The sequence below is a fragment of the Eleutherodactylus coqui genome, chromosome 4, assembly GCF_035609145.1.
Source record: "Eleutherodactylus coqui strain aEleCoq1 chromosome 4, aEleCoq1.hap1, whole genome shotgun sequence".
NCBI lineage: Eukaryota > Metazoa > Chordata > Amphibia > Anura > Eleutherodactylidae > Eleutherodactylus > Eleutherodactylus coqui.
The window spans coordinates 176,677,564-176,821,742 of NC_089840.1; positions in this window are offsets into that span (position 1 = coordinate 176,677,564).

A 144,179-nucleotide genomic window follows, 5' to 3' on the forward strand; every position below is an offset into this window, starting at 1 on the left:
TTTTTTCTATCAAGGAAAATACCTCTTGATATAGAGTAGTTTTCCCCATATTGGAACAATGTCCCCTTAGCTAAGCCCTTAGGCCGCCGGCAGACAAGAATTCTCGCAGCTGATCTTGATACAATATCAGAAATGTCTCTCTCTAGCTGTTCTAGTCCCTAAAATAATAGAACCAGAAAATAATACATTCAGCATCAAAGAAAAATCTAATAAATAAACAAAAAGGAGCTGAGCAGCATCTCCCGTCTGGATGGTAGGCTGGAGATCAATGACCCGTCAGACAGACCATCTGATCTTATATAGCCCAAGAACGTACTGCCTCAGAGGAAGGGGCTCGTCACAGACCAGCAATCACAAAACTTGCAAGCTATCATTGCTTCTCTGTCAGCCGGCACCGATCAACTTCATCCAATCATTCCCATCTTTGCCGGTGATTCAAGTGCAGAGAAAGACCAAATACTCTGCAACCACCTCATGCCCTAGGAGAAGGAAGCGATCCCAATAACGGGTGCCGTGCAGCCGTACTGGTGGGGGCATGATTTACACTGACAGTTGTCACGTGCCCACGCTGCCATTCATGCATCATCTTGTAGCGAGCGTGACACGCCATCATTTCAGGGGCGTATCCTAGCAGAGAAACTGGTACCTCCCATTTGTTCATTCACTATATACTATTAGTACATCTTTTCAATACAGAACCAATATCCACATATTTATATTCTATTTACCCAATTCATAGTACTTAAATTTACCCCCAATTAACACTATTGATCATTCATATTAAGGTTGAATTTTTCTTTAATTGTATAAAACGGGAGTAACCTCTTTTCATCCAAATATCAGAGACATATATAATCCCCTGACTGCTCCACCCCTATAATTGAAGTTCTGAATAAAATATGAGAGAATCTCCAAGGGCAATTCCAGGAGCTGGGCTCCCAGGGAGTGCTTAAAATATTGTATATGCTGAAGGTCGTAAGGTCATGAGCATTTGGGGGGGGGGGGCAGAATTTAGATATTTAAAGATGGAGACAAACTCAGGTTCAGGATGACGATCATTGAGGCCTTAGCAAGAGAATATAATGATCTATTTTTGTTGACATGTTTCTCTATGAGGCATGACTATGGTGTCTGAAAGTCATTTAGCAATGGGATAGATTGATTCAAAATAGTTGCTTGGTAGTAAACTAGTATATTAGGAACACCCACCAACCCCCTCTGTTTTGGGGGGTTGGTACAGGTTTGGGGCTGCTACTCTCAGCCTCTTATTATTCCAGATGAAACGCATTACTTGCCTCTGGAAGCTCGCTATAGTAGCTTGCAGAAATTGGGTATATTTGTTACGGTATACTACCCTTGATACGTCAGCCCGGGTGGCCTAGATCTCACCCACAACCCCTGTCCCTGTCTACTTGCCTCCACTCCAGGCTAACCCCAGGCGGGCAACTGGGCGGATATCCGTACTCTCACTAGGGACCAAATAAGGGACGCTGGCCTACCTGGATGGAAGGGGTAGAATACTGACAGAAAAGGTAGATGTAAATAACCAACACAAATAATACTAAGCAGAACTGGGGCAGATGGAAAAACCTGGCGGATAATAGCAAAGTTTAGCAGACAAGATGACAGAAGCAGGAGACCAACCGAGGCAGAAGAGCTAGCACACTGAGGGAAACCAATAACTGGCAGTGATTGCCAGTCTCTGCCCGACCTTTAAACAAAAGCCTCCGCCCAGGGGCAGAGAGAGGGAGACAGCGAACTCCCAACAGAACATAATAAAAGGGAACTTGTGCACAGCAGCTGCACTCACAGGTGCACGTGCGCACGGTGCCACGCGCCACCAGCACCACGCCGCCCACGCCGGCTAGGTACCCGCGCCCCAGCAGACGGACAACAAGCCGGGGGGATGTGTCCCCCAACCGCGGGACCCTGCACACTGCGGCCCCGGGAGGACCAGCAACCGCCGCATGGTAACAATATTAGTGTACGGAAGAAGTATAAGATATTTTGGAGTACTAGCATCTTATATAGAACCACTTTACCGAACCAGGAGGGTTCCATTCTCCCCAGATTCTCTAGCTCTTTTTTGATGGTCGAAAGTAAGGGGTCCAGGTTGTCAGAAATAATATTTGTTAGTGGATAGCATAACTTAATACCCAGGTATGAAATTTCGGGTTGCCACTGGAAAGAAAATTCTCTTTGACTATCGGCTTTTAACGATGCATCAACATTAATTCCCAATATTTTTTACTTTAATATGAAGCTTTACTGGACAACAAGATACATTCTTTTATGTCTCTCAAAGAATTTAGGGGGTCAGTCATAAAAGTACATCATCAGCAAAGAGTCCAATTTAGCGCTGTCTAATCAATTCCGCCAAAGGTTAGCGAGTTCCATTTGTTATAGAAAAAGGATAAAGATAAGGCTCCATCTATCAGAACTCTGGTGGACGGTTCGAGGCCCAGAAGGCCTGCAGGAACCTATCTCCTATTCCAAATCTCTGAAGAGTGGCCAATGCAAACCCCCCAGTGGAGTCTATTGAATGCCTTCTCTGCATTCAGGGCAAGGAAGAGAGAAGGCGTCCGACTGTACCTCACAGCAGACAACAAATTCAAAGTCCTTCTCATGCCATCTGCTCTCTGCCTGCCCTTTGTGAATCCCACCTAGTCTTTATGAATTATATCTGACAAGATTTCAAGGAGTCTTGTGGCTAGGATTTTTGGGTATATTTTTGAGTCCAAATTCAAAAGGGAAATTGGTTTGTGGTTAGCTGGGGTTGTGGAGGATTTACCCTGGTTGGGGATAGTGACTATAGTGGTTTGTAACATTTCTTGTGGTAGGACACCTTCTGATATTGCATCATTGAAAGTAGTAGTAAGGTACGGTGATAAGATTGGGAAAAATCTTTTAGAATATTCATTTGAGAACACATCCGGGCATGGGGATTTGAAATTATTTAAGCCCTTAAAAGCTTTAGTTACTTCAGAAAGAGAAATGGGTTTGTCAAGCTCTTGTTTTTTTATTTCCTATGATGGGAAGGACCATTTTATTTAAAAAATAGTTTATAATAGTTGAGTTAGGTTGAGGAGTAGACAAATCATTCTTTAGATTATTTAGTTCAGCATAAAAACTTTTGAATGCTTCTGCTATTTGTTGAGGATGCGTTATTTGAGTTGTGTGGTCATTCAATTTAGTAATATAAGGAATCTTTGCTTTAATAAATCATTTTTTTGTAAGGTTGGCCATTCATTTTGAGGGTTTATCAATAGAGGAATAGAAGTTGGCAAGGCAGGAGATGAGATTTTTCTTGTAGTTGTCTAACAGGGTTGATCTTAGGGTGCGTCTTAGTGCCATTAAGTCTGACTGATTTTCCTTCAGAGGGAAGTTTTGCACATCTTTTTCTAGTTTTTGTATGTTATTTAGCAGGTCATCTATTGTTGCCTGTTTATTCTTTTTATCTTGTGGACTAGGTTTTATCAATACACATTTGATGACCGCTTTATGAGCATTCCATAGGGCAAAATTACTTATGTCTGGGTTAGCGTTGATGTCAAAGAAGGGCTTTTGTAATCATGTATTGATTTTTAGGAGATTTAAGAAGGTTTATATTATTATGCCAAATCTTGATAGGTTTGAGGGGAGCTCCTATTTCGAATTTTAAATAAATAGGTGAGTGGTCAGACCATGTGGCTGTGCCAATTTTTGATTAAGTGATTATTGGGAGGGTTCATCTATCAACCAAGAAAAGGTTTATGCAAGAGAAAGTTTTATGGCATGGGGAATAATAGGTGTATTCTTTTGATGAAGACCTAAGACATATGTGTCATATAAGTATAATATATGTGGCATATAAGTGTCATATACGTTCATAGAATCATAGAATGGTAGAGTTGGAAGGGACCACTAGGGTCATCTGGTCCAACCCCCTGCTCAGTGCAGGTTTCACTAAATCATCCCAGATATTTGTCCAGCCTTTGTTTGAACACTTCCATTGAAGGAGAACTCACTACCTCCTGTGGTAACCTGTCCCACTCATTTATCACCCTCACTGTCAGAAAGTTTTTGCTAATATCTAATTTGTGTCTCCTCCCTTTCAGTTTCATCCCATTGCTTCTAGTCTTTCATTGTGCAAATGAGAATAGGGCTAATCCCTCTGCACTGTGACAGCCATTCAGATATATGTAGACAGCTATTAAGTCTCCTCTCAGCCTTCTTTTTTGCAAGCTAAACATTCCCAGATCCTGTAACCGTTCATCATAGGACATGATTTGCAGATTGCTCACCATCCTGCTAACTCTTGTCGGAACTTGCTCCAGTTTGTCTATGTCTTTTTTAAAGTGGGGTGCCCAGAACTGGACACAGTATTCCAGATGAGGTCTATCTAAGGAAGAGTAGAGGGGGATAATGACCTCACATGATCTAGACTCTATGCTTCTCTTAATACATCCCAGAATCCTGTTTGCCTTTTTGGCTGCTCCATCACAAGTTCTCTTTGTGGAGCCAGGGATGGAGTGTGGGTAAAGTCCTGAGACTAGCCATAGAGTCACTATTTTTGTCTGGAATAATATTGAAATCCCCACATGCAATGAGTTTTCCTTTTGGATATTCCTTACTTTCTTGATAATTTTGTTCAGAAACAAATTTGGTCACTGTTTGGGGTATATGTGTTCACTAAAGTAATTTGGTTCCCGTTTAAAGTATCCACCAGAATGAGGTATCTACCTTTTAAGTCAATAACTTGTTCTGATAACACAAAGTTTAGGTTCTCATTAAATATGATTAGGACTCCTTGCTTGTTTTGTTTTTTTGCGCATGACATATATATTTGGGGGTATTTTTTATTAGTAAATTTTGGGCAGGCTATTTCAGAGAATTGAGTCTCCTGCATACATATCAAATCTATGTTAGCTACCCTTGCATCTTTCCAGACCGTCACCATTGTCCATATCTAACACACACACACACAAACTGTATTGTGTTTCTTCAACTATAAGAAGCGTGTGACCAGGATCCACAGGTCTTTTTTGGCCTGGTGGCCTAGCTGACTGGTGTTTTTCCATAATCGGGATTTCTCAAGTTGCTAGAGTCTTTTCTCCTTTTTCTGTAGTTGCAATAATGTGGAGAGCATTTTCCTTGTGGATAAGTAATTTCATGGGGAAGCCCCATCTACAGGGGATTTTAGTAGATCTTGTTTTAGTAGTTTAAATGCTTTCTTCTTGTTGTTTATTGCCCCCTTTACATCTTTATTGGGTCACATTGTTTTCCTCCTATACCTAATCCTTTTATTCCTGTAGGGCATGTACCACTGAGCATTTAAGATGATTTTAAACATTTTCCATTTATTGTCTGTGCTTTCTTCCAGTCAATTAAGGGCATATCTGAGCTGATGGAACTTTGCCTTCCTGCATGTTAGTATTTTTGGAGCTCCCCAATGAAACACAATTTCTTAGGTGCCCCCCAACCTGTACTCCTGTTAGTCTGTCAGGTCTGTTGGCTAAAATTAAGTCCAAAATAGCCATCTCTCTAGCCATGTCCTGTACAAGTTGGGTAAGGTTATTATCTTTAGTTATTGATAGAAACTTGTTTTCTTTATAAGATTTGCAGGTTTCAGTTTATCGGCTATATATCTGCATAGTTAAAGTTACGTATAATAATTATCTCATTATCATTTATTTTTTCATTTATTTGCTAATAGATTTTCAGTGGTTTCTGTTATATTTGGTGGCTTATAGCAAGGACCTATAAGGATTTTACTATTGTTTTCGCTCCATGTATCTCTACCCATAGAGACTGCACATGTTCATCTCCCTAACATATACAGTGAATGTAAAAAGTCCACACATCCCTACCATATTTTTGTCAAGTTAAAAAATCCGACAAAGAGGAATTGTTTTAGATTTACTTCCACCTTTAATGTGACACATTATCTGTACAATGCCATTGAAAAGCAAACATAACTCTTTTAGGGTGAAAATAATAATACAAAAACTAGAATAATGTGGTTGCATGAATATGTATACTCTAAAACTAATAGTTTGAATAATGTCATAAAGTTAAAGCGTACATCAACAGTCTTTTTAGGTAGGTGTCTATCAGCATGGCACATCTTGACTTGGCAACCGTTGTCCAGCCTTTCTTACAAAGTTATTCTTTCACATTGTGAGGGCACCTCAGTGTTGCACCCTCTTCAGATTAACCCACAGATTTTCAATAGAGTTTAGGTCAGGGCTTTAGCTGTGCCATTCTTTTGGCCATTGGGTCTTTATCATGCTGAAAGGTGAAATTTCTCTTCATCTTCAGCTTCTTAGCAGAGGCCTGAAAGTTTTGTGCCAAAATGGACTGATATTTGGAATTGTTCATAATTCCCTTCACCTTGACTAAAACCCCAGTTCCAGCAGCAGAAAATTTGAGTCAAAAGAATGTTGCTTCCACCATGCTTCACTGTTGTTATTCAGAATAGTTGAAAAGCTGACGGCATATAAGCTGTGTATGTATCCCAAACGGGATGTCTTTATTGCATAATCCAGGTATCAACCAGCAGATAGCTACTACGTTTCGACTCTACATGAGTCTTTGTCAAGCTAGTGCTCCACACAGATGACATACAATTTATACATAAAACATCTAAAAGAAAGACCAATCACATCGCTAATCCAAAAAATATCTCAATAACTTACAGATAGTATATTAGCTTTATAGTCCTCCAGAGGTTCTGTTCCCCAGCCCTAGGTTACTGCCATCCTTAGCATGCTATTGCGCAAGCTCACAACACACTGCACATGTCCGTTGAGTGCCACGACACCTCTGCTAGTTTTAGATTCAAAGAGTGCTACTGCGCATGTGCGGAACCTCGCACTAGTCTCGTGAGTCCACAGCTTCGAATTGCACTATCGTGCTCATCAGCTGATCTTAACACCGCCCATCTTACTCTGATATCAAGCAATACATTGCTATGGGGCATAGTCCTTGTCACTAATCATATATATTCTCATGCCATTCTATTTATTAAGTTATATTAAGTGTTTAGTATTTATTAAGTTATCTTAGGTGTTTAATAATTATTGCACCGCCCAGATGTGTTGCTATTAGAGATGAGCGAGCACCAAAATGCTGGGTGCTCATTACTCAAGTCAAACTTTTCGTAATGCTCGAGAGCTCGTTTCGAGTAGCGAATCCCATTGAAGTCAATGGGAAACTAATATTTTTCAATGCTCAGTATACGGGAGGGTGAGTGATTCACTTGAAAACATCAGAAAGTGATGGTAACACCACAGAAATGGATAGGGAGCAGCAGGGGCAGCATGCATGGATGCATCTGAGGCTCCCAGGTCACATTATTAAGCCAAATTGTGGGCAAGAGCCTGATGATCACCCCCCTAACAATTTAGTTGGGCCAGACCATAATCAGCAAGACACACACACTGGTACATCTTAGCTAAGCACCACACTAGAACGAAGGCCAATCACTGCCTGCGGGTGACACCACTGCCTCTTCTCCTGTGTTACATGCTGGCATTGCTGTCCAATCCCCCTAGGACGCAGGCACGAGACTGCGTCCAAAGCATACTGAAAATTTTTCCCAGCGCACCGTCCAGCTGTTCCCCTCCCAGACGGAGTAAGGCGCACCCCTTCGCCTACTCAGTAGTCCACAGCATACTGAAATTTTTCCCATTGCAGCGTCCAGCTGTCCCCATCCCAGACAGGGTAAAGCGCACCCCTTTGCCTACTCAGTAGGATACAGCATACTGAAACTTTTACCAGCGCAGCATTCAGCTGTCCTCATGCCACACGGTCGCTTGATAACCGCACCACCCTCATGTCTATTTATAAGTGCGTATTGGATAAGGAGGAACAGGAGACACACACTGCAGAAGGTTAGCAGGGCCTGGCAGCGACCTTCTTTGAAATTGTGGGCGATAGCCCACCATGCTGATGAGAATTGCTGATAAATTAATCTATGATCATACTTCCAATCCCATGCCACCTCTGTCACAAAATTTCATGAGCCACAAACGTGGGCATAAAGGGGACTCAGATGCCAGTACTTCTACACATCTCCACAATTCAACAACCCATTCTAAAACAAAAGATTTTTTTACCCAGAGTGCAGGTGAACCCCTGAAAGATTTGTTTACCAAGAGTATAGGCGAGCCCTTAAAAGATTTGTTTATTAAGAGTGTAGTTGAATCCCTGAAAGATTTGTTTACCAAGAGTGCAGGTGAAACCCTGAAAGATTTGTTTACCAAGAGTATAGGTGAACCCCTAAAAGGATTTGTTTACCAAGAGTATAGGTGCACCCTTGAAAGATTTGTTTACCAAGAGTGCAGGTAAAAACCTGAAAGATTTTTTGAGTGATAGCTCGTACTTGCTTAATGGGATTCAGGTGGCGGTCCACCGACAGGCAAGCTACTGCCTGTCTCAGCCCCTGCCTCTCCCCGAGGGGCTTGTTAACCAGTGCCCCAGAGAAAAAACAGCATGAACTGTAAAGAAATTAGCGGCCAAAGATGGACACCATGCTGGGATACAATTCTGTACACCGTGTGACCCTTTTAAAATTGTGCTTCATAGCTGACAAATCGCAGACAAATTAATGTATAATTGTAAGTGCCATCCCATGCCACCTCCGTCGCAGCATTTCATTAGCCACAAACGCCAGCTTAGGGGGGACTCAGAGGCCAGTACTTCTACATTTTTAATTAAGAAAACAACCCATTTTAAAAAGAAGAATTTTTTAACAAGATTGCAGGTGAGAACCTGAAAGATTTTTTGAGCGAGAGTGCAGGGAATTTGTTTACCAATAGTATAAGTGAACCCCTGAAAGATTTGTTTACCAAGAGTATAGGCGAACCCCTGAAAAATTTGTGTACCAAGAGTATAGGTGAACCCATGAAAGATTTGTGTACCAAGAGTATAGGTGTTCCCCTGAAAGATTTGTTTACTCAGAGTGCAGGTGAACCTCTGAAATACTTTTTTTTAACATAGAGCTCATACTTGCGTAATGAGATCCAGGTGGCGGTCCATTGACAGGCAAGCTACCGCCTATCCCAGCGCCTGCCTCCTCTGACTCTGTGGGTGTATGAAGCTGGAACCAGCACGTTTGCTAGACTCTAGTGGTGAACCTCTTCAAAATTGGGGGCGAGAACCTGGAGGCGGCCCTCAGAAAAAATTGTTTTGACAGAGCCTGGAGGCAGCCCTCTGTAAAAAAATAGTTTTTACAAAGCCTTTTGGCCCTCGGAAGAATTTACTGTTCAGAGTGCTGACATGCTGGTTTAGGAGGAGGAGGAGGAGGAGGAAGATCAGAGAAGGATAGACCAAGCTACTTCTACACTTTTTTTGGGGTGATAGAGGTTCTCCAGTTCCAGCTTAAATATACTTTATGTTAAGCTGCTTTCCACCAGTGGAGAAGAGAAGTCTGGGGAAATCCAGGCTTTGTTCATCTTAATGAGTGTAAGCCTATCAGCGCTGTCAGTTGACAGGTGGGTACGCTTATCCGTGATAATGCCCACAGCTGCACTAAACACCCTCTCTGATAACACGCTAGCGGCAGGGCAAGCCAGCACCTCCAAGGTGTACAGTGCAAGTTCGTGCCACATGTCCAGCTTTGACACCCAATAGTTGTATGGAGCAGAGGCATCATGGAGGACATTGGTACGGTCGGCTATGTACTCCCTCACCATCTTTTTACACTGTTCCCTCCGACTCAGCCTAGACTGGGGAGTGGTGACACAGTCTGGCTGGAGTGCCATAAAACTGGCAAAGGCCTTGGAGAGTGTTCCCCTGCCTGCGCTGGACATGCTGCCTGTTCCCCTCATCTCCCCTGCTAGTTGGCCCACTGAATTACGTCCTCTACCGCTAGTGTTGTCAGATGGGAAGTTTAGTATCAGCTTTTTCACCAGGGCCTTGTGGTATTGCATCACACTCGTACTCCTTTCCTCTTCAGGAATGAGAGCGAATATAGTGGGTCAAGAAGAGTGAACACCCAGTAATCCATATTGGCCAGAATGCGTCTAACATGAGGGTCACGGGAAAGGCAGCTTAACATGTAGTCAGCCATGTGTGCCAGAGTCCCAGTACGCAACACATCGCTGTCCTCACTAGGAGAATGACTCTCAGTCTCCTCCTCCTCCTCTTCAGCCCATACAGGCTGAACAGATGGGAAGGAAGTAGCATGGGTACCCTCTGCAGTGTGGGCAGCAGTCTCTTCCCCCTCCTCCTCCTCCAATATGCTCTGAGAAACAGACCTGAGGGTGGTCTGGCTATCAAGAGACGTATTGTCATCCCCCATCTCCTGTTTTATTCGCAAATTGTCGGCCTTAATGCTTAGAAGCGACCTTCTCAGCAGGCAAAGCAGCGGGATGGTTATGCTGATAATGGCCGCATCGCTGCTCACCATTTGTGTTAACTCCTCAAAGTTTCCTAAGACCTGACAGATGTCAGACATCCATGCCAACTCCTCTGTGAAGAACTCCGGAGGCTGACTACCACTCCGATGCCATGCTGCAGCTGGTATTCAATAATGGCTCTACGCTGCTTGTAAACCCTGGCCAACATGTGTAAAGTTGAATTCCAGCGCGTGGGAACATCGCACAACAGTTTGTGCACTGGCAGCTGGAAGCCATATTGCAGTGTCCTGAGGGTGGCAGCATTTGTTGTGAACTTTCTAAAATGTGCGCACACGCGACACCTCTTGCTGAGCAGCTCAGAAAAATTGGGGACATTTTTAAGAAAGCGCGGAACCACCAGATTGAACATGTGGGCCAGGCATGGCACGTGTGTTAGTCTGCCAAGCTGCAGAGCCACCACCAGGTTATGCCCATTGATACACACGACAATGCCTGGTTGAAGGTTCAGTGGCAAAAGACACAGATCTGTCTGCTCTGTCAAAACCTGTAACAGCTCTTGGGCGGTGTGCCTCTTGTCACCTAAGCTCAGGAGTTTCAGCACGGCCTGTTGACGCTTCCCCACGGCAGTGCTGCAGCGCCTTGAGCTACCGACTGAAGGCGACGTGTTTACAGATGGTAATTGAGGGGTGGAGGAGGAGAGGGGGGGTTGGAGGAGGTGGCATAATTAGCCGGAGAAACCATGACTAAGGTATGACTCGCAATCCTCGGTGTGGGTAGCACATGAGCGGACCTAGGGTCAGACTCGGTACCAGTCTCCACCAGATTAACCCAATGTGCCATCAGGGAGATGTAGAGTCCCTTCCTGCCAGCACTTGTCCACGTTTCAGTGGTTAAGTGGACCTTCCCAGTAACCGCGTTTGTGAGGGCAAGGTTGATATTCCGTGAGACATGCTGGTGTTGGGCGGGGACGGCACAGCGGGAAAAATAGTGGCAACTGGGGACTGAGTAGCAAGGGATGGCCATCGCCGTGAGGTGGCGAAAAGCCTCAGTTTCTACCAGCCTATATGGTAGCATCTCCATGCTCAGCAGTTTGAAGATATGCATATTTAGCGATTGTGCATGCACGTGGGTGGCTGCTTTTTGCGCTTGCGCTCTAATGTTTGTATAATGAACAGCTGAATGCTGCACTGGGACACATTGGTGGAGGCAGTAGAGGACTGTGCAGGTGAAGGGGTGGGTGCAGGGCGGGAGACACTCGTGCCTGCGTCCTGGGAGGGGAATTGCATCTCAGTGCCAGCATGTGACACAGGGGAAGAGGCAGTGGTGTGACCAACAGGCAGTGAATGGCCTTTGTTCCACCTCGTCTGGTGCCCAGCTATCATATGCCTGTGCATGCTGGTGGTGGTCAGGCTGGTATTGCTGGCTCCCCTGCTGATCTTGCTGCGGAACAGGTTGCACACCACTGTTCATTGATCGTCCGCGCTGTCATTAAAAAAACCTTCAGACTTTCGAACACCTAACCCTCTGCACGGGAGCTTGCCGCAAGGAGGTGCTGTGGGGAACAGTTGGGGGATTACTTGTTCTGGCCCTGCTTCTCCCTCTGGCCAGCCCACTGTCTCTTCCAACTTGTTCTGGTACTGCACTTGCCTCTCCCTCTGAAGCCCTGTCTTCAGTAGGCTTACCAACCCAGGTCGGGTCAGTCACCCCATTATCCACTAGCTCTTCTTATGAATCATCAGTCTGCTCCTCCCACAGACTTACTGCCCTAACAACAACCTCACTGACAGACAACTGTGCCTCATCATCAACAAATACCTCTTGAGACCCTACTTGGAAGTCCCCACTCTCCTCACCCTGAGACTGTGAAAGGTCCAAATTTTGGGCATCGGTCACAACAAACTCCTCAGGTGGCTCATGAACTCAGGGAAGGTACCACGTCAGAGGTCTGTCCGGTGTATGGAGCAGAGGCTGAGAGAGAGAGCCCTGAGCTAGAGACACGACACCACGCTGCTGGGAAGATTTGCTGGAACTTTGCTCTACTGGAATTTAAAAAGACTGTGGTGTTTGCTAATACTGGACTGCTCATTTAAAAGGACTTTCCTTATATCTTTTTTGTTATGTGGAGACTTCCAGTACTTTATGTTACGTTCTACAAACCTGAATAAAAGACAAGACACTCAGTATTTGGTCGTGGCCTGGTGTGTTTCCCCCTGCGCTGCTACAATTGGTGGAGGATGCGCTAGCATTAAAAGATCCACGGTTGCATGTCCTGGGTGAAAGCCGCAGTAGGAATGCAAATGGCCACGACAGCTATGGAGGAATTGGTGAAGCAGCTGGTGCAAATGAATATGCAGCAACAGCAGGCGATCGCTCAGCAGCAACAAGTGCAACAGGAGACAAAACAACTTCTGGTAAAGCAATTGGCCATGCTGACTAAGGTCATTCAGACTAAGGAGACTGCAGCTCTCTCTAGGCAACATTCCGGGAGCGATGTTTTGAAGACAGTAAGAGGGGCATTGCAAAAAATGACCCTGCAAGATGATGTGAAAGGCTTCCTTGCCATTTTTGAATTGGTGGCGATAAGGGAGAAGTCACCTACAGAGCAGTGGACGAAGGTGTTGGCCCCGTATTTAACTGAGGAACCACAGAAAGCTTACTGCGATTTAACCCAGCATGACGCCCAGGAATACAGAAAACTAAAAGCTGAAATCCTGGCTTGCTTCAGAGTAAGTATGGCGGTCCGAGCACAGTGAGTCCACAGCTGGAAGTACTCACTACATCTGGCTCAGAAATGGCTGCAGCCAGAGACATCCTCACCCACACAGATGGTGGAAAAAGTCATGATGGACCCATTTGTGCTGTCCCTGCCTAGGCCCATGCAGAGGTGGGTTGCCCAGGGAGACCTGCGGAATGCCGATGAGTTGGTGAGCTTTGTGGAGAGATACCTCACAGCAGAGGAGACGTTTACAACTACAAGATCCATTCATCGTGACACCAATCCTGGGGTGGATGCCTGGAGGAAAGAGTCCTCGGCTGACATCGAAGAGAGGCCAAAGAACCCACAGATAGCACAGGTTGCTTTGGACAATGAGACGGTTAATCAGGAGTTGCCGTTCGCCGGTTTGACCGGGGAAGAGGAGTTATCCTCAGAACCTCAGATCCCTGATCTTGAGGTGTCGCCGGGTAATTTTGGGACTGCACAATGTAATGACCCCATGTTGAAACATGCCTTTGAAAATGTAACTGTGTTGAATGGTGTTCTTCAAGATGCATGGGTCGAGGGGAGGTTCCCTCATTTTGCTATTAATAATGAGTTGTTATACAGAGTAACAAAAATTAGAGAGGAGGTGGTGGAGCAACTTCTGGTACCTGGTTGCTATAAACAAATAGTCTTACACGCAGTTCATTCACATGTGTTGGGAGGCCATTTAGGGGCAGAGAAGACACAGGAGCGCATTCTGCAGAGGTTCTTTTGGCCAGGCTGTTATAAGGAAATAGCAGATTTTTGCCAGGCCTGTTCCACCTGCCAGGTGACTGCCGCGGCTCCCCATTATAAGAGTACCTTGGTTCCATTACCCATAAATGAGATGCCATTTGATTGGATTGCCATGGACCTTGTAGGATCTCTGGTAAAGTCGGCCAGGGGTCATCAGTACATTCTGGTAGTGCTAGATTATGCAACCAGGTATCCAGAAGCCGTTCCACTGAGAAATACCTTGTCCAAATGCATTGGGAAAGAATTGGTACACATATTTTCCAGGGTGGGTCTGCCTAAGGAAATATTGACAGACCAGGGAATGCCGTTTATGTCCAAGGTGATGAAGAAACTCTGCAAACTGCTGAAAATTAAGCAGTTGCGTTCTTCTGTCTACCACACCCAGACTGATCGGCTGGTAGAAAGGTTTAATAAAACCCTAAAAAATATGTTGAAAAAAGTGGTAGAGACAGATGGCTGGGACTGGGACTGTTGCTTCCTTCCCTACCTCTTATTTTCCATATTAGAGGCTCCACAAGCGTCCACGGGCGAATTTTCGCAATCCCATAACGCATTAATAGATGTGCTCTACGAGTTAGCAGATGAAGTAGTTCAACTTAAAACAAAAATTGCTGATATGGAAGACAGAAGCAGAAGAAATAATATTAAAATTCACAGAGTACCTGAATCTATTATAACATCTGAAATTCCCGAATATATAAAACGCCTAATGGCCGCTCTGCTTCCTGATGCTTCCACACAGGACTTAACAATCGACAGAGCCCACAGGCTACCTAAGCCTAGATATATTGCTGAATCCATTCCAAGGGATATTATTGCAAGAATTCACTTTTTCCAAACAAAAGAAGCCCTTATGTCGGCTGCGCGTAAATCCACTCAGTTGCCAGCTCCTTACGAGGACATCCGACTATTCACAGACTTATCTAAAACTACTATGTTGGAACGGAAAAAAATTTTAATGGTTACTTTAGCCTTGCGTCAAGCAAAAATTCCATACAGATGGTGCTTCCCGACTAAAAACCTGATAGAAAGGATGATATTACCCACGTAATCCTCAAACCTGAAGAAGCTATCCAGTTATGCAAATCATGGGGTATAAACCAACCTCTACCTCAACGACAACAATCCTTTCTGAGGAAATCGCACAAACAAGACCAAGAACTGATCTACAAATGAATGTCCTTCAAAGAGAGGAATTCCTCCTCCACTTTGCTAGGTGGTTCCGACTGGCTTTTTCCCAGCGACCCCCCGCCCCACCTATTAGGCCTCAGTCACACGGGCGCATCGGCACCCGTACACCGGCGGGAAGGAGACTGCAGGAAGGAGACGGACGTACCTGCAGACGGCCGTCTCTCTGCAGAGCCGGAGGAAAGAACACATGACCGGCAATGAAGCCGGTCACATGTTCTTTCCTCCAGCACTGCAGAGAGATGGCTGTCTGCAGATACGTCCGTCTGCTGGTGTCAGTCACACGGGCGCATCGGCACCGGTGTAAGGGTGCCCATGCGCCCGTGTGACTGAGGCCTAATTGTACGGGCTTTATAGCCTGAGACAACTCTTCACTAATCTCTTTCATTTATAAGTTTTAAGTATATGCGTATGTTATACATTTACATATTGGTTACGAGTTTTATTACTCTAACAATAACTCTAGTTGCATTAAGAAGACAATAATCAACTTCCCATGCAATAGAAGTATTCTCCTTTTCTCTTTCTTTTTCCTTTTCTCTACTGCTAGATTCTAAGTTTTAATTTTCAGGTCTACCTAAGACGTGGCCCTTCCACGTCTCTCTCCCTGACTCTCATAAGACAACATAAAGATGTTAATCAAAATATTTTCTATAAACGCCAATGGGCTAAACTCTCCCTTTAAGAGATCCTCATTGTGGAAGGAAGCTCTTTCTTCTAATGCGAACATTGTGTGTGTACAGGGGACCCACCTCGTAGCCTCCGCAGGCCCAATAATTGCACACAAAAAAATTCCAAAAATTTTCTCAGCATGTTCCCCAAAAAAACGTGCCGGGATTCTGATAGCGTTTGGAGACTGCATACAAACTGTAATTACAACACAAATCTCAGACCCTGGAGGTAGATACTGTTAAGGACCGTTACACATGACCGGTCACATTAACCTTTCAAGCCTTGGGTTCCAAATTAGTTCATACCTGGATGCATCAGGGAGGCCAAAAACTACACAAAGATAGTTAATTGGTTCCCACAGATACGTAGAGTTGAGCCACGGCAGATATACAGCTCACTCTGCTTAAGGCGTGCGTACACTGAATCTTTATTCACTTTGGTATAGTTCTAATACAGGAAAGGAATACGTCATTAGTCATGGGGTTAATCTTATTGGGTTAGAAAAACATCAAGAATCGTGTATTGTTCAACAATCAGCGTAGTGAGAATATCTATGTGAAATGTCCTTCAAATGAGTATTCTTCCCTTGTGAGTTTGGATGATCGCAGCATCTTATCAGCACAATTTGCTCTTTTCCCAAAGCTCAGGACGTGGGGGAGTCTCTTCTGATAGCGACTGTACCAGGCAAATGTTCTCGGATGAATAGAAAAAAAATCATTAGACATTGCACCGAATGTCATGCTCTAAAGTTATTTCTGCTTTAATTATTGTTTCACTACACACAAGCTTATTTACATCTTATAATGCTCCATTTTGTATCTAGCGGCCATTTTGAGACAGATTCTTCCATATTATGAGCCTGTACCTTCTCAAACCCCTCTAGAAACTGTCTCAAAATAAACAATACCTTATAACTTCTACTGGGTGGGGTAAGGTTTGCTTTCCCTATATCTAGTTTATGATCTATGCCCTACCTATCATTGTTGGTCAGCTGTCCAAGGGCTAATCCCTTCCCCGACAACTAATCCTAACTAACTAAACGCGAAGACCTAATAGACACAGAAGGGATCTACAACACACATGCTATTCTATTCTAATGGCTGGGAAACTAGAGTGGTCACCCCTGCTTCTGCTGAGACAGATCCATAAGGGGACAAATCGCTCTGTTGTATCATAGGCATATAGCCTGGGGTCTCTACATTTACGTATACGGGGGCGACAGGTACCATCTGATCTGTAAGCTTAGCACAGGAGCGTTTTATGCAAGGTACAATACAGACAGAAAGTAGCAGGAGTATGATAAGAGTAACCAAAATCCCTATTCCTATCTGCATTAAGAATTGTTTCCATTGTCCGGTCCATACAAACCACTCATCCCAGGGGTTAGTTATCCCAGAATTACGCTTCAGCTCTTCTGACAATGTGGCCAATTTCTTTATTGCGATAGTCACTTTACCTATGGGGCCTGTGTTATCTGGAATATTCGTACAGCAAGTTTCACCAATCATTTTACAAACACCACCTTTCTCGGCTAGTATCATATCCAGAGCCATTCGGTTCTGGAAAGTCATGATGGCTGTGGGGCCTAATTGATCAGCAAGCCCTTGAAGTGCATCTCTTGTATAGTTCACGAACCTTTGTTGGTTGTAATATATATCAACATTCTTATTGATGGTTACTATTCCAAACAGGGACTCAAATCCGGCCTTAACTTGATCCCTGGCTTTAAACTCATCTGGCACCCCCCCTTGGCACTCTGATTGCATCTATATATATACACATGTGGATCAAACCTGCCACCTGGTTTCAGACTGTGATGCTCGTCTGTAGGACCTGAGAGAGAAGCAGAGACCACAGAATGCGTTATTGACAATTCCTTGGAGAGACCTATGACAAAATTAACAAGAGAATCATTTCCCAAACTTGGTTACTGTGGCATGTATCCTCCGGAGAAAAAGAAAAACTAATGGAAGACACTCAATTCAAGATTTGCCCGTTTCCTTCATTGCCCATGGATCTACTTTCCCACTACTCCGTGGATGGTAGGGTGTGTGAAAAGCCTGGAATATACCCAAAGCAGACATGATGTATTGCATTATTTCAGCTATGACATTTGTACCTTTGTTTGACTCAATCACTTCCGGTACCCCATATCTGCGGATTACCTCATTCATGAGCTTCTGTACGGTTACCTGCTTATTTACTTTGGTAACAGGGTAGGTCTCCAACCTGAAAAGAAATCAACAACAAGCACATATTCATACTTCCCAACAAGTGGGAGCTGAATGTAGCCAATTTGCAATCCCTGAAATGGGTAGAGTGGTCTAGGCAAGTGTTATGTGGCAAATTTACTTCTGCCCTGTTGCTTAAGGCAAAGATCATGCAAAATTGGACAAATGATGCAGCAGCTACAGAAAACCCAGGAGCCACCCGTCCTCGTTCAAGCGCCGAAATCATTGCTGCTTTGAGAGGTGCGTCTTTCTGTGCGTCAGCTGGGCCATCACGGGGCACAGGGACCGTGATAGGCAAGTTCTGTTGACTGTCCGCCATACGCCGCCTTGTTCTGTTGCTCCCATATTTAGTCCATTTGTCTTTTTTCTTCATTCCTGGCTTGTAACTGTAAAGTCCTTAGCATATCAATGTCCAAAGTTTTTATCAAAGTCCAAAGTTTTTATCAAAGTTCAAAGTTTTTATCAAAGTCCAAGACTTTTGTCAAATTCTTCTTTTCTTATTTTCTTCCACGGCTTCAGGGCCGCTGCCTTTGCTGTGTGGTCTGTGATGGCGTTGCCTCTTGCTTCTCTGGTGTAGGAATTGGTGTGAGCTTTCCACTTTGTCAGGTAGAAGTAGGGCCTCCATAAGACTCTGCACCGCTGCACCATTCTTAATTGGCTGTCCTGCTGAGGTAAAAAACTGTCTGGCCTTCCATATTGGGCCATAATCATGAGCTATGCCAAATGCATACCGGGAGTCAGTGTAAATGTTTGCCGTCTTACCTTCTACCACTCTACACGCCTCAGTGAGGGCCTTCAGTTCCGCTTCTTGTTCTGAAACATGCGGAGGCATTCTGCTTTTAGGACATCTTGTTGTGTATATCCGATGTGGAGTCGTCCATCCTCACCCTGGGACCATCTATAAAAAACAACTCAAAATATGCATTGTTAACAGGGGCTTCAGTAACCTCTTAAAACTTACATTTTCTTGTTGCATCACTGCTAGACAATCATGCTGATATTCTATTTCAAATAGATCAGAACCTTGTTGCAAACAATTTAAAAATAGCTGATCTGCAATACCTAGATCACCTATGCCTTCTCCTCCCCCCTGTGAACCAGGATACTCAATTAAAAGAAGAGTAGCCAGGTTCAAAAGAGCACATTGTAGCCGGATCTGACAGGCCAGAGATAAGTGCTTGGGTTGCACTTGCGTGAGTATGCTCCGAATGACATGAGGGGTGAGGACCACTAAGGAATGGGGGGGGGGGCGGGGGGGTGTAGTCCAATACCAACTCAGAAGGTTTGTCAACCATTGCCTGTACTGCTGCCACCACACAAACACATGAGGGAGCTCCTCGAGCCACTGGATCCAGCCTCATGGAGTAGTATCCAAGTGGCCGTGGTTGTCCTCCGTGCTTTTGTGTCAACACTGCCGTTACATGGCTAGAAAGTTCAGTACAGAAAAGAGTAAAAGGGTAAAGAGTAGTTGGGAATACCCAAGACTAGAGAGCTGCTTCAGAGGTGAGAGAGAAAAGAATAATTGAAAGACAGTCATAGAGTGGTTGCATGAGAGAGGAAACCGAGTAGAACCATGGGTGGCAATATGAAACAAGGCCCAGAAAGGTGCAGAGTTTGGCAACAGATGTAGGTACAGGTATGGCCTGGACAGCAGCCTTTTGTTCCTCTGTCAGATGTCCAGTTCCTTGGCCTAAACAATGACGCAGGAGAACAACCTTTATTTTGCAGAACTGGAGTTTGTCCTTAGAGGCTTTACAGACATTTTCTGCAAGATAATATAATAATAATAATAAACTTTAGTTGTATAGCGCCAACATATTCCACAGTGAACAGTGAAATTGTGGCCTGTTGGCAGGCTTCCAAATTATCAGCACACAGCACCTACATCACACAGCGCCTACATCACACAGCGCTGACAGCACACAGCGCCTACATGTGGTAGGCGCCTGGCTGACCCTTCAGCGTCTTTTCTGGACTGGAAAAAGAGGGGTGTATGTTGGAGCAGTTAGTTTACAAGACTCTTCTGAACTGGTACCTGAGCTCTCAACCCATACCGATCCATCCGGTGAGAATTTGATGGATGCAGATAAGGCCTGTAAGATATCAGTGCCAATAACAGAGACATGAATTACATCAGGGCAGAATAATCTACAAACATCTATTCACATTGGAAATTTACAGTCTGCATATGCAAAGGAGGGGGGAAAACTTGTATCCCCAGTCAATATCTGCATCACACATCTTACATTCATCATAGTCTGAACACGGGTCATTAACTCTCATCCATCCATGCGGTCAAGTCTGGCTCTCTCATTCAAATGCCTATGATTCACCACACGCACAATGTTTGCGCCGTTACAGAGTTCAGGAAATTGTGGATACATTGCACTAGGATGCACACCGTTCACACCAGGAGATAACGCGTATGATGCAACTGTCCTCATCTTGCAAACAAATGCATTCAATCACTACCACCTCTCCCTGGAATCAGTCAAACTTTAACTGTCTGTAATACTAGAGATGTACAACAGATTCCACAACACTAATATTTCCCATAAAAGGAACACACATTTAGCAATTATGCACACGTCCAACCAATCACAGAACTGACATTTACACAAAGAATAGCAAAAACAGTAAGATTCACTGGATTCATTACGGGTTCTATTCTATTCAAGCAAACTTAATTATTGTCCAGTGTTCTCCGCTCTAATCTTTGGCCTTGAGAATTAGATGAAGAGAAAAACAAAGGGAAGGGGGGAGATTGGAGACAAGGGGGAGGACCTGCTCCACCTAGCTGCGGATTCTCATAGATCAAGCATTAACCCTCTATCTATTCCTATATCTATATTATCATGTATTGACCCTCTCCTTCGTTCTGTAAGCTTTTCTACTGCCGTCTGCGATCCTAGCGACCTTTCTTCTCAGCAGTATCTGACTTATGAGGAATGGACAACACATACAGCAATGACACAATGTTAGGGCATTAAGACATACAGGACAGACAGCACGGTGGTTAATTGCCACATAATTGTCTGCAGACTCTGCATGAACTTGCTTCATGTCATAGGGGTGTCAGGGTAATTCTAAGTACAGCACCAATCAGGCCCACCCCACTTGCCCCGCTGCCGGCCGTAAAGAAAGAAACACCACACAGAGGTCTGGTATCATTCCTCACACGGGACATGACTGCACTTCGCCGTGCTTTATTACAGATTACATGAGATCTTATACCCTTTGTCCCATCACCAGCAAGGGGTGATGGGCTCATAACCATATATGGGAAGTCCGGATTTCCGGCCTAAGACAGTGAAAATTATGTACATAGTGGAACATCTTGATATCTTGCTTCTGGGAAAACGGCCAAGTACACGCAGCCTTCGTCCGATTCTTCATTGCTGTACATTTTAAGATACATTTTGTTCAAGACACATTTTGTCTTCGCCTGGCAAGGCCTCTTGGCATATCTGATGTTAAGGCGACAGATTAAGTTTTTTCTTATTTGGAATTGAATAGAACTTGCATATAGGTATAAAAGTATAAAGAACATATGGCAATATATATATATACCCTCACAAACCCCCCTAAAAAACTTAATATGGAGATCAAGTACCAGGCCTCGCACTCTTCCTCGGTCGCCTCTCCCTTGCGTCAGGGTTTCTCCACTTGCCCGTAAGTCCCTACTCCTAAGAGGGAGGGATCCCTACCTCACCTCAGAAGGAGGCCATGGATTCCCTGGGCTTATTTCCGGGCATCCATACCCTCTATCTGTACGAGTTAACACCCCGCAGGGTGTGCCCTCGCCGGCACCTAAGGTCTTCTGCACTTTCCCTAGGCAAATGGGAAGTCCACTGACAGTCCATCTTATGAGACCGGGTCGGCGCAGTACTAGTACATTTCTCCATTCTTCTGGTGACGTACGTGGTTGGCACTATCGGAACTGGCTCTTCATCTTTTTCAAACAAGGGAAACGTTGGTGTCGCATTATCCAGTCCCTTACTCATACTCTTTTTGATCAAAGGGATAATACACATACATGAAATTACATACCCCACCTCTTTCTGCTAAAACCATATCCAGGGCCACTCTATTTTGGAACGCCATGGATGCAGTGGGCCCTAACTGGTCAGCTAACCCTTGCAAAGCATGTCTGGTGTAGTTTACAAACCTCTGCTGATTGTAATAGATATAATTCATCCAATCTACATTATTATTAACAATGACAATAGCAAATAAGGACTCAAAACCTGCTTTAACCTGATCTCTAGAATTAAATTCATCTGGCACCCCCCTTGGCACTCCTATTGCATCTATGTATACATGTGGATCAAAGTTACCACCTTGAGCATCAACTTCTCTCTTAGCACGATGCAGTGTTGGATTCTCACCCTCAGTGTAGTCTTCATATTGCACATTTGATTATATTAATTTGTTCTGAAACAGGGGGCTAGTGTACAGTAGTCAAAGGTGTGTGTTAGAGGAATTGTACCAAATTATAGCATGTAAAGGATATGCAGGATCATTAGTTTTTTCAGTGCGAAGTGTGGATCCAAGTGGGCTTTCCTTCGAGCTTGACTGCAGTTGGGGTGGTGAGCAACATCTGGTAGGGACATTCAAACAGGGTTTCTCGCTTAAACTTTTTCACACAGACCCTGTCACCTGGTTTCAGATTGTGACACTCATCTGTAGGACCTGGGAGAAAGCAGAGACTGCAGAATGCATTACTAACAATTCCTTAGAGAGGCCTATGACAAAATTAACAAGAAAATCATTTCCCAAACTCAGCTACTGTGGCATGTATCCTCCTAGAAAAAGAAAAACTAATAGAAGACACTCAATTCAAAATTTGACCATTTTCTTCATTGCCTTTTGTATCTACTTTCCCCCTACTCCGCGGATGGTAGGGTGTGTGAAAAGCCTAAAATATACCCAAAACAGACATGATGTGTTGCATTATTTCACCTGTGAAGTGTGTACCTTTGTTTGACTCAATCACTTCCGGTACCCCGTATCTGCAGATTACCTCATTCATGAGCTTCTGTGTGGTTACCTGCTTATTTACTTTGGTAACAGGGTAGGCCTCCAACCTGAAAAACATCAGCAACAACAAGCACATATTCATGCTTCCCAACAAGTGGGAGCTGAGTGTAGCCAATTTGCAATCCCTGAAATGGGTAGAGTGGTCTAGGCAAGTGTGATGTGGCAAATTTACTTCTGCCCTGTTGCTTTACGGCAAAGATCATGCAAAATTGGACAAATGATGCAGCAGCTACAGAAAACCCAGGAGCCACCCGTCCTTGTTCAAGTGTCGTCATCATTGTTGCTTTGAGAGGTGTGTCTTTCCGTGCGTCAGCTGGGCCATTATGGGGCACAGGGACTATGGTAAGCAAGTGCTGTTGACTGTTCACCATACGCTGTCCCTTTTTAGTCCATTTTTCCTTTTCTTAACTGTAAAATCTTTAGCATATCAAAGTCCAAATTTTTATCAAAGTCCAGGTTCATATCAAAGTCCAAGTTCATATCAAAGTCCAAGGTTTAGTTAAAGTCCAAAGTTATTGTCAAATTCTTCTTTTCTTCTTTTCTTCCACGGCTTGAGGGCCGCTGCTTTTGTTGTGTGGCCTGTGATGGCGTTGCCTCTCGCTTCTCCGGTGTAGGAATTGGTGTGAGCTTTCCACTTTGTCAGGTAGAAATAGGGTCTCCATGAGACTGCACCGCTGCAACATTCTTAATTGGCTGTCCTGCTGAGGTAAAAACTGTCTGGCCTTCCATGTTGGGCCTTAATCATGAGCTATGCCAAATGCATACCGGGAGTCAGTGTAAATGTTTGCCGTCTTACCTTCTGTCACTCTACTTGCCTCAGTGAGGGCCTTTAATTCCGCTTCTTGTACTGCGACATGCGGAGGCATTCTGCTTTTAGGACATCTTGTTGTGTAACCACTGCATATCCAGTGTGGAGTCGTCAATCACCCTGGTACCATCTATAAAAAACAACTGAAAATATGCATTATTAACAAGGGCTTTCAGTAACTTTTTAAAACTTAAATTTTCTTGTTGCATCAATGCTAGACAATCAGGCTGATATTATATTTCAAATAGATCAGAATCTTGTTGCAAAAAAATTAAAAAATGTCTTGCAAAAAATTTAAAAATGGCTGAATTTAAAAATGGCTGACTTGCAATACCTAGATCACCTATGCCTTCTCCTCCCCCCCTTTGAAACAGGGTACTCAATTGGAACAATAGTACCCGGTTTAAGGTAGTACAACATTGTAAAAAGATTTGATGGATGCAGATAAGGCCTGTAAGAAGTTAGCACCTATAACAGAAACATGAGTTACACCGGGGCAGAATAATCTACAAAACATCTACTAATATTGGAAATGTGAGATCCCTTTAAGTGAATTCATTATTAGTCTGTTCCTGCATGCAATGTCTTATCAAATCTGAGACAGGAGAAAAAACAAAACAAAAACTTTTACTAGCTGCTCCAGATCCTCACCCCCTCCCTTGTGGACAAGAAGGATGAAACATTACGTACTATTACATCATCTAGCTCCACCCCTTCGATATTGGCTCCTTGCGACTTTCTTCTCAGCTTAATTTCAGCTGTACAGTCTACACGTCCACATCTCAACCAAGCAAAGTCCCATGCATGGGGTAGGAACTTTTATCCCCAGTCATTACCTGCATCACACATTCCACACAGCCCGAACATGGGTCACTAACTCTCATCCATCCATGCTCTCACGTCTGCTCCATCACCCCCCACCGAAGGTGTCCCAGTACATACAGATGCACAGACAAAAAAGTTTGACAAACATACATACATCAGTTGGAAAACATTGAGGTGAGTGCTATAATGTTTATAAAGTACATGATTCTATTGAGATGAGATTGTGAATGAGCGCTATCTTTGACAAATTATGTGAAAAATTTTTTCTGAGTGACTGAGACATTCTATATTTCTTATCTACTGAAGCTATTATATGCTGTATTAAACGCTGAAGTATTTTAGAATGCGTGGGTATTTTTCTGCCCCCCTGCCTTTCTTTCTTCCTCTGTATTTGACCCTGAGCTGAGAGTCAAGTCTGAAAGCCCCCACCTTTTTAAAACAAACTGTTATCTCTCTACGAATATGAAACACAGACTGAATTGTTTTAGCTTAAACTATTGCCTGCATTTGAACTCATAATTAACACATATGCTGGGACCTTGCAACATTCATTTTCAACCCCTGTATAAGTAAGAATATACCTTAGAAATTGCTATATTTCCTGTCTACTAAGACAGTATAATTAATTAAATTCATTTCAATTCATTTTAAGCAAGCAGAGACATTCTCCAGGGTCAGCACTTCATTCTCTCTCGCTGTTATCTTCCGACCTTGAAAAGCTTACACAGACTCGCAGCTACATGTCAACAAACCCTTCTCCCCTAAAAGCAAGCTCGGTTAACTATTTGCACATACAGTATATACATATATACACACATATATATCCATATCTATTATCTATCTTGTATTATACACATTTTCTTCTTTCTCTCTACCAACAAATCACATGCATTGTAACTTTCTTCTCGACTTGCTTGTTCCTCATACTTCTCTCCCTAACTGCCAATATAACCTTTAATAGACACTCTCCTGACGCCCTCTTGATCACTTACTGTACTTTTCAACATTTCACTTACGGATACTTTCTTAAACAAATAATGTGTACATACCTAACTTTCTCTGACTGTCTCTCTCTCTCCTCCTCCTCCAGTATTTTCTAGCAAACCTTGATCTTCCAAGGCACCTCTCTGTCCTAAAGACCTCCCTCCCAGACACCATTTTTGTAATCTACCGTGCGGGTCGATGTCACACATTTTCATAAGTTTTCTTACATTTTACAGATTCATCCACACGGCGGTAGCCCTTGAGGGGCTCTATCTTCTTTAATAAGGTCTTACGCATATTAGAACATCAACAACAATAATAATAACACGCTCCACAGAATGCATCCCTCTTAATTTTCAAATTGTCAGCCCCTTATATACCGGCAAAACAACCGAGGGTCCCTTCTCCTTATGGAACCAGCCCCATAAAATGCATCTCTCTGAAATCAAATCGTTAGCTCCATATATAAGGCAAAACAACCGAGAGTCCCTTCTCCTATGAAGCCTATCTCACAAAATGCATCCCTCTTAATTTTCAAATTGTTAGCCCCTTATATACTGGAAAAACAACCGAGGGTCCCTTCTCTTGTGAGACTAAATGAAAAGAAAGAGAAAAAAAAACTTCTGCGGATACAACAATCTCCACTATTATTAAAACACTACGGACTTCAAAGTACAAATAGACTACAGACTAGTTTCTGGGTGACCTATTGGTGCGCATATCACGGTCAGTGGTCCATGACGGCAAACCCGGAGCCCACACGAGTTACCGTGTAGAACTCTTAACCCAACCCGTCCGGTCACAAACCACAGATAGTCAGTCCTGCTGCAAGACTTCGCAGTGTAAAACACAACATAAATATATGCCGGTCTTACCTGGAGTTCTTGTGAGTTGATCAGGCTCGGTTTGCAGCAGGACGGCTTCCCCGTGGCGTGGATCCGGGTGAATTGCGCTGTAAGCTCCTGGTTTTATCGCCCCACGTTCGAGCGCCATTTGTCAGGGTAATTCTAAGTACAGCACCAATCAGGCCCACCCCACTTGCCCCGCTGCCGGCCGTAAAGAAAGAAACACCACACAGAGGTCTGGTATCATTCCTCACACGGGACATGACTGCGCTTCGCCGTGCTTTATTACAGATTACATGAGATCTTATACCCTTTGTCCCATCACCAGCAAGGGGTGATGGGCTCATAACCATATATGGGAAGTCCGGATTTCCGGCCTAAGACAGTGAAAATTATGTACATAGTGGAACATCTTGATATCTTGCTTCTGGGAAAACGGCCAAGTACACGCGTCCTTCGTCCGATTCTTCATTGCTGTACATTTTAAGATACATTTTGTTCAAGACACATTTTGTCTTCGCCTGGCAAGGCCTCTTGGCATATCTGATGTTAAGGCGACAGATTAAGTTTTTTCTTATTTGGAATTGAATAGAACTTGCATATAGGTATAAAAGTATAAAGAACATATGGCAATATATATATATATATACCCTCACAGGGGGACACAGACTAGAGGATTCCCTTTCTCCTCCATTTTTCCCCCTTGCAAAGTGGAAAAGATTTTTCCAGCAACAACTACATTCATGGGAAATTTTAAGCACAGACCTACTTGGGATGGGGGTGCTAAACACAGACTGCAGAACAGATAATCGGGAGGAGGCTATTTGCAGGCGGGATGAGGGGACTTGAACGTTTCTATGCAAAATTCACTCGTCATTGCAGTGCGCAGAATTGGTATGCCAGGTAAAAACATACATAGATGGGAGATGAGAAGCCAGCTCATTTCTGCTGCGGAGCTAAGATGACATCTGAGGGGTAACTGAGGGTACTGTTGCAACAGATGCTAAAATGGCCGTAGGGCCATGGCTGGCACTGAAATGGCCACCGAAGGTGTGGCCTGACTGGGCGATGGTGACGGGAGGGTCCAGGAATACTACATACCAGAGACGTATCAAGATATATCGACTGGTATTGGCCCCAATAACAACAGGGCCATCTAGGGGCAGGACAAAAGGGAGAAAAACATCATCCATGACACGGCCGGGGCGGTGCCCTCAAATGGTGAAGAAGGGCTGCCTTCCTTTGTCTTCAACTCAAAGCATATGAATAATCGCCATCTTGAAACTGCAACTTTCTTACTTCAACTTTACATCACTTACTGAAACATCTTTCTCTGCAAACTTGAGCAATCGTCTATTAACTAAAATTCCTTCATTATCAGCTAACACACTTTCCAAGCCTTCTCCGACAGCCCCCACCTTTGCAAAACAACTGTCAGCTCTCTGTGAATATGAACTATTCCCTGCATTTAGACTCATAGATAACACATATGCTGACACCTTCTGATAACGCCACATGTTCTGCATTTTTCAACTCCTCTCTACATACTACCAACTGGACAGGATCTAAAAGACCATCATCTACAGTCTTCTTCTTAACAATTTAAACATCGTATATTACGACGGCCTAATTATAAGTATATATAACTGCCTGAGACCCTGGTATGCCTGTAACCTTATGCTCAATCATGTAATGTAAGAACTCTAACGTCTGACGCCCTTTCACATAACTTCTTAACTTTTTGCCTGCTCTACATGACTCCAAGTGGACAGGATCCAAGAGACCCTGATCAGTAGTCTTCTTCTTAAAGAACTTCAACATGTTATTACGTATGATACAACAAGACGTAGTGTTCAAAGACTTCCACGCCAAATGCCCTGTCCTTGATGACGTAGTGTTCACAGACTTCTACGTTCGATACAGTTAAACAGCCAAAATGCCCGATACAGTTAAACAGCCAAAACGCCCTGCACCGTTAAACAGCCAGTCCTAATGGACCCACAAAATGCCATGTATAGTTAAACAGCCAAAACGGCCTGTACATTTAAACAGCCAGTCCTACTGGACCCACAATGAAAACACATATATATGCATATAGTCAAATTACAGATTCTGTCCCTCAGTGTCACTTAAGAGTACCCAAGACCTGAGGTAAACTTCTTTACCGATGACAACTATGATGTCAAACATCAAACATCCGACTGACCTAGGAGTCTGTCAATCAACTGAGCCAAAACAGACCAACGGCAGACATCATATGATAAATATGACACTTACCGGGCTGTGTGTGAGGTTGATCAGTCCTCTGGTTTGGCACAGTGGATATATGTCCTCCTAGTCCGATGTCGTCGTCCGATGAGTGACACAATAGTCAATCAGTAAATCCTGCCGACTACGCCAGTTGTTAAGGACCGTTACACATGACCGGTCACATTAACCTTTCAAGCCTTGGGTTCCAAATTAGTTCGTACCTGGATGCATCAGGGAGGCCAAAAACTACTCAAAGATAGTTAATTGGTTCCCACAGATACGTAGAGTTGAGCCACGGCAGATATACAGCTCACTCTGCTTAAGGCGTGCGTACACTGAATCTTTATTCACTTTGGTATAGTTCTAATACAGGAAAGGAATACGTCATTAGTCATGGGGTTAATCTTATTGGGTTAGAAAAACATCAAGAATCGTGTATTGTTCAACAATCAGCGTAGTGAGAATATCTATGTCAAATGTCCTTTAAATGATTATTCCTCCCTTGTGAGTTTGGATGATCGCAGCGTCTTATCAGCACGATTTGCTCTTTTCCCAAAGCTCAGGACGTGGGGGAGTCTCTTCTGATAGCGACTGTACCAGGCAAATGTTCTCGGATGAATAGAAAAAAAATCATTAGACATTGCACCGAATGTCATGCTCTAAAGTTATTTCTGCTTTAATTATTGTTTCACTACACACAAGCTTATTTACATCTTATAATGCTCCATTTTGTATCTAGCGGCCATTTTGAGACAGATTCTTCCATATTATGAGCCTGTACCTTCTCAATACCTCATTTTGACAGGCTTGCTTAATTCTAAACCATTTACTCTTGTAAATCTATATGCGCCTAATCACGCTCCCTTACGTTTTTTAAACAAGATCATAAGGAAAATAAGGAGATGCAAGGTGGGTATCCTTATCATTTGCGGAGATTTTAATGTTGTACCTGACAAACTGCTTGATTCGTCAAGAGGTTTCCTGAGATCCACCCCCTCTTTGTCACCGTGGATACATAAAGAAGCACTATTCGACACGTTTAGATGCTTCAGCTAAAGAATACTCCTTCTACTTGGCGAGATACGAGTCTTTCTCTAGAATAGACATTATCTTAGTTAACAAAAGCGTTCTCTCCTCTCTCACTGATGCTCAAGTGGGTACAATTACCTGGTCCGATCATGCTCCTACAACAATCTCCATGACTCACACAGGAGAGGGTCAAATCCTGAAGAAATAATGTATTTCTAATGAAACCACAATACGATCTTAGCAGATCTTAAAGAATATTTTAAAAATAATGCCACCCCCGACATGTCCCCACTTACTATATGGAACGCTCACAAAGCATATATGAGAGGGGTTCTAATTAAAATCAGTGCACAACACAAAAGGGAAAAAACAAAACAACTAAATACACTTATAACACAAATATCTAACATAGAACACAAATTGAGCGAATCCCCTTCCGAAATTCTACATAATCATCTCTTTAATTTAAGACAAAACTTAGAAATTTACTGCTTGACAACTATGACAGAGATTTGAAGTCTTCAGGGACCAATCAGGGGCAGCTCTCAGCTGTCATCCCTGCGCTGAGCCAATCAGAGGCAGCACTCACTTACCCATTCATGAATGGGTGTGAGTGAGAGCTGCCTCTGATTGGTGAGGCTGTGACCAATCAGAGGCAGCTCATTCAGCAGGTGGGGATTTTAAATCCCCGGCTGCTGAATACTACTCACAGCAGTTCAGGAGAACTACCGGCCAGACGCGGCTGAACTCCGGCTGCAGCAGAAAGGTGAGTATAAATTTATTTTTTTTTACACATTTTAGGATGATTTTCAGGTAAGGGCTTATATTTTTAAGCCCTTCCCGAAAATTCATCCCGCGCTCGCCGGCAGCCCATTGCTTTCAATGGAGCCGGCTGTATTGCCGGCTCCATTGAATTCAATGGTCAGTGCTCATTTAATCGAGACGAGTACTGTGTGGTGCTCGTCTAAAGTAACGAGCATCTCGAGCACTTCATACTCGAACGAGCATCAAGCTCGGACGAGTATGCTCGCTCATCTCTAAAGATTGGGCTTCTTTTGCAAATCTTCTTAATAGTCTATCTAAAAATCTAGAGGCGTTACTGAAGAGGGATTGCATGCCAGAAATCATAGGTCTCCCTGATGGATTTTCAAGACTTTTATAGATTTTGGAAAATATGTATATAAATGGAGCTATCAGACATTTGATCAAGAGGCAATTGGCCAATGACTGATCAATAATGCCATTATCTCTGGCATCATTCACTATCATCTCCAAGTGCATTTGCAATTCGGAGATGGGATCTTTGTCAAGTTGTTGGTATACCTCTGTATTAGCTAGTTGTCTCTGTATTTCCTGTCTATATTGGTTAGTGTTCATTATCACAATTTCACCTTTGCTTAATTCTAAACCATTTACTCTTGTAAATCTATATGCGCCTAATCACGCTCCCTTACGTTTTTTAAACAAGATCATAAGGAAAATAAGGAGATGCAAGGTGGGTATCCTTATCATTTGCGGAGATTTTAATGTTGTACCTGACAAACTGCTTGATTCGTCAAGAGGTTTCCTGAGATCCACCCCCTCTTTGTCACCGTGGATACATAAAGAAGCACTATTCGACACGTTTAGATGCTTCAGCTAAAGAATACTCCTTCTACTTGGCGAGATACGAGTCTTTCTCTAGAATAGACATTATCTTAGTTAACAAAAGCGTTCTCTCCTCTCTCACTGATGCTCAAGTGGGTACAATTACCTGGTCCGATCATGCTCCTACAACAATCTCCATGACTCACACAGGAGAGGGTCAAATCCTGAAGAAATAATGTATTTCTAATGAAACCACAATACGATCTTAGCAGATCTTAAAGAATATTTTAAAAATAATGCCACCCCCGACATGTCCCCACTTACTATATGGAACGCTCACAAAGCATATATGAGAGGGGTTCTAATTAAAATCAGTGCACAACACAAAAGGGAAAAAACAAAACAACTAAATACACTTATAACACAAATATCTAACATAGAACACAAATTGAGCGAATCCCCTTCCGAAATTCTACATAATCATCTCTTTAATTTAAGACAAAACTTAGAAATTTACTGCTTGACAACTATATTGACCATTGAATTCAATGGTCAGTGCTCGTTTAATCGAGACGAGTACTGTGTGGTGCTCGTCTAAAGTAACGAGCATCTCGAGCACTTCATACTCGAACGAGCATCAAGCTCGGACGAGTATGCTCGCTCATCTCTAAAGATTGGGCTTCTTTTGCAAATCTTCTTAATAGTCTATCTAAAAATCTAGAGGCGTTACTGAAGAGGGATTGCATGCCAGAAATCATAGGTCTCCCTGATGGATTTTCAAGACTTTTATAGATTTTGGAAAATATGTATATAAATGGAGCTATCAGACATTTGATCAAGAGGCAATTGGCCAATGACTGATCAATAATGCCATTATCTCTGGCATCATTCACTATCATCTCCAAGTGCATTTGCAATTCGGAGATGGGATCTTTGTCAAGTTGTTGGTATACCTCTGTATTAGCTAGTTGTCTCTGTATTTCCTGTCTATATTGGTTAGTGTTCATTATCACAATTTCACCGCCTTTATCCGCTGGTTTAATCGTAATAGATGCTTGTTGTTTCAAGGCACATATCGCCTGTCTCTCATTCATAGATACGTTATTCCTACTCTTATGGCAAGATTGGCAGGCATGTAATTTTGCAATATCACCTTTGACAAGCTTCATATAGGTATCTACAGAAGAATCCACAATTTGCGGTTGGAAATAACTCTTGCTGCGCAGTCCAACACCACCCAAGGAAAACATATCATGGGAATCAGACTGTGCAGCAACCTCAGCACTGTTGTCATTCCTAGACAAAAAAAAAAGTCTTCAATTTCAGTTTGCATTAAAAAAAATTCACAATCAATGTCAAGTTCAAAGATAAACCCCTCGATAATACCTTACACTGTATATCGCTCAGTGTCCTAGATAAAAGGTTCACGATCAGTTCCATTCCGGATTCAGGTGCATCTGTCTCACTGTTGACCTTGTCACAATCCATCCTCTTCTCCCTCCGATTGTGTTTTCTTCTATCTCAGTGCTGAATATTGCCTGTGATTGGTCACAGCGCTCAGCCAATCACAGGCAGTGCTTTCTGGAGGTGGGGATTTTTCATTGCTTTCAATGGGGCCACAGCAGCAGGGGAATAAAGGAGTCCCTGGCCATAACTGTCACAGCTGTGGCAAAAGTCTGCAATGTACTCCCTATGTTTTCAATTGAGCAGGCACTGCTGCCGCCGACCCCGTTGAAAACAATGAGTGATATCACAGATTTTTCTTAGCACTGCAAGGCTTGATTGAAAAATCACAAATGAGTATGAGATCATTGAAAATCATTGGTTTCATAATTACGCGTTTTCATTGGCTCTCGCATCGCAAGAAAACATATTACTGGTGGGTAGGTGCCCTAAAGTACATGGCTTTCTGTGAGATTGGGGGAGATGTCATGGAAGCCGGGGGCTTTCTAAAAGGCCTGTGTGGTGGTTTAATAGGCTGCCTGTCAAAAAGATATATGACGTAATGCTGTAGCATTATGTCATACTGCAGGAGCGATCAAAGCATCTCATGTTGTAGTCCCCCAGGGGGACTTTAAAAAAAAAGTGAAAGTGAGATCAATAAAGTTATATTGTAAAATGTAAAATAAAAAAGTAATAAAGGTTTAAATCACCCCCCTTTTGCCATATCTATAATTTAAAAATCTAAATCATAACATGAAAATACATATTTGGTATCGCCGCGTCCATAAAAGTCCGATCTATCAAAGTAGCCCATTATTTAGACCTGCATGTTGAACGTCGTCTGAAAAAAAATTAAGAACACCAGAAATGCACTTCTTCAGTCACCCTGTCTCCCAGAAAAAAATATAATAAAAGCGAGCAAAAAGCTGTATGTATTCCGAATTGGTACTATCGGAATCTACAGGACATTCCACAAAAAATGAGCACTTGCACAACTCAGTCAATGGAAAAATAAAAAAGTGAATGTGCACACAAGATAAAATAAAATAATTGAAAAAAATGAAAAGTCTTTGGGAAAAAAAAGTAGTACAGTAAAAAAAAAAAAAGCTACACAAGTTTGGTATTGTACTGACAGTGGCAATCGTACTGACCCATAGAATAAAGTTATCATGTAGTTTTTGTCGCAGTTTGTGCGCCGTAGAAACAAAACGCACTGAAAGATGACGGAATGTCGTTTTTTTTTTTTTCATTTTACCCTACTTAGAATTTTTTTAAAAGTTTTTAGTACATTATATGGTACTTTAAATAGCACTATTGAAAACTACAGCTTGTCCTGCAAAAAACAAGCCTTCATACAGTGACGCCGATGGATAAATAAAGGAGTTACGATTTTTTTAAAGGAGGGAGGAAAAAACGAAAATGGAAAAAAGAGGGTTGTGTCATTAAGGGGTTAAAGAGCTATAACTTTCTTTTTCATATATGGAGCTGTGTAAGAGCTTATTTTTTGGCATGACAAGCTGTAAATTTTATTGGTATGATTTTGGGTACCCATATAACTTTTGTGATTACTTTCATTGCATTTTTTGGAAGGTAAAATGAACAAAAAAGCATTTTGGCTTCTTTTCTGATTTTTGTTATAGCATTTGCTATGCAGGATAAAAGTGTTGGGCAATTTATTATACAGGTTGGGATGGAATCAGCAGGACTTGAACCTGTGACTGCATGATCAGATAATGCACTACATTACTACTGTAGTGCAGCGTACTGTCTCTTTTCTTGCCTATGACAAGCCATGGCAGACCCAGAGGCTAATATTGGGCATCGAGTAGCCATGCCCTCTATGATTAAATGGTGAAGGGCTGATGATGTCCTAGAGGAAGCTCACTCCATCTGTTAATCACTTGCATGCCATGATCAACATTGATCATAGTTTTCGCCAATCTCCACCTGCAGATGGCATAGGCTTAGCAGATGAGCCTGCAGAATTTACATGCCATATACGGACAGAAGAAATTGCACCTAGAGGAGTACAGACTGAAGACATATTGAAGATGATATTGCACTGCAGTGCAAGTAAGGAACCACTTGATTAATAAGCAATTCAAACTCCAGCCAGGGAGAAGCAGAGGGACTTATGCAGGGCACAAAGGGGCACTTTTTATTTGAGGCGCACTAATGCGCCACTATTACTTTATGGAGAGCACAATAAAGGCACCTGGGGAGTTTTACCCTGTGGCAGCACAAAATGGACATTATTACTTTGTGGGCAGCATAAACAAGGCACAATAACCATATGACACTAAGACGGCATTACTACTCTGTGGGGGTCAATAGAGAATGATTACGGAGCAAAAAGCACACTATAACTGTTGGGCACTAAGAGGGCAGTATTATGATTTTGTGGTGAGCAAGATAGGAAGGTTATTATTATGTGGGAACACTATTATTTTTTAGGGCACCAAAGGGGCATCATTACTGTGTAGAGGACACAGAGAGAGGAAGAGGTAGCAGCAGGATAGTGAGTATGTGTACACGGATGAGAAATGTATACTAGAGGTATGCTACTGTATTTAAGCCCACCGTGTTATAGAGTTGCCTTATGCTGTTCCTGCTTTATATTACTAGTAGATATAGGGGGTGTATACATTAAATTCACAGTTTAAACTCTACTATTGTATTCTAAATAGTACTACTCCTGCTGTAGGCTTTTACACCGCCTTGTAAGGTGACTCCCTATTTTTTGTAATTTTGTCACATGAGTATCAGTTAGGTTGTGCGTCTGGGACCTGTCGTTCTACAGGTTTCAATGAGCACATCTTCACAGATAAGGGTTAATTGAGCTGGCTGGTTGTGGTATTTACCAACCAATTCCCCTGGTCTGCTGCACATAAATACAAGCTTCTCTTGCCAGAAAATTCTGGTCATTTTATCATGTATATGCACTCTGTGGTAATCCCACTCAGAGCTTCATTTGATGCACATCTTGTCTGTAGTGTGTCTCTCACCCTCCCTGAGAACTTTCTGGACACCTGTAGTCCCTGTCTGCATCATATGCAGACCCTCTCTCACCTTCCTTTTGACAGGTGCAGCCTCCAGATGTCTGATGTCTTATGTGTGTGTCAGATGGGTGATGCCTGACACTGTTCCCTGTATGTCAGTATGGTGTCTGACTTTTTTACCTTGGTGTGAGGACACTTGCGCTAGCAATGGTTTATCTGTATGCATGTGAGCTCTGAGTGGGGTTTCTGCGTTGGGTTTCTCTGTCATACTCGGGTTTTGCTTTTATGCATGATGTGTGGTGTGTGTCTGTGCAGGTAGCTGGACATGTGTGTGAACAGTGTTGTGTTCATTGGGTCTGTGCAGGTGCCTGACAAGGTGTATGAAAAGTTCTGTTCTATCTTGCGTTCATGTCCCTGGGGTGTTGGTGTGAACAGCAACATGTTCAGTGTCTTTGTAAGTTTCCAGACATCAGGTGTGAACATTTCTGTGCTATGAGTTGGTGTGAACTGCATCCTGTCCTGCTGTGGATCATTTGCCATCCAGGGATATGTAGGTTCCTAGGATCCAGGGCAAGGTTGTCTTTATTGGGATGACTGCCCTACTTGCAGGCAGATTTTCACACGGTGGTTGTCCTGTTAGAGTAGGGATATGTTATGTCTGCCCATGAGTTCAGTACATAGTCCTACCCTTGGTGTTTAGTGTGCATTGTGTGTGTGCTTTTGGCATTTGTGTGAACACCACCTAGCCTATCCTGAGGCTTGGTGCCTAGGTGTTGTGCGACCATAACATGCTATGGAAAAGTGCTTTTCTCTGCATACGAGCGGAAATCAATTGCGATTTTCCGCTCGCAGAGGAAAAGTCGCAACATGCTCTATTTTTGAGTGGATTCTACATCGACAGCTTCCATTAAAGTCAATGGAAACCGCTTGACCCGTGGACGTTCCGTAATTGACATTGCGGAAAGGTCACGCATTTCGCGTCATCACCTGGTGATGGGGTTTTAAAAAAAATCTGTAGTGCACATATGTGACAGCGAGCCATGTGGACTATCTGCAGTACAGAACAGAAGAATCGATGATAGGTACGAGCTAACGCCGGCCGGGCACAGGGTCGGATTCCGTTCCCGACTCCTGTATGCGGAATCCAACCCAGTCATGTGCAGCCGGCTTAATTGTGACACTGTTTGAGGATGCATTCAGACAAGCATGTGCTGATGCATACATAGGTGCGCACAAAACTGGCACACCCACATACATATACAAACACGAGTGAATGCAGCTCCATGCAGCATTGCTTTAAATGGGCCACGACTGCTGCCTGTGGCCACATTGAAAACAATAGTTTGCCAGCAATCACTGCAGTGATTTTCAGGGAAGGTCTTTAAATATAAGCCCTTCCTTGAAAATCATTCCTATCTGGTGTAAAAAATAAAATAATATATACTCACCTGTCCGCCGCTGCCAGGGCTCCGGCACATCTAGTCGCTTGGGTCCCGTCACTGTAATGAAGTTCTTTCAGCAGGCGGGATTTAAACTTCCCACCTGCTGAAAGGGCTGCGTCTGATTGGCTGAGCGCTCAGCCAATCATAGGCAGGGGTTAGCCATTCATTGAATTACAGCTAAGCGCTGCCTGTGATTGGTCACAGTGCTTAGCCAATCACAAGCAGCGCTGTGGCCATTCATTGAATTCCTTAAATGGCCGAGCGCTGCCTGTGATTGGCTGAGCGCTGTGACGAATCACAGGCAGTGCTCAGCTGTCAGTCAATGAATGCCTGAGCACTGCCTGTGATTGGCTGAGTGCTCAGCCAATCAGACGCAGGCCTTTCTGCATTTAAATACCTACCTGTTGAAGGAACTTCATCATTGTGGCAGGACCCAAGCGGCTTGATGCGCCTGAGCCCTGAAATTGGCGGAGAGGTAAGTATGTTTATTTTTTTAATTTTTTTACTACAACTTATATTTAAAGCCCTTTCTTGAAAATCACTGCGGGGGTGCCGGCATACTATTGTTTTCAATGGGCGGCGGCCCCATTGAAATCAATCAGAGAGCTTTGCTCTCCTTTGCCACAGCTGTCAAAGTTGTGACAGCTGTGGCAGGGGATTCTTTACTCCCTGTGCTGTCACAGTGGGGACAGGGGGACTACCCATGGGGAATATTGACACACATGTCCTATCTTTTACAGGTGCGCACGTTTGAACAGCTGTAAAAAATAGACATGTGAATACACCATAGGGAACCGATGGTTCTAATAGACGCGTGGTTATGTGTGCACGTATGTTCATCTGAATGCATCCTTAGGGCGGACGCTCACTGGCGTTTTTTTTCCCACTGTGCTGCGAGAGTAAGTCAAAGCTCTCGCAGCGCAGTGCAAGAAAAAAGCCGGGATCACGCCCGGATGTCGCAAGTCTTTTCAATGGGGCCAGCGGCAGCAGCGCTATCCCCATTGAAAAGATATGAAGAATGCCGCGGATTTCTGCCACAGCTGTCACAGCTGTGGCAGAAGTGCAGCATGCTATCCCATTGCTTTCAATGGGATCAGCGCTGGTGCGGGTCCCATTTAAAGCAGTGGTTTGTAGCAAACCCTGCAGTATGATTTTCGGGGAAGGGCTTGAAATATAAGCCCTTCCCTGAAAAGCATCAATAAGTGGTAAAAAAAAAAAAAAATACTCACCACTCCGCCGCTCAGACGTGTCCTTTGGCTGGCTCCCCGACACTGCTGTCCAGCACTATCAGCACTGTGCTGATTGGCTGAGCGCTCAGCCAATAGCAGCTAGTGCTTAGCTATTGGCTGAGCACTCAGCCAATTACAGATAGTGCTTAGCTATTCATTCATGAATAGCTAAGATAGTGCTATTCATTTGGAAGAGGGCAGGCAACTTTTTCTAATCCTGTATAAACCTTTTAAATCACTAGCATTTTTTAACAGTTTCAGGCAATAGATTTATTTGTGATCAGCAAAAACATTTGAAACTGCAGAATAAAACTAGACGGCAAAGTATTTTAACATATCAGTCTGAAGAAAACCCATAGAATGCTAATGACATTTCTGAAAGTTCAAGCTATTTTGCTGGATCCTGTTCACAGTAAACACTATATAGAAGTTATCATTTTAGATAGCTAATAACATGCTTTTTACAGCTGGAGTGTTTTAATAACCTGGAATTATTTCAAATGTACTCAAGAAAACCAAAGCTGTGAAAGTAAACTGTTCACATACAGTGAATTATGCATGCACAAAAGGAATAACAGAGCTTTTTATATAGGTTTATGGCAGAAATATAAAAATGGACCACCATGTAAAAACTGCTGTTTATATTTGCAGTTCTCTACGGTAAAAATGTAAGTGCAAAACAAAAATGTCTGCAACATAAATAAAACACTCATGTATAACTTTATAGTTGTATGAAACTAGTTCTGGTATTTCAATTAATAACATATTGCATGAATAAAACGTACCTCCAGTGAAAAATAAAAACTTCATAGTTCTCTTAGATCATCATGAACTGTACTTTTATAGTCCCTTACCCTTCAAAGCTCAGCTGCTTGTGCGGTAGCCCTCTTCTTTCTTTTTTTTTGCTTGAAGGAAGTTGTTGTCTGCCATGTAAGGGATCTTTCACATGGGACGAAATAGGCTGCACAGCGCACCATAAGCCACTGTAAATTTCTACCTACCTGCCTTCAATTCTGCATCAAAACCCGCATTCGTCAAATCTTTGGAAGATGGGATAAACCTACCTACATACCAAACACCCTAATCAACTTCTCCAACAGCTGACAGGAGAATTGTGCACCGTGAAACCATGTAAAACGTTTAACATTTACTGATAAGCATGGCCTGCTAGTATGCTACAACGGAACATTAAAACCCCGGAAATAACAGAACTTCTACCCCAAGAAAAGATATGCAGCTTCGTAAGAGCTGTAACATTTTTATTTTCACTCCCTGCAATGTGAAGAACTGTTTGTTATAAATATTACATCTCTATTTTTTGTTCTCTTCATTTCTTGTATACTAGGTACAAGATGGGTACTCCTAAAGTGGCAACTGTATACAACTCTGAATGTATGAAATGCTATATACCTATGCTTTATCCTGATATGATTTATTATACTGGTTAAGGTAGTTTCTTTAAATGTTAAAGTGCTAAATAGCCCACAAAAATGGGCATATATGAGAAAAAATGTTAAAACGCTATCTCCAGATATTTTTTGTACACAGGAAACACATATGGTTTCAAAGGTTGCTTTTCATATGAAACGCCCAAGCTACCCTATCATATTTCGAACTCATTACACCTCTAAGGGAGTATTAGTCACAATAAAAAAACTCTGTTATATTTTAGTTTATCACACAAGACAGATATGTCATAATAATCTGCTCTATAAACAACACTATCTAAATGCTAGCCTAAGTCTATGCTCCAAATAAGAAACAGAGGAGCTTTACTCATCTCATTATTAAATACTGATATTAAAATGTATGCAAAATATTAGTCTCTAGACTGGCACATATATTGCCATCACTAATTAAAGTAGATCAAATGGGATTTGTGAAAGGCTGAAAAGTACTAGAAGGGTTTTGAAATATTACACATTTTATCGAATCTAGGAAAATGCCTGCAGTTCTGCTATCTGTAGATGCAGAAAATGCGTTCGACTGTATAAACTTAATAACATAGTACGTGAGGTCGAAAAAAAAATAAGTCCATCCAGTTCAGTCTATTAACCCCCCAATGTTGATGTTGCAGCCGTGCTGAGGCCTGCACCTTGCTTGCAGGCCAAACCAGGTCTTGGGTGTGCCCTTGCTTCTCTGGGAGCTGTGGGGTGTGGTAGCTGCAGGAGGAAGGGCAGTCAGCACCTGGTGCTGAGTAGCCTGGCTCCTATTTAAAGAGGGGCAGGACTATCTCCTGTGCTGGTCAATCACTTCAGTTGCATTTTGGACAGCGACGGAGCAACACAGTTTGGCGGAAGCTCTCTATGCAAGCTAAGTTCTTTTCTGTTTTGTTTGGTTCTGTTTTGCTTCTATTTTGTGCTAGGGCTCCCTGATAGGGACTTGTTAGTGGCCCAGGCACGCGTGCGGGCTCGCACTTGTCACAGCGATCGGTCTGCTGAGTAGGCAGGGCCCCCTCCCGGGTTAGGGGACTATAGAGAGAGTATTCCCCAGAGTGTTATGTTTCTTTTGCACAGTTGTGCCTTTGATTTATGTTATTGAGGTTGCACGTCCGGAGAACGCAACAGTTGATCATAGAATGGTAGAGTTGAAAGAATTATCCGGTCCAACCACTAGCTCTGTTCAGCCTCTACTTAAAGACTACCATTGAAGGAAAACTCACCACCTCCTGTGGCAACCTCTTACACTTATTTATCACCCTTATAATCTAGCCTATGGGAGCTGCCGGCAAGGGGGAAGGACGAGACTTAAGCATACTAGTTCCAATCCTGCTCCCTCCCATTGCAGAAAGCCGAGAAGGGACAGAGAGGGGGAGAGAAGGGAGAGGGAGTTTAGCAGTCACCGGCAGCTGTCATAGGCTCCAATAGGAGTCTATGGCAGCTGCCGTATTCCGGACGGAAAAGATAGTTCCATAATTTTTTTTTCTGGATGGCGTAAAGATTTCATCTGGAATGCGCACCGTGTGCACTATCTTTGCCAGCCAGACGTTTTTATGCATTGGGGAAACGCACATCTGAACTGATGCATTGGAAACCAATGCATCAGATGTATAGTGTTTATCGTCCGGCTGTGTAAACGCGGCCTATATACACTCATGTGAAAGAGCCTTCAGGCTGCTAACAGACAAGCATATTTCAACTCTGTATTTGGTCTTGTTTTGAGAACCGTAACACAATGCTAATGTAAATCTATGTATCTATTCACAAAGATATATTTTTTACAGTTGTTTTTTAACATGCAGCATTACTTATTCTTTAAGCATTTCCCTACATATTGCTAGTATTTCAATTGGTCAAATACGGATCTGTGTTTGTTCAGTAAAAAAAAAAAAAAAAAAAAACAATAACTACAGAGGCAAATACTAATCAAATACTATGACATAAGGTTGTAATGTCATCTGTAACACATTCATATTATGAATCCATATCACAGCCGTGTACAATACACTCGTCTGAAACCAGTATCATACTTCTTTTCAGCCCTAGAACTATATTACACACATTTGCAGGAATTTGGGTGTTGTTTTTCTACTTATTCCAAAACCCAGCTTAGCAGAATCCATAAATCAACTTTGAGTGTAATATATTTTCTATAGACTTCTTCAGTTAGTCTTTTCTTGATATTACCTTGTAAATTATTAAGACAGTTTCATGCAATGCATCACCTTTATTCATTATTAAGAAGGCAAGCCAGGAAACTACCACATTTTCACATAGGTGTCATTAATAACAGAAAAGGCTATTCAATCAAAGCTGGACAGAAAGCTTGTTTGTGACAAAGAGATTGGTATTGGCATCTGGCTAATCATTTCTGCAAAGAGATTATTTGTTTAATTACATTTTATTGTCTAATTATTACTTCAAATGTACATATAATTGATTTTGTATTATACAGTGCCACTCATATTTTTCAATTTTGTTAGATTATAAGTTTGACATTTATGTGAAGGACAAATTGTTAGGCTAAACCTAAAATTGTGTACAAAAATTTGTGAGAAGTGATCCCTATCTTTCTTTCCCCAGAGTTGTTCACACATAAATTGTTCAATGGAATGCCCTATTTATAATTAGTTGAGACATGTATTGGTTACAAGTATGCTGTTAATTATAAGGTCTTATTCACAGGTGCTATTTTACTGACCGTGTTTGCAATGGACTGCCAATAGATAGTACACTGATTCTTCACAGTCAATGAGCTTAAAATATGGATAAAGGGTCAATGTAAAAAGAAAGTGAATACACACCCTAGTCTGGTGCAATTTCTTGGACATCAGTCACACATTCAAGTCAGTGGATGCTCAAAATATAGAGCACACATGGATGACATCCATGTCTGCTCTGTTTTTCACTGATCATTGCTGAGCAATGCTAGAAAAAAAGAGATGACACATGGACGTAAAAAAATGGACACATGCAATGCATACTGATGCAAGACAAACATACCCATCGATTGAAATGAGTTTGTTCTTCATGGATCAAAATTGGGTATGTGGGTCTGAATACACCCTAAGACTCCATGCTCAGGCCTCACTGGACTCTTTGTCTATGCCATATTTGGTTTTACTCTGAATGTAAACATTGAATGAGAAGCCCTCTGTGTTGGGTTATATGTGATGATATGATGATGTGAAGTTTTAAATGCAAATATTTCATATACAAAGATAATCTTCTATGAATGTGACTCAGTTGTCGGGTTCTAGGTTCAAATCTGATCGAGGGTAACATATATATGGACTTTAAAAATCCAGAGCCAGAGGTTGACCTTGGTTAGATTTGAATTTACAACTCCAGCACTGCAAATCAGAAGCACTAACAACTGAGCTGCGACACTTGTTTGCTTTAGTAGAAGAATAGAAGAAGAACACCAAGAAAACATAAAAATCCCATCCAGATGTTGCCCTTGGTAAGTGTTGAAAGTAGAACTCTAGTGTTGCAAGACAGCAGTGCTAACAACTAAAGCATGAAGCTTGGTCTCCCTTTTCTGGAGGAAAAGAGGAATCCATGCAGATGTTTTTCTTCGATAGATATGAACTCTAGACCCCAGCCCTGAAATGCAGCAGTGCTAATGACGGAGCCTCCACACTTGTTCTTTCTTCTTCTCCTTTCTTCTTCCTCCTCCTCTTGTAGAGAGGGAGGAGATGAAGAAGAAATTGAGGGAAAATTAGGAGAAGAGGCATAAGAAGGAGAACAAACAGTAGAAGGAGGAGAAATAGAAGGAGGAGGGGAAAGGAAAGGAGAATAAAAAGATTTTCTTCTCCCTCTCATTCCCATTCTTTTTCTCCTTCTCCTCCACCAAACTAAAATATGCAGAAGGAGGAAGAGGCTTGGTGGCTCTATGACTAGCACTGTTGCCTTGTAATACTGGGGTTCTAGGTTCCTGCCTAATTGTGGTCAACATCTGCATAGAATTTGTATGTTCTGTTAGTGTTTATTATTCTTGTTCTTCCCTATCTTCTGTTCTGGAAACGGGAGAAGAAAGATATGTGGTGGAGCAGTTGTTAGCACTGCTGCTCTGCAGTGCTGGAGTTGTAAGTTTAAATCTCTCCAAGGGCAATATCTGTATTGTTTTTTATGTTGTCTGTGTTTAGCCTTGTTGTTGTTCTTCTCATCCAGAGCAGAAGCGATAACTGTGCCACCGAGTTTCTTCCTTCTTCCTCCTCCTGCTTCTTTTCTGGGTGAAGAGAAGGAAGAAAAGAAGTAGAAGATGCTCTTTTTTTTGAGCATACAATTTTTATTGATAAGGATTAACAAAGTAATTGTAGTAGTAGTAATGATTCTGAACAAATAACATAAGCACATTGATTAGGTTATCACAGAGTCTCTTACAGAGAGGTTGAAATGTGTAATTTAAGCATAAAAAAAGGATCAAGTCATCGAACAGGTACATTAGAAGAGTAATTAAAGCAAATAAGATTTTGGCATGTAACAAAAATTGCTGTAAATCCAGACTTCCCAATTCTTTAGGAATTTCCCTTTTTTGTTTGATACGCAGAGATGCATGTATTTAAACCAGCTGTTGCTATTCACAGCTTTGATTATATCTGCAATAGAAGGAATAGAATTACCATTCCAGAATTGTGTGATAGAAATTCTGGTAGCTATCAGCACATGTTACAGATGGATACGCATAATATGGGGCAGCTGATCAAACCTAAGTTTAATAGAGCCATAGCTGGATTCGGGGGTATCTGTATGCCGCAAAGATTGGACATTAACTGGAAAGTCTGAGTCCACAAACCTGAAATGTACGGATAGTACCACCACAAGTGCATTAGAGTTCCCACACAGTTATCAGAGTAGCAGAGGGATATTTTGTTGAGTTTCTGGGGAGTGAGATACCATCCGTTTAATATTTTACGTAAGTTTTCCAAATGATTTGAATTCAATGAATGGCCAAGTGCTGCTTGTGATTGGCTGAGCACTGTGACCAATCACAAGCAGCACTCAGCTGTCATTCAATGAATGGCTGAATGCTGCCTGTGATTGGCTGAGCGCTCAGCCAATCAGATACAGCCCTTTCAGCAGGCAGGGATTTTAAATCCCCACCTGCTGAAAGAGATTTAGAGCAGTGCTGGGAGAAGATGGGGCTGGGCGCGCCTGAGCCCCGACAGCTGCGGAGAGGTGAGTATAATTTTTTTGCATTTTTTAACAGATCCTAGGGATGATTTTTCAGGAAAGGGCTTATAGTTAAAGCCTTTCCCCGAAAATCCCTGCAGGGCTTGCCGACAGCCCATTGCTTTCAATAGGGCTGCAGAACCGCCAGTCTCATTGAAATCAATGGGAGAACATTGCGATCCTCTGCCACAGCTACTGTCACCACTGTGGCAGGGGATTCTTTACCCCCCACAGGGAGTCCCCTTCTCACTGAACACTGTGCCAATGCTGTCACAGTGTTCAGTGACAAAGGGACTTCCTGCTGGGGAATATTGACACTCACCACAGACCTATGGTGCACGCATGTCCTATGTTTTGCAGGTACGTGCATTTGAACACCTGTAAATTACAGACATGTGAACACACCATAGGGAACCAATGATTCTAATAGACGTGTGGTTTTGTTCACACCTATGTATGCACACGCTGATCTAAAAGCACCCTAACCCATAGTTTTGAATGATCGTTGAGCCATAGAGACCTAAATTGTTCTAAAATAGAAGCTCTATAATATTGTATGATTGAAGAACTCAGTCCCCTTTTTCTTTGATCTTTGAATAGAATATCAGCTTTAGATCTAGATTTTTTATTCCTCCAGATAAAAGATTGGAAAAGGGATTGATTTTTTAATCCAAAAAGGAGATTGATAATTGTATTGGGACATTGCAGAAAAAATAAAGAATTTTGCGTAGGATCATCATTTTGTCTGTAGCAATTCTACCTAGGCAGGAGATACTGTGAATTCTTAAAGGGGTTGTCTCACGCCAAAACGTTTTTTTCTGTTATTCAATAGGCCCCCCGTTCGGCGCGAGACAAACCCAAGGGATAGGTTAAAAAAAAAAAAAGTTTATTACTTACCCGAATCCCCGCGCTGCGGCGACTTCTTTCTTCCTTTACCAAGATGGCCGCCGGGATCTTCACCCACGATGCACCGCGGGTCTTCTCCCATGGTGCACCGTGGGCTCTGTGCGGTCCATTGCCGATTCCAGCCTCCTAATTGGCTGGAATCGGCATACGTGACGGGGCGGAGCTACGAGGACCAGCTCTCCGGCACGAGCGGCCTCATTCACCAGGGAGAAGACCGGACTGCGCAAGCACGTCTAAAAACGCCAGAAGACAGCGAATTAAGACGGATCCATGGCGACGGGGACGCTAGCAACGGAACAGGTAAGTGAATAACTTCTGTATGGCTCATAATTAATGCACGATGTATATTACAAAGTGCATTAATATGGCCATACAGAAGTGCTGAACCCCACTTGATTTCACGAGACAACCCCTTTAATATTCCTAATTCAGCTTTGATCAAGGGGATTAAAGGTTCAAAATCTAATTCTAATAATTTTGATGTGGAGGAGGTTAGAGAAATGCTCAGGTACAGTATAGAATTTTTGACCCATGTAAATTTATATAGATTGGTAAAGTGGGTAACTATGGACTTTTTAATTCCTAGGTTAAGTATTTGTGACTTTGAAATAATGATTTTGTAGTATGAAATTTTGGCGAACTTGTCAATTATTTTGGAGACAAGAGATAGAGAAGTGGCTGGGTTTGAGAGTGCAAGAATTGCATCATCCGCAAAAAGTCCTATTCTGTGCTCCTTTTCCCCCACTTTGATTCTGCTAATATTTTGCAAGAATCTAATATGGGTTGCAAATGGTTCCATAACTAGGGTGAAGATTAATGGAGACATAGGGCAACCCTATCTAGTGCCATTGTTTATTCTAAATGGTTTAGATAGGAAGCCTGAAGAATATACTGAAGTGTTGGGAGATGAGTAGTGAGATATAATGGCTGATAAGAAATTACCTTGAAATCCAAATTTTTTGAGGACGGAATGTAAATAACCCCAATGGATTCTATCAAATGCTTTTTCAGCATATAATAATAGTAGCAAAGAGGGGATTCATTGTTTTTTGACATATTCAGTCAAGTTTATGAAGTGTCTAGTGGCGTCTGAAGTCTGTCTATTTTTAATAAAACCCTCCTGATCATTCAATATTAACAATGGGAGAATATCTGTCAGTCTGGAGGCTAAAATTTTGTCATAAATTTTCACATCTGTGTTTAATAATGAAATTGGCCTGTAGTTAGATGCATAAGGTTTTTTCTTGCTTGGGGAGAGTTATGATAAGGCATTAATAATTTCAGATGGGAAAGAATAGTGTACTATAGCATGGTTGAAAGGTCACAAAAGATAAGGTGCTAAGACAGTGGAAATGATTTATAATATTTATTTGTGAGACCACCAGGCCCTGGAGATTTGTTGGATTTTCACAATGTAATGGTGTCTAGTATTTCTGTGGTGGGGATTTTTTTATTTAGAAATTCTAGTTGTGAGGGGAAAAGGAGGGGAGGGAGATATTTCCTAAAAAATGTATCTATAAGTATCTGATTTGGATGTGTGATAGATGGGTCTTTTGTTAAGTTGTATAAAGAGCTGTAGTATTTAGTAAATTCCTCTGATATTTCTTGAGGATTCATAACCTTGTTATTTTGGGAGTTTACTAGATAAGGGATCCTAGATTTGAGTTCTTTGGTGTTAATTTTACTAGCAAGGAATTTAGAAGCTTTATTACCTTGGGTGTATTGAGTCAGTTTAGCTTTACGGAGGTTGAGTTCATATTTGTTTTGTAAAAGTGAGTGGAGTTCAAATCTGAGTTGTTTTAGTTTCCTCAAAGTCTCATCTAATTGTTGTTTTTTGTTTCGAGTACTCTAATTGAATTTAAAAGCTTGTCTATCTCTAAAAATCTTTGACACTTTTCAGTAGCTGCTTGTTTTAGGAAGTCACCTCTTATTACTGCCTTGTGGGCATTCGATATTGATGTGATTCAAACTTCCTCTGAGTCATTTAGTTTAAAATATTCTGTGAGAGTGTCTTGAACGTAGTGTGAAAATGTAATGTTATTGAGGAGAACATTATTAAGCCTCCAAGGTGAAGAAGTAGTGAAATTGTACTTGTCATTGATCTTTATGGATAACGGGGCATGGTCTGATCAGGATATCAAATAAATATGGGAAAAGCTGACCCTTTGTAGAAGCCATATATCTACAAGGAAAACACCAATACGAGAGTACACCTTGTGTGAAATAGAGTAAAAAGAGAAATATATCATTAGTATGCTGTATTCTTCACACACCATATAGCCCCTCCTTAAAAATCAAGTTTTGGATATCTTGAGGCTTATCAGATGGCCCAGAGGGTTTTCTATCCAGGGCCAAGTTGGGGACAATATTAAAGTCACTGCAAATAACAGCAGCCCCTTGTCGGACATTATTGAAATGCTCTAATGTTTTACAAAGAAAAGTAGATTGTTTGACATTTGGGAAATATAGGGACAGTATAGTGTATGGAGAACCATTGATTACACACAACAATGTAATGTATCTGCCATCATCATCCGAAATAACCTTAATACATTCAAATGCCAGCGTGTTTTTAACAGCAGTGAGAGCCCCTCTTTTTTTTGTTAACGGCATGTGTGAAAAATACATGTGGCAAAGCACTATTTTTGATTCTGATTTCATCTATGCACGGCTAGCCCTGACCCCAGTCTCCTCAGCACTGCATCCAGCATCTACTCACTTTATATGTTAGAATTAACGACAGAGGAAGAAGTCTCCAGTCTGCTTTCCGCTGCCTGCCCCACCACCTGCGCTATCGATCGTATCCCCTCTCACCTCCTCCGCTCCCTTTCCTTAGCTCTCATTACCCACCTCACCACAATCTGCAACCTCTCCCTGACCTCTGGCACCTTCGGCTCCCCATTTAAACACTCTATCATATTCCCTCTGCTTAAAAAAAACAACCCTTGACCCGACCAAACCGCCAACTACCTACCGCTCTCAAATCTCCCTTTCATCTCCAAATTACTAGAACGTCTGGTCTACTCCCGCATAACATGTTTTCTCTCTGACAACTCACTCCTCAACCTCCTCCAGTCTGCTCTCTTCCCTCGACCAAAACTGCCCTCACAAAAATATCAAATGACCTGATGACGGCAAAGTCGAGAGGTGACTACTCCCTACTAATTTTCCGTGGCCTCTCTGCTGCATTTGACACTATCGACAATTACCTCCTTCTCACTATGCTCCACTCTATTGGTCTAAAGGGCACTGCTCTTTTCTGGTTCTCCTCCTACCTCTCTGACCGCTCTTTCAGTGTTTCCTTCACTGGCTCTACCTCCTCTCCACTTCCTCTTGCTGTTGTGGTATCCCAGGGCGTGGTCCTTGGTCTCCTTCTTTTCTCTATCTATACAGCCCTAATTGGAAAAACCATCCACAAATTCAGCCTCCAAAACCATCTCTACGTTGACGACACCCAACTATATACCACTTCCCGTGAGATCTCTGAACCATTTCTCCAAAATATTACCGACTGTCTGTCTGCTAGGCTAATTTTTCTATCCAGCCATTACTCAGACGCCTCTGCACTATGCCAGTCTCTGCATTGGCTGCCCATACACAAAGCTCTGCATGGCGGAGCGCCACCATACATCACCTTGCTCCTGTCCATACACCACCCAGCCTGCTCACTCCAATCCTCTAAAACACTCAGACTAAACACCCCTCTAATACGAACCTCACATGCTCACCTACAGGATTTCACCAGAGCAGCACCCATCCTCTGGAACACTCTACCCCAAGGCATCCGGACAATGCCCGATGCACGAAATTTCAGACGTGCCTTAAAAACACACCTTTTCAGTTAGGCATACCAAATTCCCTGACTTGGTCCCCTACCCCTCCCTGTGGCTCCCCACACCTTCCACCCTGCCTATCACATATGACCTCTACCACTGTACCTGCTTACCACCCCACCCTGTTTGCTTTCTAATAACTGAATTCCACATGGAATCCCCTACTACCTGTGTTCCCCATGCCGTGGTTCCTCCCTTGTACTTCCTGTACTACCTCTACCCCATTTGTTTCAAACTGATTGTATTTCACATGTAATTGTTGTATTGTTTGCAGTTATCCTATGCTTGAATACTGCGGAATAAGTTGGCACTATACAAATAAAGATTATTATTATCTATGGCATTTAGATGAGTCTCTTGTGCACAGAAGATATCGCAACCCTGGTTTTTGAGTTCCTAACAAAAAAAGGGAGCATTTGTATGGACTATTTAATCCTTTAACATTTAAAGAATGAATTTTAAATACCATGATGATCAATTTTTTATTTTTTTTTAATTGAAACCTGATCTCCAGTGCACAGAATTAGACCCCTCCAACGTCCCTTCATATGCCTTCTTTAATATAAGCATGACTGGAAATGATATGCTAAGAGTAATTAGCGACAACTTGATCCAGTAACTTAACTTAAACATAATAAAACAAAGATCGATAATCATGTTTCTTGGTATTAGTCCAGCTTCTAAGTGAACCCAAAAGGGTATTTCGAGTAAGTTTTTACAACTCACCTGAGGTGGGGGTGAGCCACAAAGGTGGACAGCAAGCATAAAGTGGAACCCTCCCTTCTATCTTGCAAAACAGAGAAACAGAAAGGTGTGTCAAAAAATTATGAAAAATTATGGAAAAATAAATGATATGTAAATGAAAATATTAGGCCACCGTGGACTAACTTGTAATGCTGCAACCTGAAAGCTAATTACTGTGAGCAGCTCTTTCAGATCTCTTTCAGGGCTCTTTGGTTTTGGGTAGGTGATAATGTAGTTTTGCTCCTGGGTACTTTGTTCCATGAATGGTTGATTGAAGAAGGTCTCTTTGTTGGCAAGTGAGGTGAATCCTCTTGTGGAAGCCTGAGAGATCATTTGGTAAAAATGTTATCCATCCCTTTGGGCGAAACAATGCTGTGAGTGATTCCATTTTTAAAAATTAGCAACTTTACTGGGAAGCCCCATTTGTAGGGGACCTTTTTCCTCCTTCAGTATCTTGGTTTATCTGGTATTATTGTGTCTTGTCACCACTGGGAGTAGTGGTGGAGACAAGATACTTGGTGCTTGACAGGGGGGTGACACCCCCTGTTCCTGATAGGCTGCTCTTTCTCAGGCTTTCTCAGGCTCACAGCAGGTCCTCCTCTATGAGTATACCGCATGTGCTGCTGCCCCTGCTGTGACTATAGTCAGTGGCAGCCTGCCTCCAGCAGCACTGCACTCACTGTGGTCTCCCCTTACTGGGGCCACTGTCACTCGCCCCCTGGCACTGTCCCCGGCGGCTGTAGTGTCACTGCTGCACTGGCCATGAAGGAAGACGATCGTTTTTGCTCCCTTGCAGCGGCCCTGCTGTGACTTTCCGTGCCGCCTGTGTACTCCCACTTCCCTTCCCATTACTTTGGGCGGCAAGGAGGAAGCAGAGAGACGTTTGTCCGCACATGTAAGAGTTAAACAAAGCCAGTGGGTCCGTTTCTGATCAGTGGAGCAGTTTGCCAGCAGCACTATAAGTCTCCCCACATAAAAAAGCAGCCTGTTCCCCGGGTAAACAGTATATTGATTTTTGTCTTGCAAGGAGGGTTAGGGATGTTTTGGTGTTAGGCTTAGATTATTTGCTTTGTTGCATGGAAGCCTTTTCAGATAATAATGTAAGCCTAACAGGTAAACTAAACCCTAACCATCCAGCCAAGGGAAAAATCACTACACACTGTGCTGCTAGGGCCTTCGAGAAGTCACCAATCGGAAGCTAGGAGCATGACAGGGACGTTCCTGCATCCAAGCCCTGTCAAACCCCTAGCTTCCTGGTGGTGACAAGATATAATAATACCGGTGTATCTTCCGAACTCCCTCCTTCTTGCTAGGGTTGCTGGAGACATGTCAGAAAACAAAGAAATCCATTGAAAGCGATCTGAAAGGTTTGCAGCTTTAACAGATGACTTAAGGAGTCCTTCTTTATAGTGGTAACAATGAAGTCTTGCCAATATATCCCTTGGTGTTCCTGGAGGTAAATTTTTTGGCTTTGGGATTTTGTGAACTTTGTCTATTAAGAGATCACGTTCAGCTGATCTGGGGAGAATGGCCACAAACAGATTGGTAAGAAATTCTACCAGCTTAGTGTTGTGGATGTCTTCTGGGATATTTTGGAGTCTGACATTATTTCTTCTTGACCTATCCTCCAAATCAGCTAGTTTGAGTTGGAGGGAGGGTGGGAGGGGGAGAAATGTGGGCTGCACAGAGCCTTTTTACTTCTATAGTGCTTGGCCCCCTCCTGTGTATCAGCACCCCTTCACTGCCTCCTCACCTTAATCCAGGTATGTGACCCTGCTGCACTGGCCTTGGATTGTTGTTGGCTTATAGTGGCTCTGGGTTGTTGCTCCAGTGGATGCTTCTAAAATGGAGGTCCTGGCTTCTCCTCTCTCAGCAGACCCAAGAGACTGTAATGTAGATAAGCAGCAGGAGCGGTGGAGAAACTTCCTCTCCATTGCCCAGCTGCTTGGAAGGGTCTCCCACAGGTAGTCCACAGAAGGGGAGCTCTGGAAAACAGGCAAATATCTGTTTTTTTAGACTTTTTTCCTGCTAAGTCAGAGGAGCTACTTCTCCCCGTGACTGCTCTCCCTGATGGCTTAGCCACACACCCCAGAAGATATTCTTATTCTTATTCATCTCCTTCTTCTTTTTCTTTCTTATACTTCTGCTTTTCCTTCTGGTCCTTTTACTTCTTCTTCTTCTTTTGCTTCTCTGATGGAGGAGGAGAAAGAGAGGGAAGAAGAAGGAAGAACAAGTATGGTGGTTCAGTCATTAGCACTGTTGCCTTGCTGGAGTTCTAGGTTCAAATCTTTTCAATGGCAACATTTGGATGGGGTTTTTATGTTCTCAAAAAGAGGTTAACAAAAGATATTGGCACAGATTATAGCAGATTGTGAGGCTATAAGGGTGCAAGTGAAGATGTCCAAGTCAGGGTGACTACCGACTAGCGTTTTTTTCCGCTGCAAATTTGCTGTGTTTTTTTTTTTCTAGATGTCAATGGGACTTTCTAAAGTTAAAATCACAAGGCAGCAAAAATGCAAGTGGGTATTCGCAGAGGGAAAAAAATGCTAAAACAGACCCTCAAGGGTCTGTTCTACTGAAGTTCAAGGGACTTTTCTGTCTGGAAGTCTAGAGGTAAAGAGTGAGTGGTTTGCTGCTAAGTGCAACCAATTCAACAGGATGTACCTGTACTCTGTACCTGTTTGCAGAAGTGGAGTGGTGTCATTACTGGGAACAACAATGTCGAATGCAGGCGGATGTCACTATTAAGTAGAGAGACTGATGTTGGAGATGCCATTGTACAGACCATTGTTCACCTTATTATTCTATGGCCGGTGGCCAAATAAAAATGTCTTGCATGATCTATCTTGTGCAATCATACCAACAGACAACAGATTTTTTAAGTCCATACTGCAGAATCTCAATAGTTATTGGATTGGTTTCACCAGCCTCTGGACTATTCTGCTTGCATTGCAGGTCAGAGTTTAGATGACTGAATGGCAAGACTTTGCACAACACCCACTCAGGATCCTTCTCTATCTTCTTCTTTGGCCACCCGACCATAGGACAATCAAGTGAACAATGTTTTGCATGATGTATTTGGTGCAATCATTCTTGATAAAAATAACACATAACAGATACGTGATGCCAATAATGTAAGGTCATGTGTTGTGTATAATATATCTTTGTTGCAGCAAAGTGTAGCACAATCTGCAGTGTAAATTGTCTTCTAAAGGAAATGAAGCCAAAACAGCTGAAGGAAGTATGACTGTTAAGGATAGGGTTATGTCAGATGACTTTGCGTGCTTACTAGAGATGAGCGAGCACGCTCGGATACAGCAGTTACTCGAGCGAGCATCGTTCTTCTCGAGTAACTGCTTACTGGTCCAAGCGTGCTCAGGGGGGTGGCGGGAGGTAGCGGGGGGGGAGATCTCTCACTCTCCCCCCCCCCCCGCTACCCCACCCCCACCGCTCAACCCCCCACTCACCCCCTAAGCACGCTCGGACCAGTAAGCAGTTACTCGAGAGGAGCGATGCTCGCTCGAGTAACTGCTGTATCCGAGCGTGCTCGCTTATCTCTAGTGCTCACCATCGTCAGCAGAGATAACTCCTGAACTGTTTACTTTTGTTGAAGTAGTAGTTCCAAAGGAGAGACAAGCATAAAACGTTGTGTGTTAAAGCTTAAACAGGCGTGTGCATGCGCTATTGCACTCAAATTCGAAAAAAAAGATGGAAGATAAGTCCTGCCCTATCTTTCTTGCATGTGGAAAAACTATGTGCAAAACAGATAGGGCAAGTCCTATCTTTTCTTGCATGTAGTATTATTGAGTGAGATTCCTGCTAGTGAAAACAAAACCATTGAAATCAATGGTTTTGTTTTGTAACGTTTTGCAGCAGCGATTTTCACCACCGCAAAATGGGACAAAATCGAGATTGTCTGAAGAAGCCCTTAATGCAGAAATGACATGTAATATGTTTACTGTGGATGCTGGCAAACCAAAGAGTAGTGTTGGTACTCTAGTTTCTTGTGAAACTAATATAATTGGCCAGTGGCAACCAAATGTCTACTGCATTGAAGTGTAAGAAATGGGAGATAGTGTATTAAATGAATGAAGAATGAAGATTTTCACTGTCCTGGTTGTGATATATTAAACCCCTTAGTGACCAAGCCTGTTTGCGCCTTAATGACGAGGCCAAATTTTGCAAATCTGACATGTGTCACTTTAACATGGAAAAACACCAGAAAGGTTTTGCATATCCAAGTGATTCTGACGTTTTTTTGCCACATGTTGTACTTCATTTAGGCGGAAAAAATAGACCGATAGAATTTGTGTATATTTATTAAAAGCGCCAAAATTGGGAAAATTATGAAAAAAATCGTCATTTTTTCACATTTCCAACTGCAATATCTTAAATATGTGCAAACATAATATAGAAATTTTGCCAAGATTTATATTTCCACCAGTTTACTTTATTTTGGGAGCACATTGGAAAAACTTTCGTTTTTTTTTTAACCATTTAGGAGACGTACAAATTTAAAGGGGTTGTCCCGAGCCAAAACCTCAAAATTGTCAATTAGCCCATTCCCCCTGTCACCCCCCCCCCCCCCCGGCATAAAGCAGCCCTTTAAAGCTGTTATAAACCGCTTCCTACTTACTGCTTTGAAGAAATAATAACTTATAAAGTTCTTCTTCCAAGATGGCGCCTGTAATGTCCCAGGGTGCGTCCCACGGTGCACCGCGCTTCCAGGAGGCTTTCATGCACGCTCCCGAGACGCCAGTAACGTGAGCAGGTGACTGACATCATTGGTGGAGGCGTGCACTTGTAATGAATGAAACACCGATCCAGCCACCCCATTGGCTGGTCGGCAGAACGCATCACAGCGGGAGGTGGAGTCTGCTGGAGAATACAGCAAACAGCTGTTTCTCCCATCCGCACGCACTTATGCACACATATCCAGCCATGCATTCATTCATGCAGCCTCATACATCCGTCCATCCATCAATCCATCCATCCAGTCCCGTCCCGGCAGGCTGCTGGTCCCGTATGGCTGGCAGCTGCTGGTCCCGTATGGCTGGCGGCTGCTGGTCCTGTATGGCTGGCGGCTGCTGGTCCCGGCTGGCTGCTGCTGGTCCTGGGTGAAAGCCTTGACTGCGCCTTCACCAGTATTTAAAGGGAGGCCGGGAGCTGAATGGCCGCCCCTGCGTGCTCCCGTGCAGTGATAGCTCGTCTGCGCATGCGCAGATGAGCTGTATCTCGCGGGCACGCTGGAGCGGCTCGTTCACAGCGGGGAGAGTACAGACTGCGCAAGCGCGTCTAAAACAGACTGCTGAGAAAGAAATTAGACGGCTCCATGGCGACGGGGACGCAGAGACAGTGCGAGGACGGAGACAAGTGAGTGAATAACTTCTGTATGGCTCATATTTAATGCACGATGTATATTACAAAGTGCATTAATATGGCCATACAGAAGTGCTTAACCCCACTTGCTTTCTCGGGACAACCCCTTTAACATTACTTTTTAGCATTTTGAGAAACACTTTGTTTTCCTACACCAAGCCAAGATTGGAAAGCCTCATGAGTGTCAGAATAATAGATACCCCCACAAATGACCCCATTTTAAAAACTACACCCCTTAGTGTATTCACTGAGGGGTGTTATGAGTATTTTGACCCCACAGTTTTTTTTCAAGAATTAATTCAATTTAGAGGAGAAAAAGTAAAATTTCATATTTTTGCAATTCTATCATTTTAAAGACATATTTTTTTCCTATAGTTTACATGAAAATGAGGATTTACACCCCAAAATGGATACCCCTGTTTCTCCCGTGTTCAGAAATATACCCATTGTGGCCCTAATATTATATCTGAGTTCTCAACGGGGCCCAAAACGAAAGGAGTAGTCAGTGTCTTTCAGAACAGAAATTTTGCTTGATGTCCTTTTAGACCCCATAGCACACATGTAGAGTTCTTGAGCGCCCAAAAACCATTGAAAACCCCCACAAATGACCCCTTTTGAAAACTAGACCCCTTAAGGAATTTATCTAGGGGTGTACTGCATATTTTGACCCCACAGTTTTTGAATGAATTTAAGCCAAGCAAAAGGAAAAAATTAGGATTTTCGTTTTTTTAGCAATTCCGTCATTTTAAAAACAGCTTTTTTTTGTACAGCACACATATGAATGAAGACTTGCACCCAAAAATGGATACCCCTGTTTGTCCCGTGTTCAGAGAGATACCCATTGTGGCCCTAATCTTATGTCTGGATGCACAACAGGGCCAAAAATGAAAGGAGTAGTCAGTGGCTTTCAGAACATAGATTTTGCTTGAAGTCCTTTTAGGCCCCATTGCCCACTTGTAGAGTTCTTGAGTGCCCAAAACTATAGAGAACCCCCACAAATGACCCCTTTTTCAAAACTAGACTCCTTAACGAATTTATCTAGGGGTGTACTGTGTATTTTGACCCCACAGTTTTTGAATAAATTCAAGCAAAGCAAAAGGAAAAAATTAGGATTTTCGTTTTTTTTGGCAATTCTGTCATTTTAAAAACAGCTTTTTTTGTACAGCACACATATGAAGGAAGACTTGCACGCCAAAATGGATACCCCTATTTGTGCTGTTTTCAGAAATATACCCATTGTGGCCCTAATCTTATGTCCGCATCCACAACGGAGCCCAAAATGAAAGGAGTAATCGGTGGCTTTCAGAACATAGATTTTGCTCGAAGTCTTTTTAGGCCCCATTGCCCACTTGTAGAGTTCTTGAGCGCCCAAAACCATAGAGAACCCCTACAAATTACCCCATTTTGAAAACTAGACCCCTTAACAAATTTATCTAGGGGTGTACTGTGTATTTTAACCCTACAATTTTTGAATAGATCTAAGCAAAGCAGTAAGAAAAAATTACAATTTTCATTTTTTGGGCTATTGCGTCAATTTAAAAACAGGGTTTTTTTGTACAGCACACATATAAATGAAGACTTTCACCCCAAACGGATACCCCTGTTTGTCCCGTGTTCAGAAACATACCCATTGTGGCCCTAATAGACTTACAGGACACATGGCAAGGCCTACAATGAAAGGAATACCCGTTGGATTTCAGGGTACAACTGAATAAATTCCAGGCCCCATTGCCCACTTATTGAGCCATTGAGTGGCCAAAACTATAAAGAACCTCCACAAATGACCCCATTTTGAAAACTAGACCCCTTAACAAATTTATCTAGGGGTGTACTGCGTATTTTGACCCCACAGTATTTGAATGAATCTAAGCAAAGCAGAAGGAAAAAGTTACGATTTTCAATTTATTTGGCAATTTTTAAAATTTAAAAACAGTTTTTTTGTACAGTGTACATAGGAATGACATTCACCCCCAAATGGATCCCTCCGTTTGTCCCGTGTTCAGAAACATACCCATTGTGGCCCTAATTTACTTACAGGGCCCATGGCAAGGCCTATAAAGGAGGGAACACCCATTGTTCATTTGTACGGAATAAAAATTGACTCCCTAAAAATTCCCCCCCTCCCCCACACACTCCGCGCCCTTTTTGGCGTTCGCAAATCTTAGATAAAAGTAATAATGTGAACTGTGTGGTATTTGCGAAGACAGGGGTTATTACGGAGGCTGGTTGGGATGGGTACATGGGGCAATAAAACCGGTATCCCCCTCTTCTCATGCTTTTTGGGGGGTATTTCGTGACCTCAGTAGCGGGTATGGGGTGTAAAAAGTGGCGCTCTGTGAGTCTCCGTAAGCTTGATGAGGTGCTGCGGTCTCACATAGAAGGCGCTCAACAAGCTGCTCCTGGAACTGCAGGAAGGCAAACGTTCCCGGGGCTTCTTGTAAATTACGTATTACAGGTAGCGCTCTGAACAACGCCGGACTCACACAGCCGTAGGCGGAATCTGCTTGCGGAGGCCTGCAGCGGATCCCAGCTGTGAGCCGGCTGTGACCCTGCGTATGGCCGCGTAATGTACTGCGCATAACTGCGTACTTACACAGGCGGTCATGCGCAGTACCTTTTTTTTGTTTGCATTTCCCGCACCGTCGCTTAGCGATGACACGGGTACCCGCAGCCCGTACACAATGTAGTTGCATGTAGGCAGCGGGTATATCCGCGACCACGGAGCACAATTTGTCTCTATGTTACGGATAGCCACGGTAAAATAGAACATGCTGTGTTCTCTTTTCTGCGAGTGGATTACACAATTCCGACCCACTAATGTGAGCGGAATTGTGTAATCCAATGCGATTGATCTGCGTATTACCGCGGATCAGACGCATGCGGAATCTGTAATTCCTATCCGGTCATGTGAGACCGGCCAAAGGTAGATCGCTACCTTTTTATCATGTGACCGGGGACCGCTCAATGAGGCCACCGGTCACTGCTCCAGGCTCTCGGCGACCGTTGGTCGCTGGGAGCAAGGAGATTTTAAGTTTCCTGGGCTCCCCGACTCCTGCGCATGTGTCCGGTGTTTTGCCGGCGGGCGCATGTGCAGAATCCGGGTAAGTTTACGGATGAGGATCGCGTCGGGGTGCAAATACGGAGGCCTCCGGTAAAAAGTTTCATCTCCTCTCACCGATCGCATCGGTGAGGGGAGATGAAACTTCAATTTTATTTTTTACCTTTTACGTGATCGCCATTATCCATTGTATAACGGCGAACATGTGACCAGGAACCGCTCATTGCGGCCCCCCGTGAAATCTCCAGGCTCTTGGCTCAGTTTTGTAGCCAGGAGCAGGGAGATTTTCAATTATCCTGGCAATCCACAGCTTTTGCACATGCGTCCGCCATTTTGGCGATGGGCGTGTGCGCAGAAGCAGGGGTAAGGTCCGCGGATAAATCTGGGGGCCTTACGTACGTACTTTCATCCTCCCTCACGGATATGATCCGTGAGGGGAGATGAAACGTACGCTTTTTAAACTTTTTTTTAAACTTTTTAAAACTTTTTTAACTTTTTTTTTTTTACTTTTTTACACTTTTTTTTTTAAACTTTACATGATCACTGTCATCCATTGGATGACAGTGATCATGTCCCCAGTGACATCCCTCTGCTCTTGGCTACACATGGCAGCCAGGAGCAAAGGGATTTTGAATTTCCCGGGGCTCGAGCCCCTCTGTGCACGCGCCCGATGTCAATCATCGGGCGCGCATGCGCAGACGGGGACTTCGGGTCCCAGGACATCGGGACATCGCTGAGGACCGGGGGTGAGTATTTTCACCTCCCCTCATGGATCTGATCCATGAGGGGAGGTGAAACTAGCACTTTTTCTTTACTTTTTAAACTTTTTCGCGAACGCCGCTATCCAATGGATAGCGGTGATCGCGGACCCGGGGACCGCTCACTGCAGTCCCCGGTAACACCTCCTGGTTCCCGGCTACCTTCAGGAGCCGGGAGCCAGGAGGTTTTGAATTTGACGGGGGCTCCCGGGCTTCTGCCCGCCAGAAGATTACGTCAGGCGCGCATGCGCAGAAGGCTGCCGGCGGGTCCGGGAGGACCAGATCTCCGGGGGACACCGCCGACAAGCCAGGTAAGAATTTTCAGCTACTCTGATGGATCCGATCCATCAGGGCAGCTGAAAATCTATCTTTTTTCACTGCTTTATTTACTTTTTTGCGATCGGCGCCTATCGCAATGCCGGGGGGGGGGGGGGTCCCCGCAGCCCGGGATGACAGCAACCTGCGGGCACCGACAGCATGGAGCTGTCACGTCCATAGCCCACGGGGCTTTATTCTCTGCAGGAGACATGTTTTTACGTCCTCAGAGAATAAAGCCCACTTGGGCAGGACGTAAAAACACTATGGGCTGGTCGTTAATGGGTTAAGGCTTAAACACATGGGCATGTTTCAATGATTTTCTTTTCAATATCGGGATTCTCACTTGTTAATACTACGCCTTAGAAAAGATAGGGCAGGACACACTAGCATAGTGTTTGAATAGTTAAAAAAAATGGTTCATGTGCTAATATACTCCATAGTGGGGAGCGTATTAGTGCATGTGCCCATGTGTTTAAGCCCTTAATGTGAGGGAACAGGAAAGTAATGAGTTAGCCAATGAAATAAAAGCAACCCTATAGGTAGAGAGGGCAGATTAAAAAAAGGAAACTAATGTCCTATTTAGATGGGACGACAGTTGGCTAAATGACTACACAAGTGCTGACATCACCACTAGGTTGTTAGCACTTATGCAGAGCATTTAGAAAGGCATATCCTTGCTGGTTCTTGCTCAGTGCTTCACATTTTACTCTCTGCATTTTTGCACTCAGGAAAAATCTTGCGCCAAAAAAGGGGCTAAATACACTTCTGGAAGAAGCCTAGTAGGGTCCAGCAATCTTCTTTTTCCTGCATTTTGCACAGTGTTGCATCCTTCCTCTTGTGTATTTTTGAAGCTGCCATAGACCTCTATGGCACTTTTGCTGTACAAAACGCAGGAAAATAGAGCCAGTCCTGGGTTCAATTCTCAGCATTTAGCTCGCACAATTTTTTTGTGTGCAAATATCTGCGCAAACATGCTTGTGTGGAGGAGTAATGGGCGTATGCAATTTTTCCAATTGCGATTTTTTTTTTATTTTTCTGTGTAATGTTTTTGTGCTACGAACAAGTCTTTTTTGCATGCGTATCCGTGTTTTCTACTATACTTTTTATGATGTCAGGGTATGCATACATTTGCGTGCTTCAGACAAACATGCCCCGATTTAATTGTCTATTTAGCCTGATGACTAGCCTGATTGTACAGTGTATTGTGCATCCCTCATAGACTTCTATGGGGACCTTTGGTATGCAAAGAAAGAAAAAGCATGTTCTAATTTTTTGTGTACAAGAAAATCTGGAAATGTGTACGAACCCATTGGCATCAATGGTTCTGTTCTTTGTGTATTGCATGCATAAATTTTAGGGCAAGTCCTATCTTTTCTGGCGCAGAGTATTAATGTGCGAGAATCCCGATTGTGAAAACAAAACAATTGAAATTAATGATTTTGTTTTGTCCTGTTTTGCAGCCATGATTTTCATGGCCACAAATGGGGCAAAAAATGCTCATACTTTTAAGCCCTAAAATAGAAATGCTTCTGAATGCTAAGGACTAGAGATGAGCGAACGTACTCGTAATGAGTACTTACGCACCCGAGTACCGCCATTTTCGAGTACTTCAGTACTCGCGCGTAAAGATTCGGGGGGCGCCGGGGGCTGGGGAGAGGCGCGGCGGTGCGGGGGGTAGCAGCGGGGAACAGGGGGGAGCCCTCTCTCTCTCCCTCTCCCCCCCACTCCCCGCTGCAACCCCCCGCGCCGCCACGGCGCCCCCCGAATTTTTTCGCCCGAGTACGGAAGTACTCGAAAATCGCGGTATTCGGGCAAAAAAGGGGCGGGGCCGAGCACGTTCGCTCATCTCTACTAAGGACAAATCTGAAGAGTGTCGTTCTGCAAGGAAAAAAATCTAAGCAGAGAGGCAAAGAAGGTTATGGGGCTTAGATTTCTCAAATTTTAAAAAAAGGACAATTCCAAATGTTGCCACCATGGGAATATTAGACATTGTCGAAGTGTAAGAAATAGGACTAGGTCCACAGTTAATGGCTAAGAACCATCGATTATGGTTTGGGACACGATCATGTCTACTGTACACTGGCTCATTGATCTTTAATATTGGAAAAACCTATAGATAGGGTACAACGTGTGTTTCTTGCATGTTTGATGAATTTGTTACCACCTCAATGATAATACATTCCAATCAGCAAGACTCGTTCAGGCGATGTGAGAGTCCTCGGACTGCAGTTGTACTGTACCAATCTGAATAACATATTGACAGAATCCTTTCACCATACACGCTATGCCATTTGTGTACAGCACCACATATTCCCCTAGTGGCAACATTTCCTACTGTTTTTTTCTTCGACAAATCCAAACACCACACCTAACTGAGTATACACGCCAACTTTTATTCGGTTCCACATCACAGTTTTTTCACTAGGGATCTCTGAACACAACACCTCTAGTTTGATTGTCATCACCCTGTATTTCAAGATCCCTGTACTGTTGCATCTTGTCTCCACCAGAAGGATGGGTGGAGACCTAGGGAATTGATACTATCCTCTCAGTTAATGCCCCAAAGCTGTTGATTGGCTAGGGTGTGGTTTTAGCATTGCTTGAGGGTTAGAATTAGGGTTAGGGTTAATATGAGGGTTAGTATTAGGGTCTGATTTACACGAGTAGCAGCCAAGGGAACAAAAAGAGGCGCGTTCAGGAGCTTGCAGCATTATCAGTGGCTGCAGCGGGAGGCAGGGAGCCGGAGCTGCTGATGCTTTCACAGTTATATTCCTGCTGATGACAGAGTGCCATGGCTTCGGCCCCACATGAGCACTGCATGCAGCCATGCGGACACTGGCCCCAGCATCATTGGTGCTGCAACAGGAGGAACAGAGACCAGCGGTGCAAAACCAGTGGAACCGCTACGGGGAGAGTGACGGGAGGCGGGCAGGGACAGGGTCTGTGACAGCAGCTGGTAGGGGGACAGAGTGTACGAGGCCACACATTAAATGTTACATCAGCCAGGAGCGGAGAGGTGGACAGGGAACCTTAAACACTGCTGGAGCTGCTGTGAGTAACAGGAGCCGGGGGCAGGTAACCACTATGGCACACGGAACAGCACGGGGATAGTGTCAGTGACAGCAGCAGGCAGGTGGACAGAGTGTGCGAGCTGGCAGCTTCACTGTTACAGCAGCTGGGAGGGGCGACGTGGCCAGGGAACATTGCATGCCGGCTGGAGGCAAACAATACACGCGACCGAGGAGGATGCAGCCGGATGATGCAGCCAATCACGAACTGTGGGCATCACCTGGCTGTCCAACTGGCTACACCTTGTGTCCATCCATCCTTCTGGTGGAGACAAGATACAACAGTACCCAAGATCCAATCCAATTCTACATTTCTGTACTCTGGATTAGTCTAATAACATATTTATTCTAAACAGGACAATATGCCTTCTATTCTACTAAGTATGTTGTCCACTTCCTCATTTGCGTTTACCTCTTAGAAGGTTCAAGTTGTATTTTCTGTGTCAGCAGTTCTGTATTTTTGTCTACCAGGGTTTCCCAAAGTGTGCTCCGCGTAGCCATTGGAGCTCCACGAGTGATTGTCAGGGGCTCCGACGGAGGGTCTAGGTCCCTACTCTACTCACTGCTGTAGCGGTGTCCGGACAGTCTGTACTCAGGAAATGAGCATGCAGGACCTGTCATTGGCATAGCAATGCAGATCACTCGAGCCTGCTCCGACATGTGATCCGTGTTGCTATGCCAACCACAGATCCTGCAAGCTAATTTCTCCAGTACAGACTTTCTGGACACCACTACAGGGGTGAGTAGAGCGGGGACCAATGACGGATCATACTAGGGGTGATTGGGGTGATTGCCCCGAGCCTGAGACTACAACGGGGCCCATGGCCATCTCAATTGCCCCTTTTGTAATCTGAACTGCTAAACCTTTACCTGCATCTGAAGAGCAGTAAAAGGCAATGGGGGACCCAATTACTACTGGAGCAGCAGCGAGGGGTGCTATCACTACTGGGGCCGCAATAGGAGGTCACTATTACTACTGGGGCCAATGTAGGGGATGCTATTACTACTGAAGCCAATATAAAGGACACTATTACTACTGGGACCACCAATATAGGGGGTCACTATTACTACCTGATGGAGCTGAAAATCATATGTTGTGATAAGCCCAACCTCTAAACCCTCCCCTGACTACACCCTTCGTAGGGCTCCACTAGAAACTTTTGCTTCAAAAAGGGCTTCATGGCTGAAAACCTTTGGGAACCACTGCATTAGACTAAAGTTGATAAAAAGGGGTGATTTCAATGAAAATGATAGTTCGTCAAGTGAAATATAACAATGTACAATTGTTTTAGCTGACCAATGACAGACTGCTACCTTCATGAAAGAAGTCTGCCTCAGTTTTTATTTGACTGTCAGTGTCATTGAACATGTATGACAAGTTTGAACTACTGTTACCACCATATAAACTAAAATGTATATGTCTGTGTCTGCAAAACAAACATTCATATTCAACAGTTTGTCAATTATTAACCTATTTCTATATAATGTGCATGGAATTCTTAAAAGGGTTTTCCGAATTACTTTTTTAAATTCATGTTCCTCATGACTAAACATAATAAAAGAGCCAATAGGGGTGTGTGGCTCGCACATGGTGCTGTAAAGAAGCATACTGCATGAGCTTTGGACCCAGACACAGCTTACTGAGACCCTGGTAACTGAAGAGAGACTCTAAGTAGCAGTAGTAGCGACAGAATAGCATGGGGAAGCGAAAAGGTTGGTTCTGATCCACCCCAGCAGCTGCTGGGGAGAACAGCCTTACAAGATTCCTGAGCTCTCCACAGGCCCCCTTGCTGCTGGCAGATAAGGTCAGCATGGTGCCCTTACAACCCTCACAATGGGAACCACTGCACTCCTCCTACCCCTCATGCTGAATCAAACGCTTCACTGCCTGATATCAGTGCTGCAAATATAACGGCTCCCTCGTGCTTCCAGCACACCTCTCTCACCTCCACATCAGATAAGCATGGGCACTGCAGAATGCCACCATGTGCTCCAACAGAGTTCTCAGCTCCCTTTTACACATCCCGGTCTGATCATCCCAACACAGATAAGAGGCATGTGCCACAGTATGGGGGGCTCTGCTTCACAGATATCAGCAGAGGAAGCCAGCCCATCTCCTTCCCCCACTCATGGGAGCTCACCGCCATCCGACATGGAAAAAGAATAGTCAGTATTAGGGAGCTTGGAGGCTCTGAGTACACATAGCCCTATGCTACCTCTAGCAGCACCAGACTCTTTAACCCCTTCATGGCAGCCAGCAACAGTGCAAAGTTGGGGTATAAACTTCTGTATGGCCATATTAATGCACTTTGTAATATACAGTACATCGTGCATTAAATATGAGCCATACAGAAGTTATTCACTTACCTGTTCCGTTGCTGGCGTCCCCGTCTCCATACCCAGCACCGTACCTCTGTTCTCCATGCCAGGTTTGTATATATACAGGCTGACAGCATTTGAGTGTTGAGATCTGATATTGGCTGCTGCAGCTTGTGATGTCCCATTCACAGGCTGACTGTAGCCAGTAAACAGACCTGGCGTGGTGTACGGAGGTGCAGCCATGGACATGTAAGGAGAGGTGAGTATGAGATTTTTTATTATGTTTAGCCATGGAAAGCATAGATTAAGAAAAAAAAACTTGACCAATCCCCTTGTAACTAATCCTATAAGTTAAATGAAGCAAGGTTTTTTCAGCTTTTTAAGTATATTATATTCTCATATAACATTGAAAAATTAGGTTTTAGGGTCCTTTTACACAGAAAGACTATCGGGTGCTTAGGTGTCCCAGCTAAAATCACTCCTGTGCTTTTAAATAGGAGTGATGATCATTCACAGAATGGAGGTGAAGAGCAGAGGAGATTGCTTCTGGACAACCACATCCATTCACAGTAAGGTAGGGTTCACACAAACATGTGTGTTGGTGTCCTGCATGTGTATCTTGCTGCATGCTGTCAATCCGCATACACTATCTTGGCATGTATGCTGCGAGTAAAACGTGTCCAAAACAAATTACAGGTGTGAGCGGTCAAATACAAATTAATGGACTATTGGTATCGTGTGTTGTGTGCTGAAAAATTGCAAGTATGACAAAGATGTGAGACAATCCAACAATGAACTAAACAAATCGTTTCATGTAAAACTGCCCAAAAAGTAATATTCTGTGCCATTAGAAGCTGATCCTTAGACATCACCTGAGGATGGCAACATGTTATATTTCTGGTTCACTTATACTGTACAGGACTCTGAAGATGTTTGAAAGTGGTTTACAGCCTGCAGTAGCTCTTTCTGTTATATGTATGGACTTGCTTCATTTTTTTCACTCTTCATTTTGTATTATCTCTGGTTGACATTTTGGGGCTTTAGAATGAATTACCAGTTTTCCATAGAATTATAGCTTCAACCTACACTAATTTCAACATACAATAGTCATCCTGGAAAAAATAATATTTTATGTTCAAGGACTACTGTATAATATTTGATAAACATGTTTGAAATACATCACATAACTCAAACCTGTAACTTATTACATAATGCATTTTACTGTAAAGTTCAAACTTTTACATTGAAAAACAAAATTTGCTTCATAATGAAAGAGAAAAAATTTCAATATGATGTGGTGAGTGACATTCTAAAAATGGATTCAACTATTCCAACTACAATTTTGGTAATTGCTAATGGAAACAAACGAAGAGCCTGCTAAAAGAGCAAGTTATATATTCCTGCATAATAGAAAAAGAATGTGCAGGCTATTATTAATGAATGGCTAATTACTAACATGAAGAAACATTAAGTATCTCCATTCATGACCTTTTCAGATCCAAATAAAAGCATCCAGCTATTAGGCAAATTAAACCAGTTAGTACTTTTCTAAGACATAAATGTCTTAATTTGTGACTCTATTCTACAATGTATTAGAATGTACTGAAGAAACAAAAGGGCAGATAAAAATGAGGTTAACACACTTCCTACGCACTAAGTAGTGGCCCTTCAAAAACATTTACATGGCTTGTAGCGGTGTTAATATAAATTGTTAACCTTTTATTGATCAGACCAAATTTTAGGGAAAACTAAAATAATTTTAAATTTGCAAACTGCAGGATAAGAATACAGAAAGTAATCTTTATTTGAAACACTGTATACATAAAATCAATTCTAAAGTTTACTGCTCAGTCCTGAACTTGGCCTTTACTCTACATTTGGACATAGTCACTACATTGGGAGTATAGTAAATATAGTGCAGGTTGGCTTTATACTGACATAAAGCAGCGGTTTCAATGGAAATTTTGTGCTTTGCTTGGATTGTTCCCATTCATAGCAAGGATAAGTGCTTTACAGATGGGACAAATGCTTATGACAATATTGCACTAATCAACCATAACATTAAAAACACCTTCCTAACATTGTGTAAATCCCTTTGTGACACCAAACATCTATGATCTTTTAATGTATTGGACCCATAAGACTTCTAAAGGTGTCATGTGGTAACAACAAGACATTAACAGCAAATCCTTTAAATCCTATAAGTTGAGATATAGGGCCTGTATGGATTATTGTTTTTCCAGAACATCTAACAGATGCATAAATTCATGGAATCTTAGAGTTGGAAGGGACCTCCAGGGTCATCTGGTCCAACTCCCTGCTTAGTGCAGGATTTACAAAATAATCCAAGACAGATGTCTGTCCAGCCTCTGAACACTTCCATTGAAGAAGAACTCACCACCTCCCGTGGCAACCTGTTACTCTCATTGATCACCCTCACTGTCAGAAACATTTTCTAATATCTAATCTGTGTCTCCTATCTTTTAGTTTCATCCCATTGCTTCTAGTCTTTCCTTGTGCAAATGATAATAGGGCTGATCGCTCTGCACTGTGACAACCCTTCAGATATTTGTAGACAGTTATTACGTCTTTGCATGATTGTATTGTGATCTGGGGAATTTGAAGGCCAATAGAAAATAGGAAGACTAGGTTGGAGTCAGGTTCAGACTGCCCATCTGCCTCTCGGTCCATCTGCCTCTTGACTTAATAATGGGCTGTCCAAATTGACTTGCCCCTTTTAACTGCCTGCTTTCAGTTCTTAAAAACTTATATTTCTAGGCCAGGGCCTGCAATTAACTATTGAGTGCAGCTTGTATCTGTGTGTTGGAGACACAAAGTGGCAATCACCAACTGCACGGAGTCTCTGAAAGCTTTGCATACTGCAGCACCACCAATCTATTTGCACTGATGAGACAGAGGATCCTGACTCTGCAATGATTTAGCAGCACTGACCCGGCTTACTTGTTTAAAGTCCCTGCTATTCTCCACCCCTGAGTGGTTGCCACCTTCCTTCTTTGCTGAGGGACTGCTTCTCGTGGTTTTGTATATACATTTGTGTATGAGTTTGTGTATACTTGTACTTATCTACTCAGTGTGTAAAAGTAGGTATATGTGTTAAAGTATATTTAGTGGTGTTTATATGCGTGTACAAAAGTGTGCCTATGTTTTTGTATGATGTACTGCTGTGTGTGCATATAAGGGTGCCTTCTCATGAGACAGAATATGTTGCTGTCAAAATGTGACCCAAAATCTGCTGGGGTAAGAGCAGATTTTAATGTGAATTGCTGACAGAATTTTTCAATTTTCAATTCCATTGGACATGTAGATTTTGGTGTACATGTTTCTATGTCCTGCAAAATATCTTGTCACATGTAAAGTGCCTGTCTATAGTCCAATCTGCAGCATGTCAGTTTTTTGCTGCAGATTTTCAGTGCACACTTCATTTCATTAAAAAAAAAGGTGAATCAGCACTAAAAATCCACAATATGTGGATGTACCTTAAAAAGGTATCACTATTTTTGTGCATGCATGTAAAAGCATATATGTGCATGAAAAACATACTGCAAAGTCTAAGACTTGTTTTTAATTTGTAATATTCTTTTAAGACTGCCACCATTCCTGCTCTTTATCTTTTCATTACTGGTTTTTATACCGAAAATGGCATGGAGACAAAAGCCTTGACAGAACCATAGGCTTTGAAGTGTGAAACGCTTTTCACAATGTTTAAATCCCTGTCAGACTTTTTAGAAGGATAGAAAAGTGCATTTGACTATGCTTTTCTATCTACAAATTAGTAAGTAAGTTGTATGCTTGGTTCTGGTACCATATCCATGTAGTAAATATTAGATGGTTTTAAAACTTCAAACTGGTAGGAGTGCAAAATCTTCATATAGCCCAAGCCCATGGTAGAGTCAAGCCAACCCAGAATGGGACACTCAAGGATCACAAGAGCGACACACGCCAAGAGTCTCTGAGAATTCCGCAGTTGTGCACACTGAATCACAGAGCGAAGTGAATGGATCAGTGGTAAGGCATGTGCACTGCCAATCTATTTTCTCTTGGGGAACCTCGGAGGTGTATTATTCTTGTGATCTGTGAGGGCCCCATCAGTTGGAGAAGTGATTAAACTTTTATTCCCTATCCATGGGATAGGTAATAAATGTTTTAGATTGTATACCCCCCCCCCTTTAAGGGAGCAGTAAGAGGTGTGATGATGTATACCAAAATTTGCGAAAATATGCAATGCATGCCACTTTTTATCTGCTTTATTTTTTTCTTGGGAAGGGGGCACATATTGCATGCAAGCTGGTGGGGTTTGTGCCAGGAATGCTTTTCAGTCCCAGTCTGGTCTTGGATTCCAAAAACAAGCGCAAATGAAAACTTGCCTAAAGCTGAGGAGACATTATTATTAAGGACATATTCTGCCCATGGTTGCCGCTCAGACCTATTTTTGGTGCCAAGAAAGTTGGAGAAATGGCTAGCTAATGGAAAGAAATTCTAAAACGCTAAGTCTCTGTTATTACATTTGTATCCAAACGAGGTTTGGCACTCTAAAGAAAAGATGAAAAAGTCAAATCTATGGAAACTATTTTGGAATATTAGAGCTTCAACCAGAATATGATGACATTTTACCTTTACACATCCAGAAGGACACGAATAGAGGAGCTACACACCAACTATTTATCATCAACTATCTGAGGCAAACTCGTCAAAATGAGGGGAAATATGGTATTGCTGGAAATAGTTTTGCACATTAAATGTTCAAAGTATTACTCCATATCACTTGATACATCATCCGATGAATGGCACATCAACCAACTATCATCAGTATTTTGATACATAAAGAACGGGTTACCTGTAGACCAATTTCTGCCAAATTAAGGTCACTTGCAGAGGAAATGCTACAAGGATTGACAAAATTTTGTAACAAACAAAGACTAGATATTAAAAACTGTCGAGGTCATTCATATGACAATGCAGTAGCCATGTGTGAGAAGTTTGATGGTCTTCAAGACAAGATTAGAGCAGAAATTCCCAAGGCAATCTGGGTATCCAGGTGTGGGGTGCCGCCCACAGCTTAAATCTTGTGGGAAAAGAAGCAGCTGAGTGCTGTTCAGCAGCTGTCTGAATTTTCTGATTTCTTGAGGAGCTCTACGTATTCTTCACTGCTTCAGATTGTTTGAAATATTAAAAAAAGCGCCTAATTTTGCCATTAACGTAAATGGAAAGGAAAACAGTTTTCTCTATCTTAAAAAATTTCCATGATGCGATGGTCTTCCTTGGCTGAGACTGGGAGACTGAAATGTTGAAGAAAACCTGGATCATTTTCCTTGCTGTCAAACCATAAAAACCACTGTGTTCCCAATTGCACAGTTTGCCGAAAAACTTAACGTACTCAATGCCGAGTTTAACCGTCGATTTGCTGATTTTGATGCCAAGAAATGTAGATTTCAACGGCTTAGTGAGCCATTTACAGTTGACAAGGAAAGCACACAAACTAACCTTCAACTGGAGCTGGCTGAACTCCAGTGTGGTGACATGCTGAAGTCAAAGCATGACTCTGTGGGTGCTGCAGAGTTTCCACGTTACATCCCTGACACAATATCCCAGCTCCGTACCCAAGCTGCTCAAATGCGCTCTATGTTCAGCAGCACATATCTGTCTGAGCAACTATTCTCCCTGATGAAGATAATCAAAACATCACAAAGAAATCATCTCACTTATGAACACCTTCCCTCAGTCTTGAAGATTTACTCAGCTCAGAGCCTGACCCCAAACATTGATGAACTAGCATCCAAGAAGAGATGCCAGGTATCTGGCTTTGACCAGTGTGCATCAGAATGTAGCAAACTGAGCTTGAATTAATGTTTTCTTTATGCACTTTTTCTTGCTACTCCAAGGCATGGATTTGAATGGTTGAATTTTCACTGAAGGAATCATCATAATTATTGTTAGCCTATTCCAGACGCAATGTTTAAGCAAAACTTAAATTTGTTTCCATATGAAAAGGTGCATTGTTTTATCCGATGAGAAGAAAAAACGTCCTCATTGGAATACAGTTTTTCAATAAATATCAAGGTTGGCCCATGACTTTGTCCAGGTTTTGGCCCACTGTGTATTTAAGTTTGACACCCCTGATCTAGACTTTGTGGTAATGCTGAAAACCAGAAGGTGCCTAACAGGCAGTCTTGACTTGGTGGAACAGATTGAAACTATGTCTGTAACATCTCATCTACAAAGGGTCCATGAGAAGAATTTTGAGAAAAGATGCCTAACTTTCCTGGGTGACTAGTCAAAATAAAGAATTGTGAGCAGCAAAGAGCCTCGTGGCATAAAGCTTGTAGTACAAACATCAAACTATTAGAAAGATGGCAATGAAAGAACCCCATATAGGATACAATACATTGGGGTTTATGATGTTTGATGGATCAGGAGTCAGCCGCTTCAAAGGTGTATAAGCCCTATATTTTTGTCAGCTGGTCTGTACGTGAGAATGAAATAGAACCATGTGAAGTTTGTGGAGATTTTAATCTCTATAGGGTTTTCGAGATATTCCAATTTTCTATAATCTGTATAGATAGTAACTAGAGATGAGCGAACACCAAAATGTTCGGGTGTTCGTTATTCGTAACGAACTTCCCGTGATGCTCGAGGGTTCGTTTCGAACAACGAACCCCATTGAAGTCAATGGGCGACCGGAACATTTTTGTATTTCGCCGATGCTCGCTAACGTTTTCATGTGTGAAAATCTGGGCAATTCAGGAAAGTGATGGGAATGACACAGTGACGGATAGGGCAGGCGAGGGGCTACATGGTGGGCTGCATCTCAAGTTCACAGGTCCCACTATTAAGCCACAATAGCGGCAAGAGTGCCCCCCCCCCCCCCCCCCCACTGTCAGCATAAAGATCGTCCTCCTCTGGCACAGCTGTAACAGCTGTAGCAGAGAAGAACGATGTTTGCCCATTGAATTCAATGGAGCGGCAATACAGCATGTTCCACTGAATGCAATGGGCTGCCGGCGATCGCAGGATGAATGGTCGGAAAGGGGTTAAATATATAACCCCTTTCCTGCAATTTATCCAGAAATGTGTTACACTAAAAATATATACCGGCGTATAAGGCGACCGGGCGTATAAGACGACCCCCCAACTGTCACCTTATACGCCGGTAATACAGTGGAGCAAAGAATAAAAAGCATTACTTACGTTTTTAGATGATCTGCGGCGCTCCTGCAGGCTGTCACTCCCTCCTGGTCCACGGCAGACAAGCTTTCTCCACGAAAGACTTTAAATCCCTGCCTCCAGAAGCACATGTGCCTTCAGCCAATCACAGCCAATGACAATGATGTCATTGAATGGCTGTGATTGGCTGTGTTTCTGGAGGCGGGGATTTCAAGCCTTGAAATCCCCGCCTCCAGAAACACAGCCAATCACAGCCATTCAATGACATCATTGTCATTGGCTGTGATTGGCTGAAGGCACATGTGCTTCTGGAGGCAGGGATTTAAAGTCTTTCGTGGAGAAAGCTTGTCTGCCGTGGACCAGGAGGGAGTGACAGCCTGCAGGAGCGCCGCAGATCATCTAAAAACGTAAGTAATGCTTTTTATTCTTTGCTCCACTGTATTACCGGCGTATAAGGTGACAGTTGGGGGGTCGTCTTATACGCCCGGTCGCCTTATACGCCGGTATATATTTTTAGTGTAACACATTTCTGGATGAATTGCAGGAAAGGGGTTATATATTTAACCCCTTTCCGACCATTCATCCTGCGATCGCCGGCAGCCCATTGCATTCAGTGGAGTCGGCTGTATTGCCGGTTCCATTGAATTCAATGGGCAAACATCGTTCTTCTCTGCTACAGCTGTTACAGCTGTGCCAGAGAAGAAGGATTTGTCTTCTATATGTTCTCAATGGGGTCAGCGCTGCTGCCGCTGGCCCCATTGAGCGCATATAGAATGCATCCATAGCGAGCAGCGGGAGGGGCAGATTTCAATACTCGGGTGACACCTTATCTCCCCAGCCACTCACAGCAGGGGGGTGGTATAGGGCTTAAACGTTGCAGGGGGAAGTTGTAATGCCTTCCCTGTCTTTATATTGGCCAAAAAAAAGCGCTAACGTCTCAGGGAAGAAAGTTTAATTTACCAGAACACCGCATGGTGTTCGTTACGAATAACGAACATCCCGAACACCCTAATATTCGCACGAATAGCAAGCTCGGACGAACGCGTTCGCTCATCTCTAATAGTAACATGATGTTTATCTCCTCCAACAGATGTCACTATTCTTCTAAAAACAGATTTCACCACGAGCAGTTCTTGATCTCCAATTAAATAGTTCTATTTTGCTGTAGAATTTTATTTTATTTTTTAAAAAGCACACGGGAGAATTTTTTGATAAATGATTTTGGGACAGGGTGGCTGTGACATCAAAAGAGGTATCCACAGTGACAAAGAAAGGCCTGAGACTATCTGGGTGAAAGAAGGAGCAAACATCAAGTATGGTTGAGCTGTGTGAAAGAAAAACTGCAGCTTCAAACAAAGAACAGTTGGCCCTTTTATATGTAAAAGTGTTAAAATGAGCTAAAGAAAAGAGAATTTTGAAGTAATAACTGGCAGCAATAGAATTGCAATGCTTTTTAAGCCTGTAGGGTAAAGTCAGCAAAACATGCTACGACCCTTGTTTGGGTCCATCTTCAAATCTTGAGCAAAGATGATTGACTCAAGGAAAGGAAATTCAGACTTCTCAAAACAGTATTTTTCTAGCTTTACATAAAGTGAATTCTCATGAAGATGATTATGACAGTGTGTACATGTTGCTGATTAGAAGAAGATAAGGGTAATGTTCAGGTACACCAAAATGCTGTGTCAATTCATGGAGCACCTTATTGACAAAGTGTTGAAAGACAGCCAGAGGATTAGAGAGAATGAAGGGCATACAAGGTATTTGCAATATCTATCACAGGTGTTAGTCATAAGGTCAATGATCAGGAAGCATCTCAGCATTTCATTCTTAGAGAATTTATGAGCATGTGGTAGAAGTCTTAGAGAAAACATAGCAAGAGAAGAGACAAAGGAATTATTGGAGGCAGTTTGTAAGTATTCTCATCTCTGGATTACAACCTGTAGTCAATTCATTCATGACATGATCTGCCACCCCTCCAAGAAGGAAGCCAAAAAATCTTCATTATTGCAGGACAAATCTGAGGTTAGAGTATGGAACTTCATGGCATATTGGATACAAAGGAAGACTCCTGCTTGAAATGGAATATTGCAGAAACATCTGTAGATATGTGCCCAGGTTTCTCAGTTTTCAGAAGGTCATCAGGTAAAGTAATAACATATAAATGTTAGGGTCATTATATCCCCAGAGAGGTGATGCTTAGGTCAGTGCCTTTCTGGAGAGCGAATAAATTTTGTATGCAATTTTAGTCCAGATAGAGGAAAATTAAAAAAGCACAGACTTAAAAGTGAATAGAAACGTTCAGGAATTCACAATAAGACTTTGGTTTACCATCATGTCTTTGAGAAGCAGAAAAATGAGAATGGATCCTGTAGCAAGAGCTAAAGTTACTACAGGAGTATTAATTCAACAAACCACAAATATTTTTTTTTTATTTAGAAGGGCAACGTTTGAAACTACAAAACTACAATTTAGACGCCCTTAAAAATTTAGTAATTTATTAAGATACTGTTAAAAACTCACAATGAAAATATATATATACACCAATACACAAAAACTCAGACCACCAGAACAACTCCCCACTTAAACTTACAACATCAAGAGGTAATAAAAAGCACCATGAATTAATGATAAAACCATTCTACAGATGTGGTATTCATGGACAAGACAAGGGTTCAAGGGGTTTCCAGCACAGATCATAGGGTAGGCATTCAGTGAGCTTCATCACTCAAATTTTTCAAAACAGAAAAGTCTTCTCCAGTTGTAAAAAGTATCATATTATAATGGGCCATAGAGGTGCACAGACCCTATATTCTTCTATTATGCCCCTAACAGTGGTGTAGTCACTCTGAAAGGAGTATTCCCATAATCCAATCGCCTCCTATTAATTCCATTCAATACCTGTAAAAGGCAGACAGAGAGAGGGGGCTTCCTTTATCATCCATCGCTCCCCTGCAATGTGATTGTGGGATCCCAATGGGTTGCTATGACCCCCCAGCGACATTACTATAGCCTCCGGGTCTGCCAGATACGAAGACTTGTGAGGCTCAGTCTCTGGCTAACCTCATAGGCTTTCTAATGCACTACTATATAGTAGTGTATTAGAAAAATGAAAACAATATGCAGATATTCAAGTCCCCTAGTGGGACAAAAATTAAAAAGTTGGGGGAGCCTTACCGCTGAGCATGATGGAAGTGTGAGCAGAGAGCTCCATCACAGCAGCATCTTTACATGACCTTTTCAGAAGCTATAAGCAGCAGAAAATGGGGGAAACAGGCAGGAGAGAGAGGGAGAGCTCCAGCGGACTCCCAGACCAAGTTGAGAACAATCAGATCTGCAGAAGTACCAGAAAGACTGCAGCTCTCGTTCCCCTAATGCAGCTTCCAAGATGGAGCCGAGTCAGGAAACTGTTGCTGTTTACAGTGAGGAGAGTGAGAGGGAGGCTTCATTGGGTAGTGAGGACTGCAAGCCGATTTCTATGAGATTTATGAGAGATCTGATATCGCAAGCTATGCGTCCTGTACTGTCAGACCTGGCTAATATTAAGGAGGAGGTCAGACACATGGGACGTCGGATGGAGGATTTAGAGCCGACTTCTCTTACTTCTTATTATATGGAGATGGCACGAGCTATTAAAGACCAACACTCCTATTTAAACAAAGCGATTACTATGCAGGAGGACTTAGAGAACTGTAACAGGTGCTGCACTGTGCATATTAAAGGGCTGCCAGAATCATGGGCCATGGATGCCCTATCTAAAGTGTCAGAAGAAATTTTTGCGCTTTTTTTTTGGGAGATGACAGGGCAACCACAATCTCTATTGAACGCATTCACCGGCTGTTCAGACCGGAACCCGCGGTTTCTGAACCCCCGAGAGACATCATCTGCAGACTTCTCTTATTTTTGGACGCTCTGTCTATCATGTAGGCAGCAAGAAATCACAAGGATTTACAATATGTGGGGGCACCTTTGCAGGAGTTCTAGGACTTAGCCCCGACAACCCTGATGAATCGTTGCTTGCTGTGTCCACTGCTAGAAGCTCTGAGGGCTAAGGACATAAAATATGCATGGCTGTTCCCCTTTGGGCTGGGCATCACACACAGAGGCCGGACATTAAATATTCCTTCTCCAGAGGACCTACAGAGCTGTTGGCAATGCCTGGAATTGTATCAGATCGAGGTACCATGTTGGTTGCCACTTCCAGAGTTGCAGAGATTCCCACAACTGGAGACCCCAGAGAGCTGGCAAGTTGCAGGACACCCAAAGTCAGTGGTGGCGAACCTATGGCATGAGTGCCAGAGGTGGCACACACAGCCCTCCCTACTGGCACGCGCCGCCATCGGCCGCTCACCACTTGTAAATACTGACAGGGGCCGCAGCTCCCTGCCGGCATTCACACAGCTGCGCTGCTAGCAGCTCTGGGTACTGATGTATTATGTCGTCATCAGAAGTTAGGGGTGGCAGCATAAAACACCAGCATTGACACTTGTGAATGCCCCCAGCCAGCTTCTGATTGGTTGGGGGTGTGTTTATTCCCACAACTCCCATCCTGATCGGGGAGTACAACAGAAGCAGCAGGAGTGGGGCCAATTCCAGTGCCGTCCTGCTCCTGGAAGAGAGGCCGAACCTCAGCAGCGGCAACAGCATGGGTGTCTGTGGCCCCTATTGAAGATCCATCCTGGGAGTGTAAGTGCCGGTGGGGCCTCTTCAAGTGCCATCCTATCGGCAGCAGCACAGGTGGCAGAGACAGTGGCTGCATGGCAGGGGCCCCAATTGCAGTAGCGTCCTGGTCCTGCAGCACAGACTGTCAAAAATGGGGAGTGACAGCACCGGCGGCAGCGGCACAGACACCGGCTAAAAGAAGTCAGACAGCGTGCATCCGTAACGGAGCACACAGGCGGCACAGCAGGTGCCAGAAGTGGCAGGGAAGCGGGTGACCAGCGCTGATGCAAGGGGGACCCTCAACGCCAGTTAAAAAGCAATAGGGGCCCGCAGCAGGCATCCCCCTTCCATGTGGGCTGCTGTGGCGTTTCGCTGTTATGCTGTGGGGTGTCGCTGTTACACTGGGGGGCCGCTGTGGGTTGTCACTGTTACACCGGGTGGCCGCTGTGGGGCGTTGCTGTTACACTGGAGGGCCTCTGTGTGTGGAGGGGGGTGTCACTATTACCGCTGGGTTATGTTTACATGTGTTGGAAATGGGTAGGGCTGTTTCAAAATAGACAGCGTGCAGAGTTTGACTGCTTTTTAGATGCGGAAATGCTGCAGAATTTGCCACAGAAATTTCCGCTGAGGACATTTTGCAGGATTTCCGCATTCAAAAAGCAGTCAAAATCTGTACATTGTCTATTTTGAAGCGGCCCTGTCTTTTTTAGAACGATGGAGGTAAAATCATACGTCGTGATAAGCCCCGCCCCCTGATGTGTTGGCACTTTGCAATAAATAAGTGGGTTTTGGTTTGCAGTTTGGGCACTCAGTCTCTAAAAGGTTCACCATCACTGCCCTAAGTCGTCATTTAAATGTAACCATACCTCTCCCCAAGCGAAGGAATATTTTCTAAATTATTTCCCCTGTCATAAAGGTCCCTCCTTGGGCCTTTTTGATCAGTCTGTGTTTGAATAACATTTTACTGCGTCCTACATTTCAAGTTTGTGCTGAACCAGCTCTATTCTCCCACAAGATGATTAACAGTTATATTCACTTTTAGTGAATAAATCCTATTCCCCCCTCACCTTCCCTCTTTTTCTTTGTCCTATACCTTTTCTCCCTTCTCTTTGTTATTTCCCCTTTCGCTTAGGTGTAGATCTATCAGGTCTGGTGTTGAACAATCTATATTATTATTTTTTAATGTATTCGTTTCCTTCCTGTGCATATATTCTCCACTGCCACTAGGGTCTGCGTCCAATGACTGGCCGATTACTGATATCCTGGCACTTGGATGGAAGGCCTTCTTCTCACATCATTCAATGTAAAGGGCCTCAACTCGCTCCCTAAAAGTCATAACATCTCACTCTTACTAAAAAGGTATGGTGTTTTTTTTCAGGAGACACATTTTAAATGAGATAGGAAAGCACTTCCCTCAGAGGTTTCACAACTCTCACTCTACCTCCCCCTCAAAGGGGGTGTCAACTTTTTCCCATAAATCATGTACATTTGCCTGTGAGGCACAATATGCAGATGAAGAGGGTAGAGTTTTATTCCTCAAAAGTTTAATTAATAATATTAAGATGCCCATTGCAAACCTGTATACCCCCAACCATGATCAAATTCACTGACTAGTTAAACAATTGGAGGTACTTAAGCAGTTTACTGTGGGCCATATCCTACTCAGTGGGAATCTGAATGTCACCCTATATTCCCTACTTGATTCTTCTAAGGGCCGCTCCCAGGTCTTGCAGGTGAAGCTTAGAAAGCTCAACCGCTGCCTCCAGGAGATTGGAGTAGTGGACTTGTGGCATCACTTGCATACCTCTACAAAAGATTTCACCTACTTGTCTTAAGTCCATTTCTCCTTTCAGAGGTTTGACTATGTGTTTGTCTCCTCTGGTGTCCTGGCCTACCTAGAGAGATCTTGTATTGATCAAATGACTACCTCTGATCATGCATCATTACATGTGGATCTCTACCCTCTTCAAGATTCCCCAAGAGAATTGAGATGGCAATTGAACACTTCTCTTTTGGACTGAGTAGAAGAAAGGATTCGCCTTACTGAACTTATTAATGGATAATTTTAGCTAAATTAAAAGGAGGGCCCTGGGATCTCCATGGTGTGGGAAGCCCATAAGGCATTCATGAGGGGCCTGCTGATCGCTCTGGGCTCTAGACTCAAAAAACTGCAGCAAATAGATATTGATAATCGTGTTTATCAAATAGCAAAATTAGGCTGGGTTCACACAGGGCGGATTTGCCGCGGTTTTTCCGTTGCGGTTATGCCGCAGAAGAACTGCTTCTGCGGCAAATCCGCTTCAAAGTTTAATTTGGGCTTGTGGATTTTTCTGCGGATTTTCGTGCAGAAAAATCCGCAAGCGTTTTTTTCCGCAGCGCTTTTTTACTTTTTGCTGTGTATTTGCCGCGTATTTGGTGCGGATTTGGCTGCGTCCATAAAGGTCTATGGACAAAAAAGTGCTGCGGAAAAGACCGTAGAATGAACATGCTGCATCTTTGAAGACCATGCCGCAGTTGCATTTCTGCACTTGTCTATGCACATGGCAACTGTTGGAGTAAGTTTATATCTTCATTACTTAAGAAGGCTCACACCAAAAATGTTATCAAATCTATCAACATACAAGGGAGTAAATCTGTCGCTTCAACCCCAGGAATAGCTAGAGAATTCCAACAGTTCTACTCACATTTATATAACCTCAAAGATTGAGCAGCTCCCATCAATTTCAGGAAACGTATAAACGGATTTACATATATGCAAATAGGATACATCTTCCCAAATTAGGAGAAAGTAAGGGGGAGCACTATTAATACTGGTCACAGTTGCGAATGTTGAGACTTGTGTTGCATTCGTGCCCTCCAGGAAAAAGCCCAGATGGCCTATCTAAAATACATTATAAAACTTTTAAAGCAACACTGGCTCCCCACCTGACAGATTTTTTTCAATGCTCCACTGTAGGGAGAACCTTTGGCAAAACAGTCTCAGGAAGCGCATATCACACTGTTAGCGAAATTTCGCTACTTATATGTTTTTGGCTCACTTTTAGGACCCAAAAATATAAATTCATAACAATTAACTTTTAATAAATATTGCTTAAAAACCTTATGGACACACAAACAAAAAAAAAAAAAAAAATCCACTATCCGGTAGGGAATGTGAAATTGTATCATACAGTAACACTTCAAGATCAGTATCGATCTTGGACGTTTTCTTTATTATGTCTTTTACGTCCAAAAGATAGCTCTTTTTTTGGGGGGGTTTCTTGGTTTTAATGTTCCAAAAAACCTATGCATTTTTTCCGAACCTGAACATGATGTCGTAATCAGCCGGAATCTACATGCAACTCATATAGTCCAATGTATAATAGACATGAGATGTTTTTATGTACAGAATAGACCTTGTAATTGCCCAGATGTTTTTAACTACAAAATAGACTACTACTACTACAAATGGACTGCCACCACCAGGACTGTCATGCTGCCGCTTGTTCTATTTATTTTATGATTTCATTCTGCTTTATCTGATCCTGATAGGGGGGGGAAACCTTACAACCCTTCACTAGGCTGAGAATTTGCCTGACTGCAGAAAAACCCTATTTAGTGGGAGCTATACTATTGATAGCTTTTGAGTATATCAAAACTCACCTACTAAAAGGATCTAATAGAAAGCGATGTATTACCTGGGGAACTTTTTTTAGTGCGCAGACTATCTGGGTATTGACCAAGACATCACTCTAAGTGATAACTGGGCACTGTTCCTCTAGGAAATATTATTAGGCTATCAAGTACCGCATATCAGCTTAAGAGGTATTATTGCAGCGATCACTCCTCATAGTGGGGTGCTAATTCAATACAGTACCTTACCTATACTTACTCATTGCCTCTAATGGATTATAGTCCTAATCTATAAACAATTTTCTATACTCAGTTGATGACTGATAACCCTTTCTCCAGGGAATCATCCCAGGAGATACTTGAGCCCCTGAGGAGCCCACGCAGTGGGCGAAACACGTAGGGAAATTACAAGGTCTATTTTGTAGATAAAAACATCTGGGCAATTACAAGGTCTATTCTGTACATAAAAACATCTCATGTCTATTATACATTGGACTATATGAGTTGCATGTAGATTCCGGCTGATTACGACATCATGTTCAGGTTCGGAAAAAATGCATAGGTTTTTTGGAACATTAAAACCAAGAACCCCCCCCAAAAAAGAGCTATCTTTTGTACGTAAAAGACATAATAAAGAAAACGTCCAAGATCGATACTGATCTTGAAGTGTTACTGTATGATACAATTTCACATTCCCTACCGGATAGTGGATTTTTTTTTTTTTTTTTTTTTTTGTTTGTGTGTCCATAAGGTTTTTAAGCAATATTTATTAAAAGTTAATTTTTATGAATTTATATTTTTGGGTCCTAAAAGTGAGCTTAATTAAGTAATTGGGACCTTACTGCCTCTGTGAAGTAGTTATATGTTTTTGGGTAACCAAATTGGAAATGTAAGATTGAATATGAGCTCATACAAAAGAAACACCAGGACACGTGTGTGCTATGTATCCATCAGCGATCTTCCCTGGCCTTTTGCCAAAGCAGGGGTATTTATTGCTTTCTAACAAAGGAAATCAGTTATTCAAATTCAGTTCAAAATCTCTTGTGCTGATACGTCCATTTCTCCGGAAGCTATTCGTGAGTTAGATTATTATGTCATCCATCTGGGAGGAACTTCGGTGAGCGCGCTCAGTTCATTCTTGAATTTAGTCTCATGAGAAGAACATCTTGTTTCTCCTCTCTGCTTGTCAAGGACAAAGACATTCCTGTGTCATGTGTTTTTAATTGGACCCCTGGTGATGCTACTGCTACATAAGCTGATTAACCCTTATATCTACTCCCTGAGTTAAGGAACCTACTATTGAGTATATAGCTATGTGTGTATACATACCGATATATTGGAGTATATATTTTATATTTGTTTAATCCGTCAAATAGAAAAACATATATATATATATACACACATAAAGATAATAATATCATGGGACTTCCATTCCGCTCACAACACTAATACAGAAGGATGACAAAGACCCACAGATGTGTGACTATCTCCTTGATAAATTTAGATGTTGAGCTCTGGGCTAAACTCCTGGCCAAAAGATTAGAGGATTTCAACCCTGCATTGATCAATGGGGAGCAGACCGGTTTTGTAAAGGGTAGGGAGGAGTGGGATAATTGAAAGGGTGGACTGGCAGAATTCAATGCCCCTAATAGATTCATTTATGCCATCTTCTCCCTTTATGCAAAACCTTATGCTAGACTAAAAATTAATGATAAACTCTCTCCCCCCATTGATATCAAGAATGGTATCCGCCAGGGCTGCCCACTGTCCCCCTTTCTTTTTATCCTTGCGATGGAACCCCTCCTCCAGAGGGTTAGACAGGACCCTGATCTTAGGGGATTAAGTGTTGGGGAGTATACTCTATGTGTGGCAGCCTTCACTGATGATATTATGCTTTTAGTGTCAGACACTGAAAAAGGCACCCCCAAGCTTGTCCTGCTTCTGGGAGAGTTTGAGTTCATCTCTAACTTTAAAGTCAATTTATTGACAGTTCAGTGTGGCAAGCAGGAGAGGATCTTCTGGACCCCCCTTCCAGCTATCCAGCATTACAAGTAAGGCCTCGGGGCATGACCTGGCCATGGTGGAGTGAGGACGCTGCTGTCAAGAGCTCCCGCTCCTGGAGGCACTCTCAGCCTGCCCCAGCACTCCTATTACCACTGATCACGACACTATGGGCAGCAGCAGAAGGAGCCACTCTCAGCGGTGTCCATGAGAGCAGTCTGGGGCTCCCACCAGCCACAGGATAGAGGATCTTCTCCTCGGCAGGCAGCGTTCAGGACCTGGCAGAAGAGAGGAGGAAAATGGTGCTGGCAGCATGTGGGAGGAAGCGCTGTCGGCAAACTCCACAATAGCAGAACAGCGATCAGAGGGACGGATTCCCCCTCAGCCACTCACCGCTGCTTCAGGGGATGTCGGCAGAGATGTAGAGGAGTCTAACAGGAAAGCAGACACCAGTGGTAGTTTTTCCAGCTCTCCAGCACTTAACCTTACATGGAAGTAGGCAACCATTATGAAGGGAGGGCAGAGCAGTCTCTGGATGGCAGAAAGCAGGTATGACTTTGGGGGCTGATGAGAGAACTCCTCCATATCCAGCAACAGGGGGCTCCCATCCTGGCATTCTTAGGAACTGTCACCAGCTCTCTCCAGCAATGCCCTGCATACCTCACCTAGAGAGACTAACACCCCCAGCCTTCACCACTCCACAAGCCAGCAGCATAAGCCTTGGGGCAGCTCACAAATGGTCAGCCCCTGCGCAGTCAGTAAGCCAGAGCCTGGGACATACCTAACCCCCTGTAGACCAGGCAGTGGATAGGCATAAATCCCTGCAGGAGGCCCATTTATCAGCTGCAGCTACATTCCACACTGTTGTTACCAATGCGGAATGGTCGGGACTCAGGGATGCAGCAGGGAGAAGTGCAGTTGTTAAGGGGCCTATGGGACTCCCCATCTCATTTATCTCAGCACACGAGCCAAGATTGTACGATGTCTGAATTCTGGGAACTGCGAACCCAGCTGCAGTCTATTCCTGCTAAAGAAGACATGGAAGCATATATACTACATCTAGAATCTGCATACAAAACTGAACCTTGCTCCATCCGCCAGGATGTTCACCACCTGGAAGAGAGGGTCTTGTTGATGAAGGGCACTGTTGTGTCTCTTGCAGATAAATTGGAGTATCACGAGTCTGCTCTAGCCAATGTATCCCACCAACTGCATTTTCTGATGGACTCTCTTGACGATGTAGATAATTGGGGGCACAGGAATAACATCCATATCAGAGGCCTCATTGAAACTATAGAATCTTACCAGATGCAAGCAACAGTGTGACAAATTCTCAATGATCTATAAGGGCCCCCCTCTGATGCCCCTTTGGAGCTTGACAGATGCCACAAAGCTCTTGGTCCTCGTTCCAGAGATCCAGACTGCCCACGTGATATTATCTGCAGGATCTACCAGTACCAATTGAAGGAAGCCATTATGAGGGGAGTGCGAGAACGGTGGGCAATACTGCATGAGGGGTCATGACTTCAGATCCTGACGGATCTCTCCAGATTCACCCTGACCAAAAGGACAGCTCTACGCCCGCTACTGAAGGAACTCCACCACCATGATACAGCCTACAGTTGGGGATTTCCTTTCTATTTTCAGGTTCACCACAGAGGGGTCATGAGGGAGATGAGACACCCTGCTGAGGCTCCAGGCTTTTGCGAGATGCTCGGTCTACCTGTTATAGACATTGTGGACTTGCCCACCTTGCCCACTCTACCCACTAATGAGTTCCCTCAACAACAACAGAGGGGTCCCAGAAGAAGACGGCGACAGCAAGGCCATACGTGGTCCCCGACGCGCTTCCCACATGATTGACCAACACAGGTTAAAGGAACTCTGCCTATATATTTTACAGCCAAATTTCTTATGCTGCTAGATTCATGTTCACGATGTTTAATAGTGATTGTTTTTTAGTAGGTGAATATTGATGCTGTTGTTGTTCCATGGTGGGTTGGGGGGGCACTCTCTGAGGAAAGCATCACGCCTTTGGAAAGCGTGCTCTAGACCGGGGGTCCCGGGTCTGGCTTTTGTTGGCCACTACACAGTCTTTTTGTTTTTCACTTCCCACCTTTTTAAGGGGCGCAGACGTCATCTCCTCATTTGGGGGTGGGGGGGCGGGTGCATCCCATTTAGGGAGGTGGCTGTTACTCTCTCAGGGTCGGCTGCTGCCACCTAGCTTTGGGATTATCCCAAATTACTGTTGTTTTTTTGTATTATCTGTTTTTGTTCTTCCCTCCCTCTTTGTCTCCCGCCTCTCCCCCCTTTTTCTCTCTTTCTTCTCCTTTCTCACCCTCCAGGTCCTCCACTATGCTATAGCTGCTGCTACCTAGCATGTCCAAATTAAATTTTTGCACCCTCAACGTGTAGAGTTTCAATGTGGCGCAAAACGGAAGACAGGTTTTATATCAGTTACATAAGCTAAAATCTCATGTCTTGTTTCTTGAGGAGACTCACTTTCATGCAGGGCATGTTCCAGCGCTGAGAGACAGGCAATTTACAGCATGGTTCCAAAGCACAAATCCAACTACTAAGTCAATAGGAGTGTCGATTGCTATACACAGAACGGTACCTCATGTGATCCTGGACACGGTGACTGATCCCGAGGGACACTTCATTTTCATAAAGGTCAGAATGTGTCGTAAACTTCTCACTCTCACGGTGTAGTATCTTCCCAATTAGAGTCCTGTAAAAATGGGTAGAAAGATACTTGTTAAACTGGTGGACTTCGCAGAGGGTGTTGTGGTGTTGAAAGATGACTTTAATTTTCCCTTAGACCCAGAAAAAGACTGCACTTCTAGGCAGCGACAATTTCAGTGTCACGGCTCTGATTGTTTCACAAGGCCCTTAGACAGTTGCAACTAGTAGATGTCTGGAGGTTAACTCACCCCTCAGATCGGGATTATTCTTACTTTTCTCCAGCACATCAAACCCATAGCCACATTGACCTTATCCTTGCAAGCCACCACGCGTTGACATGGTGTCCAGTAGCCTCCATTAGGTCAGCATTGTGGTCACACCATGCCCCAGTTCTCCTCACTCTAACAGTCCTAGGCACTCCAGAGCATCTCTGGTCCTGGAGGTTGGACGACAATCTTCTGAAGGACTCGGTGTGCTTTGCAGACCTGCGCAGCACCATCAAAAATTTCATCAGTGACCACCCTGCAGACTCCACTTCTAGACCGGTCCAATGGGAGGTGCTGAAATGTGTTTTAAGGGGAGTCGTCACCAAGCATGGGACGCGCCTTAAGCACGAGAAGGCGGCCAAAAATGTCTCCCTGCTGGCCAGGATAATGACCCTGGAGACAGTGTTCTGCCGGTCATGCTCGGTGTCCACACAGATTAAGCTGCTGAACACTAGTGAGTTGAGACACATATTGGATCAGAGGTACATGTGTTTCCGGGATAATTTGAAGCACTGCTCCTATAAACATGCCAATAAATGCGGACTCTCCCTGGCACAGTATCTTCGCTGTGGGATTGAACCTCACATATGTTCCCCACATACTGGATAGTGCAGTCTATAAGAGACATGATCCAAGGGAGATCACAGAGGCATTCTGTACGTATTACCATGGACTCTACAATTTAAGAGGTCAACTGGCAGATATGACTCCTGACAGCCAGAAAAATAACATTGACGACTACGTCATGTAGACAGCTCTCCCGAATATTTCAGGAGAGACTAGAGAGGCCTTGGAAATGGATTTTATGGTGGAGGAAAACAGTAAAGCCATTAAGGCTATGGCAGGGTGAAAGGGCCCTGGTCCTGATGGGTTCACCTCATGTTTCAGATCCCTGAAGTCCTTACTCCCATACTGAAGGAGCCATTCAACTAAATCTCGCCCTCTGCCCCATTCCCTGCACAGTTGCTTATGGCCCATATTACAGTGCTCCTCAAGCCAGGTAAAGATCCACAGTTGTGCCCTAGTTACCACCCCATTTTGGTTATTAACCTATACATTAAGCTGTTCTTCAAGGTTCTGGTGGGCAGGCTGACTTCCATTCACATATACATAATGACCAAGTGGGATTCCTAAAAAGTCGCAAGGCTAGAGATAATACCAACAAGACTCTTCTGTTGATTAGCAAAGCCAAGCAGTTGTAGCAGCCATTTTGTCTTCTCTCGGTGGACATGGAGAAGGCCTTCAATCACGTTAGATGGGACTTTCTGCGTTCTTCTTTGATGCAATTAGACCTTGGGACTAAGTTTCTTAGTTGGATCCTGGCATTGTATGGGAACCCGTCAGCACACATGCGGGTGAACGGTCTCCTGTCGGACCCAGAATCTTTTAGGAATGGGACTAGACAGGGTTGCCCGTTGTCCCCCCTTTTCTACGCTATTGTTATGTAGCATTTGGTGGTGGCACTGCAGAATAATCCTAATGTTTTTTGTGGCCTGTAGATTGGAACTTAGTCCTGTATGGCCAGCCTTATATGTGGATGACCTGCTACTCTTTGTTTCTAAGCCCTGCATCACACTTCCTGCGATCCTTCAGGAACTCCCTGAATTTGGACAACTAAGTAACTTTAAAGTAAACCTCCATAAATCTGAGGCAATGAATGTCTCCCTTTCAGCTGGCGAGGTGGCCAATTTAGCTGACCAATTTGATTTTAAATGGCAAACAACTTCCATTCAATACCTAGGGGCAGCAGATATCACCTCTCTATACCATCTTAACTCTGTTCCTCTGCTGGAAAGAGTGACACATGATTTGAACTGCTACACTGGTAAACAACTAAGCTGGTTTGGTCGATAAATGTTTTAAAAATGGATGTGACCCCAAAATATATATTTTCTAGACCCTGCCAATTAAACTTCCCACACAGTTCTTTGAACAAATCCAGCAGGTGTTTTGTAGATTTGTGTGGGGTGGGCAGTATAGCTGTATTAGTTACTGGACCATGTCTTGCACGAAACTGCCGGGGGAAAGAGGGTCTACCATACCCTAAATTTTACTACTCAGACAAGGTCCTTTCCAGGCTACTAGACCGGCAACATCACGCAAACCCTAAACAATAGGAGGGCCTGGAGACGGCACTGGTGTGGCCTCATATGCGCCTGCTGTCATGGCTCTCTTTGGAGGATAGGCCCACTGCTCTATCTCACACTACACTGACATTGAACTGTTTGGAAGTCTGTGATAGCCTGCCAGCTAGAGGGGACATTGGGATCTGTAAAGAGGCTCTACCCCCCTTATTCCACAACCCTGCATTACCTGCGGAACAGGAGAAGCAGAGCTTCCTCTGTTGGAGAAATGTGGAGGATACATGGTGCTGCCAGATTGCGAGCTCTGGGGGTCTTCTATCATTTAATGTTCTATAGGCATCCTGACCAGATCTGAAACTGAGTTGGCCTCCTTCTGTAGGGCTAGGCTGGGGGCATGTCATCTCTGAGACCCTACTAAACCCATTGAAGAACTATACTTACGAGTTAGCCCCCTACCCATGTCCTCTCCAGGATTTATGGTATCATACTGGAGAAGCTTACACAGGGCCTCCCACAATACATCAAGGGATGGGAGAGGGACTTTTCTTGGGGGCTGCAGGACTCTGAAGAGAGCATTCATGTTTGCACACAAATTACCCTTGGTCTGTGTGATGCAAGAGAAAAACTTTAAGCTCCTCTCCAGGTAATACAGATATCCAGACTTGTTTAACCATGTATTCCCCTCAGTGCCAGGTACCTGTTGGTAGTGTGGGTCCAGGCTTGGCACCATGCTGCATATTTAGTGGGAGTACCCACTTATCAAGCCTTTCTGGAGGAAGGTCTTAGAGCTATATGAGGGTGCGTCCTGTAGCACGGTGGATGCGTCTGGTCAACATGGAACACATTTCGCAACTCTGCCAAGTTCCAGAAAATAATGGGATGGTGAGGGAGGATCTAATCAGGTTTCCTGGGAGCTGGTGGCGTGGGGTCACCACCTGGACAACCTGCGGTTGGGTTCCAAGTGGCCCTACTTTGATAGCTACTAGAGGGTTTCTTTAACTTACTGATGGACATCCTCTTTATTCTTCCCCTTTTCTTGGTTTAAGGACTAGAGATGAGCGAACGTGTTCGTCCGAACTTGATATCCGTGCGGATATTAGGGTGTTCGGGATGTTCGTTATTCGTAACGAACACCATGCGGTGTTCGGGTTACTTTCACTTCCTTCCCTGAGACGTTAGCGCGCTTTTCTGGCCAATTGAAAGACAGGGAAGGCATTACAACTTCCCCCTGCGTCGTTCAAGCCCTATACCACCCCCCTGCAGTGAGTGGCTGGGGAGATCAGGTGTCCGCCTAATATAAAAGTCGGCCCCTCCCGCGGCTCGCCTCAGATGCCTTGTGAGTTAGATGAGGGACAGTGCTGTTTGTACCGGAGCTGCTGTAGGGAAAGAATTGGTAGTTAGTGTAGGCTTCAAGACCCCCAAAGGTCCTTATTAGGGCCACTGATAGCTGTGTGTTGGCTGCTGTTAGCAGTGGCAATTTTTTTTCTTCTCAAAATCGGCTCTGCAGAGCGTTGCACCCGGCATTAGGGACAGAAGTGTTGCATAGGCAGGGAGAGTGTTAGGAGTGAGTGTAGCCTTCAAGAACCTCAACGGTCCTTTCTAGGGCCATATTTAACCGTGTGCAGTACTGTGCTGGCTGCTGTTAGCTGTGCTGCATATTTTTTTTCTTCTCAAAATCGCCTCTGCAGAGCATTGCACCCTCCATTGATACTGCAGGGAAAGAATTGTGTAGGCAGGGCCACAACACAGTTATTATTCATTGAATATACGCAGTGCGGCCTTTTGCTTGTAAAACAAGTGAAAAAAATTCTATTTGACCTGCCTCTGTCCGTCCTAAGGGCTGTGGACACGTGTCGGCTGCGTGTGCAACGTTTAAAAATCAGACGCACCCAGCTACGTTTTATTCCTGGCTTCGCCATTTGCTTTCCTTATTTTGTGAAAAAAATACCTGCTCTGCCAGAGTTATAATAACTCTGCTACCCTCACGTTCTGTGACACATTAGCAGGGCCACAGCACAGTTATTAAACTTCTCATGTTCATTGAATATACGCAGTGCTGCCTTTTGGTGGAAAAAAACTGAAAAAAAATCTATTTTTCCTGCCTCTGTCCGTCCTAAGGGCTGTGTGTACGTGTCGGCTGCGTGTGCAACGTTTAAAAATCAGACGCACCCAGCTACGTTTTACTGCTGGCTTCGCCATTTGCTTTCCTTAATTGGGAAAAAATACCAGCTCTGCCAGAGTTATAATAACTCTGCTACCCTCACGTTCTGTGCCACATTAGCAGGGCCACAGCACAGTTATTAAACTTCTCATGTTCATTGAATATACGCAGTGCTGCCTTTTGCTGGAAAAAAACTGAAAAAAAATCTATTTGTCCTGCCTCTGTCCGTCCTAAGGGCTGTGTGTACGTGTCGGCTGCGTGTGCAACGTTTAAAAATCAGACGCACCCAGCTACGTTTTACTGCTGGCTTCGCCATTTGCTTTCCTTAATTGGGAAAAAAATACCAGCTCTGCCAGAGTTATAATAACTCTGCTACCCTCACGTTCTGTGCCACATTAGCAGGGCCACAGCACAGTTATTAAACTTAGATTATTCATTCACTAGAGGCAGTGGGGCCTTTCGTTTTCAAAAAAGGGAAAAAATTATATTTGGCCTGCAGTCTTGCGCCAATTTATTTCCTGCCTGTGAAATCAAATCACTGGTAATACAGCATGCTGAGGGGTAGGGGTAGGCCTAGAGGACGTGGACGCGGCCGAGGACGCGGAGGGCCAAGTCAGGGTGTGGGCACAGGCCGAGCTCCTGATCCAGGTGTGTCGCAGCCGACTGCTGCGCGATTAGGAGAGAGGCACGTTTCTGGCGTCCCCACATTCATCGCCCAATTAATGGGTCCACGCGGGAGACGGTTATTAGAAAATGAGCAGTGTGAGCAGGTCCTGTCCTGGATGGCAGAAAGTGCTTCGAGCAACCTATCGTCAACCCGCAGTTCTGCGCCGTCCACTGCTGCAAATCCGAATCCTCTGTCTGCTGCTCCTCCTTCCTCCCAGCCTCCTCACTCCACTACAATGACACCTGCTCAGGAGCGGGAACACTCCCAGGAACTGTTCTCGGGCCCCTGCTTAGATTGGGCAGCAGCGGTTCCTCTCCCACCAGAGGAGTTTATCGTCACTGATGCCCAACCATTCGAAAGTTCCCGGGGTCCGGGGGAAGAGGCTGGGGACTTCCGCCAACTGTCTCAACAACTTTCTGTGGGTGAGGAGGACGATGACGATCAGACACAGTTGTCTTGCAGTGAGGTAGTAGTAAGGGCAGTAAGTCCAAGGGAGCAGCGCACAGAGGATTCGGAGGAAGAGCAGCAGGACGATGAGGTGACTGACCCCACCTGGTGTGCAACGCTTACTCAGGAGGACAGGTCTTCAGAGGGGGAGTCAAGGGCATCAGCAGGGCAGGTTGCAAGAGGCAGTGCGGTGGCCAGGGGTAGAGGCAGGGCCAGACCGAATAATCCACCAACTGTTTCCCAAAGCACACCCTCGCGCCATGCCACCCTGCAGAGGCCGAGGTGCTCTAAGGTCTGGCAGTTTTTCACAGAGACGCCTGACGACCGACGAACAGTGGTGTGCAACCTTTGTCGCGCAAAGCTCAGCCGGGGAGCCAACACCAACAGCCTCACCACCACCACCATGCGCAGACATATGATGGCCAAGCACCCCACAAGGTGGGACGAAGGCCGTTCAGCGCCTCCGGTTTGCACCCCTGCCTCTCCCCCTGTGCCCCAACCTGCCACTGAGATGCAACCCCCCTCTCAGGACACAGGCACTACCGCCTTATGGCCTGCACCCACACCCTCATCTCCGCTGTCCTCGGCCCCATCCAGCAGTGTAGTTCAGCGCACCATCCAGCTGTCGCTTGCGCAACTGTTGGAGCGCAAGCGCAAGTACGCCGCCACGCACCCGCACGCTCAAACGTTAACCATCCGCATAGCAAAATTCATCAGCCTTGAGATGCTGCCGTATAGGGTTGTGGAAACGGAGTCCTTCAAAAGTATCATGGAGGCGGCGGCCCCGCGCTACTCAGTTCCCAGTCGCCACTACTTTTCCCGATGTGCCGTCCCAGCCCTGCACGACCACGTCTCCCGCAACATTGTACGCGCCCTCACCAACGCGGTTACTGCCACGGTCCACTTAACAACGGACACGTTGACAAGCACAGGCGGGCAGGGCCACTACATCTCCCTGACGGCACATTAGGTGAATTTAGTGGAGGCTGGGACAGAGTCAGAGCCTGGGACCGCTCACGTCCTACCCACCCCCAGAATTGCGGGCCCCAGCTCGGTGGTGGTATCTGCGGAGGTGTATGCTTCCTCCACTAAAGCACCCTCCTCCTCCTCCTCTGTCTCGCAATCAAGATGTGTTAGCAGCAGCATGTCGCCAGCAGTCGGTGTCGCGCGGTGAGGCAGCACAGCGGTGGGCAAGCGTCAGCAGGCCGTGCTGAAACTACTCAGCTTAGGCGATAAGAGGCACACGGCCCACGAACTGCTGCAGGGTCTGACACAGCAGACCGACCGCTGGCTTGCGCCGCTGAGCCTCCAACCGGGCATGGTCGTGTGTGACAACGGCCGTAACCTGGTGGCGGCTCTGCAGCTCGGCAGCCTCACGCACGTGCCATGCCTGGCCCACGTCTTTAATTTGGTGGTTCAGCGCTTTCTGAAAAGCTACCCACGCTTGTCAGACCTGCTCGTAAAGGCGCGCCGGCTCTGCGCACATTTCCGCAAGTCCCACACGGACGCTGCCACCCTGTGCACCCTGCAACATCACTTTAAGCTGCCAGTGCACCGACTGCTGTGCGACGTGCCCACACGGTGGAACTCTACGCTCCACATGTTGGCCAGGCTCTATGAACAGCGTAGAGCTATAGTCGAATACCAACTCCAACATGGGCGGCGCAGTGGGAGTCAGCCTCCTCAATTCCTTTCAGAAGAGTGGGCCTGGTTGGCAGACATCTGCCATGTCCTTGGTAATTTTGAGGAGTCTACCCAGGTGGTGAGCGGCGATGCTACAATCATTAGCGTCACCATTCCTCTGCTATGCATCTTGAGAAATTCCCTGCAAACCATAAAGGCAGCTGCTTTGCGCTCGGAAACGGGGGCGGTGGAAGACAGTATGCCGCTGGATAGTCAGGGCACCCTCCTGTCTATTTCTCAGCGCGTACAGGAGGAGGAGGAGGAGCATGAGGAGGATGAGGAGGAGGGGAAAGAGACAGCTTGGCCCACTGCTGACGGTACACCGGCTGATTGCCTGTCATCCTTTCAGCGTGTATGGCCTGAGGAGGAGGAGGAGGAGGAGGAGGAGGAGGAGGATCCTGGCAGTGATCTTCCTAGTGAAGACAGCCATGTGTTGCGTACAGGTACCCTCGCACACATGGCTGACTTCATGTTAGGATGCCTTTCTCGTGACCCTCGCATTGCACGCATTCTGGCCACGACAGATTACTGGGTGTACACACTGCTCGATCCACGCTATAAGGAGAACCTGCCCACTCTCATTCCCGAAGAGGAAAGGGGTTCGAGAGTGTTGCTATACCACAGGACCCTTGCGGACAAGCTGATGGTAAAATTCCCAGCCGACAGCGCTAGTGGCAGAAGGCGCAGTACCGAGGGCAAGGTAGCAGGGGAGGTGCGGAGATCGAGCAGCATGTACATCCCAGGCAGTGCAACAGTCTTTAAGGGCCTGGCCAGCTTTATGGCTCCCCACCAAGACTGTGTCACCGCTCCCCAGTCAAGGCTGAGTCGGCGGGAGCACTGTAAAAGGATGGTGAGGGAGTACGTAGCCGATCGCACGACCATCCTCGGTGACACCTCTGCCCCCTACAACTACTGGGTGTCGAAGCTGGACACGTGGCCTGAACTAGCGCTGTATGCCCTGGAGGTGCTTGCTTGTCCTGCGGCTAGCGTCTTGTCGGAGAGGGTGTTTAGTGCGGCTGGGGGAATCATCACAGATAAGCGTAGCCGCTTGTCAACCGACAGTGCCGACAGGCTAACACTCATCAAGATGAACAAAGGCTGGATTTCCCCAGACTTCTGTTCTCCACCAGCGGACAGCAGCGATACGTAAGCAATACGTAGGCTGCACCCGCGGATGGAAGCTACGTTCTCTCTCACCATCCAAAACGGGGACATTTCTGCTTCATCAATCTGTGTCTAATATTCCTCCTCCTCCTCCTGCTCCTCCTCCTGAAACCTCACGTAATCACGCTGAACGGGCAATTTTTCTTAGGGCCACAAGGCTCACTCAAATAATTTTTCTGAACAATTTTTATAAGTTTCAATGCGCTTAAAAGCGTTGGAACTTTAACTTGAACCAATTTTTCGTTACACTGGGCTGCCTCCAGGCCTACTTACCACTTAAGCCACATTAACCAAAGCGATTCACCTGCCATCTTGGTTGGGCATGGCCAATTTTTACTGAGGTACATTAGTACTGTTGGTACACCAATTTTTTGGGGCCCTCACCTACAGTGTAATCATAGCAATTTGTATGTTCTTCGCCTGCACTCATGGTACAGAAAGGTGTGTGGGGTTGGCCTACACTTTAGCTACATAAATGTAACTTGGGCCTTGGCTATACTAAGGCTACTGAAATGGAACTAAGACTGCGCTCCCACTATACTGCTGCTTCAGAATTGTTACTGGGGCCTGTCTTGAGTGCTACTATTGCTGACATGGAACGAAGACTGCGCTCCCGCTATACTGCTGCTTCGGAATTGTTACTGGGGCCTGTCTTGAGTGCTACTATTGCTGACATGGAACGAAGACTGCGCTCCCGCTATACTGCTGCTTCGGAATTGTTACTGGGGCCTGTCTTGAGTGCTACTATTGCTGACATGGAACGAAGACTGCGCTCCCGCTATACTGCTGCTTCGGAATTGTTACTGGGGCCTGTCTTGAGTGCTACTATTGCTGACATGGAACGAAGACTGCGCTCCTCCTATAATGCTGCTATTGATATGTTAGTGGGGCCTGTCCTAATGCTACGGCTAAAATGTTACGAATTCTGGGCTCTGCCTATACCGCTGCTAATGGTATGTCTCTGGGGTGTGGAAACAGAGGCTTCCCAAAGACATGATGGCGGCGAGGCCATTTCCCACCAACGCGGTTACTGTTAAGGTGCATATAACCACGGACATGTGGAGAGGACACGTAGTGCCTCAAAAACATCCCCCTCCTCCTCCAACAGGGAAAACATTCTTGGCAAATGCCTTTGCATTGGTTCGTCTGGTGGCAGTCCAAGAATTTCACCTTTACCGACACAACAAGAGAGCCCCCACACCATCCCCCCGCCACGGCCCACTTAATCCTGGCCGCATTCCGAAAACCAACAAAATACAACCGTGCTACTAGGTCCGCAGTCACCACCACATTACCACCAACGCGGTTACTGTTAAGGTGCATATAACCACGGACACGTGGAGAGGACACGTAGTGCCTCAAAAACATCCCCCTCCTCCTCCAACAGGGAAAACATTCTTGGCAAATGCCTTTGCATTGGTTCGTCTGGTGGCAGTCCAAGAATTTCACCTTTACCGACACAACAAGAGAGCCCCCACACCATCCCCCCGCCACGGCCCACTTAATCCTGGCCGCATTCCGAAAACCAACAAAATACAACCGTGCTACTAGGTCCGCAGTCACCACCACATTACCACCAACGCGGTTACTGTTAAGGTGCATATAACCACGGACACGTGGAGAGGACACGTAGTGCCTCAAAAACATCCCCCTCCTCCTCCAACAGGGAAAACATTCTTGGCAAATGCCTTTGCATTGGTTCGTCTGGTGGCAGTCCAAGAATTTCACCTTTACCGACACAACAAGAGAGCCCCCACACCATCCCCCCGCCACGGCCCACTTAATCCTGGCCGCATTCCGAAAACCAACAAAATACAACCGTGCTACTAGGTCCGCAGTCACCACCACATTACCACCAACGCAGTTACTGTTAAGGTACATATTACCAGTCTGACTGGGGCATGCAGACACCTTGACAGAATGAATAGTGTGTGGCACATAGGTTCCCCATTGCTATGCCCACGTGTGCAGCTCCTGATGGCGGTGGCACAGGATTATATTTCTCATTGCTTCTGTACAGCATTGTGGGCTATCGCCCCGCCCCTTTTAAAGAGGGTCGCTGCCTAGCCGTGCCAACCCTCTGCAGTGTGTGCCTGCGGTTCCTCCTCATGGCAGACGCACTTCTAATTAGACATGAGGGTGGTGTGGCATGAGGGCAGCTGAAGGCTGCGCAGGGACACTTTGGTGTGCGCTGTGGGGGGGAGGGGGGGCGGTTGGTCAGCATGTAACCCAGGAGAAGTAGCAGCGGAGTGTCATCCAGGCAGTGATTGTGCTTTGTTGTAGCTAGTGTGGTGCTTAGCAAAGGTATGCCATGCTAATGAGGGCTTTTCAGAAGTAAAAGTTGTTGGGAGGGGGGGGGGGCCACTCTTGCCGGTATTGTGGCTTAATAGTGGGACCTGTGAACTTGAGATGCAGCCCAACATGTAGCCCCTCGCCTGCCCTATCCGTTTCTGTGTCATTCCCATCACTTTCTTGAATTGCCCAGATTTTCACACATAAAACCTTAGCGAGCATCGGCGAAATACAAAAATGCTCTGGTCGCCCATTGACTTCAATGGGGTTCGTTATTCGAAACGAACCCTCGAACATCGCGGGAAGTTCGTTCCGAATAATGAACACCCGAACATTTTGGTGTTCGCTCATCTCTATTAAGGACCTATTATTTCTTCATTTTTGTTTGTCTTCATTTTCTGTCTAGCGATTCAGGAGTTGTAAAAGCTGATAAGTTTCTAGTATAAGGGCCAGCCGCATCGGCGGTCCTGGTCTTTCACTGATTAATATGCAAGTATAGTTTACCAGGGTAGTAATTAACAGATATATATCAAGCTCGGGAACTGCCCTGTTTGTTCTGATTTTACTTTTTTTTTTTCTATTGTTATTTTCTAAATTTTATGTTATTGTCGTGGTCCTGCAAGACTAGATATTTGTTGCGTATCTTTTTTTATTTGTGTATAAAATTATACAAAAGGTCTGATAAAAACTCATTAAACATAAAGTCAAGTTCTCAAAGTCTACAGTATTAAATGTTTCCATCCTCCACACCTGCTGTAGTGCTTTAAAACCTTGCTCTGCTTTTTCCTGGTGGAATACCTTTATAGATTATCTAGGAATTAAAAACCAAAAAAGCTGAGGACCTATACTCATATAATTTCCTGCCCCTTATAGCTCACATAAAGACCCTTCTATGCTCATATGATTTGCCCTATATATCATGGTTTGGCAAGAAAACTGCTGTGGCAGGGTAGCGTGATGCACTCTCTATGTTTTCAACGGGGCTGGCGCTGCTGCTGCTGGCCTCATTGTTTTGCCAACTGGAAAGACAACAAGTTCGAATATGGCTTTAAGGGCTCCCACCCACTTGCCTTTTTTTCACGCGTTATAGCTTGCTTTTTTTTCACGCATTATAGCTTGCCTTTTTTTCACGCATTATAGCTTGCTTTTTTTCACGCGTTATAGCTTGCCTTTTTTTCAAGCGATTGTCAATGGGACTTTCTAATGTTAAAAACGCTTTGCAAGTTGGTGCGTTTTTAACATTAGAAAGTTCCATTGACAATCACGTGAAAAAAAAGCAGCAATATAGCATGAAAAAAAGGCAAGCTATAACGCGTGAAAAAAAGACAAGTGTGCAGGAGCCCATATGGCATGAAAAAAAGGCAAGCTATAATGCGTGAAAAAAAGGCAAGTGGGTGGGAGCCCTAAAGAAGGACAAGTGGGTTGATAGAACAAAATTTATTAATACAAATGAATAAATGATAAAAATGAAACAAAGTTACATAAAAATAGGTGATATTCCGTAAATGTTTACAATGATTCTCTACAGGTAAAATACATACAGCAAGTGATAAGACATAAACTCACTTTACAATACAAAAGACTTACAGAGACATACAACATAAAACTGCATCTGTTAGTAGGAGCTTTCCCTAAACACTTCTGCCTGGAGTTCATCTTTTCACAGGAGAAGCCACAGTGGAAAAGCAGACACGTTTCATGGAGAGATTGTCTTCTCCTTACAGGTACAAAATGCTTCTGATTAGAGATAAGCGAACCTACTCGTTTCGAGTAATTACTCGATCGAGCACCGCGATTTTCGAGTACTTCAGTACTCGGGTGAAAAGATTCGGGGGGCGCCGGGGGGCGGGGGGAGGCGTGACGGAGCGGGGGGGAGCAGCGGGGAACAGGGGGGAGCCCTCTCTCCTTCTCCCCCCCCACTCCCCGCTGCAACCCCCCACTCACCCACAGTGCCCCCCGAATCTTTTCGCCCGAGTACGGAAGTACTCGAAAATCGTGGTGCTCGGGCGAAAAAGGGGCGTGGCCGAGTAGCCTCGCTCATCTCTACTTCTGATGCATTACAATTTGTCTCCTATTTTATACACTATAACTGCTTAGTCATATGCCATATGCTCCAAGCTTTGCGTCAATGATGTTATTAAACTCTAGAATTGACCAGTTTCTATAGAGTGATAAGATCTAGTCAGACAAGGTCTACCTCCTAGACAATATATATGTATATGGCAGGCTCCTACAAAGACAGACTGATTGGTATCATTTGTGGTTACAACAAACCTCAAAACCATTCTCTGACTTACACACAATAAACATGTAAAACAGGTCTGGGGTTAGGTTCTTAGAATGCGGGGCCTAGTTTATGTATTATAGCCTGTTCAGATATATATAGAATCAAGGATTAATGGCTACAAAATAGCCATAAAAAATATTTCATTTACACCCATTGACAACAACAAGGTGAAACCCCTGGAGATGACAGCACCCAGGTGTTTCACATCCAAGGAATCTCCTGCTGCAGCTGTCACAGCCGCAGCAGCGGTTGTGACAGCACAACAAGTGCGAATTTAAAAACGCGTCTGCTGCTTCGGTCACACAAATTTTTTTACATGCGTTTTGCAAATTCATTTCACACGCCTAAGGGCGAGCACCCACTGGCGTTTGCGTTTTCCGCGGGAATAAAACGCAGCGTTTTCGCGCCGTTTTTCGCGCCGTTTTCGCGGCGTTTTTCGCGGCGTTTTCGCGGCGTTTTCGCGGCTTTTCCATTAATTTCCATGGAGAAAAATAAGGACACATATGCAACTGACAGTTCCTATGTTAAAAACGCAAACGCAACGCAAAAAAAACGCCAGTGGACAGGAACACATGTTATCTCTATGCCTGTGCAGGAAAAACGCAAAACGCAAAACGCAAAACGCAGGTAAAAAAACGCCAGTGGGTGCTCGCCCTAAATGTGTGAAAAAAAAAAACCTCTCGTCTGACTGAGCCCTTACTGTGTAATAAAAAAACAAAACAACATGCATATGGTACCTCTGTGTTCACCCAGAGAAAAACGTTGCTATATTATTTAACCCGCATAGTGCACACTATGGAAAAAAATACAAAAAAATTGCAAAAATAGCTAATTTTACCTATATCGCCTTTCAAAAAACAGAATAGAAAGTAATCAAAATGTTGCATAGATCTACAAATGGTACCATTAAAAAGTACAACTCATTCCACAAATCTCTTTGAATGCAGTGATAAAAAATTTTTTTTAAGATGTAGGGAAAAAAGCTATAAAAATTTGATGTAATCATACTGGCTTGCAGAATTAATTTAACATACCATTTATACTGTACATTCAACGCCATTAAAAATGAAAATAAAAAACATACTGGAATTGCAGATTTTGTTAGTCTTGTCTCTAGAAAAAATTGAATGAAAAGCCATAAAAATGTTGTATGTTCCCAGAAAATTGAATAAAAGAAGGGTAGAGTTCATCCCACAAAAACCAAGCTCCCATAAAGCTCCGTTGATGGAAAAATAAAATTGGCTCTTGGAATGCGGCAACACGAAAGCAAATCTTTAAAAAAATTAAAGTTTTTCTGTGTACAAAAATAGCAAATCCTAAGAAAACTTGCCAGAATCGTGCTGACCCAGAGAAGAATGTCATCACATTATTTATTTTGCATACTGAGTGCTGTGAAAATGAATTTCAAAAAGCAAATGACAGAATTTCTTTTTTTTTCCAATTCCCCTAAAAAAAATTAACAAAAGTTATATAAGACATTATATGTACCCCAAAATGTTGCCACTAAAAAATACAACTTGCCCCACAAAAAAAACCCCCCAAAAAACAAGCTTTCATATAGCTATGTTAATAGCAAATTAAAACATTATGGCACACTTGATGCAATGATGCAAAAAACTGAAAAATGAATTGGTCATTAAAGCGCAAACAGACTCTGTCACTGGGGAGTTAGGGAAAAATCAATTAATGATTATGATTCTGTGGAGTGGCAATTGATGTTAAATGTGTACCTATGGTACGCAGGGTAGAGGATGTGTGTGTAATGCAAAGGTTTAACCATAACCAATGTATAGTGAAGATGAAGCAGCATCCAGGGAAATTATTTCAAAAACAAACGCTTTAATTCATCCAGCATAGAACAACGTTTCAACCACTGTCAGCATAGAACAACGTTTCAACCACTGTGTGGTCTTTGTCAAGTTCAAGTGAACTTAAAGGGGTTGTCCCGCGGCAGCAAGTGGGTCTATACACTTCTGTATGGCCATAATAATGCACTTTGTAATGTACATTGTGCATTAATTATGAGCCATACAGAAGTTATAAAAAGTTTTATACTTACCTGCTCCGTTGCTGGCGTCCTCGTTCCCATGGAGCCGACTAATTTTCGCCCTCCGATGGCCAAATTAGCCGCGCTTGCGCAGTCCGGGTCTTCTGCAGTCTTCTATGGGGCCGCTCGTGCCGGAGATCAGCTCCGTGTAGCTCCGCCCCGTCACGTGCCGATTCCAGCCAATCAGGAGGCTGGAATCGGCAATGGACCGCACAGAAGCCCTGCGGTCCACGGAGACAGAGGATCCCGGCGGCCATCTTCAGCAGGTAAGTATGAAGACGCCGGACCGCCGGGATTCAGGTAAGCGCTGTGCGGGTTGTTTTTTTAACCCCTGCATCGGGGTTGTCTCGCGCCGAACGGGGGGGGGGGGGGGGGGGGTTAAAAAAAAAAAAAAAAAACGTTTCGGCGCGGGACAACCCCTTTAACAAAGACCACACAGTGGTTGAAACATTGTTCTATGCTGGATGAATTAAAGCGTTTGTTTTTGAAATAATTTCCCTGGATGCTGCTTCATCTTCACTATACATTGGTTCTCGTTATATCCGGTTCGGTGGATCCAGGACTGGTAATAGAAGCGTGCAATTTTCTGGCCAGTGATTTCCTCCCTCTTTGAATTGAGGTTTAGCGTGTGCTGTCGTCATTTTCTCTTTGGTTGCGGCAAAGGTTTAACCATGGCATAATATTTTGAAAGATGGTAGGGCTGTTGATGAATAGGTAATGAAGAGAAAGGCTATTTGCTTTAATGAGGAGGTAAATCTATATAAACATGCACAATGATTCCTCATCATCAAAGGACCTATACATCTTGATCAGGAGAGTACAGTCTTCCTAAGACTCTGTGACATGTCACTTTGTGACAAACTTCAATACAATTTATTAAAGTGCTATTGTTTTTATTTTCTCAAATGTCTTTTTATTGATTTTTTTTAAAATTGACATTCTCTTTAAAGTAACATATATATACATTCACATGTTACTGAAATTATGCAAAAGACAAACTTAGCAGAAATATAATTGCACAATCACAACTGTAAACAGTACATATAAATGAAAGCATTTTGATGAACAAAAATATAAACAAAGTGTCCTTTTCAGAACAAATAAACAATCAGCACTGTTGAGCAGGTACTGTATATAATTAGGGGGAAGGAGGATTTCTAGGAATGCGGCTCAGTGGTTAACACTGGTGCCTTTGAGTGTTGGAGGTCCTAGGTTCAAATCCCATGAAGGATAACATGCATAGACTTTGAAAAACTCCATACAGATGTTGCCCTTGGTCTTAATTTTAACTCCAGTGAAGCAATAGTGCTAAAAACTGAGCTACCATGCTTAGTCTTCCTTGTTTGATGACGAAGAGAAGGCAAAGAGAACATACACAGTCTATGCAGGTATTTTCCTTGAACCCATTGAACCTAGGCATGCTAAAGACTGAGCCACAATGCTTGATCTTCCTATTTCTTTTTCCTCTTCCGCCTGTAGTGGAGAAGATGAAGGAGAATATAAAGATCTACCCTCCTTCTCCTCCCTCTTCTTGTTTGTCTCCTTCTCATGCTCTAGAGAGGAAGAAAGAGGAGAAATAAGAAGAAAGTAACTCGGGTTGCACTGTTGCCCTGGAGTGCTGGAATTCTAGGTCCATGTCTGATTACTGACAACATCTGCATGGAGTCTCTATGTTCTCTTTGTGTTTATTATTATTCTCCATCTTCTCCTCCTCTGGAGAATGGAGAAAGGAGAAGAACGAAGTGCACTGGCTTAGTTGTAAGCACTGTTGCCTTGTGGTACTGGGGTTGTAGGTTCAAATAAGTCTAAGGTCAACATCTGGATGTTGTTTTACACATTGTCTTTGTGTTTATATTTTATGTTCTCCCCTTTAGCAGCCGGGACAGGTGTGGTGGCTCAGTTGCTAGCATTGTTGCTTTGCAGTGCTTGAGTTCTAGGTTCAAAGTCAACATCTAATTTTTTATTTTTACATTCTCTTTATGTTTATTCTTGTTGTTCTTTCCCTTCTCAGGAACAGAACAGACAAGTGTGGTGGCTCAGTTGTCAGCACTACTGCTTGTGTTGTAGGTTAAAAGCTGTCCCAGGGTGGGGGCGGAGCCTGACCGCGGAGACTGATGGCCGTGCAGTGAGACAGCTCCGGCACCGAGGCAAGCCCGCAAGCACCCCAAAGCAGCAATAAAGCGCTAAAATGGGCAAATTCAGCAGGGAGAAGAGCGGAGATCATCTGGGGACACCCCGACCGGCCCGCGGACAAGCTGATATGCAGAGGTACCTGAGAGAGCGCACCACGAGTTCCCCGCGCTCCTCAGGCAAGATGGCACCCGCAGCAGCCTCAGCACCGCCGACAGTGAGGGAGGGTGAGTCGTCCTCGGAGGGAGAGGAAGACGGAGCTGTGTGGGCGGCGGAAGCCCTTTCAAAAGTGACCTTAGAGATTTTTGCCTCACTGGTGGGCGCTGAGAGAGCAAAGGAGATGAAGATAGAGAGGGTACACAGAGCCCCACGCCCGCAACCAGCTTCAGGGGAACCTCCTAGAGACTTGATTTGCAAGCTGCTGACGTTCCCAGACGCAGCAGCCATCTTGGAGGCAGCAAGAAACCGTCGAGACCTCCAATACGCAGGGGCCGCAATCCAATTATTTCAGGACTTAGCCCCTACCACCCTGGCCAAGAGAAGGCTATTAAGACCACTACTGGACGCCTTACAAGCCAAAAGCATCAAATACGCTTGGCTGTTCCCCTTTGGCCTGGGGATAACACATAAAGGCAAAAGGCTCAACATAAGATCGCCGGAAGACCTGAGGGGCAGCTGGCGGCTCTTGGACTTAGAGCCAATAGACTTACCAAACTGGCTCCCGCTGCCAGACATCCCTGCTTTACCCCAGCTACCGGATACGGAGAGCTGGAGAATAGCGACACATGCAAACTCCTCCAGGAACAGCCACAGGAAGAAACCCAGGGAGGAAAATACAGTCGATGATCCATGATTGCTGACCACAGACCTTCTACTACAACCGCCATGACCTGGTCTCAGACCAGGTGAAAAGACGGGGGACCCTGCCGCCGCACCGGGTCCCCCCCTCCCCCCATCTCTAGTCCCCCACCCGAGACACCCGGGACGACGTTCCCCGCTTGCCCTACCCGTTCTCATTCTCCTGAAGGTAGAATAATGATAACTATTCACCCTGATAAGGGGTGCTTGTTTGCCTCACCCAGATCAGGCAAGTTTTTTCTGTTCAAAGTTAAAACTTATGACAGTTACCCCCGTTCCCCCGAAAAAATAGACGAGAGCAGATCATAGTCTGCCACTCGCCTGCAGCCCTTTCTCATACAGAGAGGGAGCGTTTTGATTACCGTCTTTACGGTTTCTGTTCTTGTAGTGAAACCTATTTCCCCAAAAACCCCATATCCATCCCAACCTCACCCACCTACCCCCCATCCCTCCATCTACGCCGCTTCATTGCGCATCTGAACGTCAGTGGCTAACCCATCTCACTAAAGAGCGGCTTGGCCACACGCCCCTGATCGGTCGCCACCTGAAGGCGGAACAGGAACCACCGATACACCCCCGTGCCAAACCACTATCCCTCGGATTAAAATCTCTTCCTCATTTTGCAGATGTCCAGCAGCACGCCAATGTCGCTGACAGAGGAGCTAAGGTGCACGTCTTTCAACGTCCGGGGCCTCAACACGCCGAGAAAAAGGTATGGGATCTCACAGCTCTTAAAAAAATACAACACAAAAATCCTCCTCTTACAGGAGACACATATCAAGGGTAATAGGCCCTTTTCCCTCCCGGGGAAACAGTTTACACAGCATTTCCACTGCTCCCATCCCACTTCGGCTTCCAAGGGGGTCTCGATCTTGTTCCACAGGTCGGTGCACTTCGAGACCCTTGCGGAATATTCAGATGATGAAGGTAGGACTCTTTTCATAAAAGGCACCCTCAACGGGGTGAAACTAACAATAGCAAATATGTATGCCCCAAATACCCGTCAAACAGAGTGGGTCACCAAGCAAATAAAAATCCTTAGAGAATTCGCCATGGGAGCTATAATTTTGGGTGGGGACCTAAACATAACTCTTAATCCCCTCCTCGACTCCTCTAGGGGCAGATCCCAGGTTTCGCAGGGACGACTCAGCAGACTAATTAAAGAACTAGAGGATCTGGGCGTAACAGACGCATGGCGAACACTTAACCCCACGACCAGAGACTACACCCACTATTCGCAACCCCATAAGTCTTTTCAAAGACTCGATTATTTATTTATCTCTAACTCCCTCTTGCCACAGGTAGGACAGGCTAAAATCGAGATCATAACGATCTCAGATCACGCGCCCATCCATATGGACGTTAGGATTTCTTCGGAAGGCCCGGGGGAGCGAACCTGGCGCTTGAATAATACAATACTAGATAAAGAAGAGGATAGACTTAAGCTTACGGAACTCCTAGAGGAGTACTTTCAGCTCAATAGCGGGACTGATCCAAAAACCCCGATAGTTTGGGAGGCCCACAAGGCCTACATGAGGGGGTTACTCATCGCCCTTGGAGCTAAAATTAGGAAAAAACAGCATCGTGAGATTGACACCCTACTCTCTCAAATAGCAAAACTAGAAAGAATAGCGAAACTCTCACAAAAAAAAAAGAAGTTTAGATGAACTGACAGACAAAAGGAGAGAGTTGGGATGCCTCTTACGCTCTAGATTTAACAGAAATCATCTACATCTCAAACAATCGGTATATATCCAAGGCAATAAGGGCAGCAAATACATGACAGCTCTATTAAAAAAATCACAAAAAAGAAACCATATCAGCGCGATAAAAGATCAGTCGGGTAAGATAGCCACCAACTCCCAGGATATAGCTTCAGCCTTCCACTCTTACTACACAAAACTGTACAATCTGAGGGATCGTCCAAGCCCAACAGACCAAGCCCTGCAAAAAGAAAGAATTAATTCCTTCCTACATACAACAAACCTACCAAAACTAGATGAGACATCCGCACTAGCCCTACTGACACCAGCGACTGACCAGGAAGTCGAGGACCTAATCGACTCAAGCCCGGCAGGCAAGAGTCCGGGGCTGGATGGCCTCTCAGACAGATACTATAAAACCTTTAAACCAACCCTAGCCCCCAAATTAAAAGAGCTATTTAATTCCCTCTTGCAAGGAGGAGAACTCCCCAAGCAAGCCCTCGAGGCACACATCACACTCATACACAAAGAGAACAAAGACCCCACGTCCTGTACGAATTACAGGCCAATCTCACTCATCAATCAAGACATGAAATTATGGGCAAAATTCATGGTCAAGAGGATGGAAGACCTCATCCCCAAATTGATCTACAAGGAACAAGCAGGGTTCATAAAGGGTAGGGAAGGAAAGAACAATTGCCACAGAATACTGCACGCAATAAGATTAGCCCAACTACAAAAAACCCCACTGGTATTAATAGGCACTGACGCCGAAAAGGCGTTCGATCGAGTAAATTGGACCTACCTAGAAAGAGTGCTTCCCAACTTTAACTTCCCAAATTTAATCCCCTGATGAGGGCCCCCTGCGAGACCTGGGATTCATTGAGATCCAAGATAGCCCCGGACCCCTCCCCAATCACGCCCATGAACACTCTGGGTAAACTACTAGGTTTTGAGCCAGACCCGGTGTCTAGGAGCGTCTGGGAGAGGTTCGCAGGAATCAAATTAGGAGACCTACAACTCATAATTCACCAAGGAGCAAGAGAAGCTGTCCAGCTTTTAGCCCCAGATTTAAATATCCCCTTCCTACAAAAAACATAGATTACTAAAACAATAGAGGACTTTGCCAAGAGATATAAATCGACTAGGCCCTCAACACCGTTCGAGAAATTCTACCTGGAATGCTCCTCTAAAAATAAGATCACCTCAAACCTGCACAAAAAATACATCTCACCCTATACAGGATATAAGCCCGCCTATTTAACCTCATGGGAACGCGAACTTAACATCACCATCTCCGCGGAAGACACAAAAATCATCCTCAGACTGGCCTTCGGATTATCCCCCTGCGTACTCTTACAAGAAAGCCACTACAAGATACTAGCAAGGTGGTATAGAACACCCCAATGGCTATATACGCACAAATTAGCTCCCCACGAGAAGTGCTGGAGATGTGACACCGCGACAGGCTCGTACAGACACATATGGTGGGACTGCCCAGCATTAGGCTCCTTTTGGAAGGACATCGAAGGAGCAATCAAAACCGTTAAACCAAATTTAAAACTAACACCAGAAATGGTGCTCCTATGGATACCGACGGATAACTTCCACCCCCTCAAGGACAAAATCATTGCCCTACTGTTAGACGTTGCGAAAGCCCTAATCCCAACTAAGTGGCTACAAAAATCCCCCCCTACCACAGCACAGTGGAGAGACAGGGTAGACTTAATATACAACCTAGAGGAGCTAACGAGTTGGAAAACTAATACTCGGGACAAATTTTTAAAGGAATGGGAGCTGTGGAAAAGAATTCCCCAGTGAGGCCCGCCTCGCGGCGCCGGGAATTTACCGGGGCTGGAACGAGAACCTCAGGGAAACACATAGGCCCAAAAACAGAGGACCTTCAACCATAACTACATTTATAACACTGAAACAAAAAACTGGACTGTACCGTGAGGGAGGCCCCGGACGTTGGAACGGACGGTGTGAGGGACACGGGCGTGGACCACGCTTGGCAGACCAACTGCGTCTAACACAGGCCCCCTCCTCCTGGCAGGATGCAGCGGCCGCAAAGTAAGACCGAGGGGGCAACCCCACACATAAGCGCATAGCATCACCTACCCCTTTCCTTCCCTACCCCTCTCTCCCTACCCCCGTCCCCTTCCCACTTAGGTTATGTTTTATTCTATGTTTATATAGAATGAAGGCTATCATGACACCTTATGTAGCCCACCAAGGTAAAGTTAGTTTATATTGTTTATGAATAGAGATGAGCGAACGTACTCGTAATGAGTACTTACGCACCCGAGTACCGCCATTTTCGAGTACTTCAGTACTCGGGCGTAAAGATTCGGGGGGCGCCGGGGGGCGGGGAGAGGCGCGGCGGTGCGGGGGGGAGCAGCGGGGAACAGGGGGGAGCCCTCTCTCTCTCTCTCCCTCTCCCCCCCACTCCCCACTGCTACCCCCCGTGCCGCCACGGCGCCCCCCAAATCTTTACGCGCGAGTACTGCTGTACTCGAAAATGGCGGTGCTCGGGTGCGTAAGTACTCGTAACGAGTACGTTCGCTCATCTCTATTTATGAAAGGAAAAAATCTGTTTTTTCAATGTAGTTTACTGCAAAATGTAAAATTTCTGAAAATACTGTCGCTAGGAGAAGCACTCCCAGCCTTGTGATCTTTATCACTGCAATCTTGTTTGTATGTAACCTGGTTTTTTATTTGGAAAACTCAATAAAAAATTTGTTTTAAAAGCTGTCCCAGGGTAACATCTGGATGGAGTTTTCAAAGGGCATGCAGATATTATAAGTGATGCAATTTAAACATAGGACCCCAGCACTAAAAGACAATAATGCTAGCAGCTGAGCTATGTTCATAGAAATACATGTTAGTGAAGCTGATTTTTTACCCACATTGATTTCAGAGTCAGAATAGGCTGCTCTGATTTACTACAATGTCTTTAAAAATTGGATCGAGCAGTCCCAACCTGGATATTTCACTAATCACTAAATATAATAGTAATTTATGTGTAAGAAAAAATATAGGATGACTTGGGCTAAAAGGTGTCTTAGCATTTCTGGTATATTACAAAGTACACCCATAAATTGATTTGTTAAATACATTCAGATGGCCATAAGTCACACCCGAGATTCTTGGGTGCAACTTGGATCAAACAGCACACAGACAGCATCCATGCTCTGTTTGATTCCCATTGCATGTCCTATTCATTAATCCACATGAAAATTCACAAATGTGTATAGCCTCATATACCATTATGGATTAGAGATGAGCGAACGTGTTCGGCTCCGCCCCTTTTCGCCCGGACACCGAACTTCGCGAGGAATTCCGTGTTCGGGCGAAAAAAGTTCGGGGGTCGCCGTGGCAGCGCGGGGGGTTGCGGCGGGGAGTGGGGGGGAGAGGGAGAGAGAGAGGGCTCCCCCCTGTTCCCCGCTGCTGCCGCCCGCGCCGCCGCGCCTCTCCCCGCCCCCCGGCGCCCCCCGAATACTTACGCGCGAACACGGAAGTCCTCGGAAAAGCCGGTGTTCGGGTGCGTAAGTGTTCGTTAAGAACACGTTCGCTCATCTCTATTATGGATCTTTCTGATATCTGTGAAATATAGGGACAACAAACGGATGGGAAATATGCCCATGTGAATGGGCCCTAAATGTGGGCCCATGGCTTTGATGCAGATAAGAATAAGGGCTGCTTCACATGGGTGTATTTGCACACAATACACAGAAAATAGAATTTATTGATGTCAATAGATTCACACACATTTCCCGAGCAATGCATGTGCAAAAAAATAGAACCTGCTGTATATTTCTGCGCATTTGTGTGGAGAATGTCCCCACAGAAATCTATGGGGGAAGTGAGCATGCACACATTGAGCAATGGGATGCGTGAAACACTGCACAATTCCATGAAAAAACTAAACACACCTGGAACTCAGTAGGTGAAAAAAATACTTAATTTAGGGTATGTTTATGCCCTGCATGCAGGAAAAAGTACACTAAAATGCACCAATACGCATGCAAAATAGGTTGCACTGAAGTGTGCGCAAAATCATACACCATTGTGAAGCCGCTTTAAGTGTTGTTTTCCCAAGCCAAAAGTTCTTCAAGCGTAGCAGTGAGAATCCATGTCACGCAGTCATGTTTAGTATGCCTGAATTCAGAAATTGGGGCCCAAAAAAGAATCAGATCGGGAGAAAGTTAGATATTAATTAAACATTCTCTCCCAATTATGTATTTTACCTGATGCCAGAAAACTGTAAGCTTTGGACATGAAATGCAAACTTGAGATAAGGTACCTGTGGCTGGCAGGCATCCTCAGCAAGCAACCTTTAAGGAGCACAGGAGTTTCATAATACATTGTTGAGTTTTAAAATAATTCTTTTGTATTCTGAAGCATTCAGAGATGCCCTGAGAATACTTAAGGCCTCCTTTACAAAAATGCTCGAGTCGCCCATTGACTTCAATGGGGTTCGTTACTCCAAACAAGCTCTCAAGCATTACGAAAAGTTCGACTCTAGCAACGAGCACCCGAGCATTTTGGTGCTCGCTCATCTCTAATTATTAGCAGTCACATGTTGCAACACAAAATAAATGAACATACTTATACCATATATAATACCGACCTAGATGCACATCTAGGTCGCATATGGGATATCAGCCATTATACTAATGCATATTTGATTGATGATGTACTGTTTTTGTGAGGGCTGCACTCTCTTGTTAAACTTGTACATTTCAAATAGAAATATTTTAATATCATTTATAAATAAAGATTTTTTTATATATATTTGGGGTTGATTTTCTTATGTAGGACCTAAAGAATCCTTGTGCCAAATTTCACATTTGTGCAGTACAGGTGTGTGTTATTATTTACATTATATAGGGGCTCATTTACTCTTGCACCTAGAATTGAATAATCGAGTTGTGACCCCTTTACTTTTCCTATGTAGGACTTAAAGAATGGTCGTGCCAAATTTCAAGTTTGTACAACATCGGGAAGTTACATACATTGGGGATCACTTACTTTTGCACTAGTGCTTCAGCACTCATACACATTTAATTTCTGCATAAAACTGCACAACAGTTTTTTTATACTAACCGCATAAAAAATTTAAGGTTCTTAGTGCATATTTTGATTAAAAAATATGTGGGCCTATCTGCTGCATCCAGGCGAACCGTATTAGATGGTTCCTAGCTCTATAAACACCTCTAAAACCTCCAAATGAATGAGAAAGCTTGATACTTGGATATATACTGTCACTGAATCACCTGGGACAGATGGATGAATGGAGTGCACAAGTGTACTCCGACACAAATGCACAAGCAACGAAAAACTAAGTCAGCACTTTCAACAAATAAATTAAATGTGAAGGCGGCATAAATCATAGCTGCGGCAATTGTAGAGACAAACACATGCTTCAGCTCTCATACCCATTTTACATCTGCATAAAGTTGCACAACTGTTGTTTATACTAACTGCATAAAAAATGCAAGGTTCTTAGTGGAGAACAAGGTAATAAGGTTTGCCTGGATGCAATGAATGAGCCCACATATTTTGATTAAAATGTGTTTTCTGTTGCATGAGCATTTGTGTGGGAGTGGCCATCTACACTTGTCCTGTACTCCATTAACTCTTCTGTTCCAGCCCATCGAGTGACAGATCTACCCCTTTCATTGGCCGAACACTGCAATTAAGCAGCCATGGCTTATTTGCAGGTTCACATTTAAAGGGGTTGTCCCGCGCCGAAACGGGTTTTTCTTTTTTTTCAACCCCCCCCCCCCGTTCGGCGCGAGACAACCCCGATGCAGGGACTTAAAAAAAAAACCGCTCAGCGCTTACCTTAATCCCCGCGCTCCGGTGACTTCTATACTTATCGGCTGAAGATGGCCGCCGGGATCCTCTTCCTCCATGGACCGCAGCTCTTCTGTGCGGTCCATTGCCGATTCCAGCCTCCTGATTGGCTGGAATCGGCACGTGACGGGGCGGAGCTACACGGAGCTACACGGAGCCCCATTGAAGAAAGCAGAAGACCCGGACTGCGCAAGCGCGTCTAATTTGGCCATTAGACCATTTTAGACGGCGAAAATTAGACGGCAACCATGGGAATGAGGACGCCAGCAGCGGAGCAGGTAAGTGAAAAACTTTTTATAACTTCTGTATGGCTCATAATTAATGCACAATGTACATTACAAAGTGCATTATTATGGCCATACAGAAGTGTATAGACCCACTTGCTGCCGCGGGACAACCCCTTTAATTTATTTGTTGGAAGTGGTGACTTTGTTTTTTGAAGTCTTCTTGATGGTCTGAATCTGCATAGAGATAATAAAGGTAAGCAGGGTCACCAGATCTATTATCAGTTTAGCTGCCACTAATTATAGAAGACATCACCTGTAATTGCTGGAGGTATGTGCACTGTAATCACTATCACTGCGTAGAGCTGGTAACTATTTGGTGTATTAGGGTTGAGCTGGTGTACCTGAGCCAGCTGTGTTATGATAGCTGTCTGACAGAATATATAGTATATAAATTTGCATTGCAGCTCATTAATTTCAATACATCATCCAAATTGTTGATTTTTCAGAAATGAACAAAAGAAGCAAATTTGTAATGAATTTATACATAGGAAAATGAAAGTATTCTGTGACCACTCCTAAGGGTGCATACTTTAATGATAGAAAATAAATTAAGGAACCTAAGGCTCAATCCCTTTGTATACTATGTTAATGAGTGTAAAGAACGCTTATTTGCCTTATTTGTACTGTACTGAAATCAATGAGCTGAAATTAATATATATACGTGTGTGTGTGTGTGTGTGTGTGTGTATACATACACATGGCTTGGTGAACAAAAAAGAACTATGGGGCTGTCCATGGTAAAATACAGTTCCTGAATTCTGTGTTAAGGCCTTAGTCAGACGGGCGTTTTTTGCCGCGATTTGCGCATGCGCATGCGTCCGGCGATTTTATAAAACCATTGCTTTGCAATGGTATCGGACACATGAGCGCTTTTTATGCGCTCGTCCGATAAATTATAGAACAGAAATCGCAGATCGCACCTATCTGCGATCTGCGATTCCTGTTCTCTTCTCTATATGCGCTCAATGGGGCCGGCGGCAGCAGCGCCGACCCCATTGAGAACATATAGAAGACAAATCCTTCTTCTCTGCCACAGCTGTAACAGCTGTGGCAGAGAAGAACGATGTTTGCCCATTGAATTCAATGGATCCGGCAATACAGCCGACTCCATTAAAAGCAATGGGCTGCCGGCGTGCGCGGGATGAATTTTCGGGAAGGGGGCAGCCAATCAGGGGGCAGGTCTGACTCACACCCCCTTCACACCCACTGCAGGCCGGCCGCGCGGAACTCGGGCTGCCGGGAGCAGGTAAGTATATATATATTTTTTATTTTAACACTTTTCTGGATGAATTGCAGGGAAGGGCTTATATATTTAAGCCCTTCCCGACAATTCATCCCACACTCGCCCGTAGCGCATTGCTTTCAATGGAGCGGGCTGTATTGCCGGCTCCATTGAATGCAATGCACTGGACAGCTCCGGCCCGTTTCTAATGAAACGCGGCTAGGAGCAGATTTTCGGGCGATTTTCGGGCACCAGGCACGCGATTTGCGGATGCGCATCCGTCATGCGATCCGCAAATCGCGCGAAAAAACGCCCGTCTGACTAAGGCCTTATACTGTCCTGGTTCTTTCACTGTGTCCTCTCTTGTTCTTAAGAGCAACCTGATAAGTGTTCTCAAAAGAAAGGTAGCTTGATATGTGAAGCTCTGTGAGGCTAGAGGGGATCACTTGTTGTGACCAATAAGACAAGCTTCAAGGGAATTCTTCAGAGAATCCCTTACCTCTACTTCAGTGCTCCACTATTTCAGTGACTAGTTCTGAGTTCACCATAATGGAGGATTAGAACTGCAGCCTCCAGAAGCCACTTCGACTTACTCTTTCCCATCCCTACATGGTTTTGAGGTTGGTTGCAGACATGGGCATGCCTTACAAGCCTGCACAGTGGAATTTTTAGGTAGAATACAGAGTGCACAATACTGATACCACCTTTTACATCTGGAGTTCCTCTGAAGTGACTTAACAAATTAAGGTGTTCACAGCAAGGCTCCCAGGTTAAAGGTTTTTACATCAGAGTTGTCCTTCTCTTAGGTTGGCTGCCAAACAAGGTGAATGAGCCCAGCCTGTCTGTCATATGGGTGAATATTCTTAGTCTGGCTCCTTGGTTGAAACCTGTGTAGAATGGGTGGCCCTACCAGCAGTGTACACTAGAATCATAGAATGATGGTCATCGGGTCCAATCCCCTGCTCAGTGCAGGATTAAATCATCCCAGACAGATATTTGTCCAGCCTTTGTTTAAACACTTCCATTGAGGGAGAACTTACCACCTCCCATGGCAACATGGTCCACTCATTGATCACCCTCACTGTGAGAAAGTTTTTTCTAATATCTAATTTGGGTCTCCTCCCTTTCAGTTTCATTCCAATGCTTTCAGTCTTTCCTTGTGCAAATGGGAATAGGGCTGATCCCTCTGCACTGTGACAGCCATTCAGATATTTGTAGATAGTTATTAAGTCTCCTCTCAGCCTTCTTTTTTGCAAGCTAAACATTCCCACATCCTTTAACCGTTCCTTATAGGACATGATTTGAAGACCGCTTACCATCTTGGTAACGCTTTTCTGAACTTGTCTTTTTTTGTGCAGTGCCCAGACCTGGACACAGTATTCCAGATGAAGCCTGACTAAGGAAGAGTAGAGGGGATAATGACCTCACGTGATCTAGACTCTATGATTCTCTTAATAAATCCCAGAATTGTGTTTGCCTTTTTGCTTCCTGCATTTCATTGCTGACTCATGTTTAGTCTATGATCTATTTGTATACCCAAGTCTTTTTCACATGTGCTGCTGCTTAGCCCAATTCCCCCATTCTGTATGGGCTTTTTTCATTTTTCTAGTCTAAATGTGGGACTTTGTATTTCTCTTTGTTAAATACCATTCTGTCAGTCGCCACCCACTGTTCAAGCTTTTCTAGATCTTTTTGAATACTCTCTCTCTCTTCCCTAGTGTTAGCTATCCCTTGTAGCTTTGTGTCATCGGCAAATTTGATCAGATTCCCCTCAATTCCCTCCTCCAGATAATTTATGAGAATGTTAAACAACACTGGGCCTTGGACAGAGCCTTGTGGTACCCCACTTGATACATTCTTCCACTTGGATGTGCAGCCATTTATGACCACTCTTTGAGTACAATCAAGGGTGATGGTAACAACTGCAGTAGTGGATAGATTTATGTACTGCAGAACAGTGCACACCACAACTAAAATACATAGCCCAGATGTAAAGCCCATGTGACACCAGAGCACGGCACAGGGCAACACTATGCGGATTAGTAGCACCACTCAAGGGGGGTAGGGATCCTAGCCCTGACCTAGCAGGGAGGGGACGGGTCCCTGCCTAAAGCGAAGTCATCATCTCGATAAAAGGGGGCCCCGCGGGCTTCTTTCTGAGCCCTGAATGTCCCTATAGGAACCCCTGGAGAGATGAACCAACACCACAAAGCATAACAGAAATGAACAGCAAGAAAACAACTGAAAAGGAACCTGCAGAAACTTATCTGCGAGTCGCAATATACCCAGCATGGAAGAGCTCCAAAGTGCAAGGACTCCACCATGGAACGGAATAAGCAGCAATGATCACTAGAAGGGGTAAAAATATATAGCCACTCTGCACCTGAAAACTGTGAGTGAATAGAAAACCACACCTCCACCTTACTCATAGGCATGACTAATCCAGCAAGCATCCATGCAGCAAAGGCAGACAGCACGAGCAGACTCTGCGCATAATGCATTAACCCTTGCCCTGCCTAACAAGGCAACAGGTCTTTACCTGTATTGAGGCCACAATGCCATGACACTGTCGCGACCGACAAGCCGCATAATATGGTATGAGATATTTTGTCAAATGCTTTACTAAAGTCAAGATATACATTATCAACTGCATTTCCCTGATTAACCCAGTCAGTGATTCTGTCATAGAAAGAAATTAGATTCATCTGGTATGACTTGTTTGTTACAAACCCATGCTGCCTCTGGTTAATTACTCCATTTTTATCCCAGTACTTTCATACATGCTGTTTAATAATTTGTTCAAAGATCTTTCCTGGTATAGATGTCAGGCTCACAGGCCTATAGTTTCCTAGATCCACCTTCTTTCCTTTTTTGAATGTTCAATGTATAAATTCTAAGGATTGTATAACTGAGTCTTATAGACTTGCTAGAGACCATGTTAATATCTGCACATAGTGTCACCATTGTTTTGTATCCTATTGTAATGCAAGCTTATATAAATGGCCATTTATGTTCCTTTATTCTCCATTTTGTATCCTAAATACAAATAGCTATGAACATTCATGTGGACACCTGTTTGGTGTAGGATTTGATTAAGATTTAATAATCTAACTATGAAATGTTTGTATGTGACTTGTTAATTCTTTGTATAATATATAATTCTAACATACTTCTTTGTTTGAATGTATTGCTCTTAGTTATCCAGAACAATGCTAATTGTATCAACTACAATTACAATGTTAATTGTATCAACTACAATTACCCAGAACAATGTTAATTGTATTGACTACAAATCCGTTTGTATAGATTTGTTTAAACTCTTTCGATATGCATTGTATCACCATGAATCTGTTGAGTCTGTTAATCCTGTGATATCATCGTTATTGTCTAGGGAATTAAGTCTTGTTGATCCTGAATTTTTCATCAAAGAAGCTGGCCACTGCAGATGGTGGGGGTCTCAGATTGATAACACTTTGTTATACTTTTAAAGCAAATATGCAATCTTAGGTCAGACTAACTCATTAACCCCTTCCCATCCCATGACGTAAGGGTACGTCATGGGAGCGGGGTACTTCCTGCAAAATGACGTACCCTTACGTCATAGGGATAGCGCGAGATCATAGCAGATCTCGCTCTATCCCGCAGTGGGAGCCGGCTGTCACTAGTAGCCAGCCTTCCGCTGCGACAGCGAGGGCATTGGAGATGTGCCCACCTTCCGTTAACCCCCTCCCTGCCGCGATCTAAGTAGATCGCGGCAGGAAAAGGGTTTACAGAGGGCGCGTGCTCCCTCTGTGACTCCAGCCAGCTCTCGCAATAACATCGCGAGAGCCGGCTGGTTGCTATGGCAACAGGACGCTAGATACCGGCGTCCTGTATTGCCATTGCCTAAGATCACTATAGTAAGCGATAAGGCATGGCAGGAGAGAAGTCCTGCCATGCCTTATCGTAGTGATCATTAGTGCTGCACTGTAGGTCCCTCAGAAGGACACAAATGGTGTAAAAATAAGAGCAAAATAAAGTACAAAAAATGAAAGTGTAAAAAAGAAGTTAAAAAACCCTTTTTTAATGCTTTTTCTCATATTAGCATTAAAAAAATCCCACATATTTAGTATTGACGCGTCCGTAATGACACGTACAATACATTGAATATGCTTTTTATCCTGCATGGCAAAAAGTGTTAAAAAAGCGCTAAAAAATGCAATAAAAGTGATTTTTAAAAAGCGCATGTACCCCCAAATGGTACCAATAAAAACTACAACTCATCTTGCAAAAAATAAGCCCTTATAGAGCTTCATCCATGGAAAAATAAAAAAGTTATAGGACTTTGAATGCAGTGATTTTAGAAAAAAAAAAAATTCCCAAAAAATTGACTTTGCAGCGCCACATGCAACTTTGTAGTGCTACAAAATCGCAGTATTGTCGCAAGAAGATGTAGTGATATCACACAGAATAGTGAGGCAATATTGCTTCTTTTTTCCCTCGCCGATGCCATGTCGCCCATATGAAGGAGACCTTAAAGGGGTTGTCCGGCCATAAAGAATAAATCTCATTACTTCTGTTTGCCCATTACCATGCAATTTGTAATATACATTGTGCATGGTAAATTAGGCAAACAGAAGTTATTGACTTACCTTTAGGGGTGCCCCCCCCCCCCCCTGTGTTGCTCCTCAGTCGTCCATGGTTACGACAAGTCTTCTGTTCTTCTTGTCGGGCCGGCTCCAGGTCTTGACGGGACGTCGGAGACGCGCTTCTTGCTTCTTCTCTCTACTGTGCATGTGCAGTAGAGCTTCAGCTGCTGGGAGGCTCTGGCCTGCCTATAGGGGACGCGCGGCTGCTGGATCTTCATCTGTAAGGTAAGAATCTAACGGGAGGGCTGGGCTGTCGGGGGTGGGGGGGTAAAGGGGGGTGCTGGAGGTGGCCAGGCCATCAGATGCCGCGGGGGGGGGGGGGGAGTGCTGGAGGTGGCCGGGCTGTCAGATGCCGTGGTGGGTGTGTGCTGGTGGTGGCTGGGCTGCCAGATGCTGTGGGGTGGGAGGGGGGCTGTGACAGTAATTTGTTGCACTGGGGGGGGGGTTTGGCTGTCACAGTAATTTATCCCAGGGTATAATCCTGCCTGTGCAGGCAGGGGAGGAGGTGAGCTCTGTCTATTGTGAATAGTGGGTCCTGGGGGTGGGGGGGACGAAGACTGTGGGGGACACTGTGGTGGGGGTACTCTGGGGGGCATTTTTGGGGGACGGGTACTCTGGGGGGACACTGTGCAAGAGTGCACTGTGGGGGGGCTGTGGTGGGGGCATTGTGGGGGTGCACTGTGGGGGGTAACACTGTGGAGGGGCATGTGTGTGGTGGGGGCACTGAAGGGGTGTACTGTGGAGGGCACTGTGGGGGGGTCATTGTGGGGGGGTGCATTGTGTGTGAGCACTGTGGGGAGGTCATTGTGGGGGGGTGCACTGTGTGTGGGCACTTTGGGGGTGCAATGTGTGTGGGCACTGTGAAGGGGGGACCTGTGGGGGGCACTGGAGGGGGACACTGTGGAGGGGGGGCAGTGTGGAGGGGGCACTGTGAGGGGGGTGGGCGTGTGTGTGTGTGTAGGGCATGCTTGGTGCTACTTTCACTTTCAAAAGCAGAGGATTGCGATCCTCTGCTATTGAAAGTACTGCTAGAGCAGTGCGATCTCCTGCTACTGCTGTGACAACTGTAGCAGGAGATTCCTTCATCTCCCCAGCATGTCCCCTCATCACTGGACACTGGGACAACAGTGTCACAGTGTCAAGTGATGAGGGGACATGCCGGGAAGATGAAGGAATCTCCTGCTACAGCTGTCACAGCAGTAGCAGGAGATCGCACTGCCCTCTCATTGCTTTGAATGGAGCCGGCCGGCTGCCGGCTCCATTCAAAGCAGTGAAGCGTGCGTCTCCATTATGATGCCGATCCTCCAGTCATGCGACCGGCGTCATTTGGAGCGTGCACGCTGGGGAGAGAGAGACAGCAGTGCATCATGGCAACTACCCAGCGGCGCCATCTTGGAAAAATTCTTCAAGCAAGCTTTATAAGGGGAAGCAAAGGAATAAAAAGGTGAGCAAAATATCGTTTTTATGGGTAAAGCTGTAGTGTGTGCTGATTTTACTCTACAGGGCATTAATGGAAAAAAAAAATTGGTTTGGGTGGCTGGACAACCCCTTTAAGAGAATGTCTCATCAGAAAATGAACTGTTGCATAAACCAAAAAAACTGATAAAAACAAATAAACAAACTTTTTATGTTAAAGACATTTGATTGAATTTTTTTTTAAATCTGTGTTTGAATTTTCAGTGCTGATGTATATATTATAAAAAAAATTCCTAAAATCCTGCATTTTTCACACTGACCACTAAACCTAATAAAAGGACACTTAGCTATACTTTGTGTTGAAAAAACGTTGCAGCAGTCATCTCATTATTGTTAGAGGCAGGATTTCAATGAAAGGAAACATAAATGTGCAGATAATACAAAATCAACCATTCACAATAGGTGATGTTCACAGCTTATCTATACTTCCCCTCCCACTCCCCCTGCACAATGACCTCTACACAGGTTACAGAGCATACCTAGAACACTCTGTTGTAAAGCATATCTCTAAATGCTGCTATAAAGCATATCTCTGCAACAAAGGCAGCATGGAAGCTCCTATTATCATGTTCAGACAATCGAATAATAAAAAAAATGTGAAAATGAAAGCAGAATAGATAAATTGAATACGTTTCAGTATCTGGTTTTAATTATTAAAAACATACAGTAGGTGATGCATTCCCTTTAAATAGTCTGTATTATCAAAATGCTTCCTTGTTTTTGCTTAAATCATCTTATAGTTATATTCTAAACTGTCCTGAATTATGAGAAGGCTATTATGTAATTGATTCTGTTATCTTTACAAATTTTATCTGCTCTTACCCAAAATGGCAGCAGCTCACATTCGTTAGGGGTTCTAATTTTTAAAAAATATTTCATTTAGTAGCGTTCTCTATAAGCTGATATAATCTTACAATAGTGTGTATGAATGGTCAGAGCCATAACTGAAGCCTTTAGCATGTATAGAATGGGGAGAAACACCCATTGATTTGCATTGTATGACTTTATTTGTGTGACATTTAATACAGTGGATTTGCATAACTAACATATTGTAAGGTGGTGATAATTGTAGGCTTTAGTGCAGTACAGTCAATGTGGCAGGGGAGTGTATGGGGAACAGGAGATGCTTAGTGTCATGCTGTCCATGTGTCCCAGGGGAAAATCTAAATAGGAGTTCTGTGAGTCAATAAGATAGAGCAATTTGGAGTTAGAGTAAGTAGTAAAGAGTTGCAAAATTTTGAAAAGTTCGGTTTGGGAAATTTTGTCAAAAAGTCTGGTTCTGAGGGTTAAGTTCTCGCCGAAACAATTTTTTAGAAAACTTCAACCCGAATTCGGGTTTTACAGGTTTGGTTTACTTATCTCTAGTAAGTAGTGACACAGTAGTAAGCTGTTGATCCTGGAAGAATTGTGGAGAAGCCACTGAAAAGTGTTAGGTCAGAAGAGCAGGGAAGTAATGGTGTCAATGAACTTGCCAGAGTTTTTGCCTGTGGAATAGAAGAAGCAGGTAGCATGATAAACAGAGAGACCAAGTACATTGGTATGTATGTGGTCTACCCAGTTACAAAACCAGCAATATTTCCATTGTGTAAGCCAGAAGGCTAAAACTTTGTCAGACTGCTAAGTTTCAGTTTCAAAACCAGCCATTAAAAGGAACTGCCTTATGAAACCCAAGTTGTCCTACTATTCTTGTGCAACTGAATTTGTGAAGAGACCACATATCACTGAAACCACCAATTAGAAGAAAATGTAGTATACATAGAAGCTTGATGGCAGAAAAAAAACATATGGTACATCTAGTCTGACCTTATAATATCTTTTTTTTATATAATCTCTTTTTAATAAGAAATGCTTAATAAAACATATGTCTGAGAAGCATATCCATACAGATTGTTTAAACATACAGGAAGAAACGTACATTTATGATTGAGACACGCAGGTCTCACAAGAAATACAATGTGTCACAGTTAAAAATGCTCATGAATGTTCTCATAAATATTTTAATTCTATAAGGATTATGTCTGTTAAGCACGTCATGGGTTGATGGTAGAGATGAGCGAACGTACTCGTCCGAGCTTGATATTCGTGCGAATATTAGGGTGTTCGGGATGCTCGTTACTCGTAACGAGCACCACGCGGTGTTCCGGTTACTTTCAGTTTCCTCTCTGAGACGTTTGCGCGCTTTTCTGGCCAATTGAAAGACAGGGAAGGCATTACAACTTCCCCCTGTGACGTTCAAGCCCTATACCACCCCCCTGCTGTGAGTGGCTGGGGCGATCAGATGTCACCCGAGTATATAAATCGGCCCCTCCCGCGGCTCGCCACACATGCCTTGTGAGTTAGCTGAGGGGCAGTGGTATCGTGCTGGAGCTGCTGTAGGGAGAGTGTTAGGAGTCAGTGTAGGCTTCAAGAACCCCAACGGCCCTTCTCAGGGCCACATCTAATAGTGTGCAGTACTGTGTTAGCACAGTAATTTTTTTTTTTTTTTGTCCAAAATTGGATCTGCAGAGCATTGCGCCCAGCAATAGGGACAGAAGTGGGGGTTAGGCAGGGAGAGTGTTAGGAGTTAGTGTAGGCTTCAAGAACCCTAACGGTCCTTTCTAGGGCCACTTCTATCCGTGTGCAGTACTGTCCAGGCTGCTGTTAGCAGTGTTGCATTTTTTTTTCTTTCTCAAAACCGGCTGTGCAGAGCATTGCACCCGGCATTAATACTACAGGGATAGAATTGTGTAGGCAGGGCCAGAAGACATTTATTATTCATTAAATACACGCAGTGGGGTCTTCCCTTTGCTAAAAAGGAAAAGAAATTATATTTGGCCTGCCTGTGTCAGTCCTAAGGTCTCCGTGTACGTGTGTGCTGCGTGTACTACGTACAAAAATCAGACGCAACCAGCTACGCTTTACTGCAGCCTAGCGCCATTGTCTTTCCTGACTGGCAAATACCTGCTCTGCTAGAGTTAATAACTCTGCTACACTATAGTTGTGTGACACTTTTTGAGGGCCACACCACAGATATTAAACTTCTTGTTCATTGAATATACGCAGTGGGTGCTTCCCTTTGCTAAAAAGGAAAAGAAATTATATTTGGCCTGCCTGTGTCAGTCCTAAGGTCTGCGTGTACGTGTGTGCTGCGTGTACTACGTACAAAAATCAGACGCAACCAGCTACGCTTTACTGCAGCCTAGCGCCATTGTCTTTCCTGACTGGCAAATACCTGCTCTGCTAGAGTTAATAACTCTGCTACACTATAGTTGTGTGACACTTTTTGAGGGCCACACCACAGATATTAAACTTCTTGTTCATTGAATATACGCAGTGGGTGCTTCCCTAAGCTAAAAAGGAAAAGAAATTATATTTGGCCTGCCTGTGTCAGTCCTAAGGTCTGCGTGTACGTGTGTGCTGCGTGTACTACGTACAAAAATCAGACGCAACCAGCTACGCTTTACTGCAGCCTAGCGCCATTGTCTTTCCTGACTGGCAAATACCTGCTCTGCTAGAGTTAATAACTCTGCTACACTATAGTTGTGTGACACTTTTTGAGGGCCACACCACAGATATTAAACTTCTTGTTCATTGAATATACGCAGTGGCTGCTTCCCTTTGCTAAAAAGGAAAAGAAATTATATTTGGCCTGCCTGTGTCAGTCCTAAGGTCTCCGTGTACGTGTGTGCTGCGTGTACTACGTACAAAAATCAGACGCAACCAGCTACGCTTTACTGCAGCCTAGCGCCATTGTCTTTCCTGACTGGCAAATACCTGCTCTGCTAGAGTTAATAACTCTGCTACACTATAGTTGTGTGACACTTTTTGAGGGCCACACCACAGATATTAAACTTCTTGTTCATTGAATATACGCAGTGGGTGCTTCCCTTTGCTAAAAAGGAAAAGAAATTATATTTGGCCTGCCTGTGTCAGTCCTAAGGTCTGCGTGTACGTGTGTGCTGCGTGTACTACGTACAAAAATCAGACGCAACCAGCTACGCTTTACTGCAGCCTAGCGCCATTGTCTTTCCTGACTGGCAAATACCTGGTCTGCTAGAGTTAATAACTCTGCTACACTATAGTTGTGTGACACTTTTTGAGGGCCACACCACAGATATTAAACTTCTTGTTCATTGAATATACGCAGTGGGTGCTTCCCTAAGCTAAAAAGGAAAAGAAATTATATTTGGCCTGCCTGTGTCAGTCCTAAGGTCTGCGTGTACGTGTGTGCTGCGTGTACTACGTACAAAAATCAGACGCAACCAGCTACGCTTTACTGCAGCCTAGCGCCATTGTCTTTCCTGACTGGCAAATACCTGCTCTGCTAGAGTTAATAACTCTGCTACACTATAGTTGTGTGACACTTTTTGAGGGCCACACCACAGATATTAAACTTCTTGTTCATTGAATATACGCAGTGGGTGCTTCCCTTTGCTAAAAAGGAAAAGAAATTATATTTGGCCTGCCTGTGTCAGTCCTAAGGTCTGCGTGTACGTGTGTGCTGCGTGTACTACGTACAAAAATCAGACGCAACCAGCTACGCTTTACTGCAGCCTAGCGCCATTGTCTTTCCTGACTGGCAAACACCTGCTCTGCTAGAGTTAATAACTCTGCTACACTATAGTTGTGTGACACTTTTTGAGGGCCACACCACAGATATTAAACTTCTTGTTCATTGAATATACGCAGTGGGGTCTTCCCTTTGCTAAAAAGGAAAAGAAATTATATTTGGCCTGCCTGTGTCAGTCCTAAGGTCTGCGTGTACGTGTGTGCTGCGTGTACTACGTACAAAAATCAGACGCAACCAGCTACGCTTTACTGCAGCCTAGCGCCATTGTCTTTCCTGACTGGCAAATACCTGCTCTGCTAGAGTTAATAACTCTGCTACACTATAGTTGTGTGACACTTTTTGAGGGCCACGCCACAGATATTAAACTTCTTGTTCATTGAATACACGCAGTGGGGTCTTCCGTTTGCAAAAAAGTGAAAACATTATATTTGGCCTGCAGGCTTGCGCCAATTTATTTCCTGCCTGGGAAATCAAATCACTGGTAATACAGCATGCTGAGGGGTAGGGGTAAGCCTAGAGGACGTGGACGTGGACGTGGCCGAGGACGCGGAGGGCCAAGTGAGGGTGTGGGCACAGGCCGAGCTCCTGATCCAGGTGTGTCGCAGCCGACTGCTGCGCGATAAGGAGAGAGGCACGTTTCTGGCGTCCCCACATTCATCGCCCAATTAATGGGTCCACGCGGGAGACCTTTATTAGAAAATGAGCAGTGTGAGCAGGTCCTGTCCTGGATGGCAGAAAGTGCTTCGAGCAAGCTATCATCCACCCACAGTTCTGTGCCGTCCACTGCTGCAAATCCGAATCCTCTGTCTGCTGCTCCTCCTTCCTCCCAGCCTCCTCACTCCACTACAATGACACCTGCTCAGGAGCGGGAACACTCCCAGGAACTGTTCTCGGGCCCCTGCTTAGATTGGGCAGGAGTGGTTCCTCTCCCACCAGAGGAGTTTATCGTCACTGATGCCCAACCATTCGAAAGTTCCCGGGGTCCGGGGGAAGAGGCTGGGGACTTCCGCCAACTGTCTCAAGAACTTTCTGTGGGTGAGGAGGACGATGACGATGAGACACAGTTGTCTTGCAGTGAGGTAGTAGTAAGGGCAGTAAGTCCAAGGGAGCAGCGCACAGAGGATTCGGAGGAAGAGCAGCAGGACGATGAGGTGACTGACCCCACCTGGTGTGCAACGCCTACTCAGGACAGGTCTTCAGAGGGGGAGGCAAGGGCATCAGCAGGGCAGGTTGCAAGAGGCAGTGCGGTGGCCAGGGGTAGAGGCAGGGCCAGACCGAATAATCCACCAAGTGTTTCCCAAAGCACACCCTCGCGCCATGCCACCCTGCAGAGGCCGAGGTGCTCTAAGGTCTGGCAGTTTTTCACAGAGACGCCTGACGACCGACGAACAGTGGTGTGCAACCTTTGTCGCGCCAAGATCAGCCGGGGAGCCACCACCAACAGCCTGACCACCACCAGCATGCGCAGACATATGATGGCCAAGCACCCCACAAGGTGGGACGAAGGCCGTTCACCGCCTCCGGTTTGCACCGCTGCCTCTCCCCCTGTGCCCCAACCTGCCACTGAGATCCAACCTCCCTCTCAGGACACAGGCACTACCGTCTCATGGCCTGCACCCACAGCCTCACCACCGCTGTCCTCGGCCCCATCCACCAATGTCTCGCACCGCACAGTCCAGCCGTCGCTAGCGCAAGTGTTGGAGCGCAAGCGCGAGCACGCCACCACGCACCCGCACGCTCAATCGTTAACCGTCCACACAGCCAAATTTATCAGCCTTGAGATGCTGCCGTATAGGGTTGTGGAAACGGAGTCCTTCAAAGCTATGATGGCGGCGGTGGCCCCGCGCTACTCAGTTCCCAGTCGCCACTACTTTTCCCGATGTGCCGTCCCAGCCCTGCACGACCACGTCTCCCGCAACATTGTACGCGCCCTCACCAATGCGGTTAGTGGCAAGGTCCACTTAACTACGGACACGTGGACAAGCACAGGCGGGCAGGGCCACTACATCTCCCTGACGGCACATTGGGTGAATTTAGTGGAGGCTGGGACAGAGTCAGAGCCTGGGACCGCTCACGTCCTACCCACCCCTAGAATTGCGGGCCCCAGCTCGGTGGTGGTATCTGCGGCGGTGTATGCTTCTTCCACTAAAGCACCCTCCTCCTCCTCCTCCTCCTCAACCTCTGTCTCGCAATCTAGATGTGTCAGCAGCAGCAGGACGTCGCCAGCAGTCGGTGTCACGCGGCGTGGCAGCACAGCGGTGGGCAAGCGTCAGCAGGCCGTGCTGATACTACTCAGCTTAGCAGATAGGAGGCACACGGCCCACGAACTGCTGCAGGGTCTGACAGAGCAGACGGACCGTTGGCTTGCGCCACTGAGCCTCCAACCGGGCATGGTCGTGTGTGACAACGGGCGTAACCTGGTGGCGGCTCTGCAGCTCGGCAGCCTCACGCACGTGCCATGCCTGGCCCACGTCTTTAATTTGGTGGTTCAGCGCTTTCTGAAAAGCTACCCACGCTTGTCAGACCTGCTCGTAAAGGTGCGCCGGCTCTGCGCACATTTCCGCAAGTCCAAGACGGACGCTGCCACCCGGCGCACCCTGCAACATCGCTTTAATATGCCAGTGCACCGACTGCTGTGCGACGTGCCTACACGGTGGAACTCTACGCTCCACATGTTGGCCAGGCTCTATGAGCAGCGTAGAGCTATCGTGGAATACCAACTCCAACATGGGCGGCGCAGTGGGAGTCAGCCTCCTCAATTCCTTTCAGAAGAGTGGGCCTGGTTGGCAGACATCTGCCAGGTCCTTCGAAACTTTGATCAGTCTACCCAGGTGGTGAGCGGCGATGCTACAATCATTAGCGTCACCATTCCTCTGCTATGCATCTTGAGAAGTTCCCTGCAAACCATAAAGGCAGCCGCTTTGCGCTCGGAAACAGAGCCGGGGGAAGACAGTATGTCGCTGGATAGTCAGAGCACCCTCCTGTCTATATCTCAGCGCGTTCAGGAGGAGGAGGAGGAGGATGAGGAGGATGAGGAGGAGGGGGAAGAGACAGCTTGGCCCACTGCTGACGGTACCCATGCTGGTTGCCTGTCATCATTTCAGCGTGTATGGCCTGAGGAGGAGGAGGAGGAGGAGGAGGAGGAGGATCCTGAAAGTGATCTTCCTAGTGCGGACAGCCATGTGTTGCGTACAGGTACCCTGGCACACATGGCTGACTTCATGTTAGGATGCCTTTCTCGTGACCCTCGCATTCAACGCATTCTGGCCACTACGGATTACTGGGTGTACACACTGCTCGACCCACGCTATAAGGAGAACCTTCCCAGTCTCATTCCCGAAGAGGAAAGGGGTTCGAGAGTGTTGCTATACCACAGGACCCTGGCGGACAAGCTGATGGTAAAATTCCCATCCGACAGCGGTAGTGGCAGAAGGCGCAGTTCCGAGGGCCATGTAGCAGGGGAGGTGCATAGATCGAGCAGCATGTACAGCCCAGACAGTGCAACAGTCTTTAAGGGCCTGGCCAGCTTTATGGCTCCCCAGCAAGACTGTGTCACCGCTCCCCAGTCAAGGCTGAGTCGGCGGGAGCACTGTAAAAGGATGGTGAGGGAGTACGTAGCCAATCGCACGACCATCCTCGGTGACGCCTCTGCCCCCTACAACTACTGGGTGTCGAAGCTGGACACGTGGCCTGAACTAGCGCTGTATGCCCTGGAGGTGCTTGCTTGTCCTGCGGCTAGCGTCTTGTCGGAGAGGGTGTTTAGTGCGGCTGGGGGAATCATCACAGATAAGCGTACCCGCCTGTCAACCGACAGTGCCGACAGGCTAACACTCATCAAGATGAACAAAGCCTGGATTTCCCCAGACTTCTCTTCTCCACCAGCGGACAGCAGCGATACGTAAGCAATACGTAGGCTGCACCCGCGGATGGAAGCTACGTTCTCTCTCACCATCCAAAACGGGGACATTTCTGCTTCATCAATCTGTGTCTAATATTCCTCCTCCTCCTCCTCCTGCTCCTCCTCCTGAAACCTCACGTTATCACGCTGAACGGGCAATTTTTCTTAGGGCCACAAGGCTCACTCATAATTTTTCGAAACAATTTTTAGATGTTTCAATGCTCTGAAAGGCGTTGGAACTTTAACTTGAACCAATTTTTCGTTAAACTGGGCTGCCTCCAGGCCTAGTTACCACTTAAGCCACATTAACCAAAGTGATTAATGGGTTTCACCTGCCCTCTTGGTTGGCCATGGCCAATATTTTTCAGGTACATTAGTACTGTTGATACAGCAATTTTTGTGGGCCCTCGCCTACAGTGTAATCAAATAAATTTTTAGCCCACCTGCTTTAAGCACGACATTACTACCTCAGCTGTGTTGGGCAATGCAATGGGATATTTTTATGTACCGCCGGTGGCTTCCTGGCACCCACGCATGCTGTAGGTGCACACAGAGTTTTTACTACATCTGTACACTTGAAAAGAACCCCAGTCTGACTGGGGCATGCAGTGTGGGCCGAAGCCCACCTGCATTAAGCACGACATTACTACCTCAGCTGTGTTGGGCAATGCAATGGGATATTTCTATGTACCGCCGGTGGGTTCCTGGCACCCACCCATGCTGTAGGTGCACACGGAGTTTAACCTACATGTGTCCACTTGTAAAGAACCCCAGTCAGACTGGGGCATGCAGTGTGGGCCGAAGCCTACCTGCATTAAGCACGACATTACTACCTCAGCTGTGTTGGGCACTGCAATGGGATATTTTTATGTACCGCCGGTGGGTTCCAGGGAGCCACCCATGCTGTAGGTGCACACGGAGTTTAACCTACATGTGTCCACTTGTAAAGAACCCCAGTCTGACTGGGGCATGCAGTGTGGGCCGAAGCCCACCTGCATTAAGCACGACATTACTACCTCAGCTGTGTTGGGCAATGCAATGGGATATTTCTATGTACCGCCGGTGGCTTCCTGGCACCCACCCCTGCTGTGGGTCCACAGGGAATTATAAATGCATCTGTTTCCACTTGTAAAGAACCCCAGTCTGACTGGGGCATGCAGTGTGGGCCGAAGCCCACCTGCATTAAGCACGACATTACTACCTCAGCTGTGTTGGGCACTGCAATGGGATATTTTTATGTACCGCCGGTGGGTTCCAGGAAGCCACCCATGCTGTCGGTCGACAGGGACTTCACAATAGGGAGTTGTACCTGCCTGTGTCCATGAATTAAAAAGCCCGGTCTGACTGGGGCATGCAGAGACACCTTGACAGAAAGAATAGTGTGTGACACATAGGTTCCCCATTGCTATGCCCACGTGTGCAGCTCCTGATGACGGTGGCACAGGATTCTATTTCTCATTGCTTCTGTACAGCATTGTGGGCTATCGCCCTACCACTCTTAAAGAGGGTCGCTGCCTAGCCGTGCCAACCTCTGCAGTGTGTGCCTGCGGTTCCTCCTCATGGCAGACGCACTTCTAAATAGACATGAGGGTGGTGAGGCATTAGGGCAGCTGAAGGCTGTGCAGGGACACTTTGGTGTGCGCTGTGGGGGGAGGGGGGGCGGTTGGGCAGCATGTAACCCAGGAGAAGTGGCAGTGGAGTGTCATGCAGGCAGTGATTGTGCTTTGTTGGAGGTAGTGTGGTGCTTAGCTAAGGTATGCATTGCTAATGAGGGCTTTTCAGAAGTAAAAGTTTTTGGGAGGGGGGGGGCCCACTCTTGCCGCTATTGTGGCTTAATAGTGGGACCTGTGAACTTGAGATGCAGCCCAACATGTAGCCCCTCGCCTGCCCTGTCCATTGCTGTGTCGTTCCCATCACTTTCTTGAATTTCCCAGATTTTCACACAAGGAAACCTTAGCGAGCATCGGCGAAATACAAAAATGCTCGGGTCGCCCATTGACTTCAATGGGGTTCGTTATTCGAAACGAACCCTCGAGCATCGCGAAAAGTTCGTTCCGAGTAACGAGCACCCGAGCATTTTGGTGCTCGCTCATCTCTAGTCGATGGTGATGTCAATAAACATAAAAACAGTAACCTAAAAACCAAGAAAAGGGGGAAAGGTGAGGGTGGGAGGTTTAGGGTAGAGAGTCATCTACATTGATTCTTAATAGATTCTGTCTTGAAGACTTGCTATTTAGTTATTTATAAGGTATTTCCTCCGTAATTGTATGTGAAACCCTCAATGGATGAGGGGGGAGTGTTTGAGTTAAGCGGAAGTGGGGTACCAGATTTATATTATTGTTAGAGATGAGCAAGCACTAAAATACTCGGGTGCTCAAGTCGAACTTCCCGCGATGCTCAGAGCTTGTTTCGAGTAACGAACCCCATTGAAGTCAATGGGCGACTCAAGCATTTTTGTATACGACCGATGCTCCACTTAGGTTTTCAATTGTGAAAATCTGGAAAACATACGAAAGTCATGGAAACGCCACAGAAACGGATAGGGCAGGGCAGCATGCAGGGCTGCATCTCAGGCTCCCAGGTCTCACTATTAAGCCACAATAGCGGCAAGAGTGTGCCCCCCCTAAGAATTTTTACTTCGGACAAACCCTCATTAGCAAGGCACACCTTAGCGAAGCACCACACTACCTCCAACCAAGCACAATTACTGCCTGCGGGTCACACCGCTGCCTCTTCTCCAGGGTTACATGATGCCCAACCCCCCACTGCAGAGGGTTGGCAGGCCCAGGTAGCGACCCTCTTTAAAGGGGGAAGGGGGGGGGGGGCGATAGCCCACAATGCAGTTGAGAATCAATGAGAAATTGACGTTCGATCTTCATTCCAATAAAGTGCCAACCTCCGTCAGGAGCTGCAAACATGGGCATGAGTTATATAGCTATAGGGAATCTATGTGCCCACACAGTATTCATTCTGTCTAGGTGTCGGATAGCTCAATCGACACCGCAAGGGGAAAGCCATCTGCACTCTGCCCCCTACCCAAGTCAGTCAGTGTCTTTGTGTCAGACAGGTCAAACACCGCGATGGGAAGTCTGTGTGCACCCACAGCATTGGTGGGTCCTTGGCAACCCAAGACATGAACAATAAGGAAATCAGAGTGGCCAAACATGGCAGACTTACACTGCGCCGAGGACATAGGTCTCAGCCAACAGCTTCAGCAATTGTAGGCATGAAACGGACTTCGATGCTAGTACAGAAGTGAAAGTCTCATTAATACAGTAACGCTCCTCTCCTTTGGCCCAAAGGAGTTTCTCAGATAACTGTGGTAACACGAGAGAAAATACATGATGCGCATTGCTGATCCCCCTACCCCAAGCAGGAGGAGGAGGTGGCCTTACAAGGCCAAGAAACCATGACCAGGACCCGCTGTAGCCTGTGTGGGAAGTATGTGAGCGGGCCCTTGGCCAGGCTCAGTCCCAGTAAACACCTTGTGAGACCCAAGATGCCGCGACTGACATAGCAATGGGAAGTCCATGTGCCCACACACTATTCATTCCTTCTAGGTGTCGGATAGCTCTAGCGACACCGCAAGGGGAAAGGCATCTGCACTATGCACCCTACCCAAGTCAGTTAGTGACTTTGTGCTGGACAGGCAAATCACCTCTATGGGAATTTTGGGTGCACCCACAGCATAGGCGAGTCGAAGGAACCCAAAGACAATAATAAACATGAAGAAATGATAGTGCCCAAACATGCCAGACTTTCATTGTGCCGAGGACACACCCTCAGCAATCGTGGGCATAGAGCGGACTCCGATGCTAGTACAGCTGTGAAGGTCTCATAAATACAGTAACGCTCCTCTTCTTTGGCCCAAACCAGTGTCTCAGATAACTGTGGCAACACGGGAGAAAATAGGAGGAGGAGGTGGCATTACAAGGCCAAGACACCATGACCAGGACCCGCTATTGTCTGTGTGGGAAGCACGTTAGCGGGCCCAGGGTCAGGCTCGGCTCTGAGTCTCCACCTTGTGTGACCCAAGGTGCCCTGAGTTACAGAGCAATGGGAAATCCATGTGTCCCAACACAGATAGCTCAACACTGGAAGGGGCAGTCTTTGAGTTCCTTGGCCGAGCCTATGCTGTAAGTACACAAAGATGGTATTACACAGGAAGAAATCGGAGTGCCTAACCATGGGAGAGTTTCGCCCCGCTGAGCAACTTGGACTCGGCCAGCAATTCTGGCCTAGTCAGTCACTGTATTGTTTGTGCCACATAGGTAAAACACCACGATGGGAAGACTTAGTGCACCCATAGTATAGACAGACCCCTGTAACATTTCTGTAGCAGAGGTATAGGCAGACCCCGGTAACATTTCTGTAGCAGCAGTATAGGCAGACCCCTGTAACATTTATGTAGCAGCAGTATAGGCAGACCCCAGTACCATTTTTGTAGCAGCAGTATAGGCAGATCCCAGTACCATTTCTGTTGTAGATGTATAGGCAGACTTCAGTAACATTTCTGTAGCAGCAGTATAAGCAGACCCCTGTTACATTTATGTAGCAGAAGCATAGGCAGACCCCAGTTCCATTTTTGTAGCAGCAGTATAGGCGGACCCCAGTACCATTTCTGTAGTAGAAGTATAGGCAGACCCCAGTAACATTTCTGTAGCAGCAGTATAGGCAGACCCCTGTAATATTTATGTAGCAGAAGTATAGACCGACCCTAGTACCATTTTTGTAGCAGCAGTATAGGCAGACCCCAGTACCATTTCTGTAGTAGAAGTATAGGCAGACCCCTGTAACATTTCTTTAACAGCAGTATAAGCAGACCCATGTTACATTTATGTAGCAGAAGCATAGGCAGACCCCAGTTCCATTTTTGTAGCTGCAGTATAGGTGGACCCCAGTACCATTTCTGTAGTAGAAGTATAGGCAAACCCCTGTAACATTTCTGTAGCAGCAGTATAGGCAGACCCCTGTAACATTTCTGTAGCAGCATTATAGGCAGACCCCTGTAACATTTTTGTAGCAGAAGTAAAGGCAGACCCCTGTAACCTTTACATGGCAGAAGTATAGACTGACCCCAGTAACATTTTTGTAGCAGAAGTATACGCAGACCCCTGTAACATTTATGTGGCAGAAGTATAGGCAGACCCCACTAACATTAATGTGGCAGAAGTATAGGCAGACCCCTGTAACATTTATGTGGCAGAAGTATAGGCAGACCTAAGTAACATTTCTGTTGCAGAAGTATAAGCAGACCCCTGTAACATTTCAGTAGCAGAAGTATAGGCAGATCGAAGTAACATTTCTGTTGCAGAAGTATAGGCAGACCCCTGTAACATTTATGTGGCAGAAGTATAGGCAGACCGAAGTAACATTTCTGTTGCAGAAGTATAGGCAGACCCCTGTAATATTACTGTGGCAGAAGTATAGGCAGGCAGACCCCAGTAAAATTTCTGTAGCAAGAGTATAGGCCAACCCCTGACACATTGGTGTACCATGAGTGTAGGCGAAGGCCAGAAAAATTACTTGGATTACAGTATAGTATACAGTACCCCTGAAAATATGCTCAACTGAGAGGGCAGGTGAAACCCATTCATATTTTAGGAACGATACAGCTCGCTGTGGCTTAATTTGTAACAGAGCCTGGAGGCAGCCCTGTTAAAAAAATAGGTTCATGTTAAAGTATCAATGCTTAAGTTAGAAACTTAGAAAAATTGCTAAAAAAAATAGTTAGATGAGCCTTTTGGGCCGCAGAAAAATTGGCATTTCAGCTTGATGACAAGATGTTTCAGGAGGAGGAGCAGGAGGAGGAGGACTAATATCCTACACAGATTGACAAAGGCAAATGTCCCTTTTTATTCTGGTGATAGAGAAGAATGCTTGTATCCGCAGTTGCAGAGAAAATAATCTTTAGGTTCCGCTGCTCTCCGCTGGTGGAGAAGAGAAGTCTGGGGAAATCCAGGCTTTGTTCATCTTTATGAGTGTAAGCATGTCGGCACTGGCAGTTGACAGGCGGGTACGCTTATCCGTGATAATTCCCCCAGCTGCACTAAACACCCTCTCTGACAAGACGCTAGAGGCATGGCAAGCAAGCACTTCCAGGGCATACAGCGCAAGTTCGTGCCACGTGTCCAGCTTTGACACCCAGTAGTTGTATGGAGCAGAGGCATCACGGAGGACGGTGGTACGATCGGCTACGTACTCCATCACCATCTTTTTACAGTGCTCTCTCCGACTGTTACCATGCAGGGCGGCGCGGGGTCCCGCGGTCGTCGTGCGTCGCTCCAGTGTCGGCGCCGGTGTCCTGGAGCTCTGGTGTCGGGGCTCTCCCGGCGGCGTGGGCGTGTCCGCCCGTAGGGTGCCACCCGCACACCTCCATCCTTCTTATGCAGCAGTAGGAGGAGTTGCCTCCTCCCACTCTCCACCCCTGGGCGGAGCCTTGTACTTAAATGACTGGCAGTGATCTGAGCTCACTGCCAGTTATTGGTTCTGTCAGCATCTAGTTAGTCTGTCTGCAGCTAGTCTCAGCCAGCTCCTAGTTTGCCTGTCAGCTTCCTCCAGCTTGTCTGCAGTTCAGTCTGTTTCTGTTTGGTCATTTCCATCTGCCTCCCTGTTGGCACTCTGCCCCCTGTTAGGTAGTTCCATCTTGTATAGTCGCCAGGTCCCTAGCCAGGGTAGGGACCGCTGTCCAGTTGTCCGCCTGGGGTTAGCCAGGGTCGAGGCAAGTAGGCAGGGACAGTGGGGTGCGGGAAGTTCAGGGCACCCCACCTGGCGCTCAGGGGGTCAGAGTGCCGTAACATAATAACTGGTCCTTTAAACTGTTTTTTTTTTCCATGGAGGCGATCAGCTCCCTCGCAAACCAGCTGCAAGCCCTGGTGCCGGTGATCCAGGATTTATCAGCTCGCATGGTGGCCCAGGAGCAGTGGGCGTTGTCGCAGGGGCCGGATGCCTCAACCAGTCCCGAACCCAAGTGCCCTCTTCCCGAGGTGTTCTCTGGGGAGAGAAACAAGCTCTTTGTTTTCCAACAGGCGTGTCGCCTGTTTTTTCAGATGCATCCCCGTTCTTCCGGGTCGGAGGCCCAGAGGGTTTGGCTTATAATGTCCCTGCTGCGGGGCTTTTTCCATTCCCGAGGGTTCCCCCTGCCTGCAGTCGGTGGACTCCTTTTTGCAGGAACTCGAGGGTATCTTCGATGTACCGAACCGAGTGTGGTTGGCGGTTTCGCGGCTGTTGGCGATGCATCAGGGGTCGCTTTGTGTGGAGGATTATTGCTCCAATTTCAGACGCTATGCGGGTGATACTGCATGGAATGATAGCGCTCTGAAAGACATTTTTCTGCAGGGCCTCTCGGACGCGGTTAAAGAACTGTTGATTTCCCATCCCGTTCCCGGGTCCTTAAAGGAAGCTATGGAGCTAGCGGTGAAGGCAGATAGGAGGCTCAGGGCTGGGAAGCAAGATAGACAGGCCCGTAGAGTCAGGGAGGTCATTTGTCCTGTTCCCTCCTCTTCCGTACCAGTCTCTGTTCCCGAGCCTATGGAGGTGGACCCGCTGGACCCCAAGGAGCGACGCCGGATTCGTTTAGTGCATCACCTCTGCCTCTACTGCGGGAAAGCTGGACATCGGGTGATAACCTGCCCCCTGAAGCCTCATCGCCCACAGTCTGAACCGGTGGAAGACTCCAAAGTCCTAGGCAATTGCTGGGAGGATCGCCTAGGACGGCAGGTACTTCCTAAACTTATGGTACCTTGTCAGGTTAGATTCCGGAACTTTTCCCACCCAGGGCAGGCGTTTATTGATTCCGGAGCAGCCGCTAACCTGATAAGCAGGTGTTTCGTTAGACCCCTGATGGCTGAATTTGTGGCGCTGAAGATGCCAATTCGTTTTACTAGCATTGATGCTACCGCTCTTGCTACGGGCTTGGTACGATGGAGGACCCTAGTGTTACAGTTCACGGTGGGGAGTTCCCACTCGGAAGAACTATCATTCCTGGTGATGGAGAAGATGTCGGTTGACATGGTACTAGGGATGCCATGGTTGGCGTTGCACAACCCCCAATTCAATTGAACCACCTGGGAACTGACTCATTGGGGACCATCCTGCCAGAGTCATCTTACTCCCCTTCCTCTCTGCTCAGTTGATACCGCGCTCATTCCGGAATACTTGTCTGACTTCCGGGATGTGTTTTCCCAAAGCCTGTCAGAGACCTTGCCTCCTCACAGGGAGTGGGATTGTGAGTTAGACCTTATTCCAAACAAGCCCATCCCTAAGGGGAATGTCAAGGGTAATGCCCTTTTGCGGAGTTTTGGCGTGCCAGAATGTGAGTCACTGCCTCCCAAAAATACCCTGGAACCTGGGGTTGTGGTTGCGGCTGTGGTCTCATTCCCCGCCTTCAGAGGGCTCAGCAGGACGCTCCACCAGGGGTTCCGGAGGGCAGATGGTGTGTGTGAGAATCATTAAGCCTCTCAGTTTCTGAACCCTACAAGGTGGGTCAGAAGGTGCATCTGTCCTCCAGGAACCTAAGACTGAAGGTCCCGTCCTTAAAGCTTGCGCCGTGCTTTGTAGGGCCTTTTACTATTACGCGTATAATTAACCCGCTCGCTTACGAACTTGAGTTGCCAGCCACGTGGAAAGTGCATAGGGTTTTCCACAAGTCCTTGTTGAAACCCTTTGTCCCTTCGTTGAGGCCCACCTTCGGTCCCCCGCCTCCCACCATGGTCTGGGGCGAGGTCGAGTATGAGGTGCAGGAAATCCTGGATTCTCGTCTGCGACGGGGGACCTTGCAGTATCTGGTGGCTTGGAAGGGTTTTGGTACTGAAGACCTTTCCTGGGTGGCTGCATGGGAAGTTCACGCTCCTGTGTTGGTACGGCGTTTTCACCGTCGTTTTCCGGATAAGCCTGGTCGGGTTTCCGGGGGCCCGGAGGTCCCCCGTCAAAGGGGGGGTAATGTTACCATGCAGAGTGGAAAGGTTCTCCTTGTAACGTGTGTCGAGCAGGGTGTACACCTAGTAATCCATGTTGGCCAGAATGCTGCTAACGCGAGGGTCACGAGAAAGGCAGCCTAACATGAAGTCAGCCATGTGTGCCAGGGTGCCAGTACGCAAGACATGGCTGTCCTCGTTAGCAAGATGACTTTCAGGATCCTCCTCCCCTCCTCCTCCTCCTCCTCCTCTTCCTCCACAGCCCATACACACTGAACAGATGAGAGGCAAGCAGCATGGGTACCCTCTGCAGTGTGCCCAGCTGTCTCTTCCCCCCTCCTACTCCTCCTCCAAAATGCGCTGAGATATAGACATGAGGGTGGTCTGGCTATCAAGCGACATACTGTCATCCCCCATCTCCTGTTCCAACTGCAAAGCGTTGGCCTTTATGCCTTGCAGCGAAATTCTCAGCAGGCATAGCAGCGGGATGGTAATGCTAATGATTGCAGCATCGCCGCTCACCATCTGAGGACCGGGCAGATGTCTGCCATCCAGGCCCACTCCTCGGTAAAGAATTGGGGAGGCTGACTACCACTACGCCGCCCATGTTGGAGTTGGTATTCCACTATTGCTCTATGCTGCTCATAGAGCCTGGCCAACATGTGCAGCGTAGAATTCCACCGTGTGGGCACGTCACACAGCAGTCGGTGCTCTGGCAGATTAAACGGATGTTGCACAGTCCTCAGGGTGGAAGCGTCCATGGTGGACTTGCGGAAATGTGCGCATACGCGGCACACTTTGCCGAGCAGGTCAGATAAGTGCGGGTAGTTTTTCAAAAACCGCTGAACCACCAGATTGAAGACGTGGGCCAGGTATGGCACGTGTGTGAGGCTGCCGAGCTGCAGAGCCACCACCAGGTTACGGCCGTTGTCACACACGACCATGCCCGTTTGGAGGCTCAGCGGCGAAAGCCAGATGTCGGCCTGCTGTGTCAGACACTGCAACAGTTCGGGGGCCGTGTGCCTCTTGTCACCTAGGCTGAGTAGTTTCAGCACGGCCTGCTGACACTTGCCCACCGCTGTGCTGCCGCGCCGCGCCACACCGACTGTTGGCGACGTGCTGCTCACATTTCTTAACTGAGAGGTAGAGGTTGCGTAGGAGGAGGAGGAGGGGGAGGGTTTAGAGGAGGTGGCATAGACCGCCGCAGATACCAGAACCGAGGAAGGACCCGCAATTCTGGGTGTGGGTAGGACGTGTGCGGTCCCAGGCTCTGACTCGGTCCCAGCCTCCACCAAATTCACCCAATGTTTGTCAGGGTAAAATTCTAAGTACAGCACCAATCGGGCCCACCCCACTTGCCCCGCTGCCGGCGGAGAGAAGAAAACACTGTTAAGAAAATTGTAGATCAATGTATCAGTTAATTATTCTATATTGCATTGTAGAGCATGATACTGGTATAAGTAGTGAAAGGGTTAAATATAACCCTTCTTTAGGCCTCCATGTCTTCTCAGGAAAGATGATAGTCTACTAGACCCCCCATGTATGCATATCTATAGACAGGAAGCTATACACTACAGGGGGTAGGTCTGTAAAGTATTACATGCATTCCTTTCTCCTGAATTCATAATGGTCTCATTGTATGTAATAGATACACCCTAGAAGGTGTAACTTATGTTAATCATTTTTTGTCTTAGCCAATTATAAATCTTATTCATCTTGAAGGTATATACTTTTTGCTATGATGTCATTTAGGGTATATATGCTTTGTCCACCTCAGAATAAAGCAGAAAATCACTTGATACCACAAAAGTTGGTTTGATTTGAATTTCTCCTGGGCCCAGACTTCTGCACGAGATCTGGGATCGTCTTCTCTTTGATAAACACATAAATTCTCCTTACATTTTTGGTCCTTCGAGCCGGAATCACTCACTGCAGAGGGAGAGGACAGCCTGGCTGTGAAAAGGTGGGTCTGAAGTACTCTCCGATCATTAAAAGACCTCCGTCTTGCTTAGACGTCATTAGAGGCCAGTCGGGCATCCTGTCTGAAACAGTGACGTTTTTCCGAACTAGCCGGAGAATTTAGAAGCCTCCCAGATAACGTGTAGTAAGTATAACAATGGTTAAACTTCTCTTCTCTCTTCTTCTTCTTCTGTATACTTTAGTGTTAGTAGAATTTACAATGTGTATTGTAAATGAGAGGCAATCATAGACGAAGGGACAATAGCAGTAGTCTATGTGAAATGTGTAAGGTAAATGAGAAGTATAGACGAATGGGTTGCCAAAGGGGCAATAGCAGTAGTCTATGTGAGACCATAGCCATTGTGAGAAGGCTACAGGAAAGAATTAACTCCGTGCGACACGTAAAAAGTGGTTAGATGACGTCATGGGACACAGGGGTGTCCAGGAACTTTACTTCTTATCTTTCTATTACTGTCTCTTTGATATTATGTTATAGAGTAATTAAGAATATGAAGAGGGCGGCCGCCTACTAACATAATGTACTATTTGTATTGCTGTCTTATATTGCATGAAGCGAATGTGTGAGGAGGAGATGGTGGACCCCTTCCATAGTATAATCAGAAGGGAATAGGAGGTTATATAATGAGGTACATGGTTACCTTGAGGATGGAATCCTTGCAGGATGTTTTGCAATATGCAAAACATGCAGAAAAGTGTTACAAAGAAAAGGGTGAGAAAGTGAGGTTTTTTATATGGGGAGAAGAATATGATATGATGGTTCAAGAAAGTCAGAGAGGTTATTGGATAGCAAGAGGATGTGAAAGTAGAGACAGAGGAAGAAGCAGATGTGGGATGCAGCTCGGGGATTTAAATGTATGTTGGAATTATGGGAAGTCTAGTGATTTTGTCTGAGAGTGCCCTGAGAAACAATGTTCTCAGCCACCTTGGGGAAAAATGACTAGGAGGGGTCGATGTACAACACTTGGAGGATCTCATGGCAATTTCCACTGCCTGAGATAGATCTCCAGGTGAATGGGCGGATGATTACTTTCCTGGTGGGCTCAGGAGCGACCAGGGCATTAATACATCCCAATATGTAGCCAATGTAAAATGTAGTAATAGTCATATCCTGGTAAGAGGGGTTAATGGCCGGACCCACAGGGAATCCCTCTCTGAACCAGTTATAACAGACCTAGAGACAAATAAGCCTGTGAAATGTCAGATTATGTAGTCTTGAATATGTCCAGTAAATGTGTTGTGATGAGATATTATGATAGAATTAGGCATACCTTCACCAGAGTACCTCAGGGCTGCTGGGAATCTCCAACAATTGTCTCCCAGGCTATGTCAGCACACTTAGCCCAGTCCCAGCCTCTTAGAGGTAGTCAGCTACTACTGTATGTTGGTAGCCAGCAGCAGACAGTGGAGAGAATTGTGGAGGGACACAGTCGCACTTTTGAGGTTTATTTATGAGCAAGGCCATAAAGTAAACAGGTAGAAACTCCAATACGGTCAGCAAACGGTTAAATATTTGGGGTATAACCTGTCAGATGAAGGTAGGCAAGCAATTCTGGAGGTCCCAAAACTATGAGCAAATGATGTCCTCTTTGGGAATGACAATGTTACGTGTGCTGCTGGAATTTGTTGTTCTATTGTGTTTCCAGCAGCACAGCACTCACAGGGTTAATGATTGAGCTGGCTGGGTGTGGTACTGTCTGCTAGCCAATCCCCTGGTCAGTCACTGCATGGCCCCTCAGGCGAGCAGTCATGAATGCTTGTCTGGTGAGGTTTGCAGTGTGATCAGGTTCATGTCCGTTTGTACGTTTAAATTCTGTCAGTTTTGTGTTAGCTTGCTGTGTGTCCTGCAATCTGTGTCCTGTTCTGTTGCAGCGTGCGGTGTGAACGCTGTCTGGTTCTGCTAGACTCCTGGTTAGTGTAGGGACTAGCAGTATAACCAGGAGCTATGAAGTGGCCTGCTAGCTTTCAACATCTTGTACAACATGTCAACTAATACCTGGTATTTATATTCAGCTTCCAATCTGTTACTAGTGGTTGTATGTTGTATGCAGTGTATTCTGGGTCTGTCATGTGGCATGTGAATGCATCCTGTTCTGGTGTGTGGCTCTTAGGATCAGCTAGGGCCCAGATCCGAAGACCGCTGGGCTGCCCTTATTAGGGCAATGTCCCCGCTTAGGTAGGGCCACTGTCATCCTCCCTTGTAGCACAGGGTCAGTTGCCTGAAACCGGTGTGAGATCCGTGTGACCCTGGTGATACCTGTGTGCATCCCCTTTGGTCATGATCATGTGGGTTCCGTGCTTTGCCTGCCCACACGATCGTAACAGACAAACTTCTGCAGCTCCTGGATTTCAAATTCTGCATCTCTGACAGCGCTTCTTACCAGAATCATCTATGATGACCCTCTGGCTGCAGCCGGCAGGATCCAGTGAGATGGGCCTCTGAGGAAGCCTTTGTCAGGTTAAAACAGACTCTGGTGGGCACACCAGTCTGGGGGGCTGCTGAACTACAGCAAGCCCTTTGTGCTAACCGTTGACGCAGGAGAAGGATATATCACCTCTGTGTTAACTCAGGAACACGGTGGGAAGCAGACTAGATCCAGTGGCCGAGCGCTCCCAGCCTGTGTACAAGTGGTAGTCAGACCTTCTGCCACTATAGTGCTGTCCCCCCACACACTGAGTACCGCACGCAGTTAGTTATACTCATATCTTAGTCCTTCTAGACATCCCCCTGCAGGACACTACTACTCACAGCCACACCTGACAACCTAGGGATGTACTACGCTCCATCCATTTACCTTACTGCCTATTTCTTCAGACGGTCCCCCATACAACTGTCTAGGAGAGATGGCACATGAGGTGTTACTCAGACCAGATCTGCAGGAGGTATCTCTTGTAGATGCTGAATACACTCTTTGTAGATAGGCTGTACATCTCCGTTAAAAAAAAAAAAAAAAAAAAGCTATCTTACCTAAATTGTTCTTCAGATGTGCAGCAGTTTTGAGCCATGGCCTGTGTCATGTCTCAACAGGGGGGATGGTAGCACTCATATGGACAGTGTTCACAGCCTAGGGGTTTACAAATTACTCTAAAAAAAAAATTTTTGTCTTGTATTATTTGTGCTAAACAATGCAGAAGGGAGTATAAGACCAGGAGGGGGCGCCATCCTACACATGGGGGATGCTGGGAGAGCTCTGAGTGTAACTTCTATAGAAGGAGTGACGAGCGCCATACTGGTAGATCTGCTCCCTGACCTACTGACTGCAATCCCTGGTAGCCGTCATAAACCGCTCCTGCAGTCACACCGTTTCTGCCGTCACACGGCTAAATGTCTGACCATTGTCTATGTGTATAGCATCCCTCACTCTCCACCCCGCCATACTGTGCACATCTCCAGCCCTTTACCTTCTGTATCACCCCATTACTTGTAGTATGTAAGCTCGTTGGAGCCGGACCCTCACCCCTATTGTTTCCATCAGCTGATTACTATGTAACCGTGGTTCTGTAATGTTTGTACTTTTGTCTTTCTGTATCCCCCGTCTATGTAAGCGCTGCGGGATATGTTGGCGCTATACACAAAGATTATTATAGATGTGTGTCAGATGAGGGACTTGTTGGCATTGCACACAAAGGGGTAAGGTGTGGCTAGATGCTTGCCTGGCTTGATAGTACTCCTAGTCAGGCCACATCCCTGGCGGCCATCTTAGTGCTAGTCATGGCCTGCGGCCATTTTAGTATCTGCTGTAAGACCTTCAGCCGCCGCCCAGGTGCCATCTTGGCTCCTTACATCCCATAGCTGTACCTTCTACCTGGCATCCCAATGCTTGCACTAGTAGTACACAACACCAGTGATTAGAGCCTTCTCTGAATTGCATAGGAATAGTCAGCAGCCTCCATCACTGTCCTCTGTGTGTTGATGATATGTTGTCTATCTTATTAAGTGTGTGCTATAAGATGGGGTCAGTATGATATTTAGTCTAGTGAGGAATATGTAAGGTCTCCTTCAGATAAGTGTCAGGTAGTGAGGGGACAGGTTGCTATGGGTGACGGTAGTGAGGGGATAGGTTGCTAGGGGTGACGGTGTTGCTGACAAGGATCAGGGATAGTAGGCAGCAGGACAGAATGGATGATTACATGATGCAGACAGTCCTGGGATCACACAGTGAAGGAATGGAAGTTTACAGTAGTATTAGATGAAGATGACAACGGCCTGAGTGCTGCTCTGTGCGGTGGGGTCAGCTCACAAATGGTTAAATCATCTGTTACATGGGAATGCTTGTTTCACCCCCACCTTTCAGCTTTAGAGTTCAGTGAGAAAAAGGGAGGGGGGAGTGTGACTGACTCTAGCCATGCTCTGCTTGCTTGATATGAATAGACCTGTAATGAAGATGATCAGGAATGAAGTTTAGTATAAACCTGTGTGAATAGGGAACGTCCATTCTTGCTGTTATTTGTGTACATGTCCGTTCTGTGATTGGTTTGCAGTGATTTTGATTGTTAAATGGTGTTTTCAATGTGATAATGTCATGTAAGATATAATAATAATGAAGTTGTTGATAATGTGAGAGCTGAGTGTCCCTATTAAGGGGAGGATAGCACAAGGATGCTGCAGTTATCTGTAGTAGTCCAGCCACAGTTAAAGCTTTGTTTATCTTACTCCATCACCTCTCCCTGATAAGAGAAATTCCTGAGGGGGGGTTGTTAAGGTTGGAGGATCAAGCGACTGCAGATGATTGGAGTAGTAGTAGTAGTTGTGAATCTTAATGTTATGCAGTAAATATTGTGTATAGATAATGTTAATAATTATATGAGGTAGAAAGACTTGATCCCACGATAGATAAAAGTTAATGACAAGTCCTCACGCTGTGATGAACGTAAAATGTGTGATTAAGCTTCTTCACTGTACCAACCCCCCACAGATAAGAGATCCATGTTATACATTGAGTTTGCTGTTTCCACCTGTGAGCTGGGACCAAATACCTGCTGTTGCCTCTGATCCTGGGGTCATGCTTGCTTCGCGCTACCTGGTAATGGGACCAAGGCAGACTACGGGAGACTGCCTGAGGGATGCTGTGCGGAGAGGAGAACCATAAGGGCACGCTGTGTCTGGGATATGGCCTGAGCTACAGAGAGCACGTGCAGACGTGTGGTGGTTGTGTAGGGACAGGCGTTTAAAACAGGTGCCAGGTACGGACCTCAACGGGGATTGTGTTTTGGTACAACTGATAATGCCTGTATACCTCATGACCTCCGAGGGCAACAGCAAGGGCCGTGTCTGGAGAACTAGGAACACCTCTCCCAAAGGTTCCTCTGACCCATCGGGGTCCCAAGGGGGGTACCGGACGAGTATGGGACGAGAAATCGGATGGCTGCAGGGGGGTTTGAGTCTCTTCTCGTATGGTGGGTAACAGTGAATAAAGATGTAGACTGGATTAATTACACATACTATAACCAACAGAGATTTGTTAATTATACAAGAGATGCAATCAAGGGCCTAGAGGAACAACTAGGACACACCTTACACTTATTGCATGGCAAAATAGAATGGCTCTTGTTATGTTACTAGCAGAGTTTGTAAAATGATTGGAGGATATTGTTGTACTATCATTCCTAATAACACGGCACCAGATGATACCTGAGCACTGGAAGGGTTAAATGCATAATAAAATGAACTAGCTGATAACTCTGGAATAGACGATCCATTCACAGACTGGTTGGAAAACTTGTTCGGACACTGGTCACAAGTATATACTCCACATTAGTCTCTATGTCAGTATTTGCCTCCATTCTAGTGCTCTGCGGTTGCTGCTGTATCCGAGGACTGTTACAAAACCTTATTATTAACACTTCCATCACCAAAACTATGTTCCAAAATATACAAGATGACGAAGAACAAGATGGCTTACTGGGTCAGGTGACCACCTCTGTCTGACAAGTGATGGGTAAAAGTTGTATGAAGGAAGCGCCATTTTACTTTGATGATTTTGAAGTGTGACATTTTGATTCCAGTGTGTCCTGATTGTACCGGAGGA